Here is a 144,179-nt window from a genome sequence, read left to right as displayed (position 1 = left end):
GTCAAAGTCATTCTGCCTCCAGCTTTGTTCCGTTGCTGGTGAGGAGCTGCGTTCCTTTGGAGGAGGAGAGGTGCTCTGATTTTTAGAGTGTCCAGTTTTTCTGCTCTGTTTTTTCCCCATCTTTGTGGTTTTATCTACCTTTGGTCTTTGATGATGGTGACGTACAGATGGGTTTTTGGTGTGGATGTCCTTCCTGTTTGTTAGTTTTCCTTCTAACAGACAGGACCCTCAGCTGCAGGTCTGTTGGAGTTTGCTAGAGGTCCACTCCAGACCCTGTTTGCCTGGGTATCAGCAGTGGTGGCTGCAGAACAGCAGATATTGGTGAACCGCAAATGCTGCTGCCTGATCGTTCCTCTGGAAGTTTTGTCCCTGAGGAGTACCCGGCCGTGTGAGGTGTCAGTCCGCCCCTACTTGGGGGTGCCTCCCAGTTAGGCTACTCGGGTGTCAGGGACCCACTTGAGGAGGCAGTCTGCCTGTTCTCAGATCTCAAGCTGCGTGCTGGGAGAACCACTACTCTCTTCAAAGCTGTCAGACAGGGACATTTAAGTCTGCAGAGGTTACTGCTGTCTTTTTGTCTGTCTGTGCCCTGCCCCCAGAGGTGGAGCCACAGAGGCAGGCAGGCCTCCTTGAGCTGTGGTGGGCTCCACCCAGTTCGAGCTTCCCAGCCGCTTTGTTTACCTAATCAAGTCTGGGCAATGGTGTGTACCCCTCCCCCAGCCTGCCCCCTTGCAGTTTGATCTCAGACTGCTGTGCTAGCAATGAGGGAGATTCTGTGGGCGTAGGACCCTCCGAGCCAGGTGCCGGATATAATCTCCTGGTGTGCCGTTTTTTAAGCCCACTGGGAAAGTGCAGTATTAGAGTGGGAGTGACCCGATTTTCCAGGTGCCCTCTGTCACCCCTTTCTTTGACTAGGAAAGGGAATTCCCTGACCCCTTGCACTTCCCGGGTGAGGCGATGCCTCGCCCTGCTTCGGCTCGCACACGGTGTGCTGCACCCACTGTCCTGCACCCTCTGCCACACCCCAGAGAGATGAACCTGGTACCTCAGTTGGAAATGCAGAAATCACCCGTCTTCTGCATTGCTCACGCCAGGAGCTGTAGACCAGAGCTGTTCCTATTCAGCCATCTTGGCTCCTCCCCCTAGATTTTTTTTTTTTTTTTAATTTTTTACTCTCCCAATGGAAGCAGGTTGATGAATCTATATTGCACTCAGGAATCTATGTTCTAGTAAATAGAGGGTCAACTAAAGTGCACTGCTTAAAGATCTGCATTCTGCATTGCCTGGGCCCCCTGCTTTAACTTCACAGGTGCAGTTCCTGCCAGCAGAGCAGATGAGGAAGGCTCCCGGGAGCGGGGGTGGCACTGCCTCTGGCCTCCTCATTTCTCTCTGCAGGCTCTGTGCTCCTGGGAGCTGAGTCCCCCAGGCTGGGAATAGCCCTGGAGAAGCTTTTGTGTCCTGTGCCTCTCTGTACTTCTCAGTATGAGCTAATAAAATCCGCTTTGCCCCAGTACTCTTCCCTTGGCTTATGGGAGAACACACAGAAAGCTTCCCCATGTAGCCACAGCGTGGAGGTCTTCCACAGTGAGCATTAACCCTGCCTCAGACGTGGGAGTCACAGAGATGGCAGGCCACCTCTCCAGTTCTTTTACCATGGAGTGGGTCAGCCATTAGAAGGGACCTGGACAGCTCACTCACCTCCCAGCATTTTGTACACACTGGCCGTCCTGCTCAGAAGCCCCTCATCTATGTCTGCTGCAGCTCTGGCTGTTCTCAAGAATGGATGTCAGTGTGGGGGCCCAGCCTCCTCAGCACCTTTCAGGAGCCAGGGACCCATGGCATTCGGGGTACACAGCACAGGGCTTTGCAGGTTCCTGGGTCTGACCACTGGGGCTGCTGTGGGCAGTGCAGGATTTAGCAGAGAAGACTTCAGGCTGTGGCAGAGCGGCAGCTTCACTGCACGGATTCCCCAAGACTGAATCCTGGCTGGCTCCAAGGGTGAAGGGAGTGTTGGAACTGCACAACCAGACCCTTGCCTGCTCCCCAGCGTGCCTCCCTTGCAGGGCTCATTGCACCAGGCCCCACCCTCAGAGCTTCTGATTCCAAGGGTCTGGAGTGGAGCCTGAGAATGTGTATTTCTTTTTTTTTCTTTTTTCTTAAAGACAAGGTCTCACTCTCTTGCCAAGGCTGGAGTGCTGTGGCATGATCATAGCTCACTGTAACCACAAATTCCTAGACTCAAGCAGTCCTTCCACATCAGTCTCCCAAGTAGTTGGGACTACAAGGTGTGCACCACCATGCGTGTTTTTCTTTTTTTTTTTTTGTCTGTTTGTTTTTTTAGTAGAAATGAGGTCTTGGTATATTCCCCAGGCTGATCTCGAATTCCTGCACTCAAGCAATCCTCCGGCCTCAGCTTCCCAAATTATCAGCACCTGAGGAAAATGCGCATTTCTTACAAGCTCTCCCAGGTGATGTGGCTACTGCTGCAAAAGGAGCTGCATTTTGACAGCCACTGCTTTCTGTAATGCTGCCTTCTCCTCTCGGAGGCCTCTGAGGCATGACACTGTTCCAGTACTGATTGCTAAATTTTTGCTGCCAGCCAGGCCATGGAGGCCATTCATTCTGCCTCTCCTAGTGCTGAGTCGGTCAGCATCAGCAAAAGCTGCCTGGAGGCCAGAAGACAGACACCCCGTGGCCCCAGCTCTCTCACTGCTGTCCTGATTCCCCACACAATGCTGTGGCGCAAACTTGCTGACAGGCACCACCCTGTGTTGGGGATGAACCAAATCATTACAACTGTTAGACCCATGGATTCCTGGCTCTGAAAACAGATGCAAAAGCTCCCCTGCTCCCCTGGCCAACCCACCGCAGGGACATCCTCTTGCAGGCCTGCTGAGGAAGGCCCCAAAATGGGACATGACCCAGCAGGAGGTCTGAGAATGGCTTTCCCTGCCAACTGATATCAAGACCCCTAGGGCCTGGCAGTCGAGGCATGAATAAATATATTCCACAGGAGTCCTTTCAACCATAAAGAGCCTGTCTCCCAGCCTTGTATTCAAAACCAGAGTCGGGCCCAGTGGCTCACTTGTAATCCCAGGACTTTGGGAAGTCGAGGTGGGAGGATCACTTGAGTCCAGGAGTTTGAGACCAGCCTGGGCAACATAGCAAGACCCCTGTTTCTACAAAAAATAAAATTAGCTGGACGTGGTGGTGTACCTATAGTCCCAGCTTCTCAGCAGGCTGAGGTGGGAGGATCACTTAAGCCCAGGAGGCAGAGGCTGAAGTAAACCATGATCTCATCACTGCACTCCAGCCCAGGTGAGAGTGAGACCTTGTCTCAAAAAACAAACCAAAAGCCTGAGACAAGTGCCCTGACTGGCAAAGAGGAAACACTTTGGCTGGGGATTCTAGAACACCAGCATTCCAGAAAATGCATCAAGGTGCCCTTTCTCAAAGCTTCCATGGACTTGTTGGCTTCCACGTAGTCACTTTTTCTATTGTTCTCTCTCCCTCCTTGGCAGCCTCTTCCCATCCTATGCACTTCAGGTGCAGAGTAATGCATTTGCATGTTCAGAGCTGCTAATAACCTCATCGGTGTTTAAACAAGGACTATCTAGTCCACATGTCTTAACCTGGGACCTGAATCTAGATGGGGACTGAAGGGTGGGCAGGTCAGCAGGTGCTGAGGCATTCATCTGTAAAGTGCTCACAAACAGCATTAAAGTACATTGGAAGGATGTTGTCAGCTAACTAAGTCTCCCATACAACCCTTCCAGAGTGGAAAAATTTAAATTGCTTTCACTCTCAGCCTTGAGTGAGAAAAAAAGAATACCCCTCACTGGGGCTCTTTCTGCTGAGCACTTTGCATGGACAGCTACTTGATATTCACAGTCAATAGAATAATTCATGGGGTTGTACTGACTACCAGAAATGAGTCAGTTATTTACCTAACTTTTAAATGGGTTCAAGAATTTCAGAAAACTGCTTGTATGTGATAGATTCTAATCTCAGACACAAAGGAGTGCGTGATTTTTATTAGTATACAATTAGTTTCTCACTGACACTACTACAAATATTAAATTAAAAAAAATCAATTTGAAAGGGGTGCCAAATTGTGACCTGCCACAGATCTCAATCTGACACTGTGTAAAGTCTCTGAAAATGAATGAGGATGTTGTGTGCATGTACAATTTTCCGGGTGAACATTCATAGCTTTCGTTGCATGTTCCAAAGAGCCCTAAAACAACCCCACCAACCATAAAAGGGCAGGAAGTTTAGAGGCTTAGATGAAGCTCACAGGCCCCTCCCAAGCTCTCCTTCCTCCGCTCCTTTCCTCTGCACAAGCATCTTCCCTCTTCTTGGCTCCCCACGTAGCCTGATGCCTCACTATACTGAAACCCATTTACTTCACTAATCACCAACCAACTTTGGGATTAAAGTGGGCTTGATGATTCAAGTAAAACAATAAACATAAAAATGCCTTCTAAAATTCTACAAAAGTAAAGAATTAAAGAAAAGTCAGGGGGCGCTAGTGTTGTGAAAGTTAATTTGATGACTGATTCCTGAGCGCCTGCCTGACCTATCCACGGGCTGTTCATGTCATGTCCTAAGTGCTTTAGGGCAATGTCAGCAGTGGCCAGACTGGAAGCTTCCTGTCTCACTTACTGCCCATACCAATCTATGAAGTGAGTACTGTTACCCCCAACTTACAGATGAAGAAACTGAGGCCTAAAGAGGTCAGGTAACTTGTCAATTACACACAAGGGTTTGAACTGGAGGCATTCTTGTTAGGACCCTAATTCTGAACCACTATTGAGACACCACTATGTGCCAGAAGCTGTGTGAAGCCTGCTATGAGTATTTAACTTATTTAATCCCCATGACAAACCCATGAAATAAATACTATTATTGTTCCCATTTTACAGAAGGCAAAACTGAGATGGAGAAAGATTAAATCACTTGCCCAAAGTCACATAGCTGATAAATGTTGGAGCTGGGGTTTTACCCAGACAGTTTTACTCCAGAGTTCATCCCCTTCACTTTTTCACTGAAACGCACACAATTTAAGGAGTTGCATAAACCAGCCTCCAAATAACCATTTGGGGCCATTAATGAGAGGCCATTTCTGTTATCAGAGGATATAAGATTTTTTTTTTTTTTTTTGAGATGGAACCTCACTCTGTCACCTAGGCTGGAGTGCAGTGGTGTGATCTCAGCTCTCTGCAACCTCCACCTCCCGGGTTCAAGCAATTCTCCTGCCTCAGCCTCCCAAGTAGCTGCAATTACACGCCCGCACCACGCCCTGCTAATTTTTGTACTTGTAGTAGAGACGGGGTTCCACCATGTTGGCCAGGGCTGGTCTCGAACTCCTGACCTCAGGTGATCTGCCGGCCTCGGACTCCCAAAGTGCTGGAATTACAGGCGTGAGCCACCGCGCCTGGCCAGGACTTCTTAAGATTCAATAACTTATCAGTGATTATTTCATCAGTCTTTCAGACACTTTTTCTAATCACACATTGGTTTCAACGGACACTTGCCTACTGTGTACAAAAATAATTGGATGCGGTGCTGAACAAGACATGGTTTGTGCCCTCTGGCCGTCTCTGTCTAGTCTAGCAGACAGACACATACGCGAAAACACCATGGAAAACAGACTGATTCGATGCCCTGGGGATGTGCTCCAGGAGTCCGGGGAGAATTCGTGGCTTCTGCCGGCCGTTAGGTTCCGGGGGTGGGGGAAGGGTTGGGGGTAGGGTTGGGAGAGGCATGACTGGCGTGTTTTAAGTGGCGCCCGCAGCCAGCCAAGGCAAAACGCAGGACTGAGGGCTTTCCCGGCCCACTAGCTCCTCTGCTGGCTCCCAGCTGTAAGGAGTGGATGCCGTGGTCTCCGCATCCAGCCGTCACTTGCTGCAGCAGCGAGCTCTTTGTTTTCCATCATTCCCTGGCCTCCGCGTGGATGCATTTCAGAGTCATGGGATTCTGCTTGGTCACACCTGGTCAGACCCTTTTCTCAACACGTCCAGCCCTGTCTCGAGGGCATGAAGTCCTTGGGGTCCCTGCCTGTCCATCTCCCAACTGATGATTAACTGTAGCTGACAACCCAGCGTTACATAAGAGGATTATGAAACTCTGTTAACAGGGAGGTAGGTGATCTGTATGTATAAATAGACAAAAACCCACGAGTCTGCTGCTTTAAAACTCAGAGACATCTAGTGGCAAGAAATTATACCTGCAGTCCTGGCCCATCCAAGCCAAATAAACGACTTTTTAAAAGTTCTAAATTGTGAAACTTTTGTACCTACCCAAATTGGGAGGCTTTGGGTAAATTACTTTGAAAGAAAAATGAGCAGGTTTTTCATTTTTAGGAGTACGGTATTGTCTTTAATAAAAAGTACCATAAACCTACCTTAAAACTGTTTTCCTCCAAAGTTTTAAATGCACACAATTACATATAGCATGTGTGAGAGAAAATTAGAATATAATGACTCTATTAAAAACTTTTTGACCGCGCGTGGCAGCTCACGCCTGTAATCTCAGCACTTCGGGAGGCTGAGGTGGGCAGATCCCTTGAGCGCAGGAATTTGAGACTAGCCTGGACAACATAATGAGACCTCGTCTCTACTAAAAAAAAATTTTTTAATAGCCAGGTGTGGTGGCATGCACCTGTGGTTTCAGCTACTTGGTAGACTGTGGCAGGAGGATCCCTTGAACCCAGGAGGTCAAGGCAGCAGTGATTTGTAATGGCACCCCTGCACTCCAGCCTGGGTGACAAAATGAGACCCTGTCTCAAAAACCAACAAAACAACCAACCAACCAACAAACAAACAAAAACACCTCTTCTACACATTCACCTGTCATGTATGATTCGGAACTTTTTTAATGTAAAAAAATTTACAATTTTCCACTCCAATTTCGTAATTATTACAAACTGGTCCTACAGGTGATTGAATAGGAGAATAGCCTTTAAAAATTAACCAGAGAGCCCCCGCTGCATTTCCTCACTCACGTTGCTATCTTCTTTTCTATTTGCCTCCCCCAACCCCATCAGTCAGGAAAGCTGTTTGGGGTTCATGACTTCAGAGGAGAAAAAAGTGGCAGGGAAAAGGGAGTGCCACCCTGGCTTTTGAGTTTCCAAAAGCTTGATCCTTCAGGGAACATAAAGGACTTACAACATAAACCAAATGTATATTGTTTGTAAATAGACTCTTTTTAAAGTATATAACATAGCTTCAGAGAAGTGCAGAAATCGTATTACAAGTGGTTAAGTGTGAGGTCATCACAAACTAAGCCCACCTCTGTCACCAGCAGTGAGTTTTGGACATTACAGCCCTCCCACTCCTCATCCAATCACTCCCCTCCTTCTCTCCCTGCCCAGCACCTAGCACTATCCTGACTTCCCGTGCTGCAGGGGTGTAGTTCTTCTTCTTCTCCTTCTCCTCTTTTTTTTGAGACAGGGTCTCACTCTGTTGTCCAGGCTGGAGTGCAGTGGTACAATCACAGCTCACTGCAACCTCAACCTCCCAGGCTCAAGCAATCCTCCCACTTCAGCCTCCAGGGTAGCTGGGACTACAGGCGCATGCCACCACACCTGGCTAATTTTTGTATTTTTTGACAGATAGGGTTTTGCTATGTTATCCAGGCCAGTTTTGAACTCCTGATCTCAAGCAATCTGGCCGCCTCGGCCTCCCAAAGTGCTGGAATTACTGGCATGAGCCACCACGCCTGGCCAAGTTCTTATTGTTTTGTTATCCAATATGTATCCCGTTGTGCTTGTCTTCTTTTGCTTCACATTATATCTATAGATTCATCCATGTTGTTGCATGTGACAATAGTTCATTTTCATTGGTGTATAAAATTCCTTTATGTGACTATACGATGCATTAATTCATCTATTCAACTCTTGATAGCCATTTGAGTTGTTTCTAGTTTGCAGCCATTAAGAATAATGTCATGAAGCTCTGTCTTTTGTACATATGTGTTCATTTCTTAGAGGGTATAACTAGGGATGGAATTGCTGGGTGACAGGATGTTTGTTCAGCTTTAGTTGATTCTGACCAACTCTTTTCCAAAGAGGCTATGCTAATTTACACGTTCACCAGCAGAGTGTGAGGGCTGCAATTGTTCTACATCCCACCAACACATAGTACTTGCAATCTTAATTAATTATTTATTTATTTATTTATTTTGAGACTGGGTCTTGCTCTGTTGCCCAAGCTGGAGTGCAGTGGCACAATCTCGGCTCACTGCAAACTCCCCCTCCTGGGTTCAAGCAGTTCTCCTGCCTCAGTCTCCCGAGTAGCTGGGATTACAGGCATGCGCCACCATGCCTGGCTAATTTTTGTATTTTTAGTAGAGACAGGGTTTCACCATATTGACCAGGCTGGTCTCCAACTCCTGACCTCAGGTGATCTGCCCACCTCAGCCTCCCAAATTGCTGGGATTACAGGTGTGAGCCACCATGCCTGGCCTGTGTTGTAGTTTTAGTTGCATTTTCCAGGTATAATGAGATTGGGCACCTTTCCTTTTCTTTTCTTTTTTATACGTAGAGACAAAGTCTTGCTCTGTCACCAGGCTGGAGTGCAGTGGCATGATCATAGCTCACTGCAGGCTTGACTTCCTGGGCTCAAGCGATCCTCCTGCCTCAGCCTCCCAAAGTGCTGGGATAACAGGTGTGAGCTACCGTACCTGGCCAAGCACCTTTTCTCTTGCTTTCCAAGTATTTAGATATCTTCTCTTGTAAGATGGCTTGTCAAATTTCTTGCCTATTTTTCTGTTGGACTGGCTGTTGTGTTCTAATCGCTCTGTAGTAATTCTTTATATATTCTAGATATGAGTCCTTCTTATGTGCTACAAATATTTTTTCTCATTCTTGCTTTTTCAGTCTTTCAGTGGTATGTTTTCATGATTAAAAAAAAAACTTGCTAATTTTAAAGCAGCCCAATTAAAAATTGCTTAATTTTGCTGGGCCTGGTGGCTCACACCTATAATCCCAGCACCTTGGGAGTCTGAGGTGGGAGGATCGCTTGAGCCCAGGAGTTGGAGATCAGCTTGGGCAACGTAGTAAGACCAGTCTCTACAAAAAACTTTTAAAAAATTAGCCAGATGTGGTGGCACACACCTGTAATCCCAACTACTCAGGAGGCTGAGATGGGAAGATCAATTGAGCATGGAAGGTTGAGGCTGCAGCAAGCCATGCATGACAGAACAAGACTATCTCAATTTTTTTTTTTTTTTTTTTTTTTTTTTTTTTTGAGACAAAGTCTTGCTCTGTCGCCCAGGCTGAAGTGCAGTGGCACCATCTCAGCTCATTGCAACCTCCGCAACCCAGGTTCAACCGAGTAGCTGGGATGACAGGCGCCCGCCACCACACCTGGCTAATTTTTGTATTTTTAGTAGAGACGGGGGTTTCACCATGTTGGCCAGGCTGGTCTTGAACTCCTGACCTCAGGTGATCCACCCGCCTTGGCCTCCCAAAGTGCTGGGATTACAGGCGTGAGCCACTGCGCCCGGCCGACTGTCTCAAAATTTTAAAAGAGTTAATTTATGGTCATTAGGATTTTCTGCTGTGATATCAAGAAACTTATTCTTTGGCCTTTCACATTTAGATCTGTAGTCCACTTGAAACTGGTGTGTGTTTATGGATATCCCGTTGACCCAGAACCACTTATTAAGAAGATTGTCCTTTCTCCTATGGCTGAGCATGCAACTTTTGTCATAAATCAAGTGTCCATTAATGTGAGGGTCTGTTCTTTGACTCTCTATTTTGTTTCGTTGGTCTACTTGCCTATTCTTGTACCATTACATTCTGTCTTAATTATTGTAGCTTTATAATAAATCTTTTTATCTGATAGATTGTCTTCCAACTTGCTTCTTCTTTAATATTGTCTGTAGTATTGTTGGCCTCTTACATTTCTATATACATTTTAGAATCAGCTTATGAATGTTCCCAAAGAACATGCTGGGATTTTCAATACATTGGTGAATGCATTGAATGAATATATCGATTTAGGGAACATTTTTACATCTTTTAACTAACTAAACCAAATATTCAGGAGAATACATAATGAGAAAGCTTCCCGAAACACAGTCTGGAAAATAAATTTTCCTGGGTAGGGGGAAAACAATGAGAGCTGCAAGGGCAACAATTTAGTGTGGGCATTGGTGGGTTCCAGAGAAAGTGGTCTTGTCCCCATACCACAAGCTAAGCCCTGGGAAGACCATAAGATGCCCAAGTAGGGTGTGGAACATGAGGGTGTGAGCAGTGATGAAACTTGTGTTTTCCTGTAGATCCCGGAGGAAGTTGCAAGACCCTAATGAAGAAGTGGCTGTATCATATCACCTGCCAGATGGGGCTTAGGCAGCCTCCCAGAGCTTCCTACACCGAAGAATCACACAGGAACAGCAGAGCCATCCCTGAGTGCCCATGGGTAGCATAGTAGCGGGAGAAGGAAACAGAAGCTCTTGAATTGCTCACTGAGCACAGGGTTGAGCATGGGGTGCCCTGGCAGTTGCCTGCCTGACCAGATGACATGACATCCCATCCACTGCGCCTCGACACCAGGTAGGCTCCCCATTTCTTAGTCACAAAACTGGGGGAAAGTGGGTGGAGGAGTAAATCCCAAACCGAGTGACCCTGCATTTTGCCACCCCAGTGGAATAGTGAGCTACAGAAAATGATGAAAATATTATTTTTTAGTGCCTGTTTTTGTGGACTGAGATGTATGATACATACCTGGCACATACTTATGGGAGAAAAATGGGACATTTAAATAAGACTGTAAGATACAGCTGGACATGGTGGCTTACGCCTGTAATCCCAAGACTTGGGGAGGCCGAGGTGGGTGGATCACAAGGTCAGGAGATCGAGACCATCCTGGCCAACATGGTGAAACCTCGCCTCTACTAAAAATACAAAAAATTATCTGGGCGTGGTGGCATGCACCTGTAATCCCAGCTACTTGGGAGGCTGAGGCAGGAGAATAGGTTGAACCTGGGAGGTGGAGGTTGCAGTGAGCTGAGATCATGCCACTGCACTCCAGCCTGGTGACAGAGTGAGACTCCATCTCAAAAAAAAAAAAAAAAAGACTGTAAGGTATTTGAAGAAAACCATCCACCTTTATAGTTGTTTACACACACACACACACACATACACACACATACCCCTTGTGTATTATTAGGCTAGTGCCAAAATAATTGTGGGTTTTTTCATTACTTTCAATGGCAAAAATCACAATTACTTTTGCATCAACCTAATAGTAAGGATTCCAGTTGAAAACAGATGACAGGCTCAAGATAGGTAATTTACAATAGGTAGGCGTTACCAAAACTATCAAGGGATCATGCTGTACACTGAGGTTAACCAAAGCAAGAAACTTCACCATTAGACCTGAAAAGGGAGAGCGGGGAAGCCAGAGAGGATGCTTCAGGGACAGGTCCTCCAGATAGGAGCTGTGGACTTTGCTAGAAGGATGTCATGTGCAGCCCAAAGTGCACCCTTGGCATTGACGTGGGGAGGGAGCTTGGGTAGTATATCCCATCCCCACCCTCTAATCTCTCCTGGTGCATCTCCATGGGAAACCCAACGAGAAGCCAAGAGGCAAGGGAGATGTTGATGGTGTCCACACGGGCCAGCCTCACCAAGAGCAGAGCAGAGCAGATAAGAAGGGGAGAAAGTGGAGCTAGAGGGGCAAATGGAAGATATCCAACATTAATGCTTTGCTCACACCTTGTCACATAAAATACGTTTATATCTCACTCCATTAGCTACCTAAGCTCATGAAGATAAATTTCTGACTCCCTTTCTGTTCTTTCTTTCTCCCTTACATGCATGCACTTGTGCATGCACACACACACACACACCATTTATTCCTTTTTTGTTCATTCATTATTCATAGTATAACCAGCTTTTTTTCTGAATATACAATACAGACTTTTTTTTAAATATAGAAAATACACAAAGAAGTAAAGAAGAAAGTAAAGGCCGGGCACGGTGCCTCACGCCTGTAATCCCAGCACTTTAGGAGGCCGAGGCAGGCAGATCACAAGGTCAAGAGATTGAGACCATCCTGGCTAACATGGTGAAACCCCATCTCTACTAAAAATACAAAAAATTAACCGGGTGTGGTGGCATGCACCTGTAGTCCCAGCTACTCAGGAGGCTGAGGCAGGAGAATCGCTTGAACCCGAGAGGCAGAGGTTGCAGTGAGCTGAGATGGTGCCACTGCACTCCAGCCTGGGTGACAGAGCGAGACTTCATCTCAAAAAAAAAAAAAAAAAAGTAAAGCTCAACTTAATTCCACCACCCAAAGATGATTACTGTTAATGCTTCAATCCATATCTCTTTATGTGTCTTTATACTTTATACACATTTGTATGTATATTTCAGAAATGAATCCTACCATGCCAACATGTTTTATAACCTATTTTCCCTCCCAATAAATTGCATAACTCTTCCTATGTCAATATTGATATATTTCATCATTTTTAATGGCTGCATAGTATTCTATTTTATGAATAAATCATAACAAGTCACTTAATTTTTTTTTAGATGGAGTTTCACTCTTGTTGCCCAGGCTGGAATGCAATGGTGCAATTTCGGCTCACTGCAACCTCCACCTCCCGGGTTCAAGCAATTCTCCTGCCTCAACCTCCCTAGTAGCTGGGATTATAGGCATCTGCCAACACCCCTGGCTAATTTTTGTATTTTTAGTAGAGACAGGGTTTCACCATGTTGGGCAGGCTGTTCTCAAACTCCTGACCTCAGGTGATCCACCCACCTCAGCCTCCTGAAGTGCTGGGATTATAAGCATGAGCCACCGTGCCTGGCCACAATTCACTTTTTAAACTTTTTTATTAACATATAGTTGACAAATAAAAATTGTATATATTGACCAGGTGTGGTGGCTGGCACCTGTAATCCCAGCACTTTGGGAGGCTGAGGCAAACAGATCACCTGAGGTCAGGAGTTCGAGACCAGCTTGCCAACATGGCGAAATCCTGTCTTTACTAAAAATATAAAAATTAGCCCGGCATGGTGGCAGGCGCTTTTAATCCCAACTACTTGGGAGGCTGAGGCAGGAGAATCACTTGAATCTGGGAGGTGGAGGTTGCAGCGAGCTGAGATCACACCACTGCATTCCAGCCTGGGGGAGAGAATGAGACTTCGTCTCAAAGAATAAATAAAAAAAATATATAAAATAAAAATAAATAAATAATTGTATATATTTTTGGTACAATGTGATGCTTTGATACATATATATATACACTTTGTGAAATTATTAAATTAAGCTAATTGACATATTCATCACCTCACATACCATTTTTTGTTTTGAGATCATAAAAATCTCTTAGCAACTTTCAAGTATACATTATTAACTATAGTCATCACATTATGCAATAGATCCCCTAAACTTATTTCTCTTAACCGAAACTTTGGACCCTTTCACCAACACCTCCCCATTCCCCACCCCACAGCCCCTGGCAACCACCATTCCACTCTCAGCTTCAATGAGTGCCACTGTTTTAGATTCCACATGTAGGTGAGATCGTGAGATATTTATTTTTCTGTGCCTGGCTTCTTTTCACTTAGCACATCCTTCAGGTTCATCCATGTTGTCAAAAAAAAAATGTCCTTCTTTTTAAAAACTGATTAGTATTACATTGTGTGTGGTGTGGTGTGTGTGTGTGTGTGTGTCTGCATATCTGTGTTTGTTTCTTCATTCGTCTGTGGAGGGATACTTAAATTGATTCTGTATCTTGGTTATTGTGAATAGTGCTGCAACAAAGATGGGAGTGCAGATATGTCTTTGACATACTCATTTATTTCTTTTGGATCTATACCCAGTAGTGGGATTGCTGGATCATATGGTAGTTCCATTTTTAATTTTTGAGGAACCTCCGTACTATTTTCCATAGTGACTATAGCAATTTACATTCCCACCAATAGTGTACAAGGGTTCCCTTTTCTCCATATCCTAGTCCAACAGTTTTGATCTTTCATCTTTTCGATAATAGCCATTTTAACAGGGGTGAGGCGATATCCCGTTGTAGTTTTGTATTTCCTGATGATTAGTGATACTGAGCATTTTTTCCTAACAAGTCACTTTTCTTGGGAGGCATATAGGTGATTTCTAATTTTTTTGCAATGGAAACAGTGTTGTGATAAACATCCTTGTATGGAGTTTTTGTTTGCTTGTCCAGTTATTCCCCCAAGACAGTGATTCTCCAAGTGTGTTCCATGGAGCCCCGGAAATGCCTGAGGGACTTCTGCAGGGGTGAAGTGGCTTCAGGCTTCTTCTGCCTGACTTCTGCCAGGCTTCAGGGCTGCATCCCCTAACACTGCTTTGGCAATTGTGGATGCACTTCCCTCTGCTTGATTTTGTGTGAAGGAAGAGTTTCATTACTAAATGCAACTGGAAATTGGGTGCTTAGAATATAGTCAAAGAAAAAGTTGTTAGGTAAAAGATGCCCATTTAAAGATCTGATACAGGTTGATAAATACCATTGCGCACCAAGAAAGGGCATACTTATTTACATTTCTACCCAAAGTGTATGTGCCTATATTCTGCCACACCAATAGTTTTCATTTATACTGATTTAAAAGCATGCATATCATTCCTTTAATTTAGATGTCCTTGACTAGTGATTGTATTAGTATCCTATTGCTGCTGTACAAACTACCTCAAAGTTAATGACTTAAAACAACACAAATTTATTATCTTATAGATCTGCAGGTCAGAAGTCCAAAATGAGTCTTAAAGGGCTAAAGTCAACATGCTGGCAGGGCTGTATTCCTTTCTAGAAGCTCTGGAGGAGAATTCATTTCCCCTGCCTTTTCCAGCTTCTAGAGGCTACCAGCATGCCTTGGCTTGTGGCCCCTTTCTCCGTCTTCAGAGCACAGCACTCCAATCTCTGCTTCCTTCATCACATCTCTTTCTTTGACTTGGACTCTCCTGACTTTCTGTTTCACTTATAAGGACCCTTGTGATTACACTGGGCCAACCTGGACAATCTAAGATAATCCTCTCATCTCAAAATCCTTAACTTAATCACACCTGCAAAGTTCCTTTGCCATGTAAGGTAACATATTCACAGTTTTGGAGATTAGGATATGAGCATCTTTCAAGGGCTATTCCTGCCATCACCGTAATGATATAGAACACATTTTCTTTTGTTTGTTGTTAATTTGTAGTTATTTCATAAATGATATCTCTGTGTCCTTTGCTCATTTTTCTATTGGGATATTTGTATTTTTCTAGCTGATTTGTTTTAAAATTTTTACATATTTTGGAGTTGTAAACATGTAGCCAATTACATAAGTTGCAAATTCTTTTTTCCACACTTCTAGTTTTTAAACTTTCCTTAGGCTACTATGTACTACTCTGTTCCAGCTGCCATAATAAAATACTATAGACTGGATGGCTCACACAACAGAAATTTATTTTCTCACAGTCTTGGAGGCTGGAAATCTGAGATTAGCATGCAAGTATTGTTAGTTTCTAGTGAGGGCTCTCTTTCTGGCTTGAACATAGCTGCCTTCTCACTGTGTCCTCACATGCGAGAGAGAGAGAGAGACAGAGAGAGAGAGAGAAAGAGCCCTCTGGTATCTCTGCTTATAAAGACACTAATCCTATTATGAGGGCCCCACCCTCATGACCTCATGTAACTCTAATTACCTCCCAAAGGACCCAACTCCAAATACCATCACATTGTGGGTAAAGCCTTCAACATGTGAATTTTGTGGGAACACAAACATTTAGTCCATAAATAGGTTTTATGGAAGATGTTGGATGTTTGTGTGCTCAAATCTGTCAATCTTTTGTTTTAATTCATTTATTCTCTGGAACAGGGTCTCACTCTGTCACCCAGCCTGAAGTGCAGTAGTGAGATCATGGCTCACTGCAACCTCAACCTCCTGGACTCAAGCAATCCTCCTGCTTTAGTCTCCTGAGTAGCTGGGACCACAGACACAGGCTGCCACGCCCAGCTAATTTTTTAATTTTTTTTTTGTAGAGACAGGGTCTTGCCATGTTGCCCAGGCTATGTCAATCTTTTGATGCCTTTTTGGCTTCAATATGTTTAGCTTAGTAAGACTTCCCTCATCTAAGATTTATAAATATGTACATATACTTCTTAAATTCTCGTATATTTGTTTTATTTTACATCCAAATTTAACCATTCTGAAATCCAATTTCAGATGAGGTCTGACTCCTTTTTTACCCACTTAAACTATTTTGGTTACCATTTTATTCTTCAAATACAACTTCTAATAGGTTCTAAGCACTTAAGCCTCCAACCAAAGACTAGAGCCTTGGATTTGCCATCATCTGAATGCTGGCCTGTTGTAATTTACTTTATTTCTTCCCTTTCTGTGCTAGTTATAGAAAACTATTTTTTGTCTATCTGGAAAATCCATTCATTCAGTAAAGACCAACAATTAAAGCCAGCTTTTTTTTTTTTTTTTTTAAGGAAACAGTAGTTTCCTTAATATTTCAGGCTTGAAAAGCTTTCCATGAATAGCAATTTAAGATCAACTCATCTGAGTGTGTACTAAGACTTTCACATTCTTTTGAATCCTAAAGTTATTTGATCTTCAAAACAAATGAGGAAAAATATTCTACCCATGGAAGAAACCTACTTAGAGAGTTGAATTTTAAAAAACTTATGCTTCAGGTGCAGTGGCTCACACTTGTAATCCCAGCACTTTGGGAGGCTGAGACAGGCAGATCACCTGAGGTCAGGAGTTCGAGACCAGGCTGGTCAACATGGTGAAAATACACACACACACACACACAAATTAGCTGGGCATGGTGGCACACACCTGTAGTCCCAGCTACTGGGGAGGCTGAGGCAGAAGAATTGCTTGAACCTGGGAGATGAAGGTTGCAGTGAGCCAAAATCATGCCACTCCACTCCAGTCTGGGTGACAGAGCAAGACTCCATCTCATAAATAAATAAATAAATAAATAAATGAATGTAATGATGAGAAGCCAGGAGAGGAGTAGGTTGATGAAGGAGTGGGCAGGACATGTGTAAGAACACCCTTAGGGAGATGAAAGGAGAGGGTAGAAGAAAGACCCCAAGCCAGTGGCCTCTGTGAATTGGTCACAAGACCACAGTGGGGGATCCTGCTGAAGATGCATAAACTTCCTCAAATAATGATGATGGTCTCCGCTGCCATGTGTCCCTCACCTGCCTCATGATCCAGGACCCAAATGTTGCCAGAATGAGGACTGAGACTATTGTTCCCCTGTGGGAGAGGAGATTTACATAATTAGGGAGAGTTTGGGGATTGGTGATAATTAAATAAACAAAAACCACAAAGACAATGATTAATCCGAGAAAAAACAAAAAAGTAGGGAAGGAGAAGTAATCGTAATATGTTACATGACTCAGCTGTCAATAACATTAATAGATTCATAAAAGGTAAACACTTATGCCAATTATTAATTTACTGCCTCTCCAGATTCACACTGCACCATCTGACCTGTGAAATTCGGGGTCCTTTGACTATTTCTCCTTTGTAGCTGGCATGATGTTAAAAGCATCGTCAGTAGAGGGCGTTGGAGGGACGCTGAAGGAGGAAGGCGGTCGCTTCCACTATCCATGGTTTTGCTGCTTTTCGATCCTCTCCCCACACCCCCCAACGCGGCAACCAAAGATCCAGTGACAGCTCCATTAGGATCCAGCGGCACCGGATGGATAACTTCCCACAGGGTTCCCGCAGCCTTCCCAGGAATGATCCCCAGTGAATCATGCGGGTGCTTCAGTTGGCTTCCCAGCCTTGGCCTGCCAGCCTTCCAGAGAGGTGTTTTCTGCTTGCCAGTCCTGGCCATGGTTTTCTACACATCTCTACCTCGGAGTGATGTTTTCTTCTTGTCCAGTGGCTGTGACCTAGCTCTGGCCTGGAGCAATCCAGAAAACTTCTGTGCCATCTCAGCCTCAGGGAGGGACGTTCCTCCCGTGAGTATCCTTGTGTGGGGGAAAAGAACCTCCAGAGGTTTGTAGTAGAAACAGACTTCTGTTACAGAAGGCAAATTAACAAAAGAAAAGCAAACAGAAGTTTATTCACATATATACTTCATAATACATGGGAGATACACAGAGAATGAGTAGTTCTCAAAGTGGTGGCTTGGAATTCCAGCTTAGCTAGCATCTTTAACAAAGAACAGTACACTTTTAGAGAAGTGACAGGACAAAGGAAAAGGATTTTGAGTTGCTACAGGCAGCAACTTGAGGAAAGGCAAAGAATTGGCAGATAAAGGCTGGTTAGTAAAGCTTGTTCATATAAATTCCTCTGGCTTCATCTCCAGGCCGAGACAGTTTAAAGCTTTCTTCAGTGGTAACCTTTATTTTTATTTATTTGTTTTATTTATTTATTTTTGAGACTGAGTCTTGCTAAGTAGCCCAGGCTGGAGTGCAGTGGCGCGATCTCGACTCACTGCAAACTCTGCCTCCCGGTTCAAGTGATTCGGCTGTCTCAGCCTCCCAAGTAGCTGGGATTACAGGTGTCCACCACCACACCCAGCTAATTTTTGTAATTTTAGTAGAGACGAGGTTTCACTATGTTGGCCAGGCTGGTTTTGAACTCCTGACTTCAAGTGATCTGCCCACCTTGGCCTCCCAAAGTGCTAGGATTACAGGCGTGAGCCACTGCCCCCAGCCCCTTTATTTATTTATTTTTATTTTTTTGAGATGGAGTCTCGCTCTGTCACCCAGGCTGGAGTGCAATTGGAGTGCAGTGGCACGATCTCGGCTCACTACAACCTCTGCCTCCCGGGCTCAAGCGATTCTCCTGCCTAAGCCTCCCAAGTGGCTGGGACTGCAAGGGCCTGCCACCATGCCGGGCTAATTTTTTTTGTGTGTGTATATTTTTAGTAGGAACAGGGTTTCACCATGTTGACCAAGCTGATCTCAAATTCCTGACCTCAGGTGATCCACCAGCCTCAGCCTCCCAAAGTGCTGTGATTCCAAGCATGAGCCACCACATCTGGCCCACTGGTAACCTTCAGAGAGCAAGGAAGGATACTGTGATGGTTAATATCAGGTGCCAACTTGATTGGATTGGGGAATGCTAGGTGGCTGGTATTGTTTCTGGTGTGTCTGTGAGGGTGTTGGGGAGATTGACATGTGAGTCAGTGGACTGGGAGAGGAAGACTCACCCTCAGTGTGGGTGGACACCATCCAATGACAGCCAGCACAGCCAGAACAAAGCAGGTGAAGAAGGTGGGGTAACTTTGCTTGCTAAGTCCTCTGGCTCTCTTTCTTCTTCCCACCATTGGGTGCTTGCTTCTGCTCTTCCTGCCCTTGGACATCAGACGCCAGATTCTTTGGCCTTTGGACTCTGGGTCTTGCACCAGCAGCTTCCCAGGGTCTCCCAGGCCTTCAACCGCAGACTGAAGGCTGCACTGTCGGCTTCCCTGGTTCCAAGGCTTTCGGACTTGGACTGAGCCACTACCGGCTTCTCCTTCTCCCCAGCTTGCAAATGGCCTCTTGTAGGACTTTGCCTTGTAATTGTGTGAGCCAATCCTCCATAGTAAACTCTCTTTTATATACACATATATCCTATTAGTTCTGTCCTCCTGGAGAACCCTGACTCATACAGATGCCCTTTTTCTTTATAGTTCTATATTCTTCTTTTAGGCAAATAGAGGAGAATGCAGGGGCAGAAAAGGTGTGATCCCTTTCCTCACCCATCATAAGGGTCATGGCCAACAACTCCTATAACAAAGACAGGTTCACAGGAGAAAAGCATAACACAACTTATTTAATCAAAGTTTTACATGACACGGGAAACTTCAGAAATAAAGTCCTAAAGACCCAGGGAAAATTGTCTATTTTTATGCTTAAGTCAAATAAAAAATGGACAGGCATGTAGAAATGTGACTGGACAACAACGATATGATCCAATGATAATGGATTGAGTGGGGAGACCCAGCAAAGCCTGTATGTTCAGATTCTTCTTGGCTTCTCTGTGCAGCATTCCTTGCTCTGGGGATAGGGCAGGATCCCTCTGGAATGGGAGTCTTATGACCAACTATTAGGCAAGGCAGGCCGGAGAATGTCTTTATGGCCAGCTCCTACACAGAAAGATGGGGAAGATAAGAGTGATATGTCTCGTTTTAAGGCTTACTTTGGCGAAGAGGGGATCAGTTTCTAATAACCAGCCTTGGGGACGTGGAATTCTGGTGTCCATGACTTGCTTTGGGGGAAAAAAGAGGGAGGAGCGATAGAACAGAAAAGATCAGAGAGAACTTGCTTCTGGAGCCTTCCAGTCTCCTTTAGATCAAAGTGCTCAGCCTACCAAAGTGCCATACTGCAGGGCATTGTTTTCCAAGCCCCAACGGAGGGCAGAGCGCTCTGGTGCGTTTGTTTCTTCTTAAGTGTCTTCAGCAATCCCTTGTACTCTGGGGAGGCGTACTCTGGTCTCTCATACTTGCCCACCTCTAGGCATTCTTTACAGTTCTTTTTCCCCCTTGATAGATAATCCTATACTGTAGTTAATAACTCTTTATATTAAACTTTCTATGTACCAATTACTTTGTGGTTTCTAACTCCTGATTAGACTTGACCAATACAACACTGAATATGTGTCTAACCAAAGCTTATGTAATTGTTTCAGGAAGACAGGAAATCAGAAAGTGTGAATGTGTGTATGTGAGAGAGAGAGCAATAGAGACAGCGAGAGAGAGAGCGAGAGAGAAAGTTAAGGCCTTATTTTCCATTGCAAGAAGTTGACAACATACACCTGAAACTGAAAAATTATAGAATATAGTATAAAATTATTTAGAGATTTGAAAGTGGTTCTATTTAGAGATCAGGAAATAGAGTGAGAGAGATCTGCTAATTTTTGTAACAAGCCTTGGATTTGACTCTTATGATTATAGATAACTTCAATAAGAATTAAAACTGATAAAAAGAGAATTACTAGGACTTTGGAAGGCCAAGGCAGGAGGATCACTTGAGGCCAGGAGTTCAAGATCAGCCTGGCCAACATACCAAAACCCCATCCCTACTAAAAAATACAAAAAAGTAGCTAGGCGTGGTGGCGCATGCTTGTAATCCCAGCTACTCAGGAGGCTGAGGCATGAAAATGTCTTGAACCCGGGAGGCAGAGGTTGCAGTGAGCTGAGATCATGCCACTGAACTCCAGCCTGGATGACAGAGTGAGACTCTGTCTAAAAAAAGAAAAAAGAAAGGAGAGAGAGAGGAAAAAAAAGAAAGTTACTGAAATAAATAAACAAAGGGGAAGGAAGGAAGGAACATTACAAAGTTTGTGGGAGTAAACCAAAAATAAAATTCTAAGCACCCGTAACCACTGAATGGATCCCCCCTTGGCCAAGAAGATCCCAAAGAAAACCCGAGGAAGCTTTGCGCAATGGCAGCCAATGAGGTTTACCTGAGGTGTGATTATTGCTAATGGAAAACTCTTCTCAGTACCCTGACATGATGAGTTGAAATATAGTCAGCACTGGCAATTTTTTACAGTCTCTCCAGAGACTGAACTTTGTTAGTAAAAAAATATATATTAAACAACAACAACAACAACAAAAAAAACAACTTGGGTGCAGTGGCTCATGCCTGTAGTCCCAGCACTTTGGGAGGCTGAGGAGGGTGGATCACTTGAGGTCAGGAGTTCGAGACCAGCCTGGTCAACATGGTGAAACCCCGTCTCTACTAAAAATACAAAAATTAGTTTAGCGTGTGCCTCACACCTGTAGTCCCAGCTATTCGGGAGGCTGAAGTGGGAGAATCGCTTCAGCTCGGGAGGCAGAGGTTGCAGCGAGCTGAGATCGCACCACTGCACTCCAGCCTGGGGGACAGAGTGAGACTCTGTCTCAAAAAACAAACAAACAGACAAACAAACCCAAAAACAAACCCTCAAAAAACTAGTTAAGGCCATGATGGGAAGGGAGGTCAGATATCCTTTGCTATACCCTCCTCCTTTTGGAGTTCAGGCACATGACTGACTAGCACAAACATTCACAAAGAGATTATAAGAGTGACAAAACAGATTCTTTGTAGCAACATGATACCAAGTTCCAACCTGATGCTGGTGTAGCATCACATGACAGATAACAGGCCCTAGAGGAAATCAAAGTATTTTACCCCCAAATATATTTCTTTGACATATTTTGGAATAGCTCCACAAAGCCATCTCTTGCGGGGAAAATTTGCATTCTCTAGAGAATCTCCTTCCCTTACCAGGACTTTTTTGGAGAGTCTGATACCTTTCAAGGCCCAGTAAGAGACATATACCATCTATTCTCTCTGAAGCTTACTTAGAGACTTTATATAACAAAAACCTGGGGTTCCACAATCCCCCTTATCTTGACTCAAGCATTGCTTTATGCTGACTCAGCTCTTCAGGCAAAGCTTAACTCTTTCAACCAATCACCAGTCAGAAAATCTTTGAATCTACTTATGACCTGGAAATACCCTGCTTCCAGATGTCCTGCCTTTCTGGGCTGAACCAATGTATACCTCACATGTGTTGATTTATGTCTTTGTCTGTAACTTTTGTCTCCTTAAAATGTATAAAACTAAGCTGTAACCCAACCACCTTGGACACATGTTCTCAGGACCTCCTGAGGCTGTGTCACGGGTCATGGGCCTCACATTTGACTCAGAACAAACTTCTTCAAATATTGTATAGAATTTTGCTTTCTTCACCAACAGGGGCATTAAAAGATGTGTCATTGGGATTTTTTTTTTAATTAAACACACAATATATGATCAAATTAATTTCTGCCAAACTAATTTAATGGGATGAGAAAATAGGCCCATTGTCTCCCACATTTCTTTCTTCCTTGAAAGAAAGGATAGGGATGAAGGAAATGCGTGCCTTTGGTTACCTAGAGCCACAGTCCCCAACATTTTTGGCACCAGGGACCAGTTTTGTGGAAGACAATTTTTCCACCAGTGGGTGGTGGGGGAGTGGGGGGGTGGGGCAGAGGTTTTTAGGATGAAACTGTCCCACCTCAGATCATCAGGCGTTAGTTAGAGTCTCATAAGGAACACGCAACCTAGATCCCTGACATGCGCAGTTCACAATAGGGTTCACACTCCTATGAGAATCTAATGCTGCCACTGAGCTGACAGGAGGCGGAGCTCAGGTGGTCATGCTGGCTTGCCCGCTGCTCACCTTCTGCTGTGTGGCCCGCTTTCTAACAGGCCACAGACAGTACCGGTCCTTGGCCAGGGAATTGGGGACCCCGATCTAGAGTACCAGAAGGGACAGTGTAGTAGGACCATGGAAATCTATCTCTACTGGGGAGGGAGGTAAGAACTCCAAATAATTGAAAGCAATAGCATCATTTCTGTATCCAAAAGAAAGCCCATTAGTCACCCTCAGAGGCTTCCTCTATGCCTCCCTAGGGCTCACTCCTCATAGTCAGAGAAGCAGCAGCATATGTGGACTTGAATTGTTAATAACTGGGCAAGAATCAAAACACCTTCTTGTTTTTGTTTATTTTTCCAGTTGGCAAAAATGCACTTGGTAATTTGAAATACAACATAGGTCTTAATGAATTAGCGAAACAATAGGGAGCCATGAGTATTTGTCTAGAAAAGAAGTCTCATGTAGCTAAACAGAAAGCCAATTACCTCATGGGTAGAACAGGGGAGATTGTAGCGGTGTTGCTCAGAATCATGAGCTGAACAGAGGTGAGGACAAGCAGGACAGTCTTGGGTGCAATTTTGGTGCTACAAACCGAGCCAGATTGTTGCCTGTGTTGAAAATGAATGCAGTGCTATTCATTTTTAGCTGTGTCTCTATTGAAATGAGAATACATACAAAATAAATACCCAAGAAAATCTACAGTGGCAATATTCTAATACCAATACAAAAAGGAGTGTGTGCCTACGAAATTCCCTTGTCCTTTGGTTTTTTTCTTGCTAATATGAAAATATAAACACCATTGTTTTTTGAGAATTAGAGTTAATTTGTCAGTAATATTACTAGCACAATGTCTGGCTTGAAGTAGCATTAAATTGTTACCAGAAAGGGGTCCTGATGCAGGCCCCAAGAGAGGGTTCTTGGACCTCGCAAAAGAAAGAATTTGAGGCGAATTCATTGAATAAAGTGAAAGCAAATTTATTGGAGAAGTGAAGAAACAAAAGAATGTTTACTCCATAAGCAAAAGGCCCTGAGGGCCGCTGGTTGCCCATTTTTATGGTTATTTCTTGTTTATGTGCTAAACAAGGGGGGGATTATTCATTAGTTTTCTGGGAAAGGGGTGGGCAATTCCAGGAACTGAGGATTCCTACCCCTTTTCGGCCATATAGGGTAACCCCCTGACATTGCCATGGCATTTGTAAACTGCCATGGCGCTGGTGAGAGTGTCTTTCATCATGATAATGCATTATAATTACCATATAATGAGCAGTGAAGATGACCAGAGGTCACTTTTGTGGCCATCTTGGTTTTGGTGGGTTTTGGCTGGCTTCTTTACCATCACCTGTTTTATCGGCAAGGTCTTTGTGACCTGTACCTTGTGCCGACCTCCTATCTCATCCTGTGACTTAGAATGCCTAACCTCCTGGGAGTGCAGCCCGGTGGGTCTTATTTTACCCAGCCCCCATTAATGATGGAGTCACTCTGGTTCAAACGCCTCTGACAAAATGGCTGATAGTGTTACTGATATTTTCATTACTTTTATTATCATTTTAATTAGTAGTAGTATTTGAAAGCAGAGTCGCAACCTCAGATGGTTTCAGGAGCCAGGCCAGGAACATAAGTGCAGCAAGTGGGCCTTCTAGGGACTGTGGAGAACTGGAAGGTGCGCGTCCCCTCCCAGCAGAGCCGCTCCCTGTCAGCTTTAGAAGAGCATGTGAAAATGCTGGTCTCATCATCATTATCCTCATCCTTATTCTTTTTATAGGAAAAGCCAGAAATCCAGGTTTTTATGTGAAATCTCCCAACTTTAAATGTTGAGGACTAAACCATTTTTATCTGTGGGGAGGATGGGGCCCATAAGCCTTATACACTGTTTTAAAGAAACAGTCCAGGTGCAGTGACTCACACCTGTAATCCCAGCACTTTGGAAAGCCAAGGCGGGCAAATCACCTGAGGTCAGGAGTTCGAGATCAGCCTGGCCAACATGGTGAAACCCCATCTCTACTAAAAATACAAAAATTAGCTGGGTGTGGTGGCATGCACCTGTAGTCCCAGCTGCTCAGGAGGCTGAGGTGGGAGGATTACCTGAGCCTGGGAGGTGGAAGTTGCAGTGAGCCAAGATCGTACCACTGCCCTCCAGCCTGAGCAACAAGAGTGAGACTCAAAAAAAAAAAACCATACACACAACAACAGCAAAAACAGTGTCCCCCAGCTAGAGGGCCCAGCTTCCTCTTTGGGACACTGTCGTTATCAGTCTTTCTTAGCATTTCCCGTGTCCTCCCAGACACAGCACACACTGCTTTCTCTGGTTAACTGGTCATCAGGGTTTTGTCAATGCTTTTGCAGGCTGGGGTGAAGCAGGTTACCACTTGCAGCCGGGGCAAGGCTCTCACCAGGGGTTCCTCCCTATCCTCTTGGTCCCAGGATAATAGAAGGACCATATCAGATGCCCTCTCTTCCTCCCTTTGGGTCTTTCCTTAACCCCCCTCTAAGACCCTCTAGGAGCTGTGAGCCCCACCTAAGGAAAGTGTCTGAGACAGTTATTGACACTGAAGTGTTAATGATTTAACAGCTCACCCTTCACAATGGGTGTCTATATTTTCAAAGAGAACACTCAGAAAGGAAATAGAATTAATTACTACTGCAAGAATTTTAGGGTTCTTGGCACTTCAGAGAAAGGACTGTGTTTACTTCAAAGTCTTCCTTGGCTTTTCTAATTATACCAGGGGAGCAAAACCAAACTCCATCTTTGCAGAAGCGAGCAGAGCTCCAGCTTCTTTCTTCTGAGGGCTGTTTCAAAAGTTTTTGCGGAGCCAGGAGAAGAAGATGCTATTAGGTCCTCCCTATTGTTGAGGACTTCTCAAAGAGCAAGCCTTGCAATTTAAGTGTTTGGACACCAGGTGGTGGAAGTGTGTCGTGACCGCGTAATCTGCACTGTGGCAAGGGAAGCGGAGCTCACCTTGCATCAAACTACCTTAAAAATAGAGCTCTGACTTCCTTTCCTCGCAGCCATGTTCAATCTAGAGTTAATCAAAACGTGTTTGCCTTTCTAGCAATTTCTGGCTAAAAAGGTCTGTGTTGTAACCCAGAACACCTTTCCGGAAAAATTTCACCCTTCTGTCTACCCCTGAGAAAGTTAAGAGTTCCTGTACGTAGAAAGTGTAAAATCTTAGAACATTCCTTTTTCAATGAGCTCATCTCTGCCATCTGCCACTTTATTTTTAATTTTTTATTTTAATTTTTTTTTTTTGAGACGGAGTTTCTCTCTTGTTGCCCAGGCTGGAGTGCAATGGCGCCATCTCAGCTTACCACAACCTCCGCCTCCCTAGTTCAAGCAATTCTCCTGCCTCAGCCTCCTGAGTAGCTGGGATTACAGGCACCCGCCACCACACCCAGCTAACTTTTGTACTTTTAGTAGAGATGGGGTTTTGCCACTTTGGCCAGGCTCGTCTTGAACTCCTGACCTCAGGTGATCCGCCCACCTCGGCCTCCCAAAGTGCTGAGATTGCAGGGGTGAGCCACCACGCCTGGCCCTGATATCTTAATTTCTGGCATCATGATTCTCTGAGCCATCCAGGCCCAAATCCCAGTGCTCTCTAACTTTCCCCCACTTGTGTGAATCCCTGACAATACTTCTCGGGAATTTCTGTAGAATCCAGCTCTTCCTTTCCATTCCTACACCACTTGCCTCTCAGGGATCAAACTCAAGGACCATCCTGCGTCTCTGCTCATCAAGCTCCCTGGGCTCAGCAGGCAGCCAGCCATCACACAGGCACCCCCATGCCGGGCTCCAGCTCCAGCCCCAGCAGGAGGAAGTCCAGAGCCTTAGTCCAGGATCTGAAGGCCAACCTTTCCAGCAGTGTCTCGCCATTCTTCTGACCAGACTTGCATTCTTTCCTCAAGGAGAGAAGGGTAATGGCAAGGATAGTGGTAGAAGGGCAGCGGGGATGGGGAGGTGGGTAGCTTCACCCTATATGCCAGATAGTTCTGCATCTCTGTCTCAGCTGTGCCAGGACAAACTTTTGCAGGTGTGGCAGGTACAAACATTTCTCATCTACAAACTTAGATAACTACAAGATTCCTCCTTCCCTCGTTCTTCCCCTTTGAATGAGTTCCAAATCTGGCTGGATTTGGGCAACAGCGTGGCATTGGTGGGGAAATGCAAGCTCTCCTTGGTTCTGCTCTGTCCTATGCTGGCCTCTGCTGCCATGTGCAGGATGCCCCACTGGGGTCTCCAGTTCTGACTCCCTGAAAAGGCCTCCTACAGCCTTTGCCTCCAGAAAGGTCCCAATGCACATAGGTTGTTCCCCCACTTGGCTAGTTGCTGATGATTTTGTTACCAGTGACAACAATAGTTCATATTTATTGCACTATATGCCAGGCTTCATGCTGGGGACTTTTTAGGTTTCATCTCATTTAATAGTCACAAGAACCCTATGAGATAGGTGCTAATACTATCTCTGCTTTACAGATAAGGCTCAGAGAACATAAGTAATTTTGCCCAAATTAATAGCCAAGTAGTAGAGCCGGACCCTATGCCTAGAGTCCAGTGTTTATACTCCTTAGCCACTCACTACAAAACCCTTCCTCTTCTGGAGAGCCCCTGGATTCCTTCCTTCTCACCACTTTGCTTAGATGACTCTTGTGTCCTTGTGCTGGTCAGGGGCTAAAATTAAGTTAGTTATGTGTGTACTCTGCTATACTTCTATCAACCATTAATTTATTCCATCAACCACAGTGGAGAGAGAAAGCAGACCTAGCATCTGCCCTCTGGAAGGTCACATCAGACCATTCTGAGTGGTTTGCTCAGAGGTGCTTCAGCATTGCCAAGGCGGATGCTGTCTGACCATTGCAAACAAAAACACCTCTGTCATTGCTAAAGGCCACCAGGGCTATCAGTTATCCCAGCTAAGAGCCAAGGGAATGACTGTATTGACCTGACCTGAGGCCTCTTGGGAGTCCCCGAGAACTTTCCCAAGAGCCACTGCCCTTAGAGGGAAACCCCAGTCTGCCAATGGTAGGTGATGAATGAGAGTCACCAGAACTTATCACTTTAGCTGGTCAAAGAAGCAGAAATAGAATGGAAGGCAGAAGGGGAAGGATGAAGGAGAGAGCAAGGCAGAGTGCCGGCCCCCTGATGAGAAAGCTCTTGGCGACGCTACCATAGCTGCTTTATGTTAAAAATGTCATCCAGTTGGGAGTCCTGTCTCTCAAAGTTTTGTGCCAACTTCACCCAAAGGTTACCTGTTGTCAGAGGGAGCCCAGGTGGAAAGTGAAGTGGGAGGGATTCTGGTAGCTGATTTCATTCTGGTTTAGCTGGTTTCTGTTTAAGTAAATACATAGTGATAAAGCTCAATTGTTCACTAAATGGCAGTAAAGTATACCCCGTCATCCCAAAGTGATAACAGACTTTTTTTTGTTGTTTTCTGTTTTGTTTTGTTTTATTTTGGTTTTGTTTTGTTTTGTTTTTGAGACAGAGTTTCGCTCTTGTTGCCCAGGCTAAAGTGCAATGACGCAATCTCGGCTCACGGTAACCTTTACCCCCTGGGTTCAAGCGATTCTCCTGCTTCAGCCTCCAGAGTAGGTGAAATGACAGGCGCCTGCCACCATGCCTGGCTAATCTTTTGTATTTTTAATAGAGATGGGGTTTCACCATGTTGGCCAGGCTGGTCTCGAACTCCTGACCTCAGGTGATCTGCCCACCTCAGTTTCCCAAAGTGTTGGAATTACAGGCGTGAGCCACTTCACCCAGCCAATAGCAGACTTTAATATAAACAGGATAGTTCCACATCTTCCAAAGAAAATAGAATCAAGAGAAGCAAAGGTAGCACTCAGGTATCTGGAAAGGGGCTGGTGAAAATAGATGTAAGAGATGAACGATCTGGTGGTCAAGGCTTAAGATTCCACACTGATCTATGTGGCTGTTCATATTAAAGCATAGCAATGAAGAAACAGAGGAAGTTCTCAAATAATTGCAAACACTGGTATCACTTGGAGCTCTTTGGTTGCAAACAACAGAAATGAACACTGGGTAACTGAAGACAAAAAGAAATGTATTGAAAGGCTACAGGGTAGCCCAGAGAATCACAGGAAAAGGCTTAGTGAGGACAGAAACTGGGGTGACTCCAGAGATCCAGAGAGCAAGAACTAATGGGTAGCCCTGCCTTTTGGGATGAACCTGTTTTGCCATTTGGGGTCCTTGTGTCACATGGCTCAAGATCTCATTTTTATAGGGCAAGATTCTCATTGCTTAGTTCAGATCATGTGCTCTTTTGATCAGGGATCAGGCACTTTGAAGTCTGCAAAGGACAGGGCTTGTGTCTCAATGGAAAATAGATGGAGATATGGATGTTGTGCAAGGGATGCCTGCACGTAGTATTTACCAACCTGGGCTTTCCCCAGAGGGGTACAAGTAGGCTCAAACTGAAATGAATTGTATGGCAGCATTGGTTATCAGAACTGAGATCAGAAATATTAGAAATAGAAATAGAGAAAGTGGCACAGGAGGAAAGAAACGGGAGACAGTGTCAAAAAGAGTAATTTGAAGGCTGAGGGTATTGGCGGGGGTGGGATATGGGGGCAGTTACTTCTCTCCTACTCACTGCTGTTTAGAGTTTCCTCTGTACAATTTGGGAGAAATGCCCCACTTCGCTATACTCAAGGGAAGGCATTGGTGCTAACCATAGAAAATAGATAAATATGAAAGAAATGAATAGGCCAGGCATGGTGGCTCATACCTGTGATCCCAGCATTTTGGGAAGCCAAGGCAGGAGGATTGCTTGAGGCCAGGAGTTCGAGACTACCCTGGCCAACATAGCAAGACCCCATCTCTATTTTTTTTAATTATAAAAAAGATAAATAAATGAATAGAACAAATTTACCAAGTCAAAATTTGAGCCAAAGCATAACAGCTAGGCTATATTTAGATATCTAAGGAAAAAATAAATAAATTTCTTAGATTACACATAGTTCCTCTTTAATCTTGTGCATACTTTTTAAAGTATACAACTCCATTTAAGAAGAAAATAAAGTTGAGGCTTCTAATGAAGTTATTTAAGAAAAATAAGATCATATTAGAGATCAAATATTCAGAAAAGTCACACACACATACACAAACTTTTGTGATGAATTAACAAGACAGAAAGAAAAAATGAATAACAGAGATATTCACAGGAAATGAAAAGGGTGGTTACAGTGCTGAGAGAGAGAGACTGACAGACAAGCCTAGAAGCCAAAAGGGCTATGCTGGGAAAACATTTAAAATCAAGACCAAAGCTCTGCAATGCACAAAGGCAAATATGTCCTCACATAGAAGCCAGGAGGAACTCCTCCTTGATTAATTCACTTAACAAATAGGTACTGAGCTCCGGATGCATTCTAGATGCTATGCCAGGTCTCAAGGAGGCATGGCTATTGGCTCATGCCTTAGTCTGTTTGTGCAGTGATAACAGAATACCAGAGACAATGTGATTTATAAACAACAAAAGTTTATTAGGTTCACAGTTCTGGAGGATGGGAGGTCCCAGAGCACAGTGCTGGCATCTTGTGAGGGCCTTCATGCTGTGCCATCCCATGGCAGAAATAAGATGGGCAAGAGAGCAAGAGAGAGTGAGAGAGAGGGGGCTGAACTCATACTTTTATCAGAAACCCATTCCCATGATAACTAACCCATTCCCGTGATAACTAACCCACTCTGCAATAATGGCATTAATTCCTTCACCTCTCAACACATTAATCCAATAACCACTCAAAGGTCCCACCTCTCAACAATGTTGCATTGGCGATTAAGTTTCCAGCACATGAACTTTGAAGGACACATTCAAACCATGACACTCATGGATTCTACATTTCCTACCACTGTACTCTGTCATACTGAAATTCTTTACCGACCTAGCAACAAAAATTTGGGGCTATAATGTTCACTAAGTTTTTTAAAATTATGTTTTATGTAGCTGCTTGAGTTTATCCCTTTAAAAAGAAACACAAAAACATGAAAATACAGTATTAAACCTCATATTAATTTCACACCAGTTTTAAAATTTTTTTTTCTAATTAAATAAAACCTTTGAAGTTTATCAACTCCTTTTATTTTTTCAACAGCAAAGATATAATCTTGCTTAAGAGATCATGCTTCTATCATGGTAATAAATTTAAAAAAATTATTTAACATATTACTCTACTCAGTTGGAAAAATATAATAAAACATGAAGCAGGTTCAGAATTCAGAAAGATTGAAGCTGTCACTGCAGGTTGTTTTTGGAGAGAAGGAATAGGTTAAGAAATTTTCTGGATTTCGTCCAGGTCAGATTTAGTTCAAGCTTCAAAGAGAGAACAATATTGTTATTTGAGTTCAGTTTCAATTCAAATTAAAATATCAGTTTCCTACTTTGGGTTCATTTCAACTCCCTGCTGAGAGCTGAGAATGTTATTTGGTGGAAGAAAAGATGCCAGAGCAATTATTTTTTAACCCATTTTGTTAGCCACCTCACCCCACTGTAAACAAGTATAGTTGGCAGCTCCCAGATTCACAGAGCATCGAAGCACAGTGGAAATCCTCCAGTCCACAGAATTCCTTACGCCCTGGGACATGTGGCCAGGGAGCCTTTGCGGAGCTCATACTCTCCTCCAATGAGAGGCAGGAAGGACGCCTTGGATGTGGGGCTAGTGTCAGATGGAGCCCTTGTCTGTGGGTTGGCTGGGGGTGAGAAGGCTTAGCAACCAGGAGGTGGACTGTGGGAAAGGGACGCTTAGTATCAAGAAGGAATCCAGGGCCATGAGATGGACCCAGTCCTACATAGGAATAAAGGTCAAGACAGGCATGAAGATGCTTGTTTTCTGCTCTTTATCCTTTCCCAAAGACCCTGACAAAGAAACTCAGGGTCTAGAGGAAAAACTGAATAATCTGGAAAGGTGCCAACACGAAGTGACACAAAGGGCAGCGATGGAAACACCTGCTTCTTTCTCCTCCCTACCCTCTCCCACATGCTAATGTATCCATCACAGCCTTGCTGAGGGGGGCTGGCCTCAGGCTGCTGCCCATCCACCGACACCCACACCAGCCCCTGTGTCTGTCCAGTCCTGGCCACCTGGCTTCTTTATGGAGGCAGCCCAGACGCTGCTCAAAGTGACAATCACTTAAGCCCATTCCCCAACCCAATTCACCTTTAAAAAAGAGATTTGGAAGACTTTCTGGGAAAGTCTTTACGTAAAAACAGTAAAGTCTTACCATGTATAGTATTGCACTAGATCCTGTCATTAAACCTATGTTCTCCTATTAAGCCTGGTCATTTACCATTTATGCCCTGTTTATAATTATTTTGAAGGATTAACAATTTTTTTAAAAACTGGCTGGGCAAGGTGGCTCATGCCTATATTCCCAGCACTTTGGGAGGCCAAGGTGGGAGGATCACTTGAGCCCAGGAGTTCCAGACCAGCCTGGGCAACGTAGTGATACCTCATCTACTAAAAATTTAAAAAGCAACTGGACATGGTGGCACATGCCTATAATCCCAGTTACTCGGGAGGTTGAGGTGGAAGGATTGCTTGAGATCAGGAATCCGTGACCTTGCCACTGCACTTCAGCCTGAGTGACAGAGCAAGACCCCGTCTCAAGTAAATAAATAAATAAATAAATAAATAAATAAATAAATCTAAATGAAAGGCCACATTAAACATTCTGAGTTTGTTGTAATCCTCCAACAGCTGGAATTATCAATAATACATATCACATGGTGGTTTGGTGTGGTTTTTTTGTTTTGTCTTGTTTTTCTTTTTTTAATGGTTATTATGTTTTGTTTTTTAAATTGTAGTAATATAACATAAAACTTACCATTTTAATAATTTTGAAGTGCATTGTTCTATGGCATTAAGTGCATTCACATTATCGTGCAACCATCGCCACCATCCATCTCCAGAACTTCTTCATCTTCCCAAACTGAAACTTTGTACCCACTAAACACTCATTCCCCACTTCCCCCTCTCCTTAGCCCCTGGCAACAACCACTCTACTCTCTAAGATTTTGACTACTCGGCCAGGCGCGGTGGCTCATGCCTGTAATCCCAGCACTTTAGGAGGCCGAGGCAGGCAGCTCATAAGGTCAGGAGTTCGAGACCAACCTGATCAACATGGTGAAACCCCGTCTCTACTAAAAATACAAAAATTAGCCAGACATGGTGGCAGGCACCTGTAATCCCACCTACTTAGGAGGCTGAGGCAGGAGAATTACTTGAACCCAGGAGGCAGAGGTTGCGGTGAGCTGAGATCATGCCATTGCACTCCAGCCCGGGCAACAAGAGCGAGACTCTATCTCAAAAAAAAAGATTTTGACTACTCAAGGTACCTCATATAAGTAGAATCATACACTGTTTGTCCTTCTATGACTGGCTTATTTCACTCAGCATAATGTCCTCAAGGTTCATCCATGTTGGAATATGTGTCAGAATTTCCTTCCTTTTTAAGGCTGAATCATATTCCATAACCCTTCCAAGAATCCTATGAAGTCACTATAACTACTACACAGAGAAGGAACTGAGAGGCTCAATATCTATTTAATAGTCCATTATTTTACCCAGTGATTTTAAATACTGCCTTTATCATACATTGCCATATATAAGTGACTGTTTTTGTTGTTGGTGTTTTTTGTTTGTTGTTGTTGTTGTTTTGAGACAGTGTATCACTCTGTCATCCAGGCTGGAGTCCAGTGAGCAATTATGGCTCACTGTAGCCTCCACTTCCTGGACTCAAGTGATCCTCCCACTTCAGCCTCCTGAGTAGCTGGGACTACGGGCATGTGCCACTGCACCCCGCTAATTTGTGTGTGTGTGTGTGTGTGTGTGTGTATGTGTGTATTTTTTGTAGAGACAGTGTCTCACTATGTTGCCCAGGCTAGTCTCGAACTCCTGGGCTCAAGCAATTGTCCTGTCTCAACCTCCCAAAGTGCTGGGATTATGGGCATGACCCACCATGCCCAGCCCTACATGACTGTTTTTAATTCTCTATTCTGTCCCACTGGTGTGTTCAATTATCTCTGCCCCAGTAACAAAACCTTGAATTATGGCTTGATTGTGTTTTCCTATTCGATAACGTGATACCTTTTTTCCCCAAAAACATCTTGTTTTTCTTAAATAGATTTTCCCTGAATAAGCCCTATATTTTAATTTTATTTAGTTTGTTGTCTACAGGAAACATGCACATGTTACCAAATACAAAAGACACAATAAGGTAGACAATGACTAAGTCTCCCTCCCCTAAATTGTGTCATTCAATTCCCCCTCAACAGGATTTACCAGTTTCTTACCTGCCTTTTCAGAAATAATCCACACACATGAACTTTAAAATCAGTGTATCAAGAGCTACCAAAAAATCCAATTAAAATTTTGATTAGGAGTGAATTAAATTTATAGATTAATTTTTAAAAAACTGACATCTAGACAGTAACAAGTTTTCTCATTCAGCGGCTAGAATATCTTTCCCCTTCTTTTGGTCTTCTTTTATGTTCTTCAATAAACTTTGATAATTTTAGATCTTTTATAATTATAGATCTCCCATATTTCTGATAGTACTTATGCGTATTCTGTATTTTTTGTAGTATTCTGATGTATTGATTTTGTATCTTTCTTATTAATCTGATAATTTCTCATTTTATTATTGTGCATTATCTATCTGGATAATGATATGGTTTACAAATAGTGGCAGTTGATCACTTCCTTTCCATCTTTTTTTTTTTTTTTTTTTGAGACAGGGTCTCAGTCTGTGGCTCAGGCTGTGAGAATGCAACAGCACTATCTCAGCTCACTGAAACCTCCACCTCCATGATCAAAGCAATTCTTCTGCCTCAGCCTCCCGAGTTACTGGGATTACAGGTGCCCGCCACCACACCCGGACTGTTTTTTTTCCCCCACAATTTCACGCCACCACACCTGGCTAACTTTTGTATTTTTTGGTAGAGACAGCGTTTTGCCATATTGGTCAGGCTGGTCTCGAACTCCTGGCCTCAAGTGATCTGCCCGTCTGGGCCTCCCAAAGTACTGGGATTACAGGCATGAGCCACCGCGCTCTGCCCCTTCCAATCTTTATACTGCTTTTCTTGTACCTATTTTATTGGTTCACTAAGACTTTTAGCAGACTCCACTGAATAGCAGCAATGGTAGGAGGCATCACCATCTTCTTCGTGTCTTTGTGAGAATATTACTTTTACTCCATTCAGTGCGATGTTTGCTGTGTGTTTCCAGTAGCTATTTCCATCTTTTTCATCTAGTAAGAGTCTTTAATAGCAATGGCATTGAATTTAATCAAAAGCTTGTTCACCATCTACTGAGGTACTCAAATGGTTTTTCTCCTTTAATCTATTAATTAATGTATTGAATTACATTAATAGATTTCCTAGTGTTGAACCACTTTTGCATCCCTAAAATTAGCCCTACTTGGTAATAATGCACCATTTAAAAAATATTTTACTTGGTGTTTTTGCATCTGTGCTCATAAATGAGATTAAGACCTTAATTTTGAAAGTCCTGAATGCCAGGGTAAGGAATCTGGATTTCTTTGCTGAAAAACAATGAAGATTTGATTAATATTTTTACCATCTTGAAAATTATATCTTGGCCACTCCAGTGATAAGAATTTATCTTCTGTGAATTATCTGGGTGTCCTCTCTGTTCTCTATTGCTGAATGTTTCTAACTTTATCCTGCTCCAGACAGTGTTGTTTAATGACTATTGTGGAGATATGGCTGCAACTCTTTCCTTTTCTCTTAATTGGAAATCAATCTATTTTATGTAACTATTGTTTTGGTTTTTTTTTTTTTTTTTTTTTTTTGGACAGTGTCTTTCTCTGTCACCCAGGCTGGAGTGCAGTGGCACGATTTTGGCTCACTGCAACCTCCACCTCTCGGGCTCAAGCAATTATCCTGCCTCAGCCTCCTGTATAACTGGCATTACATGCGCGCACCACCATGCCCAGCTAATTTTTGTATTTTTAGTAGAGACACAGTTTTGCCATGTTGGCCAGGCTGATCTCGAACTCCTGACCTTGTGATCTGCCCGCCTCGGCCTCCCAAAGTTTTGGGATTACAGGCATGAGCCACTGCACCCGGACTGTTTTTTTTTCCCCCCACAATTTCATGCCATTGTGTTTTTGCACAAGAGTGGCTTGCCAAGAACGGGTTTGGAGCTCTGTGAAGAACAGCTCTATTGGGAAAGTAGAGGCATCCCAAAGGCCCCCTTCAGTGACTATTACAGGAGCAGGACGTAATTATACTATACAAGCAACAGCAGGATGACCACACTTGCTGAAATTTCCAGAAATGTTTAGGTATCCAGATCTACGGTCAAGCCACCTGTCAGCATGCATGCCCTTCTTTGTTGTTCTGGAAATAAGGTCACCACGGGCAGAGGGAGACCAGCTAAAATCCATCTAGTATGCCAGAAAGCCTAAGATATGCTAAGAAATTCAAATCCTCAAAAAAATCTCAGTGGGAAACACATTTGTTGGTCCTTGTGGACTCCTGAAAATAATCCTCCCTCCAGCAGCCTCAGAAGCCACACAGTGCCTTTAAGATGTCACCAGTGGTGACAGCAGGTGTGCTGAGAACGTGACTGACTCTCAGCTATCACGCTGGCCTCCTGAGCTCTGGACTGCAGGTTTGTGGTTCTGCTTGGGAGTGGTTCTTGATACCCGTGGCCCACTTCTGGTTGTGCCTCTATCCATTCTCCCCTTTCTTCCATGATAGCAGGTCTGGCTGAGTACATGGCTGCTCAAGCAAAGACCACATTTCCCAGGCTCCCTTGCAGCTGAGTGGCCACATGACTAAGTTCCTCCCAGGAGCCTTTGAGCAGGTCTTTCCTTTAAAACAACTGAGTAAACGCTCCCCTAATACATTTTCTGTTTCCACAGAAGTAGAAGCTAAGAGTGGGAAAGAAAGACCACAGATTGGCTGGGCACAGTGGCTCATGCCTGTAATCCCAACCCTTTGGGAGGCTGAGGTGGGTGGATCATCTGAGGTCAGGAGTTCAAGACCAGCCTGGCCAACATGGTGAAACCTCATCTCTACTAAAAATACAAAAATTAGCTGGGCGTGGTGGCAGATGCCTGTAATCCCATCTACTCAGGAGGCTGAGGCAGGAGTATCACTTAAACCCAGGAGGTGGAGGTTGTAGTGAGCCGAGATTGTACCACTGCACTCCACCCTGGAAAACAGAGGGAGACTCCGTCTCAAAATAAAAAAAGAAAAGAAAAAAGAAAAAGAAAGACCACAGATCACATGGCTGCCCCTCAGTCTCCTACTGTAAAGGTACAGTATATCTCTGGAGGGCTTGCCTAACTGTAAGGGATAGTCATACTTTGGCAGGTAGGGGAACAGGAGCCAAGCATCTTAACCCCCTCCTATGTTTGAGGACGTGCCCACTGTATGTGTGTGGGTATGGAACATGCCCCACTTCCTACTGAGGAAGCCCTAAAGGCCTGTTACTCCCACATGAGAGAGACCAAAGCTTCATAAATGCCCCGAGCTGGCTCTGGAGCAGGAGGACTGGAGAGTGGGGGCAGTTTAATGTAAGTTGGGGGGATGAATCATAATTGTGCAGTAGTCAAGTATATGTTGGTTCAAAACACAAAGGCTGGGAAATTAAGTTGCATCATATAACAGATTTAATCAGACATAATGAAATAAAGCTATTGGGAGAAAATCTAAATTATAAACACATGAGAAAAGTCTAATATCGAGCTAACTAGATTATTACAAAACATTTTTAGGAATTCCAGCAGGGCTCCTACTTTTCTGCAAGGCAGATTAAACAACACATTTTTAACTTTAATTATGGCGAGAAAACCTAAATGTTGGTTAAAGCTTAAAGGGTAGACTCCCTGGGTTGACACAGTAGCAAAAACCTCCAAGGAGAAATTAATTCAGAGACACAAGTTGAAAAACATAAATAAATGAAATACATTTACAAATTAATGAAACAAATGGAATTTTAAAAAATGAATGATAAGGGATACAATGACTAGGAACAGCCACTTTTAGAAAGTTTAATTAGCAGCTATGGCACAAGGTCTGGTGAATTAGAAAGGCCAGATGAGGCTGGGCGCAGTGGCTCACGCCTATAATCCCAGCACTTTGGGAGGCCGAGGCAGGCAGATCACTTGAGGTCAGGAGTTCGAGACCAGCCTGGCCAACATGAAGAAACCCTGTTTCTACTAAAAATACAAAATTAGCCGGGCGTGGTGGTGTATGCCTGTAATCCCAGCTACTCAGGAGGCTGAGGCAGGAGAATCGCTTGAACCCGGGAGGCGGAGGTTGCAGTGAGCAGAGATCACGCCATTGCACTCCAGCCTGGGCAACAAGAGTGAAACTTTGTCTCAAAAAAAAAAAAAAAAAAAAAAAATGGCAAGATGAGTCCTGAGAGTTAGCTTAGCTACATTATGTGTAAGACAGAAATTTTACCATATGTGTTTGTAAAATAATCTACAAAGCAGGCAAATGGGATCAGTATTCTCAGAGAAACAGTGAGTGGATAGCAAAACTCTATTACAATAGACAGGTCAACCACACTAAGTAGAAGGTTATTGGATTGAAAATGGATACACCTGATGGCTTGGTGGGCTAAAACCTGAAACTGGGTGATGATCATCAAAAAAAATTATCCAACACCTCGCTCACCACCATGAACAGTCTATGGATTTTATTAATACACTAGAAGTCAAAGACTATTGTTTTGTTTTGTTGTCATTTTGAGACAGAGTCTTGCTCTGTCATCCAGGCTGGAGTGCAGTGGCACTTCCTTGGCTCACTGCAGCCTCAACCTCCCAGCTCAAGTGATCCTCCTGCCTCAGCCTCCAGAGTAGCTGGGGCTACAGGTCCATGCCACCATGCCTGGCTATTTTTGTTCATTTTCTGTAGAGACGGGGTCTCACTATGTTGCTCAGACTGGTCTCAAACTCCCAGACTCAAGTGATCCTCCTGCCTCAGCCTCCCAAACTGCTGGGATTATAGTCATGAGCCACCACGCCTGACCAAAGACCATTGTTTTAGCGATTATTGTAAATACATTCTTACATCTCCACTAGACTGTTAGCTTGCAGTGATCCCTGAAGTCAGTAAACAGTTAAAATACCTTATAAGTAGTAGGAACTCAATAAATAGGAATATTTAAAGCATAATTGTACAGTTGCTCATCCCTGTGTCCCTGTCACCACGTAGACTGTAAATACTCAATAAATAGTAGCTGAATTAATGTTGAGACAATGTTATTCCATTTTCAGTCTTACCTAAACTCATTTTTGCTCACCTCCCATTCTGAAAGCCCCATCCTCCACTACATAACAAATAGGTCTGTTGTATTTGTGTTCTGGGGGTTGATATTCAATGCATTCCTTATTCTGGGCTGCAGCAAGGAAAGTTTGAAAACGAATGCTCTGCTAAGCCCTTAAGGGGAAATAGGAGTCACCCAGCAAAACGGTGAGGGCATGGGGGAAGGTAGAGGGGAGGGTACAAACTGGAGCTGTACACAAAGTCCCCAGAGGTGATGGTCAAGGAGCAGAAGGACGCTTCTGGTGGCTGGAGGGTGGTGAGTGGAGGAAACGAGCCACCCCAGGGTACTGCCTCAGTTTCTACTGTAGGGGCGGAAAGGTGTGATCCCTTTCCTCACGCATCATAAGGGTCACAGCCAACACTTCTATAACAAAGACAGGTTAACAAGGGAAAAACGTAACAGATTTGCTTAATCAAAGTTTTATGTGACACAGGACTATTCAGACCCAAAGACCCAAATAAAAAATTGTCCACTTTTATGCTTAGGTTCAACAAAGCAGGGACAGCAGTGTAGAAATGTGATGGGCAAAAGGGTGTGATCTAATGGTAATGGACTGAGGGGGGACCATCTGCTCAGATTCTTCTTGGGCTCTGTGTAGCATTTCTTCCTCCCGGGTGTGGGGCAGGACCCCTCTTGGAATGAGGGTCTTCAAGGGAAAAGGGAGAGTGTGGACTTTCTAGATGTTACTGCTTGCTGTAGGGGAGAAGGGTTCTAGTTTCTATTGCCCACCTTGGGGAAGAGGAATTCTGGTTTCTATGACTTGCTTCAGGGGAAAAAGAGGGACAAGAGACAGAGGGCAGGAAAAGGTCGGAGAGAACTTGCACCTGAGGCTGCTTCTGAGGACTTCCAATTTCCTTCAGTTCAAAGCTCTCAGCATGCCAAAGCCCCTTACTTTGGGGTATTTTTTTCTGAGTTCCAACAAGACCAAGTTCCATATTGTAGTTGGAGGCCACATCTGGCTTGCAGATAACTTTCCTTTGGCCTACACAGGGGAATATTTTTCATGCAAAAGTTTAAAAGTTGGAATAGTTCACATGAAATCTGGATTTCTTATTTCTCCTGAAAAATTAGATCTGCTAGTACCAGGCTCATGTTCCTTTACGGCAAGAATCTGCTGAAGCTGAGCCATAGCCCCTACTTAGACACAGGGTGCCCCATCGCTCCAGGGGCCCCAGTTCTCACCACCTGCTTCTTAACACCAGCCCTGACCACGTGGCCTCTATGGGCCCAGCTCTCTAGGCACCCTCATGTCCTCTGCTGCCTGCTCTATGGCTGACCCAAGTAGACCTGGGGCACTGCCTTTGCCGTGTGCCTGTGAGGCAGGAAAGTAGGGTGTGGGGGCAGGGAACATAAGGCCGATTCACACTTCACCTATGCCAGGAAATATCCCCTTCATAGGGCGTACGCCGAGTAAATGACTTTGTAACTTTACTTCATCCTCTACATTTACATAGGGAATATACCAAGTAACCAATGGAAACCTCTAGAGGGTATTTAAACTCCCAAAAATTCTCTCTCTCTCTCTCTTTTTTTTTTTTTTTTTTGAGACGGAGTCTCGCTGTGTCACCCAGGCTGGAGTGCAGTGGCACAATCTCGGCTCACTGCAAGCTCCGCCTCCCGGGTTGATGCCATTCTCCCACCTCAGCCTCCCAAGTAGCTGGGACTACAGCCGCCCGCCACCACGCCTGGCTAATTTTGGTTTTGTATTTTTAGTAGAGATGGGGTTTCACCATGTTAGCCAAGATGGTCTCGATCTCCTGACCTCATGATCTGCCCGCTTCGGCCTCCCAAAGTGCTGGGATTACAGGTGTGAGCCACCATGCCCAGCCCTTAAACTCCTAAAAATTCTCTAACAGGGCCCTTAAGCTCCTACGCTTGGCCTGCTCCCATGCTGTGGAATGTACTTTCATTTTCAATAAATCTCTGCTTTTGTTACTTCATTCTTTCCTTGCTTTGTTTGTGTGTTTTGTCCAAATCTTTGTTCAAGACACCAAGAACCTGGACACCCTCCACTGGTAACACCTGGACCCATCACACAGCCACCTCCACCCTGGGCTGTTTTACTTAGGGAGGACAGGAGAGTGGGACCCAAGCTCCATGTGGTGCTGTCCAGTCCCACAAACACATCAGTGAGTCCTTGTTGCACTTGGCAGTGCCTGAAATTTTAAAATATCATTTGTTCACAGGTTTATGCTCTGTCTTACACACCCTGGGGAAAGGGACTCTGTCTGCATCTCACCATTGAAAGCCCAGCACCTAGAACAGTGCCAGGCACACATGCCCAGTGCTCAGTAAGATTCTGTGCTATGCCCCATCTCCTTCCCGTGACGTTCTCAGGGACTCCCCAGAACCTGAGATCTCCCCGCTCCCTCCACCCTGAGGACTCCTTACCTGATCTGGGAGGTAGGGTGGGAAGGTGGCTTGGAAATCTCGTGGACCCTTCTTGGATCTACTGCTTTTGCTAGAGTGCTTCCCTTTCCCCATAGGCCCGAACTATTGAAACTCAAAGGCTAGGAAAGACCCTTTCCCTTCTGAGACACTAAGGGAGTTAGCCAAGGACTTCCAACCTGAGCTGCCTCAGTGGGAACTGCCTGGAGCAGCACCATCCAGGAAAAATGTAATGCAAGCCATCTATATAATTTTAAATTTTGCAGTAGCCTCACTAAAAAGTACAAAAAGAGGCTGGGCGCGGTGGCTCATGCCTGTAATCCCAGCACTTTGAGAGGCCGAGGCGGGCGGATCACTTGAGGTCAGGAGCCTGAGACCAGCCTGGCCAACATGGTGAAACCCCGTCTCTACTAAAAATATATATATAAAAAAAAATAGCTGGTTGCGGTGATGCGTACCTGTAGTCCCAGCTACTCTGGGGGCTGAGATGGGAGAATCGCTTGAACCTGAGAGGAGGGGGTTGCAGTGAGCCGAGATCATGTCACTGCACTCCTGCCTGGGTGACAGAGAGAGACTTCATCTCAAAAAAAAAACAAAAGCAAACAAACAAACAAACAAAAAACCCCGAAAACAATGCAAATAGAAACAGCTGTCATTAATTTTAATATAGTTTATTTAACCCATATATCCAAAATGTTATCATTTCAACATGTAATCAGTATAAAAAGATTATTAATGAGATAATTTGCTTTTTCTTTGTACCAAGCCTTCTAATCTTGGTGCATATTTTACACTGACAGCGCCAGCCACATTTCAAGAGCTCAATGGCCACATGTGGCTCGTGGCTTCCTATTGGGCAGTGCAGACTAGAGACAGGAAGCTGGGGAGAAAAACTCCATCAGTATTGTTGTGGCTTTGCTGTTGTTGCTGCTGCTGCTGCTGCTGCTGCTGCTGTTTTGAGACAAGGTCTGGCTTTTTCACCCAGGCTGGAGTGCAGTGGCACAATCTTGGCTCACTGCAACCTCCACCTCCCGGGTTCAAGTGATTCTCCTGCCTCAGCCTCCGGAGTAGCTAGGATTACAGGTGTGCATCACTATGCCCGGTGAATTCTTTTATTTTTAGTAGAGGCAGGGTTTCACCATGTTGGCCAGGCTGGTCTCGAACTCCTAACCTCAAGTGATCCGCCCCCCTCGGCCTCTCAAAGTGCTGGAATTGAGGGATATTTTAAAATGTCACCTCCCACCTTCATCGTGGCATCTCCAGGTCTAGCGCACGGCCTTGCATGTAGTCTGGGCTCTGGGCAGGAGGCAGGAGGGTAGGCCAGGGATGAGAACCGGGGTGGGCGGTGGGGGAAATGGTCGCCACCCTGTGCTTTCACGCTGGCCTCGACCGCCTCTAAGGTGGAGCCCCCACATTTCCTTCCTGGCAGGCTGCTTTAAGTGTGCCTAAAGCTAGGAGGACCCCTCTCTCCAGTTCCCTCTGGCAAGTTGCGGGGAAAGAGGAGAACAAAGAAGCCAGCCCCTCCCAGTTGTCTCAGCCTAAGCTAGGACAGGGCTCCGAGGGTGGGATGTGCGTAGCGCTGCCTCTCCCGCCCGCCTCCTGCGTTTCCGCGGGCTTCCCGGGCCCCTCGGTGTCGTAGTATTACTGCCAAACGCCTTTCCTGTGTCGTCTGTGTTCCGCAAAGGTGCGTTTACAGCTTCTCTGCACCAATCAGCCTGAAGGGTAATTGCCCTATAATGGGGCCTGGCCTTGTTTCAGATCCTGCCATCAAAGGTCTCAAGGATCTCTACCAAGCACGCCCCCTTTTTACTGGAGGGGACGCGGCCTGGAAGCCAGCGGCTGCCCGTAAACAGTGAGTGACTCAGGAAGGAAGCCGGCGCCGTGCCCTCCATTGGCACATTGCCTACATTGACAGTGGAAGGATGTCTCGGGAGTTCTTCCTTGCTGAGCAACATCGCATTCCATTTAAGGGGGTGGTTCCCACGCTTGCACATGCAGCCTATCTTCCTAGCCACGTTTTGATAGAATACCTGAAATGAATTACGTATATCCTTGCTCTGTTCAGTAGAGGATGATGATGAACATACTCTAATTCTTTCATCATAAATCATGCTTACGGTTATGGTTAATCATTCTGAAATGATGCTTTAAACGTAATTATTTGTTGTCTCTTTTCTAGCCATCACTCCTAGATGTCACTTCTGTTATCCGATCCCTGCTTGCCCCAAATGTTGCCCCTTTTCAAATGCTCCTTTCCTATTGGCTGGGATCCGTCTTCTACAGATAACTGTAGATAACTTCTAATGTAACTAAGTCTTGTAGAAATGAGGTAGAAACAATAGCCTCGAAGCATCATCGAAGGGCTGCTTGCCTAGTTAGCAATACATAAGTGCTTGGGCTTTGTCATAACTGTTTTAGCACCTCAGAGATTTTTTTTTTCTGAATGTTCACTTATCTACAGATAAATTGAGGCACTCCTTTATTTGCTTGTAAATATTACTTTTCTAGAGTATACCAAGTTTCTCTGCCTTTTATGTCATGTAATCTTTTAAGATGTTGGAGAAAATGGTTCCAACTTAAGATCCAAGTTCAGGGAACTTCCGGGAGAACACACAAAGCTGGCATTATTTTGCTGCGTCAAATGTTCTCAGTTTTCATTAACCTCTGGGCACATTTACAAATACTCTTAAAGAAAGCATTCATAGCTTACTATCTACCAAAGGAAAAATGGAAACCAAACCTGCTTTCTCTCACACCTATCTTTAAAAAATATATTCATAGAGTTTCTGACTGTAAAAGTGGAAAGGAATGATCACCAGTTGGCAATAGAAGCAATTGTTTTGAACTCCCATGTCATGATTATGTTGTGATGGAATCAGAGGTCCTTCTATTTTCTTATCCTTGGGAACATTTCTTCTTTGCCCTTATCTCTATAAAACCCTAAATTTTTGAGACCTTGACAAATATAAGTCTTATTCTCAATAGAGGGAGAAGTGTGATTGCTTCCAATCCTTTCTTTGGATTAGGGAAGAGCAAACTGCTCCCCTGGGAAAAAGAATCCAGGGACAGAACTGGTGGCAACGTGAAAAGTCAAGGGACAAAAAGTTTGCCGAAGCTGATCTTCATGGAAATTGCATGATATGACAGCAGATGAAATAGATGCCCTGGATATCCCAGTAGTTCTCCTGTCACAAACTGGGGTAGAAGATGGGTTGTGACATTGTGGGGCTTACTAAGCAGTAATTTTGCCAAAGAACTGCTGAAAGGTGTTGCAACAGATCTCAACAGCAAGAGACTGAACCCTGAGGAGCACAAATAATTCCTACGCTGGGTTGATCAGAGATGACCAACAAGCTCTTTTAATTGTACAGTGCTTACTTTATTTATATTTATTTACTTATTTTTTTGAGACAGGGTCTTGCTCTGTTGACCAGGCTGGAGTACAGTGGCATGATCTTGGCTTACTGTATCCTTGACCTCCCAGGCCCAAGCTATCCTCTCATCTCAGCCTCCCAAGTAGCTGGGACTATAGGGCACACGCCACCATGCTCGGCTAATTTTTAAATTTTTGGAAGATACAGGGTGTATTCGTCCATTCTTATGCTGCTATAAAGAACTCCCTGAGCCTGGGTAATTTATAAAGAAAAGAGGTTTAACTGACTCAGAGTTCAGCACGGCTGGGGAGGCCTCAGGAAACTTACAATCATGGCAGAAACGGAAGCAAACAGTTTCTTCTTCACATGGCAGCAGCAAGAAGAATAAGTGCCCAGCAAAGGGGGAAGCCCCTTATAAAACCATCAGATCTCATGAGAACTAACTCACTATCATGAGAACAGGATGAGGGAAACCACCCCCATGATTCAATTATCTCCACCTGGTCCCTCCCATAATACGAAGGGATTATGGGAACTACAATTCAAGATGAGATTTGGGAGGGGACACAGCCAAACCATATCACAGGGTTTCACCATGTTGCCCAGGCTGGTCTCAATCTCCTGGGCTCCAGTGATCCTCCTGCCTTGGCCTCCCAAAGGCCTGGGATAACAGGTGTGAGCCACTGTGCCAGGCCTCAACACTTACTTTTTGCTCAGAGACACAACCTCCTGCAACCTAGGGAAATATTTGAAAGCTCATAGCAGTGTTTACTCAACAAGTAAGCCATGAAGAAGCTACACCTTTCCAGGAAGCCTATGAGGCAGGGGCCAAACCACAAGGGAGGAAATAGGTGTCACCAGGTGCAGCCCTGCTCCACTTCTGACTCACCATCTGACCAGGCTCCTCTGGCTTTACTGTACCTCACTTCTCCACCCGTCAAATGGAAGGAGGAGGGGATGCAATTGTTTTCTTGGTAAAATTCCCTGAAATCTTTTGCTGAAAGGTTCTTCATAAAGGGAAGGTAGTATGGTTATCCCTTGGCTATTAGGTATGTGGTTGCTATGACTAGGGTTTGGAACAGTGCCACAATGTCATATAGCTATTTACAATAGCAAATGGGCATATAAGGATCCAGGAAGAGCTAGAAGTCCTCAGTAGGACATGCATTCCAGAAGGCTGAGGCTCAATCTTTCCAAGCACCAAATGGCCCTGTGCATACACACACACACACACACACACACACACACACACACACACGCACACACTCCCATGGTGTTTGGGGAGCCTCTCATCTCTCTTTGCTCCAAGGCAAGGTCAGACTCTCACAAGGACAATCTAGCACTTCCCAGCTGCTCTGGGGGAGGAAAAGCAGGTGCCCAATACCCATGTGCCCTGCTCTTTCAGCAAAGATGGCCCTAGAACCACCCTAGAGCACCACTTCTAGAATGTGACCCGCTCACAGCACCTGTGAACTAGAAGCATTTCAGGTGACCTAAGGGACTGGGACAAAAGATACTTTACACTCTAGTGGTGCATGCGTGCATGCATGCCTGCATATATGTGCACGTGTGCACATGCAGGCACATTCTTGCCATATCTAAATCTGCCTATAAAAAACACACAAAAATTAAATGTAAAACTGTAATCTGGGAAAACCCCCCTAAGTCAGTTCTAGGATAGGCATGTGCCTGTGTGTGAATAGCACAACGTCAGCGGTGCCTGAGTCTTTAGCTCTCACAGACTTAAATGGAAGGCTGGGCACAGGGACTATGCTATATTCTGAAAGGATGGGTTGAGAATCACACTAATATTGACAAGAGGTAGGAGCAGAAATGTTGGCAGGAGTAGGCTTTCAGTAATGTTACTATTATCCCACTAACCAATAAGAGGTGGCTGGGCATGGCAGAGGGGAGGGCCCAGGAATAAACAATGAAACGAGGGTTTGACATTGTGAAGACACTCTGGTGGATGTATATGGGGTTTGCTGGTGTATGAGGTGGCCAAGTGCTCAGCTCTACCCTCGTGAAATGGTGATGTTTCTATTCTGCTTTTATCTAGAATGCAGAATTATAGGACAGGGAGGTGCTTCTTAAGAACAGATTTTTTTTTTTTTTAATAGAGACAGCAAAAAAGAAAAAAAGAAAAAATAAATAGAGACAGCATCATGCTGTGTTGCCCAGGCTGGTCTGGAACTCCTGATTTCAAGCAATCTTCCCATCTCGGCCTCCCAAAACACTGGGATTACAGGCGTGAGCTACCACCGTGCCCCGCCTTAAGAACAGATTTAATTATTGAAAAAGCATAAGAAATGTATCAGAACTCACTTTCTCTTGCTCTCACTCCCTCCTCATCACTCTCAAACCTGTTTCCTCATTATTCTTGTTGATAGAGATGATCAAATTTATTATTTTATGCACCTAGTACAGAGTGGTTGCTCAACTGCTACTTAATAAATGAATGAAGAAATGCCTCTTAATTTTCAGAAACACGCTGTGAAGCAGACTGTGAAGTATATTGCTTTGAGACCACAGCAGACCAGCAAAAGGAGGACAATGGGGAGGGCCTGCAGAGCGCAGAGCCCTCTGCTTCTGGCATCAGGCTCTGCTCTTTCCTGTGGGCCCTTGCCTCAGTTTCCTCCCCCATGCACTGGCCGCACACTGAGCCCACTGCTCCCACATGGCCCATAAATCTCCTCCCAAACCCTCCAGCACCTCCAACAGCTGCCTCTGCCCTCAGCTTCTTACTGTTCTTTCCACCCTTTTCTGAAATCTCCTGCGCAAAGCCCCAAATTGGTTTGAGAGAAGAGGACTGGACAGCCAGGCTTGAGTCCACTTTAGCGGCAGGGGGTGGGGGAATGGTGGGTGGAGGCTGGGAATGGCCATGAGTGAATACTTCCTAATCCCACCAAAACATGTTTAAAAGTAGAGGGACAACTAATATGTACTGAGCATCTGCCCTAAGTCCAGTGCTTTACCCAAGCCATTGCTGCAATTTGGGATGGTGTGATTCTCCCCATTTTGCAGGTGAGAAGCGGAGACTTCGAGAAGCTAAGTGGCTTGCCCAGCTGTTCACAGCTAGTATGCAATTGCCTTCACTCCAGTCCCATATGCATTCAGCTACATCCTCATGCTGGAAATAAAGGAGAGATAAAGGGCAGAAATAACTTAAGCACCAAAACCCATTTTCCATGTCTATACAACCAGCACATATTACAATATGTATAGATAAAGGACTATTTGTGTGATTAGATTCTAAGGAGACCTATGTGAGTAAAGCCCCAGGTATAAAATTTTTAGCACACCACTGGACAGAGTTGTGGCCTTCCATAAATTCTTGCGGAATGAATACATGGGTGTTCTGTGGCATGTGTTATATATCATTAAGGAGTTCTTTCAATGGGTCTGGCACTGTGCAAAGTGCTTTGCATTCCTTATCTCATATAATCCTCTTAATAACATAAAAGAGATGCCATCATTTTTCCCATTTTTTACTGTTGAGGAGCCAGAGACTTAGAAAAAGTAAATAACTTGCTCAAGGTCATATAACTAATCATTATAGAGGTAAGACTTGGTTTCAGCTCTGCCTGGCTCCACAGTCCATGCTCTGGACCTGAGCTCTCCTGCCTCCTGGGAGGAGGTGGGGTTGGCAATGCTCCCTCCCCCTAAGCCCCTCACCTCCTCCACCATATGCAAGGTACTCATCTGCCAGATACCTTCTCTCACCATGCACAGCTGAAGGGCCATTTTAAAGCTTCCCCATACTATGGGGAACCAGCTCAACTAGAAAACCAGGCAGAGGACAAGCCCGTGTGCCGTTGCCCAAACTGACTTGCAGGGAGTTGGTGATGAAGAGAGTCTTGAGGCCCTTGCCCTGGTTTCTCTTTCCTGCCCCAGAATATCAGACAGACAGAGCACAAGATTGCAGAAAGGTCTAGCTAAGGATGCCTGAGCTAGGGGTCATTTTTACCACTGTCTGGGAAAGCCCATTAACCTTGCTGAAACTGTTTTCTCCTCTATAGAACAATAATCACAATAACAATTGCTATCTGGTGGGGCTACTGAGATCAGGCGCAGGCAGGTTTTTGGTAACTCTGCAGCATCCACAAGTGACTCAGTCCCAGAGGCAAGGACATGGGCCTTTTCTACCCGACACTGCACCCCATCATGAAGGGGAAGGGAGGCCTTTCATAAACCAAGTGTATCTTGGGACCTGGTGTTTTGCCTGGGTCTGAGCAGACCCCAGTGTTGGAACAGCTGCAGTGAAGGAGCTGCAGCTTCTGGGGCTGTTCTGGCTGTGGTCATCCTGTGGAGGAGGGGGTTTGCAGCCTGTCTGAGGCTCCTGCATCTTTGGGACTGAGAGCATTCAGCCTTTCCTTTCTCCCCCTAGATAATTACACATACCTCCCTCTCTACCCCCTGCATAGGCCCACCCGTTCCTCCCTTCCCTTGGAGGGTAAGGCTGTACTATTGTGAGCGACACAAGGCCTTTACTTCCTTCAGGGCTGTCCTAACCATGGCAAGACCCTTTGTGGTTCCATCTCCACCCTGGTACAGCCAAGGTGACCATGGGTGTGTCTGCTGGGAGCAGGGGTGGGTTAGGAAGAGCTGGTTGTGCCATTTCTCCCCACCCGGAGGCACACTCACACACACACACACACACACACCTTGACTAGTTGCTCTTTTTGGATTTCATTCTTCACAAACTGCTGCTCAGGTAGTATATGGTTAACAGAGGCTTCTTGGGGAACACAGTCTTCTGCTCTTGGCTGAGAAGTTTAATGTGAGCCTTATGGCTGAGGAGAGATAGTGCTGGCACAACATGGACCTCCCCGTAGCACACCAAGGTGTGCACCTCTGAGAGGGCGTTCTACTGTTTCCTCTCGCTAAGAGGTAGATAAGTCTGGAATATCACTTGATGTTGAAAGGTAGCTCTAAAGATAAACTACATCTCTGGATAGGCATCGGGATCCTTTTGGGATCTTAGTTGACACACAGTTGCCAACATCCCAATGGTAAGTCAGTATTTACATTTGTGTTCATAATAAAATGTATGTATATATATTCCACTTGGCCAAACAGCAGCAGCAACAGTTATGGAAGGATTCCTTATCACCTCCCTCTGCCAAATATTAGGGACTGAATCTCCCATGGCATTTCAGAGAAAAGCATAAGTAAAACAAAATCTCATCACCTGTTAAGTATATGTACTTCTTTATTTCTACTTTTAGGTCATATTCCTCCTATTACTAGGATATATTAATATTCAAAGAGGCCGGGTGTGGTGGCTCACACCTGTAATCTCAGCACGTTGGCCGAGGTGGGTGGATCATATGAGGTCAGGAGTTCAAGACCAGCCTGGCCAACCTGGCAAAACCCTATCTCTACTAAAAATATAAAATTAGCCAGGTGTGGTGGTGTGTGCCTGTAGTCCAAGCCTCTTGGGAGGCTGAGGCAAAAGAATCGCTTGAACATCCGGGAGGCGGATGTTGCAGCAAGCCAAGATCATGCCACTGTACTCCAGCCTGGGCAACAGAGGGAAACTCCATCTAAAAAAAAAAAAAAAAAATCAAAGAAATCCAAATGTGTTTTTAACATTTGATCAAAAACTATTTTGCATTTTCAGCTGGCAAAACCTTTGCACTAATGCTATCAATGTCAGTGCAGACATCTGGATATTAATACTTGATGGTATTGTATTGGGGATAGTGACTGGTTCAAGAGAGAGGCTCAGGAGAGAAGAATATCTCATTAAAAAATATCTCTTTTAGGGTACTCTTTAAGAATACTAATTTTTTTTTGCAACTTTAAGATTATTATTCCAAGACCTTATCTCAAGATTATCAGCATTATAGAATGCATAACTAGAAGGCACCTAAAATGTCATCTAGATGGTACCTAATTTTGTATATGAGTGAACTAGGATTATACCAGCACTAAATTAGAAAAAAAAAATCAAGATGAAAAGGCTTGTGTTTATACCTGTTCTTTTTAAAATTTTTTTTACTTGAGGTTCAGACAGTACATGTGCTATATTTGTTCTTTAAAGCCACTCAGCATCATTCATTCATTCAACTCAAATGTACTAAGCATATTTAACCCTCACAAATGTACCATAAGGTAGGTTTTACTATTACTCATTTTACAGGTAGATGAGGAAACTCAGGCTCAGAGAGGTTAAGTCCAAGATCACATTTGTAGTAACTAAAGAACAGGAATTCAATACAAGCCTATCAGATTGTATTCGTTTTTTCTTGTTGTGTAACAAATTACCACAAATTTAGTGTCTTGAAACAACACTCATTTATTATCTCACCATTTCTATGGGTCAGAAGTTGGGGCACATTTTAGCTGGGGTCTCTGCTCAAGGTCTCATGAGGCTGAAATGACTATGTCAGCCAGGACTGCAATTTCATATGAGGCTTGGGATCTTCTTTCAAGCTTACCATTTGCTGGCAGAATCCAGTGGCTTGTGGTTGTGGGACTAAGGCCTTCAGCTCCTAGAAGCCACCCACTGCTCCTGGCACACAACTTTCTCCACAACATAGCAAATTGCTTCTTCATGGCCAATAAGAGAAGGTCTCCACTGCTTCAGATCTCTCCTTTCAGCAAAGGCCTATATTCTCTTTCGAATGGCTCACTTGATTAGGTCAGGCCTACCCAGGATAAATTCCCTTTCAATGAACTCAAAGTCAACCTTAATTAATCTGCAAAACCTCTTCACCTTTGCTATATAATGTAATCTATTCACTGGAGTAAAATTCCATCATATTCACCACTCCTGCCTACATCAAGGGGAAGGCATGCACACCAAGGGTCAGGAATCTCTGGACAATTTTAGAATTCTGCCTACCACACAGATGCTAGTGCCCATATATTCTTAAACTACATACTTCCTCCCCCAAAGCAATGAACATTGGTCTGAGCCTCAGCAGACAAACAAAAGTTATACCATGTAAGTGCAGTGAAGGAATTATGCACCAAGTGGAAAGAAGCGTAGTAAGGAAAAATGGTCTACTGTGCATAGGTGGTGGGGTTGGAGAGGGGAGATTTAAGGGGAGCTTCAAGAGCTGATGTTTCAACTGGATGGCCAAGAAGAGGACCACACCTTCTCACTTTTCTGTCTCCGCTGCCTAGCAGTCTTGGGGCTCATAGTAGATACTCGATAAATGTCTGTTGATGTGAATGACCATGCGAGTGTCTTCTAGGCAGATGAGGGGAAAGAGCATTCTAGATAGAGGAAATATCATGTGCAGAGGCCCAGAGATGTGAAGCCATATGCTATGTTCAAGGATCCATGAGAAGCGTCAGACATCATTAAACATGCAAGGCAGACAATGCATCCAGAACATGGAGGGCCTTGAATACAGTGCTGAAAATGTAGGGTTTTAATTTGTAAATGAAGAGGAACATACAAAGAGGGGAAAAAATCAGACTTGTGTTTGAGAAAATTAGCTCCCATGAGAGTACAGTACCCAAAGGCTGGTTTGGGATGAGGTTAGGATGGGTGGGGTGAGGATGACCCACGGCTGTAGGAGTTAGTGTTGGGAGGCTGAGTAGTCCAGGTGAGGGAGGAGGACCCACACTGAGGCAATGCAGTGGCATGGAGGAGAGGGATGGCTTCCGAAGCTGCTCAGGAAGCAGCGTTGACAGAACTGCATGCCTGACAGGATCTGAGGGATGAAGGAATCACGGAGGATGATGGAGGATAACTCTGATAGAAGAAGAGTAAAGAATAGAACCATCCATTGAGCTTGAGGGTTAAGAGAAAGACTAGGGTTGAGGAAGAGGCCGATAAGGTGTGAAGGCAGTGATGGCGGGAGGAAGGGTGGCGGTGGATGACAAGGATGCTTCAGGACATGTTGAGTTTGAGGTGCCCATGAAATATCCCAACAGAGAATTCCAAGAGAAGGCAGCTGAGTTCTTAGCTATGGAGAGCTGGTCTCCAGCTTATAGGAGGGCAATCTGGTCACAGCAATGGATAACCACTGAGGGACAGAGGGACAGAGGGCAGAGTAAGGAAGGAGGGAGCTGAGAACAGAACCATGGGTTGCAGGTCTGCATCGTCAAGGGGAGAAAACATTACCTGGAATCAAAGGTGAGAGAAGAGAGGATTTATGAGGCTACGAATGCATAGTTACCTCAAGCATAAACAAAAGAGAAATGGGGGGATGCTTTATTGTCAAAAGAAATAGTGCCCATGAAAATCCCTGCTGGGCTGGGTGCAGCAGCTCACGCCTGTAATCCCAACACTTTGGGAGGCTGAGGCAGGAGTATTGCTTGAGCCCAGGAGTTCAAGACCAGCCTGAGCAACATAGTGAGACCCTTGCCTCTAAAAAAAAAAAACAAAAGGAAAGAAAGAAAGAACGAACGAACCCTGTTGGTATTTCACTGGCTTGAGTTGTAAAGAAGAAAGGGAAGGCCAGACACACCAGAGCATGTGTAATTTAAACAAACACAACTCTTAAGTAAATTAGCTAGGAGAATAGATTGTTGCAGATTTCTTTATTGGGTTAGGAAGTACTTGTTTTCACTGAAGGCTATTCTTTTGAAGAAAAAAAGAACTTCGAGTTAAAATTTATTAGTCTCCTTTGATCTCTGTAATTAGGAGATTTGGCCCAAGCATTCATCAGTTTTTAATGAAAGTCAGTTACTTTCCATGGTTTGTTTTCTTATAACTTGAAGAACAAAGCAGTGTTTTTCATAAGATCATCAGAGGCGAGACAGGATTTTGTAAGAAAAGAGATCACTGTGGAAAAACAAAATTTGAAAAGGGAACAGATCCAGTTTGTATTGTTTTTCTTTTCCCCATCCTCAGATGCTACCAAATAACCTGAACAATACCAGCAATTGCTCTGTCCCATGAAAATTTGGATGTTTCAAAATTGCCTTCAGAAGAACAATCTACTTAATTGAAAAACTGTAGAGACAAAGTCAACCAAGTGCTTGTTAATGGATCCCAGTCTCTGAACTCATTATCCAGAACCGGTAGCCAGTAACAGTCACTTAGCTCAGGCCCAGACCAGCTGAACCGCAGAGATGCAAGTGCCGAAAAGCCCATCTCTCCCTGCTTTTCTTGTCTGCCCTCTGGAATTGGATGTCTTGCTGAGTAGCAGGCCAGGTGTCCCCATTCTTAGTGACTTGGAGGAGGCAGGAGACTTAGCAAAGCAGCAGGAATACACACACACCCCTCACCTCTGTCCTCTGCAATCCCCTGAAAAACAGGCTCATCTGCTTTAACTGGAGTCACAAACTTTTAAGTTCTAGAATGAAGTAGCAGATGTTTATGTGAAACGATCCTATTTCTCTAATATTCAGTCAGCAAGTAGTTGTCGAGATGGGGTTTACATATTGAAATCCATGGATGGGAGGATTGGCAAGAACTTTGAACAATGGGGTCAATGAGATGCTGAGGGGAAGCCTTGCCTAGGGGAAGAGAATGAGGTGATGGGGACACCAGTGGCTCCTGGCGCCTGGATGAACGGAAATCAGAGGCCTCAAGCCCATTAACCAGATCAGAAGTGGAACCAAACAAGAAAACACATGAAGGTGGAAAGAACAGAAAGGGACAAACTATTTTCTTACTGAAAATGGGAAAGTTACACACCTCCTCCTCCCAAACATGATGATGTTCTGTTTTGTTAACTCCTCCTCTTTGAGAAGGTGACTGGATACAGAAATATGGTCTAGCCTATCAATTTATGAGAAACATTTATTAATCATTCCCAGTGAAAATGTATTTGGATGTCAGCTTTAAGTGGATCCTCATGAAGAAATAAAGTCAATGAAGTCTGAAAACTTTTATCTACTTTGGAAGGATGAGGAGGGTGGATTGCTTGAGCCCAGTGGTTTGAGACCAGCCTGGGCAACATGGCAAAACCCCATCTCTACAAAAAATTAGCCAGGTGTGGTCACGCACACCTGTAGTCCCAGCTACCTGGGAGGCTGAGATGGGAGGATCACCTGAGCCCAGGAGGTCAAGGCTGCAGTGAGCCATGATCATGCCACTGCACTCCAGCCTGGGCAACAGAGTGAGACCCTGTCTCCAAACAACAACAACAAAAACAAACAAAAAAAGACAAACCTCCAAAACCCCCACCTCCAAACACTTTTATCTCCTGCCATGTGAAGCTTTAAAGTTAAAACAGAGGTTAAAAAAAAAAAAGTGCAGGGGTATGAGCACATCCAACCAGCTCCAAACCCTGGCTCCACCACTTAGTGGTATGACCTTGGATAAGTTCCTTGATGTCTCTAAACCTGTTTTCTCATCTATACAGTGGGAAAAATAATATTCCAGATCCATAATCCCTTATCAGCAATTCAGAAATCCAGTGGGCTCTGAAGAACAGGTTTTTTTTTTAAGTTTGCAGGAAATTCATTTGATGGTAAAACCTGACCTGAAAGATTATGAGACTTTATATAATATAGTTTTTATTTATCTATCCTATTAAGCATGATTATCCATATGTCGGCTGCAGAAATATCAATGTCTAATGATGGATGTCACCCCAGACCTTGCTGGGAGGTGTTATGAAAAATACAGTACATGCACAGATTTGCCCCTTAAAAACATGAACACTTCGGAATTCTGAAACATACCTGAATCTGAACGGAACCAGGTAAGGGATTGGGACCTATACCTTGGGGGCAGTTGGAAATATAGTGAGATAATGTGTGTGAAGTGCTTGTCGCAATGCCTGGCACTTTGTAAGTGCTCAGGAAATACAAACAATAATTTATTATTTTAAAGCACTCAAATGAGTGATCCTTGTCATGTTCTTTTCACTGTGGAATTTGCCCAGGAAACCGCAAACTCTGAAGCTCTGATTCCCCTTTTAGTGTCGCCCCAAGAGCCCACACTTTTGGAGGAAGAACCTCCCTGGTGAGATGCACCATGTCCCTGAGGGTGCGGTGGAGTTGTGACCCAGACCCTAAAGCCAAGGAAAAATTTCTGAACATACAACATTCAACAAGGACAAGGACAGGGAATGAAAGAAGTTCTGACGTTGGACAGACACACTTCCAAAAGTGGCATGGCTTGATGGATGAAGGCTCAACTTTGGGGCCAGAGAGACCTCGGTCCTAACTCTGTACCATCCATGGTGGTGGAAATCTCTGAGTCTCAGTTTCTTCACGTGTAAAATGGGATAATAATACTCACCTAAAACATTTGTCATGGGATAGTAATACTTACCTAAAGCACTTTGTATGGGGCCTGGTACACAGAACATGCTTGAAAGTGAAGGCAGACAGACACATGCACATTCCATGTATGCTGAGTGACACAGAAACCCGAGGTTACTACCAAACACAGTGCTGCTTTGCCCTAAATTGGCCAAAGCTCCCTCGAGGAAAGGCTAAAGCCTTAGCTTTCCTGCAAAAGCTGAGGAGGAGAAGCCAAGCAGAAGGGGCTCACTGTCTACGAAGACTTACAAACCCAAGGTGGCAGGAATGGAGCCTGGGTCCTTCTCTCTCAAGAAGGTAGGCACCCTCAGCTTGCTTTGGGGACCTCTGATTCAATAGGACAGGCAGGGCATAATGTCAGGTGGGGGATTACAAGGTGGTTTATGGATACATAGAGAGTCAATAAGGCTCATTCACACCCTGAATCCAGTTTTTGGCTGGATTACCAAGTCCCAGTTTGACTCTTACCCTTATAAAAGGAATAATGTTAAGGTGTGCTTAGGAGGAGAAGGAGTTGTTTTCTGCGATTCAAAGTGAATCCTTTCATAAGGGAGACCTTTCACCCAAATTATTACTTTGTCCTCATATGCCTGAATCCACACTTAAAACGAAAAGTCAACAGCTATTCATTCCTGAGGATGGCCTCGAGCTTACCCTAGCGAGTGCCTTGTTTTCTATAGTTGGAGACGCTGACCTACATCATCACCTTTTCTCCAGACCTGAGCCCTGGGACTTGAGAAACACCAAGTGTAAGACATCAACAACCCCCAGGTGTTCTGAAGCCCCACTCCTTTTCTCTTTCTTGACCATTGTGGCTGAATGTGAATCCCCACCTCTCCTGCCCTCCTGGGGACCTTAGGAATTCTGCTCCTCATTGCAGATGAGTCACATCAGTATCTAGAACACACGTTGCCATTGCCTGCCCCACTCTAGAACAGAGACTTCCCAGCCATCCTTCAAATGCCAGCTCTCCGTGAACTTACCCACATCTCTTCACAGCAAAATGGCTCAACAGGCAGGCCCACTCCATGGTTAGGACACCAATCATGCTGGGTAACAGAAGAAGAGGCAGAGAATGAACATGGGAGAGAGAAAAGAAATTTTAAGCCAGGTGTGGTGGCTCACACCGTAACCCAGCACTTTGAGAGGCCAAGGCGGGTGGATCACTTGAGGTCAGGATTTCAAGACCAGCCTGACCAACATGGTAAAACCCTGTCTCTACCAAAAATACAAAAAATTAGCTAAGCGTGGTGGCAGGTGCCTGTAATCCTGGCTACTCAGGAGGCTGAGGCAGGAGAATCGCTTGAACCCGGGAAGCAGAGGTTGCAGTGAGCCTAAATCATGCCACTGCACTCTAGCCTGGATGACAGAGTGAGACTCCACCTAAAAAAAAAAAAAAAAAAAAGAAAGAAATTTTAAAAATAATTTGACATTTGATTAATTGTTTAAAGCATCAAAGTATAAAACAAATATCCATGTATCCATACTGGTATCAATAAATAATTGAATAAATAAATAAATGTGGGAGAAAGGACAGCTTTTCCTTACAGAAGAATTCAAAGTAAATAAATGTATTAATAATTAAGAAAATAGGAAATCATCATTGGCCGGGTGCGGTGGCTGACGCCTGTAATCTCAACACTTTGGGAGGCTGAGGCGGGCAGATTGCCTGACCTCAGGTGCTCGAGACCAGCCTGGACAACACGGTGAAACCCCGTCTCTACTAAAATACAAATAATTAGCTGGGCATGGCGGGGTGCGCCTGTAATCCCAGCTACTTGGGAGGCTGATACAGGAGAATCACCCAAACCTGGGAGGCAGAGGTTGCAGTGAGCCAAGATGGAAAAAAAGTCAAGATTGTGAGAGATAAGGGAAGACTGAGGAACTGTCACAGGTTGGAGCTGAGTAAGGACATATGACAACAAATGCAGTGCAGAATCCTGGATTGGATATAGAAACAGGAAAAGAACATTAGTGAAAATATTAGTTAAGCCTGAACAAAGTTGGTCATCTAGTTAATAGTACTGTATGTGCATTAATTCTGAATTTTAATCATGTACTATAGTTACGCAAGATGTTAGCATTAAGGAAAGATGTGTGAAGCATTTAGGAAAACTCAATATTATTTTTACAACTTTTCTGTATGTCTGAAATTATGTCAAAATAAAATATATTTTTCTTAAAAAAATCAGGGGCCGTGCACAGTGGCTCACACCTGTAATCACAGCACTTTGGGAGGTTGAGGCAGGAGGATCAGTTAAGCTCAGGAGTTAGAGAGCAGCCTGGCCAACATGATGAAACCCCATCTCTACTAAAAATACAAAAATTAACCAGGCATGGTGGTGCATGCCTGTAATCCCAGCTACGCAGGAGGCTGAGGCAGGAGAATCGCTTGAACCTGAAGGCGGAGCTTGCAGTCAGCCAAGATTGCACCACTGCACTCCAGCCTGGACGACAGAGTGAGCTCGGTCTCTGAAAAAAAAAAAAAAAAAAGCATTGGAGTAGTGGGACCATCATGGGTTTCCCTGCATTAGTTGAATGCTTGCATCAGTTGAACGGTTTGGTATCGTTTCTATTGCGAATTCCACATTGGGGTTTGGGGGAGACAGGATGAGGCACCAGGATCATTTCAGGGCTCAGGGCCTCTGAAAGTTGCTTTGGACAAATTGACTTTGTTCCCAGAAAGTCACCAACCAGCTCTATTTCTCACCCAGGCCCATTTCATCCCTTCTTGGAGGCTGGAAGAACTCAAAAACATCTGCCACAGCATCACCAAGCCCTCTTCCAGGATGATTCTAAGGACTTGGGATCCTTAACCCCAGGATGTGGCCACACTTTATGGTGTCCATAGGGCAATCCTAGCAGGATAGACCATTCACTTTCACTTTAATTTCAGAGACAGAAGCATGCAATTCTTGCGGGGGCAGTGCCATTTCCTTAGGGTGATAATAGAACTGATTTCTCAGGTTCTAGGAATTAGATGAGCTAATACATGCTCCACATCATGGGTGAACTTTGAAGACATTATGCTGAGTGAAACTGGTCAGACACAGAAGGAAAAAGATTGTATAATTTCACGTATATGAAGTATCTCAAATAGGCAAATGTATAGCAACAGAAAGTCAGATAATGGTTACCAGAGGCTGGAGGGAGAGGGTAATGGGGAGCTATTGTTTCATGGGTAGAGCTGCAATTTGGGAAGATGAAAAAGTCCCAGAGATGGATGCTGATGATGGTTGTACAACATGTGAGCGTACTTCATGCCACTGAATTGATTCTTAAAATTCAGTGGCATTAAGTCTGGGTGCAGTGGCTCACACTTGTAATCCTAGCACTTTGGGAGGCCAAGAGAGGAGGATTGCTTGAGACCAGCAGTTTAAGACCAGCCTGGGCAAGATGGCAAGACCGCTATTTCTACAAAAAATAAAAATTAGCTGGGCACAGTGGCTCAAGCCTGTAGTCCCAGCTACTCAGGAGGCTAAGGTTGGAGGATTACTTGAGCTCAGGAGTTGGAGATTGCTGTGAACTGTGATCACACCACTGCACTCCAGCCTGAGAACTAAAGCAAGAACCCTGTTTCTAAAACAAAAAACAAAACAAACCTATGCTGGGCCACCAGGTGCAGTGGCTTACACCTGTAATCCCAATACTTTGGCAGGCCAAGGTAGGAGGACTGCTTAAGCTCAGGAGTTTGAGACCAACCTGGGCAATGTGGTGAGACCTTGTCTCTACAAAAAAAAAAAAAAAAAAAAAAAAGAAAAATTAATAATTTAGTGGCATTAAATACACTTAAAAATAGTTTAAATGGTCCATTTTATGTTATGTATATCCACCATATCACAGTTTAAAAATAAATTAAAAATAATTAGATGGGATCATAGAAAGCTCCTGTAAAACATGTGGCCCACAGTAGACACCAAATACCATTCTTTATTAAAGTTTCAGAAAATAGAACTATTATATAATTGTTTAATGTGAATTTTGGCCATGGCAGCAGCCACATATGACTTCGTACAATTAACCAAATTCATTTTTTTTTTTTTTTTTTTTTAGACAGTCTTGCTCTGTCTCCCAGGCTGGAGTTCAATGGTACAATCTCGGCTCACTGCAGCCTCAACCTCCTGGGTTCAAGAGATTCTCATGCCTCAGCCTCCCAAGTAGCTGGGATTACAGGCATGCGTACGCCACCACACCCCACTGACTTTTGTATTTTTAGTAAAGATGGGGTTTTGCCATGTTTCCCAGGCTGGTCTCAAACTCCTGGCCTCATGCGATCCGCCTGCCTTGGCCTCCCAAAGTGCTGGGATTACAGGCATGAGCCACCACACCCGGCCACTTAACCATATTCTTAACCTCACTATGGCCTGGTTTTCAACATTTATTTTTCACTCTATACAACATTAAGACTGAATGATGAATTTTTAAAAAATATTAGACTCACATGTCCTATAAAAGCCTTTCTGTTGAAATTGACACCGACTGCATGATTCTCAATGCTGCCATGAGAAAATTTGGCCATGGCTCTAGGTGTGACTTTACAAACATCCTTGCAACTATATCCTAATTCTATTGATCAAATTGTGTTTCTTTCCGGATTTGCTGAATCACTTTAACCCTCTCCCCACCTCCACTGACACTGCTGTCACCACCCCTACCACTTTCAGCGGACCACATCGGAACCACCTGGGAAGGTGATTTCATCACGTGGACACAGGGGTGGAACTTGAAAATCAGTCTTATAGCTAGTATTGTCATGACATCTTACTGCCGCTGAGCGTGTGGCCAAACTCTGCTAATTTGCTGAGACATGGCTGGCATTTCATCGCGCTCATAGCTCAGCCCTTTTTTGTGATGAGGCTCCCTGCAGTACAGTGGGACTAGCTCAGTCTCTCATTAAACGAGGCTCACATGGAGGATCCGCCAAGAGTGAAACACTGTCTTGCAAAATGCTTCTTTTTATGGTTTTCTGTGATGGAACATTGTATTGTTCCACATTTTAGCTCTGGTTTTGTAATCACTGATTATGTAACGAATTCTGATTCTGTGCCTGCAAAATTGGTCTGTGCCACTAAAGACAAAGGCGAATGCAACTACTTTAGAACACACAGAGATTGAGGCACTCTGTCTGTGCCCTCCCACCCCCTCCACCACCACGCTTGCTAATCTTATCAAAGATTGGTCTCACATTATACTACCATTTAGGGGGCAGGAGATGGGAGTGGCACAGCATAAAAACTCCTTCACTTTTGCACAAAGAATAGCGAATCCTAGGTAGTTTTGAAATGTGCGATTTTGTAAAACATCAGCTACCTCTAGTGGGGCTGACTCTGACTGCCTCAATAATCTGTAAATGCTTAAAAATCTGTGTCCTTTAAGATTAGAATTGCCAGGTAAAATACAGGACTCCCAGTTAACTTAGAATTGCAGATAAGCAGTGGATACTGTTTTTTAGTATAAGTGTATCCCAAATATTGCATAAGACATACTTATGCTAAAAAATTACTCATGGCTTATATGAAATTCACATTTAACTGGGCATCCTCTAGTTTTATTTGCTAAATCTGGCAACCCTACTTGAGATCAGACCCTTGTCACTGCCCTATCCTGCAGGCGGGTCTGTCCTTGTGGAACTCCAATAATGCATTCTGCCAAGAAACCTGGGACAGAAGGAGGCAAAGGAAGAATCTTAACCACACTTGGCTTTTTGTTCTTATCTAGCTCCAAGCATCACAGATACGCATTAAATTCATAAATCAATTAAAACCTTTCATTTGGACAGCTGAGTTTTAGTTCATTTTTATCCTGAAACCTTAGCAAGCTTGGACTCCATTGAGAGGAAGGATGTGGAAAGGAGAAAGAATGACTCAGGGATCAGCTGGGCCACTTAGCTGGCCACTCGGGTTGGTCACTCACCCCAAACTGAGTGGCCCAGCATGGCACTGTCGCCTTAGTCTCTGTGTCTCCACTTGCAAACTTAAAGGACTGGATTCAATGACTTTAAGGCTCCTTCCAGGGCTAAAAATTCTATGATTCTGCATTCAAAAGGCCTGAAACTTCCAAGGTATGCTACTGAAAATCACAATAATAGATGAAAATTTTAAAACATCAGGGATTTTTTATTTAAGCTACAAAATTTTAATAAGTTACTCACCAAATTTCCATCTGAGAAGAGTACAGATCTTGACATTCTCAGAACCTTGCTATTATATTGAATATTTTGTGCAAATTTTTTACTTAATCAGTATCCAGGTACAAGATTTGCCTGTCAGAATACTCTAAGAGAGTTTTCTGCTTGTCTGTCATTCCTGAATGACTTTGGCAAAATCCATCACTCTAAATTTAAGCTGTAACCTGGACGCAAGTTATTAGTAGCTACTCTACAATCTGTATGACCTGGGGTGAAGGATCTCGGGTATTCAATAAAAACATTCTTAATCCAGGTCCAAAAACATGCTAAGGAAAAAGGCACTTAGGGGAGCACACTGCTCATGCTTTTCAAGTGATTCAACAAACATCGATTGCTTGGGATAGCCCACACATTCCCCTGGCTTCTATATTAATGGCTTTCAAATCTCTATGTCCACATTTCATTTCTCTCCTGAGTTTCAGAACAAAATTTCCAACCCCCTACTAGAAATCTCTGTCTGGATGTCTCACAGTAAATCCAAAATAAACTTCTTATTATCTTCACCCCACAGCCGATCTGTTGGTTTCCTTTAACTTGGTTAATGGTATCATTATCTACCATCATTATTAGCACAAGCTGGAAATAGAGCAATTACCCCCACCCTGAATCAATGAGTACCAAGTCCACCCAATTCTGTCTTCTAAATGACTGTTAATCTATGTCCCCTTTATCCATTCCAAGGCCACTGCTTTAGTTCAGTCCTCTCACCTCTCACTGCAAGTAGAGACTTTCCCATCCGTCCCCACAGAGGCAGAGGGGTTTTTTCAAAATACAGCTCTGATCCTCCTCACCCCTGCTCCCAACAGCCCTCCACTGCCTGGGGAGGAAGTTCCAAACTTATATTTGGTGAACGTGGCCTTTTGATTTCTGACCACAGCGGATTACTCCAATTTCATCTCCCTCCTCAATACCCTAATAATACCCAACAACTTGCCATTTCCCCAATCCATCATCTCCTTCCAAGCCTGCCTGTACTGATCCCTTCCTGGAAATTTATCCTTTCCTACCTCATTTTCTCCAGCTGGAAAATTCCAACTCATCCTTCAAGACCTCGCTCAAGTGTCTCCATGGGCAGGCCTCCTTGACCAGGTCCCTGCCTCACTCCACCCTCGGCAGGGTTAATGACTCCTTCCCTTGGAATGCCTCAGTGCATTGTTTAAACCTTACTTGTCTCGCTAACCCTTTGCATTACCATCGTGTAGTTTTCATCTGCTTCCTCTATTAAACTATGAACACTTTGAAGATGGGGTTTTGGTTTATTGGCTTTGTATCCGTAGGAGCCAGCAAAGGGCCTGGTACAGGGCAAGTTCTCCATAAACATTTAAGGGTGGAGATACCGGGGATGGATAAATGAAATTCAAAAAGATGTGACATTTCTACATAGAAATTGTTATAAGTGCTTTATCTCATTTATTTCCTGTAAAAGAACCCTACAGAGGTTCTTATAGGAAATGGTTACTTCCATTTTGTAGATTAAGAAACAAAGAGTTTAAGTAACTTGTCCAAGTTCACATATTTAATTAACGAAAGAGCCCACACGTGGCCTTTGTTCCTCCACATTCTTTCCATTCCCAACTATGGTGGGGGAATTAACAAGCAGAGGAGAAGTCAAATGTGAGGTGGCAGTAAGGAGACACTATAAGGAGCAGGGATATTCTATAGATCGTTCATCTGTCTCTCAATGACTTGAAACTTAATAATTGAATAGTCTGTGAATCCCATCTAAATTCCAGGATTCCTCGGTTTTTTTCGGGGGCCCTTTTTTTGGCTTTTTACATTTTTGTTATTGTGAAATGTTAACTATTACAGAAAGAGTGGATAAACATATATGGATGGTTTAAGAATAATTATTAGCAGAGTGCAGTGGTGAAAACTGTAATCCCAGCTACTCGGGAGGCTGAGGCAGGAGAATCTCTTGAGCCCAGGAGGTGGAGGTTGAGGTGAGCTGAGATCATGCCACTGCACTCCAGCCTGGGCAACAAAGTGAGACTCCATAACAAAAAAAAAAAAAGAAAGAATAATTATAACCTGTGCAATGCTACCCATTTCAAGATACAGAATTGCCAGGGCCTCAGAGCCCTGTCCTCCCTGTCTGTCTTCTCAATCACTAGAGGAACCACCATCCTGACTTCTGTGATAGTCACTTCCTTGCTTTTATTTATGGCTTTGTTATAAGTAACACACACACACACACACACACACACACACCTCCCCCCCCACATATATTTAGATGCTCCTTGAGTTATAATAGGATTATGTCCAGATACACCCATCATAAATTAAAAATCTCTCTTTTTTTTTTTTTTTTTTTGAGACAGGGTCTTGCTCTGTCAGGCTGGAGTGAGTGCAGTAGCATGATTATGGCTCACTGCAGCCTCCACCACCTGGGCTCATGGGATCCTTCTTCCTCAGCCTCCTGAGTTGCTGTGACCACAGCCACACACCAGCATGCACGGCAAACTTTTAAAATTTCTTGTAGAGACGGAGTCTTGAGCTTGAATTCCTGAGCTCAAAGCAATCCCCCTGCCTCAGCCTCCCAAAGTGCTAAGATTACAGGCGTGAGCCACTGCATCCAGCCAAAACTATCATAAGTTAAAAATGCATTTATTGGGAACGATAGTAAAGGAAGCAATAAAAAATAATTTTTAAAAAATGCATTTAGGCTGTCCATGGGAAAAGCAGAATTCAACACTCCCCTATAGATAAAGTCTTCAAAAAAAATTGCATTTCATACACCTAACCTACTAAACATCATAGATTAGCCTAGCCTAGCTTAAATGTGCTGAGAACACTTACATTAGCCTACAGTTGGGCAAAATAATCTGACTCAAAGCCTATTTTGTAATAAAGTGTTAATATCTCACATAGTTTATTAAATGCTGTAGTGACAGTCAAAAACATAATCGTTGTATGGGTACTGGAAGTATGGTTTCTACTGAATGCATATCGCTTTCCCACCATCATAGAGTCAAAAAATTGTTAAGTCAAACCATGGTAAGTTGGGGACTGCCTGTGTGTGTGTGTGTGTGTGTGTGTGTGTACTTATTAGTTTCCTATTGCTGCTGTAACAAATTACCACAAACTTAGTGCTTGCAACAACACAAATTTGTTATCTTACACTTCTAGAGGCTGGAAGTCTAAAATGAGTCTGTAGGGCTGTGGTCTTTCTAGAGACTCCATGGGAGAATTCGTTTCCTTGCAAAAACTGCAATTACTTTTGCACCACTTTAATAATATTTACTTAGATGTATCCATATACTTACCACTTCTTTGAACTTTCTTCTTTCTTTTATCTCAGGTGTCCCTGATGAGATCACTTTTATTCTACCTAAAGGAAAGGTCTGAAGTCAGACCGTACTAGGAGGAAACTCTGTATTGATTTGTCTAAAAATGACTTATTTTGCCTTCATTCTTGAAAGATGTTTTTGCTGGATATAGAACTCTGGTTTGGCAATTATTTAAGTTCACTGATGGTTTCATTCCACTGGCTTTGGACTTCCTTTGCTACTTTCATTCAGCTATTGCCTATTTGTCACTATTTTGAAGATCATCTTTTTCTTTGGTTGATTTTAAGACCTCGTTTGTCTTTGGTTGTTAAAGTTTCACAATGATGTGTCTGGGTACAGATTTCTTTTTATTTTTCTTGCCATTTCTTTCTACCATTCTTAAATGTGTAGACTGATGTCTTTGATCAGTTCTGGAAAATTTTTAGCTATTATGTCTTCATATATTATTTTTCTCCAAGTCCCTTTCTCCTCTCCTTCTGGGAGTCTGATTAAAGTAATGTTAGACCTTTTCACTCTATATTCTCCATGTCTCCTGACCTATCTTTCGTATTTTCTATACTGCTGTCTTTCTGTGCTGTACTGCACATAATTTCTTCTGATCTATATTGCAGTCCTCTAATTCTCTCTTCATTAGTATTTATCTGCTGTTAACATATGTCAATTGAGTTTTAAATTTCGGTTATTGTATCTTTTATTTTGAGAAGCTCAATTTGGGTTTTGTTTGTTTGTTTGTTTTGAGACAGGGTCTCAGTCTGTTACCCAGGCTGGAGTGGAGTGGCACAATCTTGGCTCACTGCAGACTCAACCTTCCTGGGCTCAGTTAATCCTCCCATCTCAGCCTCCCAGGTAGCTGAGACTACGGGTGCATACCACCAGGCCCAGCTAATTTTTTGTATATTTTGTAAAGACAGGGTTTCACCACGTTGCCCAGGCTGGTCTTGAACTCCTGGGCTCGAGCAATCCTCCCTTTGGGACTCCCAAAGTGCTGGGATTACAGGTATGAGCCACCGCACTTGGCCTGAGTTCTTTTTCAAATCTGCTAGGTCACTTTTATAGTTCCCTTTTCCATATTTTTTTTTTTTTACTAATTTTTTATTAAATTTAGTAAGCATAGTTGTTTTTATAGAGTCCATCTAATTATTCAAAATTTGAAGTCTTTGCAGGTCTCTTTCTTCTATTTCTGACTCTTGATGGCTTACTTCCTTATAGGCTTGGTTATTTTTGACTATGTGCTGATCATTGTCCTTAAAAATTATTTGGGGGGATTATTTGAAGCATAGGGTGATGCTAATTTCCTACAGAGAGGACTTTCATTTGCTTGTGCCAGGCACCCAGGGGGCACTTTGCACCAAGGTACTTTAAACTAAATTCACAACTTGAGAGGTTTTTATGATTTTATGGTTTCTTTTGTTTGTTTGCTTTTGTTAATTTATTTTTGACCACCAAAGTGATATAAATTTGGAAGCCATGAAAGGACTGGTTTGCACTTGTAACTTCTCAGGGCTGTTTTCTACCTTTGCTACCCGCCCTAGTCTGCTTATCAGAAGGGCAGCTTTGCCTGTGACCTCCTGGGCCTGATGGGGAAGGCACATTGACTTTCGTTCCACCCTTGTCTGTGGAGTTGACCCATGTTAGTAAGCAAGGGGAGGGACAGGCTGTGGTGGGCTGTGATTCTGTACCCCTTGTTCCGAAAGGCCCTCAGAAACAAGGTTCAAGTTTGCCTAAGCTGGCAAATGCCCTCAGTGCAAAAACAGCTTCAGGGCTCTACATAACTTTCAGAGTTCTTATTTTCCCTTTGATTTTGGACTTTAGTTTTTTACTATTTTGCCAGATCTTTTATGCTTTTGAGAAGTTAAACATTTTTTTTTTTTTAGACAGCATCTCACTCTGTCGCCCAGGCAGGAGTGCAGTGGCATGATCTCGGCTCACTGCAACCTCCACCTCCCAGGTTCAAGTGATTCTCGTGCCTCAGCCTCCCAAGTAGCTGGGATTACAGGCACACGCCATCATGCCCGGCTAATTTTCGTATTTTTAGTAGAGATGGAGTTTTGCCATGTTGGCCAGGCTGGTCTTGAACTCCTGGCCTCAAGTGATCTACCCATCTCGGCCTCCCAAAGTGCTGGGATTACAGGCATGAGCCACCGTGCCTGGCCAACATTTTTTTTAGCAAACATTTTTGGTTGTTTTCAGTGGGAACTTCATCTGAATACCTATTTTGCCTTATTCCTGGACAGGCAAATCCCTTCCTGATCTTTGTAGGCTCTGTTGAACTGCACACTTAGAAACTAAAAAACCAGCATAACTTGCTCTCAACAACTTAACATATGGAAAAGCAAGCATATGTTTTTTTACCTCTTATGTACTTCAGGAAAATTATCATTGCAAGGTTCCCTTAAATAGATACAAAAATTGAATTACATAAAATGTCTCAGGAACATATCCGAAATTTTCTAAGAAATGTTTTTTAATTTAACTTTTTAACCACTATTAAATTATTTTAAATTGTAACGCTTTATCCAAAAATTACTTTTCCAGCAAACTCAGCCACCCAAGAATCCAGGAATGAGTATAACATGAGTCTACATAGTCCAATTAGATGGCACGGTGTTCATTACTTTATTTAAAGCACTTTATTCATCAGAAAGTCCCTAAGGCTTCATTTAGAGCCTAGTAACTCTGATTTTATACACAACTCAAAGAAACCTGATTCTCTAATTTTCTAGCCCATAACCTCTTAGAAATAATAACTTGAAAGTAGACATACATTTTGAAAGTTGGCTCGCAGGACACTGTGGCTCACACTTGTAATCCCAGCATTTTGGGAGGCCGAGGTGGAAGGATCACTTGAGGCCAGGAGTTTGAGGCCAACCTCAGCAACATAGTGAGGCCCTGACTTTATTTTTTTAAAAATAAAGAATAAAATAGCCGGACACAGTGGCTCACACCTGTAATCCCAGCATTTTGGGAGGCTGAAGCCGGTAGATCACTTGAGGTCAGGAGTTTGAGACCAGCCTGGCCTTCATGGTGAAACCTTGTCTCTACTAAAAATACAAAAATTAGCTGAATGTGGTGGCGCATGCCTGTAATCCCAGCTACTCGGGAGCCTGAGGCAGGAGGATCACTTGAACCTGGGAGGCAGAGGTTACAGTGGTGAGCCGAGATTGTGCCATTGCACTCTCACCTGGGTGACAGAGTGAGACAAGGAAGGAAGGAAGGAAGACGGGAGGGAGAGAGAGAGAAAGAGAGAGGGAGGGAGGGAGGGAGGGATGGAGAGAGAGAGAGAGAGAGAGAAAGGAAGAAAGAAGGAAGGAAGGAGAAAAAGAAAGAGAAAGAGAAGAAAGAAGAAGAAAGAAAGAAAAGAAAGAAAGGGAGAGAAGGGAGGGAGGGAGGGAGAGAGGGAAGGAGGGAGGGAGGGAGGAAGGAAGGCAGACAGGTGGGCTCATAGCGAGAGCCAGGTATGGCATCTGACAGCTCCACAAGGACAGAACAGACAGGACTATAAAAACCTGTCCTAAAAGCTCAAAAAGAGGCACAGTTGAAACTTATTTAATTTTATTTTATTTTGAGACAAAGTCTCACTCTGTTGCCCAGGCTGGAGTTCAGTGGTACGATCTCTGCTCACTGCAAACTCTGCCTCCTGGGTTCAAGTGATCCTCCTGCCTCAGCCTCCTGAGTAACTGGGATTACAGGCACCCACCAGCGTAGCCGGCTAATTTTTGTATTTTTAGTAGCGATGGGGTTTCACCATGTTGGCCAGGCTGGTCCCAAACTCCTGACCTCAAGTGATTCACCCACCTCGACCTCCCAAAGTGCTGGTATTACAGGTGTGAGCCACCATGCCTGGCCTCACAACGGAAACATTGAAGCCAACATACCACAAAATCTTGTGGGAAGCTCCTGCACTACTCGACCGCATAGTGAACAAATATTTCTGCTCTTGGTTCTGATCTTGGGGCAGCACAGAACTAGTTAGGCTGTTTATGAAAGCAGAGATGGATCTAATGCCTTAATACATTAATATATTTTCTGTATTTACATTATATGTTCACAGAAAAGTTGCTTTTATGGTAATCTTTTTTTTTTTTTTTTAGATGGAGTCTTGCTCTGTCGCCAGGCTGGAGTGCAGTGGCGTAATCTTGGCTCACTGCAACCTCCACCTCCCGGGTTCAAGCGATTCCACTGCCTCAGCCTCCTGAGTAGCTGGGACTACAGCCTCATGCCACCACACTCGGCTAATTTTTTGTATTTTAGTAGAGACAGGGTTTCACCATGTTGGCCAGGATGGTCTCGATCTCCTGACTTCGTGATTTGCCTGCTTCAGCCTCACAAAGTGCTGGGATTACAGATGTGAGCCACCACACTCGGCCTTATTATTATTATTATTATTATTATTATTTTAAAGACAGGTTTTGCCTTATCACCCACGCTGGTGTACAGTGTTACAATTACAGCTCTCTGCAGCCCTGACCTCCTGGGCTCGAGTGATCCTCCCACCTCAGCCTCCTAGGTAGCTGGAACTACAGGTGTGGCCATCACTCCCAGCAATATTTTTTTATTTTTTGTAGAGGTGGGGTCTTGCTAGGTGGCCCAGGCTTGTCTCAAACTCCTGGCCTCAAGCAATCCTCCTGCCTCGGCCTCCCAATGTGCTGGGATTAGAGGTATGAGCCACCATGGCCATTTTTGTTTTGTTTGTTTTGTTTTTAATTTGGAGAATCTCACTTACTAGTAGAGTCCAATAAGTAAGGATTTCTGTATTATAGGCCCTTAAAACCCAATTCCCCTCTGAGACTGAGACCAGAAAATTAAGAGCTTATTCAAGTCTTAAATATGCTGTTAAGTTCTTTAGTCTCCAATCTAGGAGTTTAAGAAGTTTTTCTCAGTGTCGGTGAGTTCTAAAGAATGGATTTGAGAGAAAACAACTATAGTGCCACTGCTGAGAGAGAAAGAGTCAGTGACAGAGGATCTGGCTTTACTTCAGAGCAGCCCCACTTTGGGCAGGTTATGTAAACACACAAAAGAACTTTATCAGTGGAAACCTCAAGATTGCTAAGTAAAAGATGATAATCACAGTTCAAAGGGTGCATGGGGAAGGGAGAGGGAAGGGGAAAGGAGTAGAAGAAAAGAAAATGCTCCCGGACTTCCCTGCTATTGTTTTGTTTTGTTTTGAGACAGAGTCTCTCTCTGTCACCCAGGCTGGAGTGCAGTGGCGTGATCTCAGCTCACTGCGACCTCTTCCCACGAGGTTCAAGTGATTCTCCTGCCTCAGCCTCCCAAGTAGCATGTACTACAGGCACGTACCACCACGCCTGGCTAATTCTTGTATTTTTAGTAGAGATGGAGTTTTGCCATGTTGTCCAGGCTGGTCTCAAACTCCTCTCCTCAAATGATCTGCCCACCTCGGCCTCCCAAAGTGCTGGGATTACAGGCCTGAGCCACTGTGCCTGGTCTTCCCTGCTATTGTTTATCTCCCTTTTAGCATTAATAATACCATCCCTGTCTCCTGGTGAGTGTCAGAAGCCAGGATTCCCAACTTACACATTGATTTTGGATCCAACTGAAATGCGGGCCCTGCTTTTATGATATTAGAATCATTACTTGAAAAGCTTCAGTTCTGCTGATCCCACGAGAAGAGGTGCTGAGTTTTAGTGTCATTCTCACTATTATCTCACCAGTATCATTCCAGAGTCTCACAAGTTGGAAGACTCAGCCATCTGCTTATTGCTAGATGCTAGCTCCTCCAGCATTACATTTCACTGCAATTCCCTGTATTATCTCCTTAGTATATATCACACCAACTTGGACTGACTTTTTAAGTACCTAATTTATATTTGTAAGTTTTTATAAAGTGATGCTATGAACAGAGTGAAGAACTGAACTGTAGGGAGAAAAGGACTTCCATTTTGTTTAGAATTGGCAAATAGGTTTCTTTTGCAAGCCAATTCTGGCAGATTTTATGGAAAGCCATGTTTTGAAGGTTATTGAAGCTGCTTCCAGGCTCAGTAGGAAAGAGCATTAAGATTCGTTAGCAACGTCTGCCCCCATGCAGGAGAGGGAGGTCAGTACGCACATCAAATATTTGTCATCTTTGGTTTGATTTAACACATATTTATTGAGTGCCTATTATGTACCAAGTAGTGTCTAAAGCACAGGCTTCTGTTGTTTGTTTGTTTGTTGTTGTTTGAGACAGAGTCTCCCTCTGTCACCCAGGCTGGAGTATAGTGGCACAATCTTGGCTCACTGCAACCTCTGCCTCCAGGTTCAAGCGATTCTCCTGCCTCAGCCTCCCGAGTAACTGGGATTACAGACATGCGCCACCACACCTGGCTAATTTTTGTATTTTTAGTAAAGAAGGGGTTTTGCCATGTTGGCCAGGCTAGTCTTGAACTCTTGACCTCAAGTGATCAGCCTGCCTCGGCCTCCCAAAGTGCTGGGATTACAGGCGTGAGCCACCACACCTGGCTTTTGTATTGTTTTAATTTTAAATAAAGGAGACATGGTTCCTGCCTTTCAGAAAGTATAATAAATGGCAGACATACAAACAATTAAAATACAGTGTAGAGTACGCCGTAGTGGAAGTGTATATAAGATCCAGAGAGTCAGAGAGGAAGAGTTTGGATGGGGGCATCTGGGGAGGGGTAGAAGGTCAGATATCAGCAGTTCCAGAAGGCTGGACAGCCTCAGCTTTGGCATGAATCCACTATCCTCTTACCTCAACCGCTTCCAAGTGGAAGAGCTCCAGTATTATTACCCATCCCTGGGCAAATTTCCTATAGGCATCCAAATAAGTAGCCCATATAGCACTTCTTCCTGTCGACCACAGTCTTCCTCACATTATCAATGAATCCCTGCTGAATGCCATACAGGGAAGGCGACTGCCCTGTGAGAACCTGAAGTGGCCAAGGTAGGGCTGGACAGAGAGTGCTCTGGTGGGCTCAGGTTTTTAAAGCACCCATGCTACTCATAACAGGAATGGCCCATGGCCAGGAATAATTATTCTTAAAAGGCAGTTTTGTGAGGAAGTCAGGAAGGACAAAATGCAGAATAATCTGAGGTTTGTGAAAAATGTTAAGCAAAAAGGCTTTTTATAGGCCATGTCTGCATCAAAAAGACCACCCAAGTAAGACTATGATCCATTGCTTGGGAGAGATATGTAATGCCAACAGATTATCAGGAAAAGTTGTAAGTGTGGAATTATTATTTTGCATCATTTTCCTCTCTATAAGGTGCTTCTCATAGAGTGGAGCATCAGAATCACCCAGTGTGTTAAAATGTATATTCTCGGGCCCCATCTCAGCTCTACTACGCCTAAATCTCTGGGAGCAGACTGGGAATCTACATTTTGAACAGGTTCTGCCCACTCCATGCACTTCTGATGGATGTTCTCTAAAGATTTAAAACCACCATGAAGGCTGGGCATGGGGGCTCACACCTGTAATCCCAACACTTTGGCAGGCCAAGGTGGGCGGATCACTTGGGGCCAGGAGTTCGAGACCAGCCTAGCCAACATGGTGAAACCTCATCTCTACTAAAAGTACAAAAAAAAAAAAAAATTATCCGGGCATGGTGGCATGTGCTCAGTCCCAGCTGCTTGGGAGGCTGAGGCACAAGAATCACTTGAACCCAGGAGGCGGAGGTTGCACTGCATGGAGATTGTGCCACTGCACTCCAGGCTGGGTGACAGAGTGAGCCTCTATCTCAAAAAAAAAAAAAAAAAGAAAAAGAAAAAAAAATTTAAGAGCACAGCACAAACCATGTAATTAGCTAGAAATGGCTATGTGCCTGTAGTCCCAGCTACTCAGGAGGCTGAGACGAGAGAATCATTTGAACTCGGGAGGTGGAGGAGTGAGCCGAGATTGCGCTGCTGCACTCCAGCCTAGGCAGTAGAGCAAGACTCTGTCTCAAAAAATAAATAAATAAAAATAAAAGTAAATAAATAAATAAATAAAACCACCATGACGCCCAAGACAAGTGAGGAGGTGGTAAGAGACTACCAACTGCCTCAGATAAGTTTAATTCTGCAAATCTTATGGAATACTTCCAAGATAATGAAATAATTTGCAGATTATGTCCATACAAACATCAACACCAATCTTTAAGAACTCACAAAGGCCAGGCATGGTGGCTCATGCCTGTGAACCCAGCACTTTGGGAGGCTGAGGCAGGAGGATCACTTGAGGCCAGGAGTTTGAGACCAGCCTGGGCAACATAGCAAGACTCTATTTCTACAAAAAAATTTAAAAAACGAAATTAACTGGGCATGATGACCTGTGCCTGTAGCCCTAGCTACTTGGGAGGCTGAGGCAAGAGGATCATTTGAGCCCAGTAGTTTGGAGCTACAGTGAGTTATGATTACACCACTGCACTCCAGCCTGGAAACAGAGAAAAAGTCCATCTGAAAAGAAAAAGAAAAAAAAAAAGGCTGGGCATGGTGGCTCCTGCTTATAATCCCAGCACTTTGGGAGGCCAAGGCGGGGAGCTCACCTGAGGTCAGGAGTTCGAGACCAGCCTGGCCAACATGGTGAAACCCTGTCTATACAAAAAATACAAAAATTAGCCTGGTATGGTTTTACAGGCGTGCGTCTGTAAGCCCAACTACTCAGGAGGCTGAGGCAGGAGAATTGCTTAAACCCAGGAGGTGAAGTTTGCAGTGAGCCATACTGCCTCCAGCCTTGGTGACAGAGTGAGACTCCATCTCAAAAAACAAAACAAAACAAAATGCCCTGGTGCTGTGGCTGATGCCTGTAATCCCAGCACTTTGGGAGGCCGAGGTGGGTGGATCACATGAGGTCAGGAGTTCGAGACCAGCCTGACCAACATGGAGAAACCCGTCTCTACTGAAAATACAAAAAATTAGCCAGACATGGTGGTGGGTGCCTGTAATCCCAGCTATTTGGGAGGCTGAAGCAGGAGAATCGCTTGAATTGGGGAGGCAGAGGTTGCAGTGAGCCATCTCGCCATTGCACTCCAGCCTGGGCAACAAGAGCAAAAACTCCGTCTCAAAAAAAAGAAAAAAGATGAAACTTAATAAAGGCAGTGGTAGAATCCTTTAGTCTGGTTTCAATGGTAAATACAAGTAGGGACACCCAGTCTAAGAGCATAAGAAAGAAATTTACCAACCTAGGAGACTAATTAGATCCATTGATACAGTTAGTTGCCAAAGATGGAGTTCAAATGATATACAGTCACATGCCACATAATGACCTTTCAGTCAACAGTGGACTGTATATATGACAATGGTCCCATAAGATCATCATGGAGCTGAAAAATTCCTATCGCCTGGTGACACTGTAACTGTCATAACATTTGTAACCCAATGTCATTACTCAGGAAAATCTTTGATTAAAAAAAGAAACAAACCAAGCAAACCACCATGGACATATTTCTGAAAAGAATGTCATCCCCTCAAGAAGGGTCCTTCAGGAAGTGTTCTAGAAGAAGGCAGTGTTGTCGTAGGAGATGACAGCTCCCCATGTGTTATTGCCTCCAGGGACCTTCCTGTGGGTCAGGTAGACATGGAGATAAAAGACAGTGATATTGATGATTCTGACCCTGTGTAGGCCTAGGTTAATGCATATTGACATATGCATTAGAAAAAAGGATATAGAATAAGCATATAGAATAAGGATACAAAGCATATGGAATAAAGATAGGAAGAAAAAAGCATATAGAATAAGGATATAAAGAAAGAAAATTTTTTGTACAGCTGCACAATGTATTTGTGTTTTAAGCTAAGTGAAACTATAAAAGATTAAGTGACATTATAAAGAGCCCAAAAGTTTTAAAAGATTATAAAGTTTATAAAGTTAAAAAGTTACAGTAAACTAAAGTTTATATGTAAACACCTTCTATAGCATTCACACAAAAATCACCTAACGATCCATTTCTCAGAATGTATCCCTATCATTAAGCAATATACAAGTGTCTATGCAACAACAAAAGGTACTGACACAATGTCTTTGTATCACTTTGCACTTTTATTTCATGATGATTAAAAGAAACTTATAAACTTTAAACTCTTTGAGGAAGGTGAGCCGCCACTGCAGTGGGGCTGGCCACTCCTGCACCTGACTCACAGCTCACGGAGCAACTCGTTCTGGACTAGGAACAGGTTGGCCAGGAAGCCTTGCCAAAGCCTTGACCTTTAAAGACACCAGAAAGACACCCATGGAGCCAGAGGTGGGGAGTCACAGAACTGAAGTCAAGCTATCCAGCCGCAAAGGAAAACCCCTGGAGAAGGTGTGGCTGACTTAATCAGAGGCGCAAAAGAGAAGATCCTCAAAGTGAAAGGGCCTGTCCGGATGCCTGCCAAAACTCTGAGAACTGCTAGAAGATAAACTCCTTGTGCTTAAGGTTCTGAGACATGGGATCCTTTCCAGATGAGAATCCACAAGCAATCATTGATTTGCATAGTTCTTTGAGATGGCTGAACTGATTATTCCCATCAGTATTGAGCCACGAGTTGAAGCCAAAGTCACCATTGCTGATGCTTAAATCAATGCCTGTGCTTTCATTAATTGACTATCAGTTGCTGAAACAAAAAGTTTAATAGACATAGATTGTGTCATATATCAAGTGTGCCTAAAACAAAAGAAAAACATAAGACAAAAAAAAAATGGTTAAGGTATTCCTCAAACTTCTCTTTGGGAGTCCAATCTTCTGAAATGCATTTCACTTCAGAGTCGTGTGTGTATGTTCTGTTTTTCCAAACACAGTTGTTCCCTGCACCATTAGGAGTGTCACTTATGAAGTATTTCTTTTAAAAAATCTTTTTATTATTTATTTATTTATTTTGAGACAGAGTCTTACTCTGTCACCCAGGCTGCGGTGCAGTGGCAAGATCTTGGCTCATTGCAACTTCCACCTCTCAGGCTCAAGCAATCCTCCCACCTAAGGCTCCCAATAGCTGGGACCACAGGCATGTGCCACCACATCCAGATAATTTTTAAATTTTTTTGTAGAGATGAAGTTTCACTATGTTGCCCAGGCTGGTCTGGAGCTCCTTGGCTCAAGTGATACTTCTGCCTCAGCCTCCCAAAGTGCTGGGATTACAGGCATGAGTCAATGCACCCTGCCTGCCTTAAAGAATTCTTTTTTTTTTTTGGAGACAGATTCTCGCTCTGTCACCCAGCCTGGAGTGCAATGGCACGATCTCGGCTCACTGCAACCTCTGCCTCCCAGGTTCAAGAGATTCTCTTGCCTCAGCCTCCTGAGTAGCTGGGATTACAGGTGCATACCACCATGCCCAGCTAATTTTTTGTGTCTTTAGTTGAGATGGGGTTTCACCATGTTGGTCAGGCTGGTCTTGAGCTCCTTACCTCAAGTGACTGAACTGACCTCAGGAGTTCAAAGCTGCAGTGGGCCACCATGCCCGGCCAATAATTCTTTTAAGGATTTTCTTCCAACACATATATCCCATCCCACCCCTCAAATTTTAATGCTGGTCCTTTCTCGATTTTTTTAAGATGTTGACAGAAGGTTTCAAAAAACAACCAAGATAGGCTGGGCGCAGTGGCTCAAGCCAATAATCCCAGCACTTTGGGAGGCTGAGGTGGGTGGATCACTTGAGGTAAGGAGTTCGAGACCAGCCTGATCAATATGGTGAAACCCCGTTTCCACTAAAAATACAAAAAAAAATTAGCTGGGTGTGGTGGTGGGTGCCTGTAATCCCAGCTACTTGGGAGGCTGAGGCAGGAGAATCGCTTGTACTTGGGAGGCGGAGGTTGCAGTGAGCTGAGATGGCGCCACTGCACTCCAGCCTGGGTGACAGAGCAAGACTCTGACTCAAAAACAAAACAAAACAGAACAAAACAAAACAAAAAAACCAAAAAAAAAACCAAGATTATATTACTTCTTAAAACAGTTCTTAGGTTCTTAGGTTGTCTGGTGAATAAAAAGTTGGTGTATTGCATTTAGTTGTCTATTCATGCCATCAGAAATATGAAGAAAGTTGGCTCATGTACAGGCAGTGACACTTCCATCATGCCTGTTGCCACGACGATAGCAATTGTACACACCACTTTTCAGAAAAGCATCCTGATTTCAGAGATGTTAAATGTCGAAAGTTGTGCATCTATGAATCAATAAAATTCAGTATTTATGCTCTATTTGCAGGCTGAACTCCATCCAAACTTCAGTACCCATCCTGCCCATGACAAGGGGATATTCAAGAGACTCTTACATTCATGGGTTTAGTACTCATAGTTCTGTCTACTCTGGTGTAACTTAATCTAGTCACCCATAAGTTTGCTAGGAGAAGAGTTTGAATCCTCAGCTTTCAGACAGAAGCATGAGTCAGTGACTCAGCCGCAGGGTGACTTTGGCTTCTGACATCCAGTAGCCCCACCTTGGTGGATATTCCTGGTTCTTTACACCTTATGGCATGGACAGTTGTCATCATACATTCAATAGTCTTTCCCAAAATGTGTGGTCATGAAGTTGGAGATTTCCAAACAACAGAGAATGTCTCTTTCATAAATATGAGTTAAGCACATGAAAATTGGATTCAGGGGCCGGGCACTGTAGCTCACGCCTGTAATCACAGCACTTTGGGAGGCCGAGGTGGGCAGATCACCTGAGGTCGGGAGTTTGAGACCAGCCTGACCAACATGAAGAAACCCTGTCTCTACTAAAAAAACAAAATTAGCCAGGCGTGGTGGCACATGCCTGTAATCTCAGCTACCCGGAAGGTTGAGGCAAGAGAATCACTTGAACCCAGGATGTGGAGGTTGTGGTGAGCCGAGATTGCACCATTGCACTCCAGCCTGGGCAACAAGAATGAAACTCTGTCTCAAAAAAAAAAGAAAAGAAAACTGGATTCAGGCAGACTTGGGCTCTGTCCTGACACTGGATGTAAGATCTTGGCTGAATTAGCCTTGCTAAGCTTCAATGCTCTCATCATTATAATAGAGGTTTCCATAATTACTATTAAATAAGATAATGTATATAAAGTGCTGAGTGCCATGCTCAGCACATACAATACATAAACAATAATTGGTACATCAGAATGAATTTCAGATGGATCAAAGATTGAAATGTAAAAAGTAAAATAATAAAAATAATTGAAGACGGCCAGGCATGGTGATTCATGCCTGTAATCCCAGCACTTTGGGAGGCTGAGGCAGGCTGACCACTTGAGGTCAGGAGTTCGAGACCAGCCTGGCCAATATAATGAAACCCCGTCTCTACTAAAAATACAAAACTTAGCTGGGCATGGTGCTGCACACCTGTAATCCCAGCTACTCAGGAGGCTGAGGCATGAGAATCACTGGAACCCAGGAGGCGGAGCTTGCAGTGAGCTGCGACAGTGCCACTGCACTTCAGCCTGGGTGACAGAGCAAGACTCTGTCTCGAAATAATAATAATAATAATTGAAGGCAACATAGGATATTATTTTTATAATATCAGAATAGAGAAGGGTTTCCTAGATATGATACATGTGAAAAAGAAGGAGAAGAAATAGAAGCAAAGAATCCCCAAATGAAAAGATTGATACATTTGACTACTTGGAAAATAAAACGTTTCTACATAGAAAAAAAAATAGCATTGGCCAGGCACAGTGGCTCATGCCTATTAACCCCACATGTTAGGAGGCTGAGGTAGGAGGATCATTTGAAGCCAGGAGTTTGAGACTATCCTGGGCAAGACAGCAAGACCCCTTCTCAACAACAACAACAACAACAACAATTAGCTGGGGATGGTGGTGGGTGCCTATCGTCCCAGCTACTTGGGAGGCTCCCTCAGGAGGATCCTCTCAGCAGGAGGATCGCTTGGCCTCAGGAGTTCAAAGCTGCAGTGAGTATAATGGCACCACTGCACTCCAGCCTGGGCAACAGAGTGAGACCCCATCTGTAAAAAAAAATTAAAAGTAAAAGTAAACATTAAGCGAATAAATGACAAACTGGAAAAATGCATTTGTACTGTATAACACAAGGAATTAATTTCCTTAACATATAAAAATCTTCTAGAAATCAGCAACAGAGGCCAGCCACAGTGGCTCACACCTGTCATCCCAGTGCTTTGGGAGGTCCAGGTGGGTGGATCACCTGAGGTCAGGAGTTTGAGTCTAGCCTGGCCAACATGGTGAAACTCCGTCTCTATTAAAAATACAAAAAATTAGCTGGGTGTGGTGGCGGGCACCTGTAATCCCAGCTACTCGGGAGGCTGAGGCAGGAGAATCGCTTGAACCTGGGAGGTGGAGGTTGCAGTGAGCTGATTGTGCCACTGCACTCCAGCCTGGGCAACAAGTGAGACTCTGTCTCAAAAAATTTATATATATATTATTTTTATACATACAAAAAGGTGCTTAATTTCCCTCACAAGAAAAGAAGTCAAGTGGACAAATCAAAATGATAGTAAGCTATTTGGCTTTGGCCCCCTTCCCTAACACTGTGCCCTTCCCTTTCCTGCTGGGACTGCTCGCGACCAGCAAGTACAGGCTCTTCACCGCCTCTCTCCCCCTTGGCCTCCCTGGCCAGCCTCTGGCGAGGAACCCCCACTGAATAGAAGCCCTTGAGGAAGGAAAGTCTTCCCCCTCCACTGGCACCAGTTTTTCAGCCTAGCTTCTAAGTTATAAAGCAATTAGTCTGGCTCCCCTCACTGAGGACTGAACTCTGCTCAGGATAGAGCTTAAAAACATGTTTTGTTTGTTTTGTTTCGTTTTGTTTTGTTTTTTTTTGAAACGGAGTCTTGCTGTGTCACCCAGACTGGAGTGCAGTGGTGCGATCTCAGCTCACTGCAAGCTCCACCTCCGGGGTTCACACCATTCTCCTGCCTCAGCCTCCCAAGTAGCTGGGACTACAGGTGCCCACCACCACGCCCGGCTAATTTGGTTTTTGTATTTTTAGTAGAGATGGGGTTTCATGTGTTAGCCAGGATGGTCTCGATCTCCTGAGCTTGTTATCCGCCCGCCTCAGCCTCCCAAAGTGCTGGGATTACAGGCGTGAGCCACCACGCCCGCCCCATGTTTTGTCTTTATAAAACTACTGGGTCCATATTCAGGGAGAAATAATCTAGAATATTCTGCAGTGATCTACCCACAACCTACAACTTTACACTGTAGAGTCAAATGTTCTGTTTTTGAGATCAAGTGCAGTTCATTCAAAGCGGGGCAGCCAGTAGGGTGATAGGCACTGAAACTGTGTCTTTCAGGAAACAGCTGGAGGGACTGAGGTTCAGACAGCATGATAGTCATGGATGCCCTTGACAGGAGCTGTTTTTGCAGAGTTCTGAAGATGAAAGCACAATCAGATTGGTTTTAAAAGAGAATAGGCCAAATACAATGCAGTATCCTGGACTGGATCAAAACAGTGAGAAAACTGGTGAAATACGAATACAATCTGGAGCTTAGTGAATAGTCATGTCATCACCAGAAAGGGGTCCTGACCCAGACCCCAAGAGAGGGTTCTTGGATCTTGAGCAAGAAGGACTTCAGGGTAAGTCCGCAGAGTAAAGTGAAACCAAGTTTATTAAGAGAGTAAAGGAATAGACCGGGCAGGGTGGCTCATGCCTGTAATCCCAGCACTTTGGGAGGCCGAGGCGGGTGGATCACCTGAGGTCAGGAGTTCAAGACCAGCCTGGCCAACATGGCAAAACCCTGTCTTTCTAAAAATACAAAAATTAGCCGGCGTGGTGGCACTCACCTGTAATCCCAGCTACTCGGGAGGCTGAGAATCGCTTGAACCCGGGAGGCGGAGGTTGCAGTGAGCTGAGATCATGCCACTGCACTCCAGCCTGAGCCAAACTCCATTTTAAAAAAATAAAAAGAAAAAGAAAAGAACATAAAGGAATAAATGAATGGCTGCTCCATAGGCAGAGAATCCCCAAGGGCGGCTTGTTGGTTTTTCTTTTTCTTTTTTTCTTTTTTTTGAGACAGAGTCTCGCTCTGTCACCCAGGCTGTAATGCAGTGGCGAGATCTTGCCTCACTGCAACCTCAGCCTCCGGGATTCAAGCAGTTTGTGTGCCTCAGCCTCCCAAGTAGCTGGGATTACAGGCACCTGCCACCACACCCAGCTAATTTTTGTATTTTTAGTAGAGATGGGATTTTACCATGTTGGCCAGGCTGGGCTTGTTGCCCATTTTTATGTTTTTATTATTATTATTATATACTAAACAAGGGGTGGATTATTCATGCCTCCCCTTTTTAGACCATGTAGGGTAATTTCCTAACATTGCCATGGCATTTGTAAACTGCCATGGCGCTGGTGAGAGTGTAGCAGTGAGGACGACCAGAGGTCACTCTCGTCCTCATCTTGGTTTTGGTGGGTTTTAGCCGGCTTCTTTACTACAACCTGTTTTATCAGCAAGGTCTTTATGACCTGTACCTTGTGCCGACCTCCTATTTATGCCTTAACCTCCTGGGAATGTAGTCCAGTAGGTCTCAGCCTCATTTTACCCAGCCCCCATTCAAGATGGAGTTGCGTGGCCAGGCATGGTGGCTCATGCCTGTAATCCCAGCACTTTGGGAGGCTGAGGCGGGTGGATCACGAAGTCAGGAGTTCAAGACCAGCCTGACCAAGATAGTGAAACACCATCTGTACTAAAAATACAAAAATTAGCTGGGCGTGGTGGCGGGTGCTTGTAGTCCCAGCTACTCGGGAGGCTGAGGCAGGAGAATCGCTTGAACCCAGGAGGCGGAGGTTGCAGTGAGCGAGATCGCGCCACTGCACTCCAGCCTGGGCGATAGAGTGAGACTCTGTCACAAAAAAAAAAAAAAAAAAAAAAAAAAGACGGAGTTGCTCTGGTTCAAATGCCTCTGACAATGTCTCCATTGTAGTTTCTTGGTTTTAACAAATAAATGTGGCATAGTAATATAAAATGTTAACATTGGGAGAAACTCGGTCAGGAGTATATGGGTGTTCCCTGAATTACCCTTGCAACTTTTCTATAAATCAAAAATTATTCCAAAACAAAACATTGAGAAAGACAATGGGAGGAGATGAAAAGGGAGCAGCAAGTATCACAATCTTCTCAAGGTAGAATAATTTATCTGTGGTTGATTTTTGAGCTTTGCAGAAATTCTGCCACTAAAACTTTCAGCCCTTTGGCAAAGATGCTTTTTCCCTGCTCTAAAGCAAATACTCCTGTAGAAGATAAGCAATTAATCCTTATTGGCCATTTATACCTTAATATAAATGAGTTTATCAACTACTTTTCAGAGAGCAAGTGGGGTGGGTAAGCAGGAAGTCAGAGTTTGCTTACATCATAAATTAGTCTTGGGCATTTACCTTTTGCTTTTGTTCTTTATATTACACAAATATAAATGCACATCATTCCTTGGATTGTTTCTTTCTTCTTTTTAATGGTCGCTTACAAAATTAGCAAAAATTGGGGCAGAAACATGTTTTCTTCCTTGGTTGGTTACAAGTGCTTTCAGAGTGTTCGCATTTTTACAACTACTTAGCTCCTGGCACTAACTCAAGAGTAACCCACTATAGAAATAGTATCTGATCCCCCAGACAGCTTCAGGAGAGCTGGCAGTGATGGCACTCCCTCGGAGAAAGACACGTTCTTGCCTTATCTTACTGTCACAGAGCCTTAAACTTTTTGCCTCTCCTGTTGTTATTTAGACTGAGAATGTTGGATTCCTAGGAGGATGAGAAACCCATAATTAAGTGAGAAGGTCTTATACGTAAAGAAGTTGTTACAGGCATCCTTTTTTTTTTGAGTTAAATACTAAATGTGGAACTTTATAACCCGATATTTATAAATGTCTCATGAATGAAAGCTGTGAATATATTTTGAACTAACTGTATTTTAAATTTTAAAAACTTGACAGTGTGCCAAAACAACAAACCTTTGACTTTTCAAGGATGAAATTACACTTAAGGAATTTTTAGTTCAAAAAAAAAAAAAACTTTAACTTCCAAAGGCAGAGGTAAATATACACTAGCCAGTTATTAATTGTGCAATTTCTACTAAACTTTAAAATACAATTGAGTTCATGAATACATGTGAAACCCTTGCCACCTTGATGGAGGTGTGACCTGTGTTGTCCCACAGGGCCCCACACTGAGAAGGGCCCCATGCGTAGTTTAATGTTCTGCTGTCACCGTCTTGAAATTCTTAATACTTTTTGAACAAGGGGCCCTGGTTTTCATTTTGCACTGGGACCTGCAAAGTATATAGCTGGTCCTGCCTGGTATGGAGTCTCCCTGGTATGGAGCAGTGTTTGGTGGAATATTTGTCAAGGGAATGACAAGAAGGAGCCAGCCGTGCAAAAAATCTTCAGATGGATGTCCAGGCAGAAAGGCCAGCAAGTGCCAAGGCTTTGTGGTAGGAAAGAGCTGGGCGTGTGAGCAGGTCATACTCACTACATACTTCCAAGGGCATCATTCACCCTGCAGCCTACTGAATGCCTCTCTTGGAGTTATGCAGTATACAACCTGCATGTCTGCACATGGTGGGCCACGCATGAGAAACAGCAAAGTTGGTGTGGACAGATCATCACAAGAGGGAGGGGAGTGGTAATGCCATGAGATCGGAGAGTCAGGCAGGCCAGATCACAGGGGGTCTCACAGACCATGGTGATGAGTTTGGATTCTATCCTGCGGTGAGATGGAAAGCAGATGAGTTGTAAGATGAATGACATGATCTGATTTACTTATAAGATGACACTAGCTTCACCAGGGAAAATGAATGGAGGGGGTCAGAGTGAAAGCGGGAAGATGAGTTAGTAGTCCAGGTCAGTGATAATGTCATGGTGGCTTGGATTTTAGTGGTAGCAGCACAAAATAAGGTGTGAGCTGATTTAATTTAAATTTTAGAACTAGGAGTAGTACTTACTAGAAGTAGTTATGCCTAGTTTCTGCTGGCAGCTACCAGCCTTGTTTGTTCTACATCATAGGTAATCACTAACTTCTTAAGGTCATCAACATGTCAGTGTTGATGGAGGCTTCTGTGACTCACTTGTTATGAGAGTATATAGTTGCATAATAGATCTGGGCTTATTCAATTTACATTAAAAATCATGTTCATATATGAAACAAAGAATCCGATATTTCTGGTTATATTTATTTTTGGTTACCAAGAGTCTCTTTTGTATCAATAGGAAATGAAACTGTAAGAAATAAAACTATCAAAAGTCCTCAAGACAGGAACTGCTGTATTATAATGACTGTGTTCCCATAGTGATCTCACAAGATATGCAAAACCTCGGGCCACTTTGCAGTCAGCACACGACTGTGGATTGACAATAAGGCCGTTGGTGGATGGTGGGAGTCTGCCTGTAGCTGCAACGTCCTTCCAACAGGCAAAAACATTCACCAGTAACAGAGGGCAGAAAGCTGCTATAGGCTTCAGTTACCTTGAAAGCTTGTTGATGCACAGTTGTCAAAGATTTAGGAGTATAGAATTAAAAAGCCAAGCTGAGCACTTTGAAGATAGGCAACCTTATATGGTCCCAAGTCCGAGATCAACCTCCAGGATAAACAGGCAGCCTGGAGAATGAGGTCACATTGGTGAAATTTGTCCTTGACCCCCTGAGCCATCTTCAGCAATATCCAGCTGTTTGTACTTTAAAATGCAGAAAAGTAGGATCAGTAGTGCCATGGATTAGAACATGAGTCATGCCTTTTAGTCATGATGCTCCTCTTTCCAACACGTGGTGGGCAGAAGGGTATAACAGCAATCACTTACATTGCTCTGAAGCTAGGCTGCCGGGCAAGACTTGCCACAAAGACAATAGGCAATGCGACTGTGGGATGCTTGGGAGGAAGGAGAAGCCCATAAACCCACCTGATGTGTCAATTAGACTCAGGGTGGGTCTGCTCAAGCAAACAGGAGGAAGACAGATCCCTGATAATTTTAGAAACAAGTCCTACAAACAGACAGACACTAACCAGGAAGCAGTTCTGTCCCAGCCTAGTTTGGGAGACAGTGCTGAGGGCTCCTGCATAGGCACAGAGGTATCAGAAGAGCAACCAGGGGCTCCTTGGCAGCTTCTCATGGGAAGAGAAGACTAAAGCCAGAAGACAGGGCTAGTCCTGGCTTTGCCACCTACTAGCTGTGGAACCTTAGGCATATTCCTCAAGCTGTCTGGGTCTCAGTTTTTCTCATTTGTTGCCAAAGACCTTCCTGAGTGCTTGTCCTATGTGTCATCTCTGCAGCATTTGACACTGGTACCCACCCTGGCCTTAAGTGCCTTGCCTCTTCCATTGACTTCTTTCACCCTGTGTTCTCTGACTCTCCCAACTACTCCGATCCCTCGTTCTCATCTTCTTCATTCGTTTTTCTTCCAGTGTTCACCTCTTATGTAGCAGTACTCCCTCTTCCCATCTGATACTCTGGGCAATCCTGTTCACATCCAAGCTCTGACTACCATGACATTTTCTAAATCTCTGTCTCCAACTTCAACCATTTTCAGGGTCCTTGGACAGGTATTGCAACTACCCACAGGATTGGACATTTCTACCTGGATATTCTGGGTTTGGTTTTGTTTTGTTTTGTTTTGTTTGAGATGGAGTCCTGCTCTGTTGCCCAGGCTGAAGTGCAGTAGGCAAGATCTCGGCTCACTGCAACTTCTGCCTCCAGTGTTCAAGCGATTCTCTTGCCTCAGCCTCCTGAGTAGCTGGGATTACAGGCACACACCATCATCCCTGGCTATTTTCTTTTTTTTTTTACTTTTGGTAGAGACGGGGTTTCACCATGTTGGCCAGGCTGGTCTCAAACTCCTGACCTCAGGTGATCCTCCTGCCTCGGCCTCCCAAAGCACTGAGATTACAGGCGTGAGCTACCGTGCCTGGCCCTACCTGGATATTCTGCAGTCAACTCAGATTTAAGTCTAGTACTAAGCTCATATTCTTCTCTCTTCCTCTAGAATCTCTACCACAGGCCAGGTGTGATGGCTCACACCTGTAATCCCAGCACTTTGGGACACCAAGGCAAAAGGATCATTTGAGGCCAGGAACTTGAGACCAGCCTGGGCAACATAGCGACTTCATCTCTACTAAAAATAAAAAATAAAAACTAGCCAGGTGTGATGGCACACGCCTATAGTCCCAGCTACTCAGGAGGGTGAGGTGGGAAGATCGCTTGAACCCAGGAGTTCAAAACTACAGTGAGCTATGATCACACCACTGCCCACCAGCTTGGGCGACAGAGCAAGACCTTATCATAAATAAATAAACAAATAAAATAAAAATATAGACTCTCTACCACAGTTAACACCATCACCATCCAATTGTCTAGAAACCTAGGAGTCGTCCACTTCTCCTTCCTCTCCCTCACCACAAGATCAAAGCAGTCATCAGAACAGAATTTATTTCTGAAGTACATCCCTTCCTCTCCGACACACACCCGCTGCTTTAGTTCTGTCTTTCACTGTTTGTCTGTCTTATTCTATTACAATGGTGGCAGAGGCTGTTAATTTTTTTGCCAGTATTCATTGCTTTGATTTTTCTTTTAGTACAGAAGCCCAGTTTTAGCTGTATACAAGGCTTCCCAGCTAGAGATTAGATTTCCTAAGGTTCCTTACAGCTAGTTAAGCCACAGGACCACACGGCCACATAACTGAATTCCAACCAGAAGGATGTGACCAGAAGTGATACACTCAACTTCCAGGTACTTTCTGGAAAAAGCAAATGGTTTCCTTCTTCCTTTCTCTTCTTCCTTTCTTTCTGCCTCTCCACAGGCTGCTCCCATAGTTCTAACATGACAGATGAGGACAAAATCCTAGGTTAGTGTTTCTCAAACTTGAGTGTGCATCCAAATCACCTGGAGGCGGCTGGGTGCCATGGCTCACACCTGTAATCCCAGCACTTTGGGAGGCCGAGGCGTGATCACCTGAGGTCAGGAGTTTGAGACCAGCTTGGCCAACGTGGTGAAACCCCATCTCTACTAAAAATACAAAAAATTATCCAGGCGTGGTGGCACATACCTGCAGTCCCAGCTACTCGAGAGGCTAAGTCAGGAGAATCGCTTGAACCCAGGAGGTGGAGGTTGCAGTGAGCTGAGATTGCACCACTGTACTCCAGCATGGGTGACAGAGCGAGACTCTGTCTCAAAAATAAATAAATAAATAAATAAATAAATAAATAAATAAATAAAATAAATCAACTGGAGGGCTTGTTGAAATACAGATTGCTCATGTCAGTTTACCATTGCCATGGCAACACCCAGGGAAAAAATACAGATTGCTGGGCCCCACCCCTGGAGTTTCTGATTTGCTAGGGCTTGGGTGAGGCCCAAAATTTTTCATTACTGATAAGTTCCCAGATGATACTGATGCTGCTGCCCCAGCAGCTGCATTTTGAGAGCCACTCTCTGAAGAGATAGCAAAGTAACAAGGTAAAAGAAACCTGGGCCCCTGAGTGGCCTCACCAAGCAGTGTCCCTTCTGTGGCTCTTGACCACTCACTTTTACTGTAACATGAAACTCTTGTTTGGGCCTTATTTTGAGTCTCAATGTTATAAAAGTTTAGCCTATACCCAAATAATACACCCCTCAGATCATCCTTCATGATTCAACTTACACTATCTTTTTGTTTTGTTTTGAGATGGGGTCTTGCTATGTTGCCCAGGCTCAAGTGCAGTGGGTATTCACAGGTGTAATCATAGCTATAGCCTTAAACTCCTCGGCTCAAGCCATCCTCCTGCCTCAGCCTCCTGATTAGCTGGGACTACAGGTGCATGCCACCATGCCCAGCCCAGCTTATGCTATCTTTTAAGCCACTGATCTGACATGTCATTCTCCTTCATTAAATTCTTCAAATCTTTCCTATTGTCCAGCACAGCTTGACACAACCAATATATCCTGACAAACATTAACCTGAAGCATTGTGAGGAAGGGAAGGAATCCCAGGCAGCCAGCTGGGGTGGGAGGGACGGGCATGACCCTCTTCTATTCCTTGGGCCACGGTGAGGGATTTTCAAAATCCAAGTGCTCTCAAAGTAGAAAGTATATAGTGACTTCTTCATCAGGGCAGAGAATAATAATACCTGGTATCCTTTGGGTTAGACATCAGGCATATAATCCTCCAATTGCCCTGCAAGGGATCTACCACTAATATTTCCATTTTGCCACTGAAGAGACAGAGACGCAGAAGTAAGTAGACCGCCTGTGGTAGATACCAAGATGCACTTAGAGCCCCCATGCACTCCACCCAGCTACGGGGAGTGCAGTGAGCAGACAGCTTCCTCCTGCAGTGTCTCCACTGCTGCAGACATCACCTGAGGCCTGGCCCCACCTGGGGCAGTCTGTGTCTGGTGATGGAGCAAGGTAGGGTTATAAAGGCCTGGCCATATCAGCCTGATACAGGTCAACCCTGGCAGGCCATACTCGTTCCAGAATTTCCCATCAGGTTGGCCAAGACTTTGTTGGGCCTGCTGTTTGACTTCCTCTGCCCAACCCTGCCTCTTCCTTCTTCCTCTCACAGCTGTTAATTCCTAATAAACATCTTACACTCCAAATCTGTTTCAGTGTCTGCCTGCAAAGAACCCAACCTGCAGCACAGCCCATGAGTAGGGGAAGCTGGGCTTCAAACACAAGCAATCTGCCCATGATCACAATTCCACAGCACGTTGCAAAATCCACTCACAGGAGAAATTCAACTTCCTTAGCATGGCATTCCAGGCCCTTTACAATGTGATTGCAATATTCTTCACTCACCTTATTTCCCACCACTCCCCAAGACAGGCCCTACTCCATTCCCATTCCAACCATTTGCTCAAGTGGTATATTGACAGGAACGCCCTCCTTCCTCCCGACAAGGTCCTTCCAAGCCTAGCTCAGACACCTTCTCCTCTGTGAAGCTTCCCTGCGGTCCCCAGAGAGGAAGGAGTCGCCTGGGGTAGTGATTGGAGCCTGGGAGTCTGTCAGGCCTGAGTTCAAATTCCAGCTTCATGACATAGCTATGTGACATGAAGAGAAGTCCCTAACTCCATCTCCTATCGTACACGACGATAATAGCAACTCCCTCACCAGGTTTTGAATTAAATGAAATCTATACGTCAGCTGGGCACCATGACTCAGATCTATAATCTCAGCACTTTGGGAGGCCAAGGCAGGAGGATCACTCGAGGCCAGAAGTTTGAGACCAGCCTGGGCAACATAGAGAGACCCTGTCTCTACAAAAACTTTCCTTTTAAAAATTAGTTGGGCATGGTGGCATGTGCCTGTAGTCCCAACTATTTAGGAGGCTGAGGCAGGAGACTTGCTTGAGCCCCAGAGTTGGAGGCTACAGTGAGCTGTGATGGCACCACTGCACTCCAGCATGGATGACAGCAAGACCCTATCTCTAAAAATAATAACAATAATAAAATAAATCTGTTCACCACCTAGCCCAGTGCTTCTTGAACTTTAATGTGCATAGATACGTCCTGAACATTTTGCTCAGATGCAGCTTCTCTCTTTTTTTTTTCTTTCTTTTCTTTCTTTCTTTTTTCTTTTTTTTTTTTTTTTTTGAGACAGAGTCTCGCACTGTCACCTGGGCTGGAGTGCAGTGGTGCGATCTTGGCTCACTGCAACCTCCATCTCCCGGGTTCAAGCAATTCTTCTGCCTCAGCCTCCCAAGTAGCTGAGATTACAGGTGCCTGCCACCACGCCCAGCTAATTTTTTGTATTTTTAGTAGAGATGGAGTTTCACTATGTTGGCCAGGCTGGTCTCAACCTCCTGACCTCAGGTGATCCACCCACCTCTACCTCCCAAGTCCTGGGATTACAGGCGTGAGCCACCGTGCCCAGCCAGATGCAGATTCTCAAATCAGTGGGGTCTGGGGTGAGGCCTGAGATTCTGCATTTCTAACAAGCTCCCAGGTGATGCAGCTGCTGGGGGTCCATGGACCACACTTGGAGTAGCAGGGCAGGGCCCTAGCCCAATACCTGGCACTTGGCAAGCACTCAATGACATGTACTCTCCCCACCCCTTTCATTACTCCCTCCTCCTGGCACCCATAGCATTTCACTCTTACCACTTGCACACTGCTCACCACACCATACTTTAGTTGGTTACTATGTTTGCATCTCCCACTGCACTGTATTGAGAACAGAAATTATGTTATCATCTTCTCGGTATCACCAGTGCCCAGCAGAGGGACAGGTATATAAAAGAGGATCAATAAACGTTTGATGAATGAAGCCTTTAAAATGGAAATAAAAATATCAACTCTGCTTGTCTCGACAAGTTGTTGCAATGAGCAAATGCGATAATTTGGGAGAGAGAGCCTAGAAACACGTATCAAGTGGTACAAATATAAAGTATTTTTACCCGTCAGCCTTCCACCCAGCAGCAGTTCAGACGGATGCAGCTGAAGTGTGTTTACTCATGGCATTTGCTCAGACGCTAGCGATTTAAAAAATTCAGATTCATCTATAGTTTAAAAATAAACCATATCCTCTTCAGGATAACAACTGTGGCACTCTGTGCCAATTATAAGAAAGTAATTATAATGATTTCAATGAAAAGGATGTGTCTTTCAATCAATAGGCAAACAATCAATCAATCATGAAGCAGGCACAGAGTACCTCTCTCCAGGAGGCACTGGGCTTACAAAAGACATTTGCTTATCGACCTCCCCCAAATGAGCAGCAGATATCAGCCTTGTCATCTCATGCCTGTTTGAAGGGTGTAACATTCAAAGAGACATCCAGATGAGGCAAAATAGAGAGAAATATCACAAAATGTAGACTATAACAAGTCAATGAGTATTCCTCTCACACAGCTTGATACCAGGTATGCTTTCTGGATTCATGTGGGTACTGTAAGTCTCAGACATCGGGGGAGGCAGATGGTCCACACAGCTGCAATAGAAAAATAATTTTGAGCCGCATGTGGTGGTGTGTGCCTGTAGTCCCAGCTACTCAGGAGGCTGAGGCAGGAGGATCCCCTGAGCCTAGGAGTTAGAGTCTAGCCTGAGCAACATAATGAGACTCTATCTCTTAAAAAACAAAACTTGCAAAAAAAAAAAAAATGATTTTTTTTCTTTCTTTTTTTTTTTTTTTTTGAGATGGAGTCTCACTCTGTCACCCAGGCTGGGGTGCAGTGGTGTGATCTCAGCTCATAGCAGTCTCTGCCTCCTGGCTTCCAGCGATTCTCCTGCCTCAGCCTCCCAAATAGCTGGGACCATAGGTGCCACCACGCCTGGCTAATTTTTGTATTTTTAGTGGAGACAGGGTTTCACCATGTTGGCCAAGCTGGTCTCGAACTCCTAACCTCAAGTGATCCACCTGCCTTGGCCTCCCAAAGTGCTGGGATTACAGGCATGAGCCACTGTGACTGACCAAAAAAAAAAAAAAAAGAAAAAGAAATTTTTAATGAAAAGATGACTCACTGAGTGAGGGCAGAGTCAAGATAACCAAGCGAGGCACCCAGGGACCAAGAACAGTGGAAGACATCACCACCAATGCCAAGAGTCAGGGGCAAACATTGCTATTACCAGAGCTTAAAAACTGGACCCCTGGTGTAAACACCAAGTGCAGTGGTGTTTACAACTAATTTATCACAACCAGCTACTGATTCCTTTGTTCCTTCTCCACTCCCACTGCTTTGCTTGACTAGCCTTAAAAAAAAAAAAAATAGGCCGGGTGCAGTGGCTCAAGCCTGTAATCCCAGCACTTTGGGAGGCTGAGGTGGGTGGATCACGAAGTCAGGAGTTCGAGACTAGCCTGGCCAACATAGTGAAACCCCGTCTTTACTAAAAATACAAAAAATTAGCCGGGTGTGGTGGCAGGTGCCTGTAATCCCAGCTACTCGGGAGGCTGAGGCAGGAGAATCACTTGAACCCAGGAGGGGGAGGTTGCAGTGAGCTGAGATTGCACCATTGCATTCTTGCCCAGGCGACAGTGCAAGACTCCATCTCAAAATAAATAAATAGGCCAGGCGCAGTAGCTCATGCCTGTAATCCCAGCACTTTAGGAGGCTGAGGTGAGCGGATCACGTGGTCAGGAGTTCAAGACCAGCCTGGCCAAGATGATGAAACCCCATCTCTACTAAAAATACAAAAATTAGCTGGGCGTGGTGGCACATGCCTGTGATCCCAGCTACTGGGGAGTCTGAGGCAGAGAATTGCTTGAACCCGGGAGGCAGAGGTTGCAGTGAACCGAGATCATGCCACTGCAATCCAGCCTGGGCGACAGAGCGAGATGCTGTCTCAAAATAAATAAATAAATAATAATTTAAAAAATAAAAAACTGGAGCCCTGGAAAAGTGTCTGCCCCATGGAAGCTGTGACCTCAAAGGGACACAGTCACTGCGATTCATAATGGAGAACCATAGGGAGAGAGTGGGAGGAATACGTACTCTGACCTTTGTCTATTTCCAGCCTCTTATCACCCACTGATGCCTCCCATTGACTTAACCCAAGCCTTCCAGCAAGGGAGCCTGGGTGGTGCACCACATAGACATCAGCCTTCCAGGCACAAAGCAAGGAAGAGAAGGGCAGAAAATGAATCAGTTAGTGGGGCTGGGCACTGTGGCTCCCACCTGTAATTCAGCAATTAGAGAGGCTGAGGCAGATCGCTTGAGGCCAGGAGTTCAAGGCCAGCCTGGGTAACATAGTGAGACCATGTCTCTATGAAAAAAAAAAAAAAAAGCCGGGCATGGTGGCTCATGCCTGTAATCCTAGCACTTTGGGAGGCCGAGGCGGGTGGATTACCTGAAGTCAGGAGTCCAAGACCAGCCTGGCCAACATGGTGAAACCCTGTCTCTCCTAAAAATAAAAAAAAATTAGCCGGGCATGGTGGAGCCTGCCTGTAATCTCAGCTATTCAGGAGGCTGAGGCAAGAGAATTGCTTGAACCCGGGAGGTGGTGGTTGCAGTGAGCCGAGATTGCGCCATTGTACTCCAGCCTGGGCAACAAGAGCGAAACTCTGTCTCAAAAAACAAACAAAAAAAATTAGTGGGCGTGGTAGTGGTGGTGCACAACTGACAACTGTAGTACTTCCAGCTACTCTGGAGGCTGAGGTGGGGGGATCACTCGAGTCCAGAATTCAGGTTTCAGTGAGCTATGATTGCACCACTGTACTCCAGTGCCACTGGAGTGACAAAGTGAGACCCTGTCTCTCTCTTAAAAAAAAAAAAAAAAAAGAAGGCCAGCACGGTGGCTCACACCTGTAATCCCAGCACTTTGGGAAGCTGAGGCAGGTGGATCATCTGAGGTCAGGAGTTCGAAACCAGCCTGGCCAACATGGTGAAACCCCATCTCTACTAAAAATACAAAAATTAGCCAGGCATCCTGGCGTGTGCCTATAATCCCAGCTATTTGGGAGGCTGAGGCAGGAGAATCGCTTGAACCCTGGAAGCAGTTGTTGTAGTGAGCTGAGATTATGCCATTGCACTCCAGCCTGGGCAACAGAGTGAGACTGAGAAAGAGAGAAAGAGAGAAAGAGAGAGAAGAGAGAGAAAGAGAGAGGAAGGAAGGAAGGAAGGGAGAGAGAAAGGAAGGAAGGAAGGAAGAAAGAAAGAAAGAAGGATGTGAGGGAGGGAGGGAGGAAAGGAAGGAAGGAAGGAAAGGATCAGTTGGGAGTTGGGATAGAGTTGGGCACTCAGTCAGTTCAGAGATAACCTTGAGCTCTTCCCTCAATTGCCCTAATCCTGGTGACATTAGTCCCTGACTATCCTTTTCCCCACATTTTCTAGGTGCCTGGTCTTTCTGACTCTTCCAGTCTTCACAAAACTGCTCATAACTGGAGCAAATCCTCTAGTTATGTAATGTAAACCAGTATAATCCAAGACCACCCAGTTCCAATTAGAACCTGAGAGACTAAGACAGAAACAACCATCAATTCTGCATCAATCACTAGAGATAAAAATCTTTGTAGTCCACCAGACTGTAATGTCTAGTAGCTCAGGGCTAAGAAACAAATTTACTTAACCAAAGATTACTTTTCAATTAATTGTGCAAAAGTATATGTAAACCACACAAAAATGAAAGTAGCATCCAAGTGGGAGCAGGATGTTTTGCAAACAGTTCCTCCATACTTATAAATTCATATTGGATGTGCATAAATCCAGAGAGGCCAGGAGTTCACCCTAACTGGAAGAGAGGCTCTCCTCTCCAAAAAGGGACCTCTGCACAGTCAGCAGTCCAGCACACTGCTGTTTGGCCTGAAAAAGGAACTGGCCAAATGCCAGGATGAAAGTTTTCTTTTTTAGCAACATGTTCATCGTTGTCTTCATCAAAGTGACTATAAAAAAATGCCACACAAAAGAATGATATAATCCTGGACCTGCCCTCTGTCGTTTATAGTATAAGCAAGATGTGCTAGTGCAAATAGGTGTGGACAGATTGAAGATGTGTTATGGTGAACCAGCAAAAAAAAAAAAAGAAAGAAAGAAAAGAATTCGCAGCCAAACACAAAAGGGATAATAGCAAGAGTTAACAGAATGCACATACAATAGTCCTATGGGATAAGTATTATTATTATCCCTTTTCTATAAAAGATGAACGTGAAGTTTTAAACTCACATTCACATAGTGAGTGGCTTGTAGAGCCGTGTATACCTAACAACTGGCTTCTCTCTCTCTTTTTTTTTCGAGATTGTGTCCCGCTTTGTCACCCAGGCTGGAGTGCAGTGGTGTGATCTCCGCTCACTGCAACCTCCGCCTCCTGGGTTCACCATGTTGAAACCCTCCTGGGTTTCACTATGTTGGCCAGGCTGGTCTCCCACTCCTGACCTCAAGTGATCTGCCCGCCTTGGCCTCCCAAAGTGCTGGGATTACAGGTATGAGCCACGGCATCCAGCCTCGGATACTTGTTTCTGTACAGCCAGTATGTGTGGTGTCTGACAGACCCACCTGCAAATCCAACCTCCACCCACACTAGTTGTTTGATCTTGTAAAAACTCCTTGACCCTCTCGGCCTCAGTTTCGTTATTCATAAAAATGGAGACAGGCCAGGCGCGGTGGCTTACGCCTGTAATCCTAGCACTTTGGGAGGCCAAGGCGGGTGGGATCACTTGAGGTTAGGAGTTTGAAACCAGCCTGGCCAACATGGTGAAACCCCGTCTCTACTAAAAATACAAAAAAAATTAGTCAGGCATGGTGGTAGGCACCTGTAATCCCAGCTACTCAGGAGGCCAAGGCAGGAGAATCGCTTGAACCCAGGAGGTGAAGGTTGCAGTGAGCTGAGATGCGCCACTGCACTCCAGCCTGGGTGACAGAGGGAGACTTTGTCTCAAAAATAAATAAATAAATAAAAATAAAAAGGGAGAAAATACCATCTACAGCTATTCCAAGGATTCAAGGAAATATATATAAGGGAACTAAAAGTCCTCAAAAATTGGCAATAATTATTAATAGATAATAATAATAAACTATAAAAATGGGCATGCAAAATGTTTTCACTAACCTAAAAAAGGCCCCTGTAAGAGTCTGTTCTGAACCCTTACAACAAAAAGAATGCCTGGGGGTGCCGAGCAACGTGGTGGCCATGACAGGAGGATCCCTTGAGGCCAGGAGTTCCAGACCAGCCTGGTCAACATAACAGATCCCATCTCTACAGAAAAAAAAAAAAAAAAAAAAAAAAAAAAAAAATGCCCAGGGGTGCTCAGTATGTGTGTGCTGAACTCCCGCCCTTGCCCTCCTTGGCTCCAGGCTACAAGCCTTTTCTTGTTCTCTGTCCCTCTTCTGAGCGAATGCACTGCTGCTTGACTTCCGACTTTAGGGCCCTTAGAATTTTTCAGACGGCACTAAGGCCGGAAGTTATCCTCTATTCTGATAAACCAGCCATGTGACTTGTATATCCTGCAGTGCTGAGAGGAAGGAGGGCAGAATGGGAAGTGGGAAAGGCTGGCCATGGAGAGAATGCTCAGGCTACTGAGCTGAGATTATAAAAGGATTATTGATGGAAGTCCTCACTAGGAAAGGAAGACTTCAGGGGAGGCCCCTTGAATCCAGCTCCACCAGAATTGCCAGCACCACCCGTCCCCAGCCTGTTCCCTTCTTCTCCCCCTTCCCTCCTCTTCCCAAAGTGGTGAGTTCTGTGCCAAGACACACACACATGCACACACACACACACACAAACAAACAAAAAATGAGAAGAGGGACTTTTAGATTCCACTAGGAATCATTCCATTTGGTGTACAGTTTATAGGTTTGGTCTGTTCTCACTGTGGTTTTACATGGTCCAAAGCCCCACCCCAGCACCAGCTCTGGATTCAAAAGGTTCCAAGGCCAAGTCTAGTCCAGAGAGGTGGCCAGGTTCTGGGAAACCAGAATTGCTGCTTCAGAATCAAATCCAAAAGGCAAGGCCAAGATAAAAGTGGGGAGATTCGCCGGGCATGGTGGTTCATGTCTGTAATCCCAGCACTTTGAGAGGCCCGAGGCGGGTGGATCATGAGGTCAGGAGTTCCAGACCAGCCTGGCCAAGATGGTGAAACCCTGTGTCTACTAAAAATACAAAAATTAGCTGGGTGTGGTGGTGGCTGTCTGTAGTCCCAGCTACTCGGGAGACTGAGGCAGGAGAATCGCTTGAACCCGGGAGGTGGAGGTTGCAGTTAGCCAAGATTGCACCATTGCACTCCAGCCTGGGCAACAAAGCAAGACTCCATCTCAAAAAAAAAAAAAAAAAAAGGCTGGGCGTGGTGGCTCACCCCTGTAACTTTGGGAGGCTACGGCAGGCAGATCACGAGGTCAGGAGATCAAGACCATCCTGGCCACCACGCGTGGCCACACAGTTGCCCAGTTCTAAATCTAGAAACAATCCTTTCTCTTTTACTTCCTACACCCAACTTATCAGCAAGCTCTGTTAACCTTACCTCCGAAATGTATCCAGGATCTCACCCGTTCTCCTGCTTTTCCTCCATTGCCACCCTGGTTCAAGCCTATCACCTAGATTATACAACAATAACCTCCTAACTGATCTGTCTGATTCCATTCTCTGCCCTATACAATCGCTTCTCCACGTCACGGCCAAAGAGAGCTTCTGACACATAAAGAGGATCACGTTGGTCCCCTGCCTTAGAACCTCCAATGGCTCCCAATTACTCTTACAATAAAACCCATACTCCTCACCCCAGCTGGAACTCATGCTTCAACCTCCTCTCCCGACACCTCTCCCCGTCGACACCTCTCCCCCTCGACACCTCTCCCACTCGCTCCTTCTTTTTGTTTCTCAAACATGCCAGGTCCTTTCACACTTTAGGGAGAGCTTGCATTTGCTGTTCCCTCAGACTTCGAGCCTTCATCCCACAGATCTTTAGCTGCATGTTCCTTCTTCTCATTCAGGTCTCAGCTTGAACCTCCTCTCTGCAGAGGGGCCTTTGCTGAGCATCTGAAGGGGCCCAGCAGTCCTCTCCAGCTGGTCACTCTCATTATAACTCCCAATACTTTCTATTTTTTAACTGCTTGCATCGCCAAAGAGAATCTACTTTATCCTTCTTATTCACCCATTTTCCTAGAACTTAGAACAGAGCCCAGCACAAAGAAAGCACCAACTATTTTTAAATAAACTTAAGATCAGGGGAAAGGTGGCTGATTCGAATTACAAGTCTACACTCATCAAGAGAGAGGAAAGCAAAATCCTTTCCTCTGACCACTTTTTTTTTTTTTTTTTTTTTTGAGACAGGGTCTCACTCTGTCACCCAGACTGGAGTGCAGTGGTAAGATCACAGCTCACTGCAGCCTTGACTTCCTGAGCTCAAGCGATCCTCCCATCTCAGCCTCCCAAGTAGCTGGGACTACAGGTGCATGCCACCACGCCCAGCTAATTGTTTCTATTTTTTATAGAGACAGGGTCTCACTATACTGCCCAGGCTGGTCTTGAACTCCTGGCCTCAAATGATTTTCCCACCTCAGCCTCCCAAAGCACTGGGATTACAGGCTTGAGCCACCGTGCTCAACCTGGACTTTGCATTTAACAAGTAAGTTTATGCCATCATGTAGAGATATGATTTTAAATGTATTTGATTCAATAACATATATACATAGGTCAATATTCCCTGGATGATCCCCTAGGTTCCTTTTCCTAGAGGTAACTACTACTACCAACCTGATAAATGATCACATCATTCATGGGATTTACTCATGCTTACTGGATCAGAATCTTCAGGTTGCAAATATTTTCTCCAGCCCTTCCCACATGTTCAACTATCATAAAGACTTGTGTAATGAATACAAGATACAAGATCAGAAGATTGTTTAACAGTTTTAATTAAAATTCTTACCAGGCTATTCCCGAACCCTTTCAGGCCCTAGAAAGGCCTATGCCATTTGCTGCAGCTGGACAGATTTCTAGACAAACTAGAAAATCTGGATTTCAGGACAAGCTCAACGTCTAGACAGACAACACCCTGGCAGTGGTTTCAGAGATTAAGAGATGCACTGTCCTCTGATATCACCCACATGGGCTTTCTGTGACAGGCACAACTCCATCTCCTTTGCTCTAATGCAGCGTGGTGTCATATGGGTCATTCAAAGAACATGAGCTGGATTCAAACCCCAGGTTTACTTCTTGAAAACTGTGTGACCTAGGACATGTTGTTTAACTTCTCTGAGCTCTTTTCTCTAGTATAAAATCAAAGAATATCTACCTCATGGTGGTGTTGTGAAGATTAAATGTAATGATATACGTGAATGGCTCTCACCAAGTAGTCATCTCATGGTTTGTTAAATGACTTTGGATTTATGTAAAATTCAGATGACCTCCCCTGGGGGTGTCTTCCATGACTGACCACACCCGACTCTGTGGCATCAGCATCTGCAGGTCCCAAGGAGTCTCTCTCTTCCTGTCTGGAGTCAGCCCTTCTGGGGTTGATCTCCACTGCAACCCTCCTCCTGCTCCTCCAGGATCTGCTTTCATCGTTAATTTCTTCTCTCTTCTATCTTGAATCTCTCTTTGTCCATTGGCTCTCTCTTCTCTTTCAGGCTTGCTCAAGTCGTTTTTGTTTATTTTTGTTGTTGTTGTTGTTGTTGTTGTTGTTTTGACAGACTCACTCGGCCACCCGGGCTGGAGTGCAGTGGTGCCATCATGGCTCACTGCAACCTCAAACTCCCAGGCTCCAGCGATCCTCCCACCTCAGCCTCCTGAGTAGCTGGGACCAAAGACATGCACCAGCACACCTGACTAATTTTTTATTTTCTGTAGAGATGGGGTCTTGCTATATTGCCCAGGCTGGTCTTGAACTCCTGGGCTCAAGCGATCTGCCCACCTTGGCCTCCCAGAGTGCTGGGATTACAGGCATAAGCTGCTGTGCCCAGCCATGTCTTTCATACTTGAAACAAAAAGCCCATCAGTGACTCTTGTGTGTTCTCCATTATGTCCTACTCTTGTCTTCTCTCCTAACAAGATTTTTTTTTTTAAGTATGAAATGTTTTAATCACTAAACTTAAAAAGAGCCTGAGTGGTCAGACCCCTCAGGCTGGGACAGGACTTCCAAGATCAGCTCAAGCCTGAAGGCTAAGTGTACCTCCCTTCTCACGGAAGAGCTGGCTTACATGTTGGTGATAAATGGATCCTGGCTGAGGTCTGGAGCAGAGTGGGAAGGACTGAACAGTGACAAAGGGAAGGAGCCCAATTCCTCCACAACTCTTCTCTGCTTTTAAGAGCCTGGGGAAGGCTGGGGCGGTGGCTCACACCTGTAATCCCAGCACTTTGGGAGGCTGAGATGGGAGGATCACTTGAGACTAGAAGTCTTGAGACCAGCCTGGCCAACATGGCAAAACCCCATCTCTACTAAAAATACAAAAAATTAGCCGGGCATGGTGGCATGCACCTGTAATCCCAGCTACTCGGGAGGCCAAGCCAGGGGAATCACTTGAACCTGGGATGCTGCGGAGGTTGCAGTGAGCCAAGATCATGCCATTGCATTCCAGCCTGGATGACAGAGCAAGACTCTGTCTCAAACAAACAAACACAAACTTGAATGACTCTTTATTCCCCTCGAGACTTGTGGATCTCCTTGATTTGACCCCTCTCTATCTCTCAGCCACACCCCAACTTTCACTAGTTGTCCTCCCACTTTGCTGTCCTAATTCTCTTCTCTGTGCCCTGGATTATGCTGGGAATGCCCTGCCTACCTCCCTTTACCTGAAAACCTTATCACGTTTTAAGATAAAATTCAGATGTTATCATCTTCAACCATCCTCCCCTGAACCCTCAGGCAGGATTTTGGCTACCTGTCATCTTACCCTGTGATAATGTGTTCCAAGAAGACTGGCAGCCTGTCTGCTGAGACATTTCCTAGCTGACTCAGAAATCTGATTTCATCAGCATTTTAAGAACAAATTAGCCAGGCATGGTGATGCGTGCCTGTAGTCCCAGCTACTCAGGAGGCTGAGGTAGGAGGATCCCATTAGCCTGGGAGGTATTTCTCAGGAAATAAAGTTTTCCCCAATCTCTCTACTCCTCACCCCACTTTCCTTGCACAGCTCTCACCCCATGCTTCTGATAATAACAGATACATGTGAAAGTTTCTAGTTTCTTTCTTTCTTTTTTTTTTTTGAGACGGAGTTTCGCTCTTGTTGCCCAGGCTGGAGTGCAATGGCGCAATCTCAGCACACCACAACCTCCACCTCCTGGGTTCAAGCGATTCTCCTGCCTCAGCCTGGAGGCAAGTAGCTGGGATTATAGGCATGTGCCACCATGCCCAGCTAATTTTGTATTTTTAGTAGCGACAGGGTTTCTCCATGTTGGTCAGGCTGATCTCGAACTTCTGACCTCAGGAGATCTGCCTGCCTCGGCCTCCCAAAATGCTGGGATTACAGGCATGAGCCACCACACCCGGCCTCTAGTTTCTATTTGGCTGCTACAGAGAGGCCTTCAACAAAAACTTGGAAATACGGTGCAGCTCTTGAATGATGACTTTAAGGATCTTGATGACTTTAAGGATCAAAGTACAAGCTGAGAGGGTGGCTTTTACTAACAGGCTCTTCAGTAACTACATTAAAGGATTAATGAGCAAGAGGCACCCAGGCCAGGGGCTGGGGAGTGACTTCTGGTTAGCCAGGAAAGTAAAAAGGGAGTCACAGATAATCATGGGTAGTGATTATCCAGACTTCAGCCCAGGATGAGGGGACACAAATGAACTGTCTTCTGATATCATGGTCCCATTGGCGAGCCCATTCCTGATGTGGAGATAGAGGCATCAAACTTTCACCCTGATTCCACCAAATGTTTGATTTACTCAGCTTCCATTGTTCTAATTTTCATTCATCTCCATGGATAGGTCTGTTTGCTGTTTATAACAATAATGACTATTACTATTTTGCCAACTGCATTGACTTCAGTAAAAGGGTAAGTCTGTTTGCAGGGAAAGAGTGCATTAGTCTCTCATATTCCAGTATTACAGTTTTAAGAAAATTATCATTCTTTGGCCGGGTGTGGTGGCTTATGCTTGCAATCCCAGCACTTAGGGAGGCCGAGGCAGGCGGATGACGAGGTCAGGAGATCGAGACCATCCTGGCTAACATGGTGAAACCCCATCTCTACTAAAAATACAAAAAATTAGCTGGGCATGATGGCGGGCGCCTGTAGTCCCAGCTACTCGGGAGGCTGAGGTGGGAGAATGGCATGAACTCGGGAGGCGGAGCTTGCAGTGAGCCGAGATCACGCCACTGCACTCCAGCTTGGGCGACAGAGCAAGACTCTGTCTCAAAAAAAAAAAAAAGAAAAAAGAAAAGAAAAAATTATCATTCTTTTTGAAATTAATCTGTTCATATCCTGACTTCATACATTTTTCTTTTTTTCAGACAGACTTTCGCTCTTCTTGCCCAGGCTAGAGTGCTAGAGTGCAATGGCCCAATCTTGGCTCACCATAACCTCTGCCTCCTGGGTTCAAGGGAGTCTCCTGCCTCAACGTCACAAGTAGATGGGATTACAGGCATGCGCTACCACGCCCAGCTAATGTTGTATTTTTAGTAGAGACAGGGTTTCTCCATGTTGGTCAGGCTGGTCTCGAACTCCTGACCTCAAGTGATCCGCCCACCTTGGCCTCCTAAAGTGCTGGGATTACAGACGTGAGCCACCATCCCTGGTGACTTTATACATTTTTCAAGAAAATAGTTAATTTGAGCCCACCACTAAGAGATGAATTTTTTTTCTTTCTTCCTCTTTCTTTCTCTCTCTTTCTTTCTTTTTCTTTTTTTCATGGTGTCTGTCACCCAGGTTAGAGTGCAGTGGTGCAATCACGGCTCACTGCAGCCTCAAACTCTTGAGCTCAAGCGATCCTCCCACCTCAGCCTCCCAAGTAGCTGGGACTACAGGCTCCAAGCACTGCACCTGGCTACTTTTTAAAAACATTTTTGTAGTGATGGGGTCTCAGTATGTTGCCCAGGCTGGCCTTGAACTCTGGGCTCAAGCAATCCTTCCATCTAAGACTCCCAAAGTTCTGGGATTACAGGTATGAACCATTGCACCCAGCTCTTGGGGAAAATTTTAGGCAATGATTCCTCTCCTCTATCTCCACTCCAGCACAGTTTTCAAGAGCTGCAGCTCTTTTAACAACTTGTTAGGGTTAGAAGTTGCCACAGCAGTAAAATTGTGGTGAAAAGAACATAGGGAAGTGATGGAAGCTCAGTGATCAGACCCTGAGACCTGTAGAGAAGAAAGGTGAGGAATAGCACTGTTTTGGTGTTTTTGTTTGTTTGTTTTTGAGAGACAGTGTCACCGATTTTTTTTTTTTTTTTTTTTTTGTAGAAACGGGGTTTTGCCATATCGCCTAGGCTGGTCTGGAACTCCTGGCCTCAAGTGATCCACCCGTCTGGGCCTCCCAAAGTGCTGGGATTACAGGCCACCACGCCTGGCCAGCATGGTTTATTCTGTGCATCCACACCTAGCCCCACCCCACCAACTCAACCTCAGTGGATCTCAGGTGCAGTCTCTACATCAGTGGCATCAGCACTGCAGGGAACTTGGTAGAAATTCAGGGCCCCACCTCCGACCTACTGAATCAGAAACTCTAGTGGTTGGGCCCAGCAATCTGTTTTAACAAACCCTCAAGGTGAGTGTGACTGGATTTGAGAATCACTGATATAGAGCAGAGTCCAGGGCCCTCCTCACAACACACACCCTGACCCATACCCAGGCGGACCTGCTTCCTGGATGGGTTCCTCCTGATGTTAGAAAGTGGCTTTACCTTGGACAATGTCAGGAGCCTTGTTTTATGTATTCTCTGGGTCTAGCACACAGGAAGTATTTAAGAATGGCTAATGGGCCGAGCTTGGTGGCTCCCAACTGTAATTCTAGCACTCTGGGAGGCCAAGGTGAGTGGATTGCCTGAGTTTAGGAGTTCAAGACCAGCCTGAACAACATGGTGAAACCCCGTCTCTACTAAAAATACAAAAATTAGTTGGGCATGGTAGCATGCGCCTGTTGTCCCAGCTACTCAGGAGTCTGAGGCAGGGGAATCACTTGAACCCAGGAGGCAGATGGAGGTTGCAGTGAGCCGAGATTGCACTGCTGCACTCCAACCTGGATGACAGAATGAGAATTTGTCTTTAAAAAAAAAAAAGAATGGCTAATGAACTAAACTGAAGTGCACATTTTATATATGCTTGGGATCAGTTCATTTATTCCATTCCTTAGCTCTCTACGATTCAGCAATATCCAAATTCTCCTCTCTCACATACCATTTCTTTCTTCTTCTTCTTCTTTTTTTTGGGGGGTGGGGGCAGGGGTACAGTCTCACTCTGTTGACCAGGCTGGAGTGCAGTGCTGTGATCTTGGCTCACTGCAGCCTCAACCTCCTAGGCTCAAGCAATCCTCCTGCCTCAGCCTCCCAAGTAGCTGGGACTACAGGTGTGCACCACCACACCCGGCTATTTTATTTTATTTTATTTTTGCTGTGTTGCTCAGGCTGGTCTCAAACTCCTGACCTCAAGTGATCCTCCCATCCCAGCCTTCTAAAGTGCTGTGATTACAGGTGTGAGCCACTGCACCCGGCCATACATCATTTCTTTCAGTTTTCCCCAGGGTTTCTTCCCCCCTTCCCCATCTCCTTAATTCCGATGTGCAGAGCTCTCAAACCGTCCTGCTGTGCAGAGTCCATGCTTTCCTGTCTAAATTCAGTCCTTTGGAAATGTACTCCATTCACTGTCTCAAATATCACTGCCATGGCCTATCTTTCAGCCACAGAATCCACTCAAGGATCCCAGCGTACAGCATTCAACATCACTACGCCATGCTCTCTACCCCGTCATTCTTCCTGCCCCCTGCCCCCAATGTTTTAACTTCATTCCTTCTGTGATTGGTCCCACTATTTTCTTTTGCTGTGGCTCCTACTCTTACTACTTTTACTGATATCCTTGAGTCTGCCCTCCCTCTGTCACCTCTATTCCCTTCCATTCCAGTTGACATCATGATAACTAAAGTCTTCATTCCTGGTCAACTGTGAGTGTCTCCTAACTGTTCTAATCTCAAATATCTCCTGGCTCTGATCCAAACCATAGCACATCACTCTCAGATTAACTTTCATCAGACACCACTATGGTCATGACAGGGAAGGGCACACCACAGAACAAACTATAATGCACAGGCACCAAGCCTGTCACCAGAGAATTGGCATGTGCCCCTCCCATGGAGTCCACCCACCTACCTTATCCTCAGAGCTTGACTTCTCTCCCTCCCCATTCACTCTAATTTTTCTTTTTCCTCTCAGACTGTCCTCTGGAATTGAAAATTTATTGCGTCCACTATTTTACTCCTAACTTATTCCTGCTGTCCCTTCAGGACTGCCTTTGGACAACCAAAATGGCCTCTGAGAGTGCTTTGCTAAACCTAGTTCTTCAGGTAAAGACAGTTCTTTCTCCTAAGAGGAGTTCTGTTGGCAGATTTTAATCTTAACAATATACTTTTTCTCCCCACTACAGGTGATGAAGGGTGGAAGAGGTTCAGGTTGTAATGGGTCATCAACTACACTTGACCTAGAACAGGTCCTTAGGCAGGAGGTCAGGGCCTCCAGAGGCTTCCTGAGCATACTGGAATCCTGAGGGAAGGAACAGTCTCTAAGGAGGTGGTGGGAAAGAAGGTGCAGAACTGGAGTCTGGCCAATTCCACTCGAGTAGAGAAAGCTGAGCCCCCTTCCCTTGGGATGCCCAGTAGAGAGGAAGCTAGAATCAGAGACACAGGGGCCAAGGAACTCTGACCATATAGAAACCTCCAGCCAAGAAGGTAAACCAAATCGTTCCTTGGGAAGGTATTCCTAGATTTGCTTGGGATGACATAATTGTTTTTTTTAGTGGATATGCATCTCTTAATCCTGGGAAGATTTAGAATTACATAGAGATATAACGAAGGCAATCAAACCTTATGGTGTTTTTTGTTTTTCTTTTTTGTTTTGAGACGGAGTCTCACTGTTGCCCAGGCTGAAGTGCAATGGCACTATCTTGGATCAATGCAACCTCCGCCTCCTGGGTTCAAGCAATTCTCCTGCCTCAGATTCCTGAGTAGCTGGGATTACAGGCGCGTGCTACCACATCCAGCTAATTTTTTGTATTTTTAGTAGAGATGGGGTTTCACCAGGTTAGCCAGGCTGGTTTCAAACTCCTGACCTCAAGTGATACACCTGCCTTGGCCTCCAGAAGTGCTGTGATTACAGGTGTGAGCCACCATACCCGGCCTAATTTGCATTTCTCTAATGGTCAATGATGTTAAGCTTTTTTTCATATGTTTGTTGACTGCATTAATGTCTTCTTTTGAGAAGTGTCTTTTCCTGCCTAGACATCCTTTTAATGTTTACTAAAGTGTCTAAAAATTAACCTTGCACAGGCATGATGGTACACACCTGTAGTCCCTACTACTTGGGAGGCTGAGGCAGGGGGATTGCTTGAGCCCAGGAGTTTGAGACCAATCTGGGAAACACAGCAAGACCCCATCTTTAAAAAAAAATTAAAATTAACCTTGCAATGCTGCTTTAAAGTATATAACTTGCTGATGTAGATTTTTTATTATAATTTTAAAATCTTTTAAAAGTTTATATACTATTTTGGAACTTTTTTATTTTTTATTTTATTGTATTATTTTATTTTATTTTACAGAAGGAGTCTCACTGTTGCCCAGGCTGGAGTGCAGTGGCATGATCTCGGCTCACTGCAAGCTCTGCCTCCCAGGTTCACGCCATTCTCCTGCCTTGGCCTCCTGAGTGGCTGGGACTACAGGCGCCCGCCAACACGCCCGGCTAAGTTTTTGTATTTTTAGTAAAGACCGGGTTTCACCGTGTTAGCCAGGATGGTCTCGATCTCCTGACCTCGTGATCCGCCCGCCTCGGCCTCCTAAAGTGCTGGGATTACAGGCTTGAGCCACCGCGCCCGGCACTATTTTGGAACTTTTAAGATAAATTACAACTTACTGTATGTATTAGTTTAATGTATTTGTTTAATGAGAATTACTTAAGAATTTGGAAAAGTGTGTTAATCAGAAAATGATGTATTTGAAAAAATAATCAAATTTTTAAATTAATAAATGCAATTTAAAATGTTTAAAATGATTAACCAAGTGGCTCAGACATTGTTAGATTTATAAATAGCATAATAAAATGGAAATGTTTAATGTAAAAGCTTGAAATTTTAAATGTGAAAGTAGTGAATATTAATTTTTAAAAACCCAAGTAGTATTGTATGAAAGGAGAGAAAATTAGCACACCTCTTGACAAGGATGAAACAGGCCCTCAAGCCTGACAACACACATACAGTTAAGGCATTGCCACCTACTTCGTGGCATCTGACCATCCTTAAAAAATAATTTTAAAAAAAAGTAACTTTTTAACTTTTTTTTTTTTTTTTTTTGAGACAGGGTCTCACTCTGTCACCCAGGCTGGAGTGGACCTCGGATCACTGCAACTTCCACCTCCCAGGCTCAAGTGATTCTCCCACCTCAGCCTCCTGAGTAGTTGGGACAGAAGGCACTCGTCACCACACCTGGCTTTTTTTTTTTTTTCTTTTTTCTTTTTGGCAGAAACAGGGTTTCTCCATGTTGCCCAGGCTGGTCTCAAACTCTAAGCTCAAGTAATCCACCTGCCTGGGCCTCTCAAAGTGCTGGGATTACAGGCATGAGCCACTGTGCCCAGCCCCAAATAACTTTTTTTTTTTTTTTTTTTTTGATGGAGTCTTGCTCTGTTGCCCAGGCTGGAGTGCAGTGGCATAGTCTCGGCTCACTGCAACCTCCTCCTCCCGGGTTCAGAGCGATTCTACTGCCTCAGCCTCCCAAGTAGCTGGGATTACGCTACCATGCCCAGCTAAGTTTTTGTATTTTTAGTAGAGATGGGGTTTCACCATGTTGGCCAGGCTGGTCTCGAACTCCTGACCTCAAGGTATCTGCCCACCTTGGCCTCCTAAAATATTAGGATTACAGGCATGAACCACCGTACCTGGCCCCTAAGTAACTTCTAAATAATCATTTCAGCGTGAAAAGTTCTAATGAGTTTTTAAAAAGTCTTTTATTTTTATCTTTCTTTTTCATACTACCATAGAGAAAGTTCACCAGGAAATATCCAAATCTATAAATGTAAATTCTTCCTAATAGTAAATGTCCAAGAAAAGTGCATTTGAGTTGGGTGAATAGGCAGCAAGTGTGCAGAGTTGGGAAAGCGAGCCAGAGGCTAATCAGAATGACACAATACAAACTCTGACTTCTTACCTTCTCTCCAGACTTGTTTCTCCGGTTGCCTACAGACCTGCAGTTGAACATCCTTGCTTCATCTTCAACTTTGCATTTCAAAAACTTAGCTCATCACTTCCTCATCCCCATCTCTCTATTCTTGGCCTCAGCCAAAAGGCTTCCTGTCATAAATAATGTGTTTATTGCACCATAAACAGCCCAACACAACAGGCTGGTCACCTTGCAGTCATTTTTTCACTCTTTCCTCTCCTTCTCTTTTACTCTAAATCCATCAGTCAGTCCTGATGAGCCTTTCACGCTGGGTCCACTTTGCTCCAATTTCCTCAGTCACCACCATCAGCTATGGCCATGTTACCTTATGCCAGGATTACTGCAGCAGTCTTCTGTCAATTTCTCCTGCTGCAGTTCATTCCACACAGAGCTCCCACAAGAGCCATCAAACTTTGTTTTCATCTCTAATTTGTATTTGCATAGGCTTTTATGGACTCCCCAATGTCTGCCAAATAAAACCCAAGCTCCTTTTGCTATCCAAACGTTTTCACCAATAGGGGTACTCTTAATCTTCATCTTTTATTATTTCTTGATGGGAACCCTCTGTTTTTGTCAAGCTAATTTGCTGGTCCCATTCTCCAATGGCGTTGTGCCTACACACATATCTTTGCATAGCCTATTTCCTCTGTCTGGAAAGCTCTGACCCCTCTTGTTTTCCACCCCTCAACTCTGGTTTCTTCCTTTCCATCCAAACCCTGTTAAACACTCACCTCTTCCTACACTTTATACTAGATGTCATTCGGCTATAAACAATTCACGATCTCCTTGGCATCAGTATACATTTCTGTAATTAATTTCCACATGTTTATATTATTCTGTAACAATGTCTTTGGTTTTGCATATCTATTGTTTCCTTAAAAGACTATATAAGGTTTTTGGCTGGGCACGGTGGCTCATGCCTGTAATCGCAGCATTTTGGGAGGCCGACGCAGGTGGATTACTGGAGGCTAGGAGTTCAAGACCAGCCTGGCCAACATGGTGAAACCCCATCTCTACTAAAAATACAAAAGTGCCTGTAGTCTCAGCTACTCTGGTGGCTGACACATGAGGATTGCTTGAACCCAAGAGGCAGAGGTTGCAGTGAGCCGAGATCATGCCATTGCACTCCAACCTGCACGACAGAGCAAGACTCTGTCTCAAAAAGGAAAAAAAATAAGGCTATATGAAGTTTTTAGAGAAGAGTTTTACCAGCAAAATTTAATCCCTCCTAAGTTCCAGTAACCTCACCAGTAAAATGGCCATAAAATGCTTTACGGAGTAGGGGGATTGGGAAGATCAAATAAATTGACATCAATAGAAACTTTGCAGAATGGGCACAGTGGCTCATACCTGTAATCCCAGAATTTTGAGAGGCTGAGGTAGAAGGATCACTTGAGGCCAGGAGTTTGAGACCAGCCTAGGCCACTTAGGTCTCCTAAAAAGAAAAATAAAAATGTTTTACAAAGTTTAAAGCACCAACAAATGCATATTCCCCCTTTTTCTTTTCTTTTTTTTTTTTTGGAGACAGGGTCTTGCTCTGTCACCCAGGTCGGGATGCAGCAGCATGATCTCAGCCCACTGCAGCCTCAACCTCTCGGGCTCAAGCGATCCTCCCACCTTAGCCTCCTGAGGAGCTGGAACTACAGGCTCATGTCACCCATGCCCAGCTAATTTTGTCTATTTTTTGTAAAGACAAGGTCTCACTATGTTGCCCAGACTGGTCTCCAACTCCTGGATTCTAGCAATCCTCCTGCCTCAGCCTCCCAAAGTGCTGGGATTCCAGGAGTGAGCCACCACATATTTCTTAGTAATGACAAGGTAAGCACTTAACTAATAAATGTTGACTAAGAGACCAATACGTGTAAACTTAGTGATTCAACAAGATTATAAGATGAAGAGCACATACATTATGGCATAAGCAGAATCACTTCATAAACAGCAATGACAGCAGAGCAAGCAGCATAGTGATTCAAACATACCGAATGTCTCTGACTTACAAGTTAATAGGACTCCAGATAGATGCTAATGAATCAAAAACCTCACATAAATCACTGTTTCTATGAAAGTAATTCATTATGTTTATTTAATTATGAGGGAATATTTGAAAAGCATAATATTTGTCCAAATTCCCCCAAGTTCTGATCCTATATTTGAAATGCATTCAGATTTGCTTATTCAACTTTTTTTTGCTTTAGCAAATATTAGCGGTATACCAACTATATACCAAGCTCTGTTTTAGGCCCTGGAGACATACCAGTGAAGACAGTTCAAGTTCCTGTTCTCAGGGATCTTATATTTCAATCAGATAAGTAGCATTAAATAAACAAAATAATTACAGATTATAGTTAAGTGCCATGAAGAAAGCAGTATGGGGACTGGGTGGGGAGGACTATGGATGGCATATTTAGGGAAGACATCAATGAGGGTGCCTTTTTTGTTGAGACAGGGTCTCACTCTGTCATCCAGGCTGGAGTGCAGTGGCATGCATGATCAAGGCTCACTGCAGCCTCAACTTCCCAAGGTCAAGTGATCCTCCTGCCTCAATCCCCAAAGTAGGTGGGACTAAAGGCATATGCCACCATACTCAGCTAACATTTTTAAATTTTTAAGAAAGTTTTTAAGTTTTTTGAGGTGGAGTCACTCTGTCACCCAGGCTGGAATGCAGTGGTGCGATCTCGGCTCACTGCAACCTCCACCTCCTGGGTTCAAGTGAGCCTCCCACCTCAGCCTCTGAGTAGCTGGGACTACAGGTGTGTGCCACCACACCCAGCTAATTTTAGTATTTTTTAAGTAGAGATGGGGTTTCACCATGTTGGCCAGGCTGGTCTCAAACTCCTGGCCTCAAGTGATCTGCCCATCTTGGCTAGAATTACAGGTGTGAGCCACGGTGCCCAGCCTAATTTTTCCAAATTTTAGTAAGGACGAGGTCTCACTGTGTTGCCCAGGTGGGTCTCAAAGTCCTGGGCTCAAGCAATCCTCCCTCCTTGGTCTCCCAGAGTGCTGGGACTACAGGTATGAGCCACCGTGCCAGCCAGGATGGAGGATGAAGTAGAGAGGCACAGGAGCCCAGGAGGGAGCATGCCAGCTGAGAGAAGAGTGAGTGCAAGGGCCCTAGGGCAGCAAAGAGCTGGCTGTGCTAAGAGGTCTATGTGGCTGGAGCCTCCTGATTAAGAAGTCTGGAGCCAGATCACACAAAGCTTGGTGAGCCTTGGGGAGGAGTTTGGATGTTATTCTTTGTGCAATGGAAAACCACTAAAGGAAATTACATATTACTGAAATTTAAATTGTGTTATTTTTTAAACAGTCATATTTATCATTATAATATCTTGGATCACTTCACAAAACTTGAGTAGATTTTGTTCAAAATACAAGTCTTTTTTTTTTTTGGAGACAGAGTCTAGCTCTGCTGCCCAGGCTGGAGTGCAGCAGTGTGATTTCGGCTCACTGCAATCTCCATCTCCTGAGTTCAAGTGATTCTCCTGCATCAGCCTCCTGAGTAGCTGGGATTACAGGCGTTGTCACCAGGCCCAGCTAATTTTTGTCTTTTTAGTAGAGATAGCGTTTCGCCATGTTGGCCAGGCTGGTCTTGAACTCTTGACCTCACGTCATCTGCCCACCTTGGCCTCCCAAAGTGCTGGGACTGCAGGTGTGAGCCACCAAGCCCGGCCCCCAAAATACAAGTTTTGAAAAGAAAAAGGACTAGGTATTTTGAAATGCAAGCTTCCTGCATATTGGCAGGGTACACCGAGTAGGGGCTGTCATAGGCTCTACTTGCTGTTATCATTACCTGTCTTATGAAATTATGATTTTTTTAAATTATTTTTTGTAGAGACAGGGTCTCACTATGTTGTCCAGGCTGGTCTCAAACTTCTAGCTTTAAGCCATCCTCCTGTCTTGGCCTCCCAAAGTGTTGGGATTATAGGGGTGAGCTACTGTGCCTGGTCAAAATTAGGATTTTTAACATTTCAAATGCAAGCTATCTCATTGACCGTCAAAATGGTAGACAAGCCACCTTCAGGTATCTTTTAAAACAGACTCTTAAGACTACACAGTCATAGGAAGGAGACAGTTGATGAACTGATATAAAGTGACCCTTAAAATATGTTAAGAGGAATTAAAAATGCCTTGTGAACAACAGTGATGTGCTAACATTACTTGTAAATGCATAAAGTATCTTTGGGATATATAAGAAACTGGTAACATCGGTCACACCTATGCTGAAGAGACCTGGGTAGCTGAGGGATAGGATGGGAGAGAATTCTTACTATACATCTTTTTGTCATTTTGGTGTTCTGAAACAATATGAATTTACCTATTCAAACAATAAATTTAAATTCTACATTTTTTCAATATAGATCCTTATCTGAAAGAAAATGGACAATCTTCCAGAATTGGTGAGAAGAAATTTGCATCACTGGGTAAACTATCTATTTTTTTGTTTTTATGTTTTCTTTTTCTTTTTCTTTTTTTTCTCAAGAGGTCACACTGAGGAAAAACCATCTAATTTGAAGGAGGCTTAATAGAACAGTGCAGTGGCTCAGGCATATATTCCCAGAGCTTTAGGGGCATCTCTTGAGGCCAAGTGCTCTAGCCTGGGCAACATAGGAAGACCTCCCATCTCGACAAACAAATTTTAAAATTAGCCGGGCATGGTGGCACAAGCCTGTAGTCCCAGCTACTTGGGAGGCTGAGGTGGGAGGATTGCTGGAGCTAGGAGTTTGAGGCTGCAGTGAGCTATTATCACACCACAGCACTCTAGCCTGGACAACAGAGTGAGACCCTGTCTCTAAAAAAAATTAAAAGTGGCTGAAAATCTAGACCTATACTGTTCAATACATTAGTCATTAGCCACGTGTCTATTTTACTTTAAATCTAAATTAAATGAAATTAAACTACAAATTCAGTTTCTTGGTCACAGTAGCCACATTTCAGTGTTCAGTAACCATTAGCTACATGTGACTAATGGCTACCATATTGGTCAGCACAGATATACAATATTTTTATCATCATGGAAAGTTCTATTGAACAGCCTGCTATATACTTAAACAAAATACCACCAGAGTTATAAACTGCTTCTTAAAATTTATTTGATAGGCCAAGCGCGGTGGTTCACGCCTGTAATCCCAGCACTTTGACAGGCTGAGGCAGGTGGATCAACTGAGGTCAGGAGTTCCAGACCAGCCTGGCCAACATAGTGAAACCTAGACTCTTCTAAAAATACAAAAATTAGCCAGGTGTGGTGGCATGCACCTGTAATTCCAGCTACTCAAGAGGCTGAGGCAGGAGAATTACTTGAACCCAGGAGGCAAAGGTTACAGTGAGTCACTGCACTCCAGCCTGCATAACAGAGTGAGACTCCATCTCAGCATAAATACATAAATAAAACAAAACTTAGTTGACTGAAACAAATTCAAAAATATTCCAACACCAATTTTCCTGAGATGATTCACTAAATGACATTTTGAGGTGCAATCAAAACCCTCAGTATTCAATTTCTAAGGCAGGCAGGGATACACTGGGAAGGTGCCTACATACACAAATAATTTATCACTACAAAAAAAGCAGTTTGCACTAGTAGACACAGGTAGTTATAGCCTAAGAGTTAAAGAACTATTTTTCTCAATGTAAACTTAAAATTAACATACTTGTTATTTACTGAATTTGGTATCTGCACTGACTCAATAAATGAGTCAGTAGTACTAACATGATAACAGGGTAAATAATGAGATTGATTATATTCAATTTATTTAGTACAATTCATAGACTTATCTCATTTTTGCTACCATTATGAATTCATCACCTCCCTACTTAAGGCATTTCAACTAACTATAGTCATCATTTTCCTTTTGATACACAATTTAACAGAATCTAGTCAATGGGTGTCCCATTAAACTGGCTTCTGTATTCTTCCATTATTTTCAACACTGTTATTTTAATTTTTATATTTATTTATTTATTTTGAGATGGAGTCTCGCTCTGTCACCCAGGCTGGAGTGCAGTGGCATGATCCTGGCTCACTGCAATCTCCACTTTTGGGTTCAAGTGATCCTCCCACCTCAGCTTCCCGAGTAGCTGGGACTATAGGTACACACCATCACAACTGGCTAATTTTTGTATTTTTAGTAGGACAGTGTTTTGCCATGTTGGCTAATCTGGTCTCAAACTCCTGACCTCAAATGATCGTCCTGCCTTGGCCTGGGATTGGGATTACATGTGTGCTGTAAAATGCTGGGATTACAGGCGTGAGCCACCATGCCAGGCCCCAACACCATTACTTTTAGAAAGTACTTGCCTTCTGGCCCAAACAAAATGTTCCAAGACTCACCTGTGCTTCCCTAGACCCAGACATGGAATCAGCCATTTTTCTGAGGTATGTTGGTTCCTTTAAGTGAAAAATGGTTTTAGACCTCAAAATTTAGCCAACAGGAGTGCATATGATCAGGCTCATGTTGGTGGTGTAATATTGCTCCTTGGCAATTTCATTGAACAAAGTTAGAAAAGACATATTTTATTAAGTGTTATTAGTTTGTATTAACATTTTCAACTTAGTTCTTACATTACTGGATGTCTACTCCAATTTTTTATTCTTCTTCCAAGTTATAATTATATTTCTCTTGCTTTATAACTCAATGAAACACTGAATTATCACTCTAAAAATGTTAAATTCTTAACAAAGTTACCATAATCCCTTATTTCTTTTATTTGGCAATAGAAAAAAGCATGAAATAGTAATGCAATTATTAATACTAACAGTAAAACTACTGAATAACATTCAAATTCTTTGCTTTTCTCTTAAAATGCATCTCACTAAGGTGACCAAACCAATGATTCTGTCCCTCACAAGAAGTCTTCATTTTGTTTGCTTACTGAATACTTCACGAATGTGCGGTTCCATCCTCTTAGTTCACATAAGAGTGTCAGCAGGCAAACAACTGACACCTCTGAGTTCTTAGATGGGAATGGCTTTCAGCTTCTCAATTTTTCTCTTGAGAGGCTAGGATTTTTTAAAAATGCAAATTATCTTATCAATAGTTAAATGGCAGATAGGCTACCTTCACATTATCTTTTAAAAATAGATTTTTATATGGAAGGAAATGAACAATGTTCCAAAATTATTCATGACAAGGAAATGGTATAATGTAGGTAACTTGAGGTAATTCTGATTAACAGTAGGTTTATCATTCAGACAATACAACTATGGATTTGCAAGACAGAGACACACTGGACAGGTACCTACACACATCATTCTGTCACGACAATCATTTGACACACACTTGTCAGGACATAAGCCATTACCACCATTCAGCATAAAAATATTTTCTTGCTCAGCCTGTGAAGGAGCCAAAAGAAAGATTACTAGAAGGAAGTTGTTCATACCTGGTTGGTTTCCTAGAAGAGAAAACAAACCAATGAACCATAGTTACAGGAGCTGTCCCCTAATTAGTAATACAAAGCTGGAACTGATTTCATCATTTAATCTGACAGGTAGGTCATTTATGATTCACAAGAGCTGCCTGGCACCTCTGTCGTGGCCTACCCCAGAGAAGGCAGTGCTACTACTCAGCACACCGCTAGTGAGCCTGGAGCTGGGGTCTCGCTGTGTGCTGACCTTATTTGGGCCTCACTTGGCTCCCCTGAGCTGTTGTTTTAAGCAAAAGGGCTCCTTAAATGGTGGCTATTATCATTTTTTTATTTTTCATTTTATTTTATTTTATTTTATTTAGACACAGTTTCACTCTTTTGCCCAGGCTGGAGTGCAGTGGCATGATCTCAGCTCACTGCAACCTCCGCCTTCTGGTTTCAAGCGAGTCTCCTCCCTCAGCCACCCAAGTAGCTGGGATTACAGGTGCCTGCCGCTGTGCCTGGCTAATTTTTGTGTTTTTAGTAGAGATGGGGTTTCACCATGATGGCCAGGCTGGTCTCCAACTCCTGACCTCAAGTGATCCACCCACCTTGGCCTCCCAAAGTGCTGGGATTACAGGCGTGAGCCACCGCACCCGGCTTTATTTTTTATTTCGAGACAGGGTCTCACTGTGTTTCCTAGGCTGGAGTGCAGTGGTGCAATCATGGCTCACTGCAGCCTCCACCTCCTGGGCTCAAGCAATCCTCCCACCTCAGCCTCCCAAGTAGCTGGGACTACAGGTATGTACCACCACACCTGGCTAATTTTTGTATTTTTTGTAGAGATGGGGTTTCACCATGTGGCCCAGGCCAGTCTGGAACTTCTGGGTTCAAGCAATCCACCCACCTCGGCCTCCCAGAGTGCTGGGAGCAAGAGTGCCCAGGTGCGAGCAACAGTGCCCAGCCCCAGCTCTTTTAAAAAGCCCAGATAAAATCACTGATATTTGAGATATGTTGCCTAAAGGGTGCACCACCATCAGTTTCTGTAGATTTCGTAGGCTTTATGTTAAATTTAGTTCTCAACAGGAATGCCATTAGTGCATTACGATTTGCCATTATTTATTTTTCTTCAGAGACAGAGTCTCGCTCTGTCACCCAGGCTGGAGTGCAGTGGTGTGATCTCGGCTCACTGCAACTTCTACCTCCCAGGTTCAAGCAATTTTCATGCCTCAGCCTCCCAAGCAGGTGGGACTACAGGTGAGAATCACCATGCCCGTCTAATTTTTGTATTTTCAGTAGAGACGGGGTTTCACCATGTTATTAAGAGTTGACAAAAGAGGCTGGGCATGGTGGCTCATGCCTGTAATCCCAACACTTTGGGAGGCTGAGGAGGGTGGATTGCTTGAGCCCAGGAGTTTGAGACCAGTCTGAGCAACATAACAAAACCCTGTCTCTACAAAACATAAAACATTAGCTGGGCGTGGTGGCACTCACCTGTAATCTCAGCTACTCAGAAGGCTGAATTGGGAGGATCATTTGAGTCTGGGAGGTGGAGGCTGCAGTGAGCCAAGATTGTGCCACTGCATTTCCAGCCTGGGCAACAGAGTGAGACCCTGTCTCGAAAGGAAGGGAAAGGAGAGGAAAGAAGAGGAAAGGAAAGGAAAGGGGAGAGAGAAAAAGGAAAGAGTTGACAAAAAAAATTATTCTTGCATTAAAAACAATCACTTGAATGTGGCTTTTGTTGCAGAAAAAAATAGAATATAAAAACAAATAAAAATAAAAATCACTATTTAAGACAACTGCCCTAGACAATTTCTCTAGAAAGTAAGCTCCATAAGGGCATACACTTCAGTGGTTTTAATGTTTTATAACAACATTTATAACAACACACACTGTAGGCCTAAAAAGCATTTGATTTGTAGTGAATGAATAATTGACTTATATAATTCAATGTCTTTAAAGAGCTACACAATAAATTCTTTTAAAGATTTACTATAGGAAAAAAATTAGTCTTTCTGAATAAAACTGTTGTGCTGCTTTTCATTAGACAGTTAGGAACTTGTTTCTTCGACTTCCAGGAAGACGAAAGTGAGGCCATTTCCAAGAATATCTCAATTGGTCTTCCTTTGGCTCTCATCTTTCAAATCCAGTACTTTCACACCACCACTGGAATTACCTTTTGGAAAAAACCTGAAAGCCAAAAGTTTAGATCCTGTGTTCCCTTTTCATTCAAGCCCTAATCTATTGTTTATCGTACTTGCCTCCTCTCCCGCCTGCCTTTACGCCCTCCTATTCACCCTGTTTCAGCCAAGGGATCATCATCCCTTCAACACATGCTGCTTATGCCCACCTCCACCACATTCCTGATGTTATTTCTTCCACCTTACAATGCCCTTTCCTTTCCTTATTCCAAGTACTGTTCTGGCCCCCGTCATTCCCACATCAAAGACATCCTTTGAAATTTGCACTGCTTGTGTTTGAATCAAAGTTGTTCTACTACTTTAGCCTCAGTTTCCTCATTGGCAATATTGTAGTTTCCTGCCTGATAGGATTCTGTGAGGAGGCAATAAAATTATCCAGGTTCAGCCAGGAGCAGTGGCTCACGCCTGTAATCCCAACAATTTGGGAGGCTGAGGCGGGTGGATTACCTGAGGTCACGAGTTTGAGACCAACCTGGTCAATATGGTAAAACCCCATCTCTACTAGAAATACAAAAAAAGTAGCTGGGCATGATGGTGGCCACCTGTAATACCAGCTACTCAGGAGGCTAAGGCAGGAGAATCGCTTGAACCCAAGAGGCAGAGGTTGCAGTGAGCCGAGATTGAGCCATTGCACTCCAGCCTGGGCAACAAGAGCGAGACTCCGTCTCAAAAAAAAAAAAAGAAAAAAAAAAAAAGAAAATTATCCAGGTTCAATAAATATCCATGCTCCATTAATATTAGCTCTTAATAAAATTAAAATTTCTTCTATTTACCTGAAAAGTATTTTTGTCATTCTTTGTATCTTTTTGTTGTTTGTTTAGAGACAGGGTCTCACTCTGTCACCCAGGCTGGAGTGTAGTGGTACAATCATAGCTCACCGCAGCCTCAACCTCCCTGGCTCAAGTGATCCTCTTGCCTCAGCCTCCCAGTAGGGGGGACCACAAATGCACACCACCACACCTGGCTTTGTTTTGTTTTGTTTTAACTTTGTAGAGATGAGGTCTCACTGTGCTACCCAGACTGGTCTTAAGCTCCTGGCCTCAAGCAATTGTGTCACCTCGGCCTCCCAAAGTGCTGGGTTTACAGGTGTGAGCCAGCCACCATGCCCATGCCTGGCCAAATACTTTATATCTTTTTTTTTTTTTTTTTTTTTTGAGATGGAGTCTAGCTTCGTCGCCCAGGCTGGAGCACAGTGGCGTGATCTCAGCTCACTGCAACCTCCGCCTCCCAGGTTTAAGCAATTCTCCTGCCTCAGCCTCCCAAGTAGCTGGGATTACAGGTATGCACCACCACGCCCAATTAAGTTTTGTATTTTTAGTAGAGATGGGGTTTCACCATGCTGGCCAGGCTGGTCTCAAACTCCTGACCTCAAGTGATCTGCCCGCCTCGGTCTCCCAAAGTGCTGGAATTACAGGCATGAGTGACCGTGCCCAGCCCCAAATACTTTACATCTTAACCTATGTTCTTAAAGTATTTGTGCCTTAAGAACAGTGGTCCTAGAATATGACCCATTGCAAGAATATTCTCACTTTGACCCCTCTTGTGAGTTTTTTTGTTATGCATCTAATATTTAATATTGTCTCAATGGGGTCATTGCATTTTTCTCTTCTCTAAATTAGTTTAGGACAGTAACAGTTGTATCTCTTTTATGTTTCTGCATGTGTATGTCTCTTTTATTTTATTTTTTGCCCCTCCCCACCCTCCTGTGTATGTCTCTGTTTAATACTTCTGTCATACATTTGAACTTGGTATCTACCAAATCAATTGATGTGTGGTAATAGAGAGAGATAAGAGGTATTCGATAAGTGGTAGCACTGTACATTATGCTATTAAAATTTACATATAGGCCAGGTGTGGTGGCTCACGCCTGTAATCCCAGCACTTTTGAGGGCCAAGGCTTGTGGATCACTTGAGGTCAGGAGTTCAAGACTAGCCTGGCCAACATGGAGAAACCCCGTCTCTACTAAAAATACAAAAATGAGCCAGGTTTGGTGGTATGTGCCTGTAATCCCAGCTACTTGGGAGGGTGAAGCAGGAGAATCACTTGAACCCAGGAGGCGGAGGTTGCAGTGAGCAGAGATGGTGCCACTGCACTTCAGCCTGGGGGACGAGGCAAGACTCTGTCTCAAAAAAGAAGTTTACATACAATATTTTACTCAAGTCTTACAAGAATCCTATTAGGAAGGTAGTAGTATCCCTGTTTTGTTTTTCTTTTTGTTTTGAGATGGAGTCTTGCTCTGTCCCAGGCTGGAGTGCAGTGGTACAATCTCGGCTCACTGCAACCTCCACCTTCCGGGTTCAAGCGATTCTCATGCCTCAGCCTCCTGAGTAGCTGGGATTATAGGCGCACACCACCACGCTTGGCTAATTTTTGTATTTTTAGTAGAGACAGGGTTTCACCATGTTGTCCAGGCTGGTCTCGAACTCCTGACCTTGTGATCTGCCAATCTCGGCCTCCCAAAGTGCTGGGATTACAGGCGTGAGCCACAGTGCCCGGCCGTAGTATCCCTGTTATATTGAACAATCATTATAACAACTACACTGGTTTAACACAGATGGCTATGCCATTAGAAAAGCACCTTGTAAGAAACCTTAGTATTTTGAGATTTCTCTTATTCTCTTCTACAACAAAATCCCTAACTACATTTTTTTCCCAATATTGTTTCTGTGTTTATGAGTCTGTGTTTATGTCCCTTGACCTTATGATCCTTGATCCTGCCGCAGCATGTTAGCTCTAAACTCCAGGAGCTCTTTCAGGGAGCATTTCCTGACACGCTGGCTGGGTTCTCATTTCTAGTGTTGAGCTTGGAAGTAGTGGACTTTTGGTACCCAAAGTCAGGCAAGCAGGGACGAGCAACGACTTCTGGACAACAGGAGTTTCTGGACCTCCAAAGCTGAGGACGCTGTATGGCAGTGATCCCACTAATGTTCTGAGATCTCCTCTTTGATGTTAGCAGTCTGATTGCGCACCATTTTCTCAGAACTAATGTCAGGTTACGACATCTGACACACAATCTAGAAACAGGACCCCATTTCAAACTCATATAAATTCCTTTCTTCATTCTTGCTTGGTATGAGAAAAATATGTAATGCGTATGGAAGAAAACATAAACTCTAAGAGAGTCTCATTATAGGAATTCCTCTGATCATGGGCATGACAATTTGCAAATCTGAGTAGGTGTTATGTTCCTCACCAACCTGGCAAACCAATTAAATGGGAAGCTCATCTTCTGAAACATTGCATAGTTTTGATTTTATCACAGACATCATATAATATTTTTTCTATTTCAAAGATCTACAGAAAGTATACCCCTTCAATTGAGAGGGATCTGCTCTCAATGAATACACTTATTATCCATTTCAAATATATCTCTCTATATTACCTAAAGATCTTACAAGGCCAGGCAACTTTAATTTATCTTACATTACACAAGATACTATAAATTATCCTGGATATATTCTGAATGTATCCTGGATATAACCTGAAAATTACTTATAAATTGCTAGTGAAGTTCAAGTGAATAAGCTCTCTGAAGAACTTTACAGTTTACTCATTAAATAAAAACAGGTTAATTGAATGACTTTAATGTCATTAGATATTCTTAGGCACCCACAGTGAGATGCTGCACATATAAAGACATTATTCTGTCCCACAGCTTGCAATCTAAAATTAGATAAACACAGGCAAGCCAGATAAACATAGACAGCACATTTTTTTAAGACAAAAAAAATGATAGGAGAGAAAAATGAGAGTAGTGAATCAAAAAGGCAAAAGGAATCAACGAATATTTCATCTTCTGCCTTTTATTCGTAGCCTTAATTACCTCTATCACAAGCAATCAGACTGCTAACATCAAAAAGGGGGTCTCAGAACATTAGTGGGATTACCACTGTACAGCGTCCTCAGCTTTGGAGGTCCAGAAACTCCTGCTGTCCAGGAGTCCTTGCTTGTCCCTGTTTGCCTGATTTGGGGTACTAAAAGTCCACTACTTCCAGCACTAGAAATGAGAGCCCAACCAGCATGTCAGGAAGTGCTCCCCAAAACAGCTTGTGGAGCTGAGAGGTAACATGCTGCAGCAGGCCAAGCAGTCTGGAGGTGAACACGGCCCTAGGTGCCCATGTGACCATCAGGTTGAGATCTCCCAACTAACCCTCATCCTATATGGTCAGTCTACAAGGCCTAGCTGGCCCTCTCCCTGAAGTTAGGTTTAAAAAGAAAAAATACACCCTCAGTGTGCCAGGCTTCACGGTAGATGGTTGGGATGCAGATAAACATGACATAAGCCCTCTTCTGGAGCTTACAACTTATTTTGGGAGATCGCTCATAAACACACTATTTTGATATAATGTAGTAAATGTAGGGGCAGGGTTGGTTGGGGGCAGGGGCAAAACCAAAGGAAAGGTGCCCAATCCTACCTAGTGGTCAGGGAACGGTTACTGGGGGAGAGGAGGGAGTCTGAGAGGCAGAACCAGGAAAGTGTAGCCCAGATGCCAAGAGGCTGTGTGACAAAAGAGAGGGAGGAAAACAGTGTCAAACTCTGCAGATGTCCAGTAAAATGCACCTGAAGGAAGTCCATTGGATTTGTCAAATAGAACAGGGATCACTGGCAACTGTTGATGGGGCAATTTGAGTGCAGCTAGAAGTCATACGGTAGTGTTGAGGAACTAAGGAGAGAGAAAGTAGAAATGAAAAGCTTGGCTATGAAAAAAAAGTGAATGAGAGAGGAATATGTCATTAAGAGAAGATTGGTTTGTTTTCTTTTTGATCTGAATTGACCAGTTTCTGATCTGAGCGAAAGGAGCTGGCTGGAAATAAAAAGAGGTGATTGATGGATCAAGGGAACAGGTTCTTGGTTTCAGTTCCAGATCCCACTCCTGTTTCCTCCTGGGCTCTGACTCTCTCCCATTCTATTAAATAGCAGCTCCGTTTCCTCAGGGATGGACTTTGCTTCTACTTTCCCTTGCACATACTCAACTGTACCTCCATAAAATATGACAATGACATCTACTAAGTGCAAGAGCCACAGCTGCATAGACGTCCTGATGACTGGCTCCCTTCCCAAACTATGTATTCACCTACAAAGCACTAATATTCTTTTCTAGTGATGAGAATGCTTCCACTTACCATCCAGGGCATCATAGCCTGTCAAGCTGCCCTGGAAGCCTAACAACTGTTTATTTTTTATTTATTTATTTATTTATTTATTTATTTATTTATTTTGAGTCTCACTCTGTCACCAGGCTGGAGTGCAGTGACGCGATCCTGGCTCACTGCAACCTCCGTCTCCCGGGTTCAAGCGATTCTCCTGCCTCAGGCTCCCCAGTAGCTGGGACTACAGGCGCGCGCCATCGCGCCCAGCTAATTTTTGTATTTTTAGTAGAGACAGGGTTTCACCATGTTGGCCAGGATGGTCTCGATCTCTTGACCTCGTGATCCGCCCCCCTCGGCTTCTCAAAGTGCTGGGATTACAGGCGTGAGCCACCGCGCCTGGCTACTTTTTGTATTTTTAGTAGAGACGGGGTTTCACCATGTTGGCCAGGCTGGTCTCGAACTCCTGACCTCAAGTGATCAGCGTGCCTCAGCCTCCCAAAGTGCTGGAATTACAGGAGTGAGCCACCGCGCCCGGTCACATTTTATCCTCTAATAGGAGCAAAATAGTATTTATGTGGGATTCCACTGGTTTAAATTCTAATTAAATGAGAACAGATATAAAGTATTAATTCCACACCTAGCAATACAGTTGGCATCCATTAAAGTTTATTGAATTAAGGAATAAATTGGGCAATCATTTAAGTTCTTTGAGACTGTTCCCTTAACAGTAAAATAAAATTATTACCACTTGCTCCACCTCCCACACAAGATTGCTCTCAGGAACAAATGATAGTATGTTTACGCGAGTGCTTTAAAAACTGTAAAAGCACTTTACTACTTTCGAGTGGAATTTGTATGTTGATTTAATGTCATTCCCAGAGCCGGTTTTTATTACTATCAATTCGTTAAATTTAGCATTCCTATTAAAACCCACTACTAATGTGCAGAATTGTTTTAGTTATTTATAAGGACGTTGTTTTAGACTATTCCTAATTTTGTCTGGTTGCAGGGCTGTGGTGCCATATAGTAGTGATTGTGACAAACCCGTACTTTCAGGAAAAACATTCACTTTTCTCCACTCCTGGTTTCTATCGCCAAGAAATGTCTGGCAGAAGCAGCACAAATCAATGACTCCAGCCTAGCACCTTAAGGTAAGAAGTGATCAACGATCCCCAACACAGCTATCCCAAATTAAAGCCACTTTGACCAACGACAACGTCCAGTGAAGACACGGAGGACGGTCGGGCTGGAAAAGAAGAGGACTAGGAACCCGAGGGGCCCTCCCCTCTCTCTCCCTGCCCCCCCATCCCGCGCCGGGAGCTCCAGCGGTGCCGGGGTCCAGCGCGCAGGACGGTTGGGGGTCCCGGAGCGGGCGGCTAGGACCCGCGCAGCCAGTTGGGGTCAGCGAGCGCCGCGGCCGTTGGGGACTCCAGCTCCCAGCAGGCACCGCTTCTGCGGCCGACGCGCGTGGCGGCGGTGCCCGCTGGGACTCGTAGTGTGGTCCGGGTAGGAGAGAGCAGGGAGCCACCCCGGCTCCATCTACGCACGTTTCGGAAACCGGGGCCGGAGGGGACCACGCCCACTCACCCGTGCCCGGCGTCCCTCGGAGCTGGGGCTAGAGAAGCCGGGCCGGCCGCGGCGGGAAGAGGCCACAGGCGGCCGCGCACGTGGGGGGTGGTTAGCGCCGAGGAACCCGGAAGCTCCTTGCACCGCCCACCGCCGCGGTGACGGGTTAACGCTCCTCCTGGTGGAGGCGGGGGCGGGCGGGGCGGAAGGCGGGGCCGCCTCAGCCAACACCCCCGAGAACCGCCCGCGAGCCGCCCTCCCCACCCCCACGGACGCGACGCAGCGCGAGCTCCGCTTCCCCGGCGCGGCGCCTGCGCAAAAGCCCCGCCTCTTCGCCCGAGCCCCACCCCCACACCGCAGCCTCCGCCGCCGCCACCTCTCCCTTCCTCTCTGCTCTTTCCTCCTGTTTTCTCTTCCCTCCTCCCCCTGGCCTCCGCGTCTCCTCCTACTCCGGCGCTGACGCTCGCGTAGTGGCCCTGGCGTCAGACGCGCGGGGGCGGGGCGAGTGCGGCGCGGGGTATAAGTAGAGGGTGCAGGAGGCGGTGCTTCCCCTTCTCCCCGGCGGTTAGTGCTGAGAGTGCGGAGTGTGTGCTCCGGGCTCGGAACACACATTTATTATTAAAAAATCCAAAAAAAATCTAAAAAAATCTTTTAAAAAACCCCAAAAAAATTTACAAAAAATCCGCGTCTCCCCCGCCGGAGACTTTTATTTTTTTTCTTCCTCTTTTATAAAATAACCCGGTGAAGCAGCCGAGACCGACCCGCCCGCCCGCGGCCCCGCAGCAGCTCCAAGAAGGAACCAAGAGACCGAGGCCTTCCCGCTGCCCGGACCCGACACCGCCACCCTCGCTCCTCGCCGGCAGCCGGCAGCCAGCGGCAGTGGATCGACCCCGTTCTGCGGCCGTTGAGTAGTTTTCAATTCCGGTTGATTTTTGTCCCTCTGCGCTTGCTCCCGCTCCCCTCCCCCCGGCACCGGCCCCCAGCCCCGGCACTCGCTCTCCTCCTCTCACGGAAAGGTCGCGGCCTGTGGCCCTGCGGGCAGCCGTGCCGAGATGAACCCCAGCGCCCCCAGCTACCCCATGGCCTCGCTCTACGTGGGGGACCTCCACCCCGACGTGACCGAGGCGATGCTCTACGAGAAGTTCAGCCCGGCCGGGCCCATCCTCTCCATCCGGGTCTGCAGGGACATGATCACCCGCCGCTCCTTGGGCTACGCGTATGTGAACTTCCAGCAGCCGGCGGACGGTGAGCGCCGGGCTCCGCGGTCGGCCGGACGGGCGGGCGGGCGGCCATGAGGCTCGGGCGGCGGCTGCGGGCGGGGTAGGCCGGCGGGCCCGGGGCGGGGGGCGGGAGGGCATGTCACCCCGCGACGGCCGGCGGGAAGGCGCCGGGGCCCCTGGAGCCGCGTTTCCCGAGCCGGCTGGGACCCACGCTGCCGGCAGCCACACGTCCGGCTACTTCCTCCTTTGCGACCATTTTCTCGGCCTCAGACGCTCTCAAACTTTAGGGTGATGACGCGCCGGGAGGGTGGGTGAGATTCGGTTCCTCCGCGGCGCTCCCGCCAGTGGCCCCGGGATTCTGGGGCGTTGAGCGCTGAGCTCCTTTCGTGGGTAGGAGGTGGAGGCGCTCCCACCACCCGGAGCTCCTGCCGGCGCCCCAGCCTGGGGAGGAAGTGCAGTTCTGTGCTCGAAAAATACCACGTGTTGAACCCTGTAACCTCGCAGGCCCGAGGCCTGCTTCTGCTCCTGCTCCTGGCCCAGTCGCCTGGGGGAGCCACCAGGCCTTAGGATAAAGTTCCTTTGGCGATGTGTGGTGTGGTGGTGGTCCTCAGGCTTGTGAGTCCACTCCCCAGAACTCATCAGTGACTGATGGATCTAGAAATGGAATTTACCGGAGACGTGCATTTGGGGTTTCCCCTAGATCAAGCATTTCTCTAACGTTATTAAAAGGGCAGAGTGGGAGGAGGGGATGTGGGAGCCGACCACTTTGAAGGCCAGTTTTCTCAGGCAACTTAGATCATTTTTAGTCAAATTTTATCTTAGATTCACAATACTGGTGGTTTTCGAGTATATTATGTTACTTTCTGAAATAGTTCCTGTCGTATTGAGGGGCTTTTCTTTATAAAATAGTCAATTTTGGCTATAAAAGGTTACTTTAGTGTAATTCCAGCTGGACCAGTCTTATCTGTAGCATGCAAGAAGTTCAAGTTTCTTTTTTATTTTTAAAAGTGGCCCATGATACCTGTAAATCTTGGGAAATGACTGAGTACAAAATAACGGAGATTAAATTGAGCTTGAAATTTATGGGGGGAAATGCAGCTAACTTTGTGCTTTTATTTTGAAGCTAAACAGGTAACAGAAACACAATCTTGTAAACAGATAATATCTGTGGTCTGTTGAGTTGCTAGGATTTGTCTTTAGATCAATTGGCTTTGAGAAGTCAGCTTAATTCCATTTTACCGCCCAATTTTGCCTTTTTTCCCCCCTACAGGCTGGCCACTTTAATACGTGTCAAATAATCGAAATATGAAGAATTCATTTTTATTAGAAAAGGCCTTAAGGGTGGAATTTAAGCTCCTATTAACATTCATTCAGTAGAATTTAGGTTACTGATCAGCTCTTCACTGTGTAAAGTTGATACTGATTTTGGAAGCAGAATATTGAGTGACACAGAGCCAGAAGTTGTAAAACAGCACTGCAGGTTTCCTGCCCTTTTGCTCTGTAAGCAGTAACTCCAAATGTCACTTCATAACAGTTCTTGTCAACCTTAGGCAGGTTGTATCAATGCATGTCAGATGGGGGTAGATAACTTTGGGGCAGGTTATCACAACCTAAGAGTTGGTAGAGAAAACATGGGAATGAATTCTAGAGACCATAAAATGATAACTTGAAAGTGTTACTCTTTCTCAGCTTAACGTTTTTAAATCCAAAAAACAATTTTTACATTTCTTGGGATTCGAAGAGTTGAACTTCAGGTTGCCGTGGTTGCAGTGTACAGTATATATTATCAGTCTGTACCAGTAGACCAGTACCCTAACTAGTGAAAAGAATATGGCAGTTTTCCATTTGTCTAGTTTCTATATGTACAATTTACTATCCAATTAATTACTTCAGTGGATTTCTTGTTCTTTTTTTTAAACTTATTGCTACATTGATAGGCAGAATAGCTTCTGAAAGTGACCAGTTTTCAATTTCATAGGAAGAGGTGACTCATTGAAAAATAGCTCAAGCAAAGTCAGCTAAAAAAAAAAAAAAAAAAAAAAAACTAGGGAAGCTGAGTAGGTGTGGTCAATTGATAATGAGCTAACAGCTGATTATCACTATATTCTAGAAACTGGAATTTTCATTTATAAAAAAAGAGGTGGCCGGAAAATTCGTCCTGTCAATAACTTTAAATTTACATTGGCATGGAATTTGTAGAAATTGTTTCAGGGCTTAAAAGGGACCGTTTTTCCTCTATTCGGGGACTAGTCTTTTTATTTAAGGATGTGTTATTTCATTTAGAGCCTTTGATGGTACAGGTATACGTAATTCAATCCTTTATAGACCCTGAAATTAATGGTAGATTTTGAAATTTTCTAGCACTATTCAGAAATAACTAAATCAGTTGTTAAGAAAATCAGCGATCTAAAGTGAAATTGATTTTATGTGTCAAGAAAGCGTTAATAGTGATTTCTGAATATTGCAGACCTGGTGTTTTTAAAATTCTGTGATTATGAAACCGAATATGTCTAACTTCACATTAGCTTTTGAAAGCATGATTCAAATCTTGGTCTAGCCTTTCATTTTCTTAAATGGAAGTTGTACCATGAATCACTGAAACCCTCCCTCCCCCCAGTAATTCAGAAACTTTCATTTTTTAGGAAATGGACTAGTTTTCATATAATATTGTTAGTTATTAGCAATGAAATGACCAATTTTAGCAAGTAGTTGGGAAGAAGTTAAAATATTTAAATCTATAAACTACTTCCAGCTTGTAGATAAATCTATTGCGTAATGTCTTTTATACTGCTCATTAAACAGATTGTATGTGAAGGGATTTGGATTTTGGTAACTAAGGAAAAAAGTGCTTTTAGATTTAATGGCAATTAAGGCAAGAGATTGCTTCAAGAATTCATTAATTATTAGCAATATGGCATCCTTTTATATGTGAGAAATTTCAGGGGCTTCTGGTATTTGTCTTTGCTTTATACAACTTAGGTCCCACACTAGTGTGTGATACTTGAACGGTCTAGCCATCTTGAAGCTTAAAGAGGAAGCATTCAACTGTGAGACCATGTGTCCTCCCACTCCACTCACCATAGTTTATATAATCTTAAGTAGCCAGCAAAAATTTTGAAGTAATATTGACTCTGCAAATGTGTTTCCTGCAGCGGAGCGTGCTTTGGACACCATGAATTTTGATGTTATAAAGGGCAAACCAGTACGCATCATGTGGTCTCAGCGTGATCCATCGCTTCGCAAAAGTGGAGTAGGCAACATATTCATTAAAAATCTGGACAAATCCATTGATAATAAAGCACTGTATGATACATTTTCTGCTTTCGGTAACATCCTTTCATGTAAGGTAAGCCAAAAATGTCCGATACACATGTTTGCATTGTTGAGCTACTTTTAGTTTAGTGCTTGAAATAGGAACTGTGCAGTAATGGATATCTTTATTTCACAAATATCCAGGTTAGATGGCTAACAGATTGTCTCTCAACACTGAACAAATGTTAAATCAATAGCAAATCAAGAAAAATGGGTATATGTTTTTCCCTAGGTGGTTTGTGATGAAAATGGTTCCAAGGGCTATGGATTTGTACACTTTGAGACGCAGGAAGCAGCTGAAAGAGCTATTGAAAAAATGAATGGAATGCTCCTAAATGATCGCAAAGTGTAAGTTATAAATATCTAGCTAATCATATTTTGAATCTTATTTTTAATAATTCCAAATCCATTCGTTTTAAGTTAACATTTGTCAGGGAGAAGTTAGATACACATAAGAAAAGAATAAAAACATTTTAAAGATGAATGACAAGAAAAGTTCATGTAGTTGTACTCAAGAGTGAAAATTAATAAGCTAATCTTGATTTTTGCAATTTTCTACACAATAAGTATAACATACAAATAACAGGTTTAATATAATTAACATTTATGTCAAAAGGAAAACAAAAGATAGGTGAACAGAAATATGAAGCTTTTTCAAAATGAGTGCATTAGTGAAAAATCAGGAATTCAGACAAACCTAATATTCATAATTCTTGAGGTACTGGTTAAATTAACCCATTTTATAGGTGAGGAAACTCAAAATAACTTGCTTTTATGTACTGTAAAATGAGAGACATACATTACTCACAAGGCCAGGCGCGGTGGCTCATGCCTGTAATCCCAGCACTTTGGGAGGCCGAGGCGGGCGGATCACATGAGGTTGGGAGTTTGAGAGCAGCCTGACCAACATGGAGAAACCGTCTCTACTAAAAATACAAAATTAACTGGGTGTGGTGGCGCATGCCTGTAATCCTAGCTACTCGGGAGGCTGAGGCAGGAGAATCACTTAAACCCGGGAGGTGGAGGTTGCAATGAACCAAGATTTCGCCATTGCACTCCAGTCTGGGCGACAAGATTGAAACGGTCTTAAAAAAAAAAAAAAAATACTCACAAATGCCTGTTACCAGTGCTTCAGGAGGGGAAAAAAAGCAAACCCAACACTGGCAGGATCCAGAAAAGAATGATATATGGCTGTTTTGAGTAAAAGTGATATAACTTTTGGAAATTTGTAACTGTCCTAAGAAGAAATACACAGTGTCTTTCATAAAGTTTCAGCTTTACTGTAGTGTGCCTTTATTCCCAGCCACTGGGAAGCTGGGGCAGGATGCTTGAGCCAAGGCTGTAGTGTGTTGTGATTGTGCTTGTGAACAGCTATTACACTCCAGCCAGGGCAAAACAGCAAGACCTTGTCTCTTAAAAAAGTTGCAGCATTATTTACAAAGCAGAAAGTGATGCTCACAGTGAAATACGCTCCCTTTGAGAACATTTATGAAACTAATAGCATAGTGAAGACCAACCATATTTTGTGGAAAGATGAGGAAATTATTTTTATTTTACTTTTTATTCTAAAGCTGGGTTAGAGATAAGGAAATTTAGATGACTAGGGTGAGATTATGGAAGATGGTTTTTCCTTCTGCTTTGCTGTGTATTATAATATGCTATGACACATGTGCTACCTTTTTTTCTTCAGTGATTGTTGTTCTTTATATTTTTGAGACATGGTCTTGCTCTCTTGCCCAGGCTGGAGTGCAGTGGTGCAGTCTCCACTCACTGCAACCTCTGCCTCCCGGGTTCTAGCGATTCTCGTGGTTCAGCCTCCCAAGTAGCTGGGATTACAGGTGTACACCATCACACCCAACTAATTTTTGTACTTTAACTAGAGACAGTTTCACCATGTTGGCCAGGCTGAACTCAAATTCCTGGCCTCCAGTGATCCTTGTTCTGAATTACTACTGTTATATTCAGGAAAAATTAAGTTTTAGTGTCGTTTTATTGAAAATGCTGCAGTTATGTCAGGCTGTTGTGTGTTAGAGTACAGGATTGGGAAGTTTAAATTTTTATTCTAGGAGATGGCAAAGTGCAAGGGCCACTTTAAAATGACAGTGAAAGCTTTTTAATTTGATAGAGGTCTTACTTAATCTGAACTTTATAAAATAGAATCTAATATTATAGTCCTTGTATATCTTATTAGATTTGTTGGACGATTTAAGTCTCGTAAAGAACGAGAAGCTGAACTTGGAGCTAGGGCAAAAGAATTCACCAATGTTTACATCAAGAATTTTGGAGAAGACATGGATGATGAGCGCCTTAAGGATCTCTTTGGCAAGTTTGGTAATGTGTCTTAATTAAATTTTTACACACAAATTTCTGAATTAGTGCTCAGTGTTAATTTTAGCTATTACTTTATACTAAAAACATCAATAAAATTAGACTTACATGGTACTTTAAAATATTTGTGGTTATTTGAATTAAGCCGCTGGCCATCTATTACTCTACAAAGTAGTATAATGCAAATAAATAGAATTCTATCCAGGTTAAAGGTTAATAGCATTAGATTAGCACAGTAAGGTGTGACTAAGTAATTAGAACAGATTTTAAAATATTTTACTACATTAAGAGGCTGGAGATATATATGTGTGTGTGTGTGTGTGTGTAATTAGAGATCCCATGTCATCAGAAACATATATTTGATACAGCCAGCCTACAGTGGAATGCAGTCTCATAGGACAATAATGCTGGTCAGTCTAAGTGACATCATGCTTGAGCAGTTTAAAACAATGACTTTCAGTGATGAAACCAAAAATTCAGATTTTCCAGTGATTCAAAGTACTTATTTCTTGCATTTAAAAATAACTTCATAAAACTTGAAATTGATGAGGCACAAACCAGCCTTAGTTTAGGTAGGGGTGTAACAGATAAAATAACTTCTAAGTGTTCATGTGCAGATGATTTGCTTGACCCCGCCCTTTGCATTTTGTGTTGAACTTAGAGGTGGCTTGCTTTTTTTAGTATGTCAAATAATAAAGAGTTAGGAAATCTAATACTTTTTTTTTTTTTTTTTTTGACTCTCGCTCTGTCACCTGGGCTGGAGTACAGTCGCGTGATCTCAGCTCACTGCAGCCTCCGCCTCCCGGGTTCAAGCGGTTCTCCTATCTCCACCTTGAGTAGCTGGGATTACAGGTGTGCGCCACCATGCCCAGCTAATTTTTGTATTTTTAATAGAGACGGGGTTTCACCATGATGGCCAGGCTGGTCTCCAACTCCTGACCTCAAGTGATCCAGTCACCTTGGCCTCCCAAAGTGCTGGGATTACAGGTGTGAGCCACTGCGCCTGGCCAGGAAATCTAATATCTTACTGCCATGCTAGCATGTCACATCAAGCCCTCCACTAGAGCAAAAAAGTACCATTTTGTACAAAGATAGATGATACAAAATGTAGAAAGTGACATTGTGTTTACATCTCAACCCCCAAATTGTCTTTAGCTACTGCCTTTTATATATTTCAACTGTCGTGCTTCTTAATATCTTTTAATTAGAAGCTATTTGTAAAAGTTGATGTTAACTATCTACCCTATGAGTAATGCTGCATAAGTTGACCACAAATATGTGAATATGTCATAGTTTCTTGACTTTGGCCTCAGGAGAGAGGCACATTCAGAATCTGCCTTGGCCAATACATCTTCTAAATTTCTGTAATCAAATGTGATTTTTAACCTTTTCTGCCCCACTTGCCTGAGATGCCACCCGCCTCAGTTACCTGTCTCCTACTTTAGAGGGAGTTAGGGGAAAACATGTCTTCAGAAATAAATGCTTCCTCCTCCAGGTAATTCACCTGTGTCTTTAAAAAAAAAAATTTTTTTTTCTGTCTTTCAAATTCCTGTATTACCTATGTCTTACCAAAGAGTCCAACCATGTATTCCTTCCACTCCTATTGAAAGTCGGGTAGGCCAAGGCTTAATAAATACTTGTTCCTTAATTGATACAAAGAAAATCAAATTGGTCTGGCACAGTGGCTCATGCCTGTAACCCTAGCACTTGGGGAGGTCAAAGAAGGAAGATACTTGAAGCCACAAGTTTGAGACTAGCCCGGGCAACATAGCAAGACCCTATCTCTACAAAAAATAAATTAGCCAGGCATGGTGGTATGTGGGCCAGTAGTCCCAGCTACTTGGTAAGTTGAGGCAGGAGGATCACTTGAGCCCAGGAGTTGAGTTAAAGTGAGCTTATTCATTGTGCTACTACACTCCAGCCTGGGCAGTGGAATAATATACTGTCTCTATAGAAAAGGGAAAAAATGAAATTATTGGGTAAAAAATGCAACTCTGTTTTGTGCTAGAGCTGAGAATAAAACTTTTTACAGTCGTTTAAAGTGTACCTCCTTAAATGGAAGGAGGAATCCTTCAGGGGAGGGAAGGTATTTACCTTCTTAATAATAAAGGGTCTTTCAATGGAAAAGTATGCCTACCTAGGGCATAGAAGGCTGGGAGGGAGGAGTCACGTTACGGAGTTCTGAAATTTTTTTCATGGCTTTTCATTTTTTTCATGGCTTTGTATGTTGAAATTTGAAATGTATAACGTGAATGTTGTATGGAATCTCTTTGATTTATGTAAGAAATTTTTTTAGGGCCTGCCTTAAGTGTGAAAGTAATGACTGATGAAAGTGGAAAATCCAAAGGATTTGGATTTGTAAGCTTTGAAAGGCATGAAGATGCACAGAAAGTAAGTGGTCTGTATTCAGCAGGAAGAAGGGGGTACAAAGTTGAGTTGCTCTTGTGTTGAAGTCTGTGTGCATACTAATAGCTATTTGACATGTTCTTATATTTTCAGTTATTTGCATTTTATGCATTAGCTTTGAGAGTATAAATTGGTAACCTATATTGTCCCAAAACCTTGAGATTTTGGAATGGGTTTGTCTTTAGCTTTTGTGACTTAACAAATTCGTCTTAACTGTTAAGGAAATGAACTGTAAGTTGAAAGTTTTGTGATTTTTTTTTTTTTTTTTTTTTTGGGGGGAAGGCTGTGGATGAGATGAACGGAAAGGAGCTCAACGGAAAACAAATTTACGTTGGTCGAGCTCAGAAAAAGGTGGAACGGCAGACGGAACTTAAGCGCAAATTTGAACAGATGAAGCAAGATAGGATCACCAGATACCAGGTTCATTTTTAATTGAACAAGCAAAATAAGACAGGGATGAGGAAACCTATTTTACGTTGATTTCAGTTACTTCCAGGTAACTGGAGGTTTTGAGAGGGGAATAGGAGAAGAAACATGGGGTAAAATAATAGGAGGTGTATTTAGGTACCACCATGGTTTTCTTTTTTTATAGTTTTCTTTTCTTCTTTTTAGGGTGTTAATCTTTATGTGAAAAATCTTGATGATGGTATTGATGATGAACGTCTCCGGAAAGAGTTTTCTCCATTTGGTACAATCACTAGTGCAAAGGTAAGAAAACATACGGTGCATTTATTTGAGGTCTGGTAAAAATTGATAAATGTAGGTATAGGTATATAAATTTTGTATTAATTATAGCCACTAGAGAGGTGTTTGCTTCGTTACTTCTAAAACTTAAATTCACGTTTGAAGTAGTTGTAGCCTAATGGTTAACTTATAAATGGCAAGCGCTGAACTCTTTGCTAAGGAAGCCGGCTGATATCCTCACATGATACGCACTATTCCAACAACTAGTCATTTTGCTAAAGCAAGCAATTTATTAGGGACTTATAATTGTTACTATAGTTCTGATCTGTTTATTCATTTTTACAATTCATTCTGGGTAGTCAAGCCCCAGTTCCCTCCCCTGCCCCTTAGCAGTAAGATTAGAGATCATATTTTCTTTTATTTGAAATCAGAGATTAAGAAACACAGCAGTAGTATTCTAGTACAAATTCTGAAATCTTGATTTAAGAAGTTCTCTTCTAGATGTTTTTGTCTAGTGTCCATGGGCCAAGAGTCCCTCTAGATGCAAAGTTTTGTGCGTACGTAATTTTGCTGGGGTTGGGGAAGAGTGCATAGAAAAAATTACAACTCAACTGAACTGGAATGATGCTGTGGCTGATCTTTCTAGTCAGCTTTTCCTGGCAAGCCCGAGGGAGCTTCTGTGAAAGTGAGGAAATGTTAGAGGAAAGGTGGTTGAATACAAGTAAGATGGAAGTGCCATGGTTATCTTGTGTTTCAGATTATGCTTTTTATGTAAGAGTATTGGAGTATGATAGAATTTATTCCTGAATGTTTTTGTCTTCAGTGTGTTCCCTGGATATTGTTTAAATTGAGTGTTGTGCATCAGCATATTTTGAATATATGAAGCATGCATGTTTTTCTGTTTCTTGAGACAGGATCTCACTATGTTGCCCAGGTTGGAGTGCAGGGGCATGGCACAATCACAGCTCACTGCAGCCTCAGCCTTTCCTGGGCTTAAGCCAAGCTTGTCCAACCCGCTGTTTGCAGGCCACATGCGGCCCAAGAATGCTTTTAATGCAGCGCAACACAATTTGTTAAACGTAGGAGGTTTTTTTGTTTTTGTTTTTGTTTTTGTTTTTTGTCTTTTTTAAAGACGAGTCTCACTCTCGCCTGGGCTGGAGTGCAGTGGTGCAATCTCAGCTCACTGTAGCCTCCGCCTCCCGGGTTCAAGCGATTCTCCTGCCTCAGCCTCCTGAGTAGCTGGGATTACAGGCGAGCGCCACTACGCCCAGCTAATTTTTGGTATTTTTAGTAGAGATGGGGTTTCACCTTGTTGGCCAAGCTGGTCTTCCAACTCCTGACCTCAGGTGACCTCCTAAAGTGTTGGGATTACAGGCGTGAGCCACCGTGCCCGGCTGGTTGTCTGTCTTTTATTCATTGAGGGAACATTTGTTTTATTATTTTTTTGAGATGGAGTGAAGTGGAGTGATCTCAGTTCACTGCAATTTCCACCCCCTGGGTTCAAGCAGTTTTCCTGTCTCAGCTTCTCGAGTAGCTGGGATTATATGCACCTGCCACCACGCCCGGCTAATTTTTGTATTTTTAGTAAAGACGGGGTTTCGCCATGTTGGCCAGGCTGATCTCGAACTCCTGACTTCAGGTGATCCACCCGCCTTGGCCTCCCAAAGTGCTAGGATTATAGGCATGAGCCACCGCGCCCGGCCAAACATTTGTTTTATATTGGAAATATTTTCTTCGGATTTTCCACTTTATAGACCTCACTTGTGTGTGTGTGTGTGTGTGTGTGTGTGTTAGAAAGATTTTCTCTTTATTTCTACATTTTATGTTCAGATTCAGAATCTACCTGGCATTTAAGATTTTTCAACGTAATGTGAATTAAGAGTTGTTCTACGTTTTTTCATTTGTCACAGTGTATCATGTATTGGGTAGCCCAAAGTCCTTTTTCCCCAGTACTTTAAAATATTAACTTTAACACAATGAATCCCCATAATTGCTTGGGTATATTTCTGGACTCTGTTTTATTACCGTTTGTTCCTATGCCACTTGCATACTGTTAATTTAGTTTTATAGCATGCTTATATATATTGCTGGCCTAGTGAGTGGTTCTTTGCAAGTCTTCATTGCTCATTTAAAAGGTCTTTGCAATCAATTTTAGAAGAACTTTCCTCTTGAGTGTTCTTTATACTGTAATATTTATGGATTCTCTGCTCTTGAATGTGAAAACTTTTAAGATGTGGGTATTGTAAGATTCAACTACTTTTTTCTCAAAGGCATAGTAAAGCATCTTGTCAGCTTGAATTGTTAGAATAGTCAAAATTTAATTGGGACATGCTTCCAGTGGTGCCCAAAAGTCAATTTAGTAGGCCCGGGATGTATTTATTTAGATAATTAAATTTCAATATTGAAAATCCAATCAAATTCAGTATCTAAAATCTTTAAAAGTTTCTGTGCAGCTTTCACTTCTGTCAGTTCTCTGACTTGGCTAGGGTAATGCATATGTGTAGTTTGCCCTTAATACTTGGGTATTAAGGAAAAATTGTGAACTCAGTGGGTGAATACAAGATGATGAAGCATTAACAGGGTTTAGTTATTTGATTCAGTGATTTATAATTGTCTAAATTGTAATGCTCTTTTTTTGCTCCTCATTCTACCATTACGTTAACTTTTTTTTTTTCTTTTAATAGGTTATGATGGAGGGTGGTCGCAGCAAAGGGTTTGGTTTTGTATGTTTCTCCTCCCCAGAAGAAGCCACTAAAGCAGTTACAGAAATGAACGGTAGAATTGTGGCCACAAAGCCATTGTATGTAGCTTTAGCTCAGCGCAAAGAAGAGCGCCAGGCTCACCTCACTAACCAGTATATGCAGAGAATGGCAAGTGTACGAGCTGTGCCCAACCCTGTAATCAACCCCTACCAGCCAGCACCTCCTTCAGGTTACTTCATGGCAGCTATCCCACAGGTAACTTTTAGAAGGCAACCAGAACCATGAAGGTTTTCGTATTTGGTCATTTCTAGTGTTTTTTGTGCCCCTCGCCCCCCAAATGTGAAACATTAAGAAAGGTGAATTATGATTGAGTTGGAAAAAATGCTTGAGTGTGAAGTCCTGGTAATGTTTTGAAAAAGTACATATATAATTTATTGCATTATTTGCTTTTTTCTTCAACTGATAAACTCATGTGCTTTTTTCGCCTGCAGACTCAGAACCGTGCTGCATACTATCCTCCTAGCCAAATTGCTCAACTAAGACCAAGTCCTCGCTGGACTGCTCAGGGTGCCAGACCTCATCGTAAGTCTTATTTCTTTTAATTAAGGTTGGGGATTGAGTTAAAAATACACATTGGGTAAATCAGCTCTTCTATGTCAATGTTAGGTTAACTATTGCATTTCACGTAATTTGTGGTTATGGATGTTCATTTTTATAGCATTTAAAAACAGTGCTAAGATAGTAATGTCTACAGTGGTTTGATTTCCCTTTATAAAAGTTTTGAGAATAGGTACAGCTCTTCGTTATTTACTTATTTATTTTTGAGACATAGTCTTGCTCTGTTGCCCCAGGCTCGAGTGCAGTGGCTCAGTTTCGGCTCACTGCAAACTCCACCTCCCAGGTTCAAGCGATTCTCCCTGCCTCAGCCTCTGGAGTAGCTGGGATTACAGGTGCCCGCCACCACGCCCGGCTAACTTACGCATTATTAGTAGAGACGGGCTTTCACCATGTTGGCCAGGCTCGTCTCGAGCTCCTGATCTCAGGTCATCTGCCCACCTCAGCCTCCTAAAGTGTTGAGATTACAGGCGTGAGCCATGGCACCCAGCCAATTTCATATTTTGTCAGGTCACAGTTTTAAAGGTCTCGTTCCATTTAATTATGTATGAGAATCAGAGTCGTGGTATTTTAAGTCTTGTCCTGTGGAACAGTATGTTATATTCCAAGAGCACTTAGAGTTTATTTTTTTAGACAGTCACTCTTTCTTCCAGTCTGGAGTGCAGTGGCATGATCTTGGCTTACTGCAGCTTTCACCTGCCGGGTTCAAGTGGTCCTCCTGCCTCAGCCTCCTAAGTAGCTGGGACTACAGGCACACGCCACCACGCCCAGCTAATTTTTTAAATTTTTTGTAGAGACGGGATTTTGCCCTGTTGGCCAGGCTGGGAGCACTTAGAATTTTATCATGATTATGTTTCAGGTATATTTACAAGTGTGGGCAGCAAGCCACCCAGGTGCTGAGGCGAGTGACCAAGGACACGAGCTGTTCCAATATAATAAAATATAAAATAAGAATAGTTATACCAGATATAGATCTTAGATATGATTACATATGAATAGCATTAATCATTAGTTTGTAGCAATTACTCTTTATTCCAATATTATAATAATCCTCGCTCTATAATCATAACCTAGGAAAAACCAGGCCATACAGAGATAGGAGCTGAGGGGACATAGTGAGGAGTGACCAGAAGGCAAGAGTGCAAGCCTTCTGTTATGCCCAGACAGGGCCACCAAAGGGCACCTTGGTCTAGTGGTAACGCCAGCGTCTGGGAAGACGCCTGTTGCCAGGTGGACCGAGGTCTAGCGGTAGCGTCAAGTGTCAAGGGAAAACACCTACTACTTAGCAGACCAGGAAAGGGAGTCTACTTTTCCCCAGGGGAGTTTAGAGAAGACTCTGCTCCTCCACCTCTTGTGGAGGGCCTGACATCAGTCAGGCTTGCCCGCAATTATCCGGAGGCCTAACCATCTCCCTGTGATGCTGTGCTTCAGTGGTCACGCTCCTAGTCTGCCTTCATGTTCCATCCTGTACACCTGGCTCTGCCTTCTAGATAGTAGTAAATTAGTGAAAGTACTAAAAGTCTCTAATATGCAGAAACAATGGCGTAAGCTGTCTTTCTCTCTGTCTCCTCTCCCTCTCTGCCTCGGCTGCCAGGCAGGGAAGGGCCCCCTGTCCAGTGGACACGTAACCCACGTGACCTTACCTGTCATTGGAGATGACTCACACTCTTTACCCTGCCCCTTTTGCTTTGTATCCAGTAAATAACAGTGCAGCCAGACATTCGGGGCCACTACTGGTCTCCGCGTCTTGGTGGTAGTGGTTCCCCGGGCCCAGCTGTCTTTTTTTTTTATCTCTGTGTCTTGTGTCTTTATTTCTACACTCTCTCGTCGCCGCACACAGGGAGAAGCCCACCGACCCTGTGGGGCTGGTCCCTACATATAAGTACTCGTCCTTGTATGAATTAATCTTTTTACTTATTGATGCTCTGAGTCTGGGAAAATGGCTGGTGTAAGACTCAGCTTTAAAAAGTTTTGTCACCTTTTAGTCTTTTATACAAACCTCAGATCGAAGAAAACAGCATAAACACTTTTCACTCAGTAAATTTTCCCAGTTAATGTATATTCACATCTTTAAAATGCAGCATTCCAAAATATGCCCGGTGCTATCCGCCCAGCTGCTCCTAGACCACCATTTAGTACTATGAGACCAGCTTCTTCACAGGTTCCACGAGTCATGTCAACACAGCGTGTTGGTGAGTCTTAATCCTTCCTTTAAAAATTGATCACCAATTTGAAAGAGCAAGATAAAAATACAAAATGTTCTTATTTTTTAGCTAACACATCAACACAGACAATGGGTCCACGTCCTGCAGCTGCAGCTGCTGCAGCTACTCCTGCTGTCCGCACCGTTCCACAGTATAAATATGCTGCAGGAGTTCGCAATCCTCAGCAACATCTTAATGCACAGCCACAAGTTACAATGCAACAGGTATGGATTTAATGATTTCTTAATAAAAATCACATTTCTTGGGTGAAATCAAAGACGTGAAGACAGCTGGGCACAGTGGCTCACACCTATAACCCCAGCACTTTGGGAGGCTGAGGCAGGCAGATTGCTTGAGACCAGGAGTTTGGGACCAGCCTGGGCAACATAGCAGGACCCTGTATCCACAAAGAAAACTAGTTGGGTGTGGTGGCATACGCCTGTAGTCCTAGCTACTAGGAAGGCTGAGGCAGGAGGATTGCTCAAGCCTAGGAGTTTGAGGCTGCAGCAAGCTATAATCCCTGCTGGGTGACAGCAAGACTCAGTCTCAAAAGAAAAAATGTGAAGACAGCTGCATGATAGATTCTTGAGAGCTTAGCCTATCTGGAACATCCTGCTAATACGATGGTGTGTAAAATGTCTTATGCTTTAGGAATTGGACAAGCAGCGAGAAATTCACATCCTAAATCACCACGCCTGGTCTAAAACAACTATTATAGGTAGCTATGGGCCGGGTGTGGTGGCTCACACCTGTATGTAATCCCAGCACTTTAGGAGGTCGAGGCAGGTGGATCACTTGAGGTCAGGAGTTTGAGACCAGCCTGGTCAACAGGGTGAAACCCCAGCTCTAAAAATATAAAGATTAGCCAGGCGTCGTGGCACATGCCTGTAATCCCAGCTACTGGGGAGGCTGAGGCAGGAAAGTTGCTTGAATCCGGGAGGCGGAGGTTGCAGTGAGCCAAGATTGTGCCATTGCATTCCAGCCTGGGCAAAAAAGTGAGACTCCATCTCAAAAAAAAAAAAAATGTATCTGTGATATATAGTAATAATAACTACTTTGGCCTCTTTCTAATTCGCTCACTCAACTTCTCCACCTCATGTTTCGATGGAAGTCTACCACTTCAGCAGATGTCCATTGATGACTATTTTGTATTTGCCATTTTTTTCTGTGCTTTAAACTTTAAGAGTTCTCATTTTCTGTCTAGCCTGCTGTTCATGTACAAGGTCAGGAACCTTTGACTGCTTCCATGTTGGCATCTGCCCCTCCTCAAGAGCAAAAGCAAATGTTGGGTGAGTACTTCTGTCCCACCTTGCCAGTTCAGAGAGACTAGAAAATATAGGAATCACTTAGGCACTAGGTCAATCAATTGACAGCTAGGGCAGTGGAATTGATCTGAATTGGCATGAATGATTATGATAGCACAGTTGGTCTGCCTAATTAAAACCACTGGAAAGCCAATAAGAAAATGTATTGTTAGTAATAAATAGGGTAGTAGGGCATTACTCACCATGGGCCGTCACTACATTTTTGAGAGAAGGAATTTGAAGCAAATGAGAAGAAAACTTGTGACTTTGCCTGAACACCGATTTAACAACCTAACGGTAACATTGCTTAATTGGCAAGCTGATAATATCGAGTTAATTGCCTTGTGGCAGATTTTACTCTGTCTTCCCATGAAGACATAATGAAATTGTGGATTATGGGTTATTATATACGTGAGACAGAAGTATGGTTCTTAAACCCCAGTTTAATGTGGTAATTCAATGCAGTTAAAAACTTTTTTTATTGAAGGGTGTTTTTGAATGTTTCTGTTCCTAGGTGAACGGCTGTTTCCTCTTATTCAAGCCATGCACCCTACTCTTGCTGGTAAAATCACTGGCATGTTGTTGGAGATTGATAATTCAGAACTTCTTCATATGCTCGAGTCTCCAGAGTCACTCCGTTCTAAGGTGATTTAAATTTATTTACCAAGTTGCTTCTTACACAGTTATTACATGGCTTTTTATGGGGACTTAATTGTACAGAACACTTACATCGCATTATATATAAGCCATGTACAGTTGTAAAGTCTGCATAATAACCTGTGGTGCTATTTATCCCCATTTTATAGATAGGTAAACTGAAACAGGCTGAATAATTTGCCAAATGCTCACACAGGTCTTAAGTGGCAGAACCTGGCTTCAAATCCCATCAGCTCCAACAGCCATACTCTAAACTGCTGCTGCTTTCTCTAGTGGAGAAAGAGAAATATTTTTTGAGTGTAGGGAGGACAAGGAAAGAGAGAAGTGCAGGGGAGCGATTCATAATTCTAGAATCGTGGTGTAATAGAACTCAAAATTGAATGGATATAGTTGTTTAACAATTTACACTTTCATCTGAGGGAAGAAACTTATCTTTGTTGGGAATTGGTATGTTACCAATATGAAACTCTTTATTTCCATTCCTTTCCTGAACCAGTTTATCTGTTTTCCCCTTTTTTAGGTTGATGAAGCTGTAGCTGTACTACAAGCCCACCAAGCTAAAGAGGCTGCCCAGAAAGCAGTTAACAGTGCCACCGGTGTTCCAACTGTTTAAAGTGAGCTTTTCCCTCTGGTTTGTTGTTTTAAGCTTGTTTTCTTCATCTTTTATAAAGTTTGTTGAGCATATTTTGAAATGTACATAGCAAAAGATCATTTTACAGTTCGTTTAAATGTATTGCTAATTTTTCAAGGAAAAGTAGAACTAACTATAGAGGAATTAAAGGAATTTTACCCGTTAACTGTTGGATTTTTAAAATCCCAGGACTTTCAGGTGGTTTTTTTTTTTTTTTTGAGATGGAGTTTCGTTCTGTCCCCCAGGCTGGAGTGCAGTGACGCAATCTCTGCTTACTGCAACCTCCGCCTCCCAGGTTCAAACAATTCTCCTGCCTCAGCCTCCCGAGCAGCTGGGATTACAGGCCCATGCCTGCCACCGTGCCCAGCTAATTTTTGTCTTTTTACTAGACTGGTCTGGAACTTCTGACCTCAAGTTATCCGCCCACCTCAGCCTCCCAAAGTCTTGAAATTACAGGCGTGAGCCACTGCGCCCTGCCAGATTTTGTATAGTAATATATATATTAAATGACCTGTCACAGGTTGGCTTTCATAGTTACACCTTTCCTTTTTGGGTGGTGCCCTTGGGTCTCTACTACTGTCTTTCATTACTCCCAAGAAATTGAGTAGTGCAGCCAGGATCAGGACCAGGGATTGGCAAATCTTTTTTTGTAAAGGGCCAGATAGGAAATATTTTGGGCTTTGAGGACCATGTTATCTCTGAAATGATCTTGTTCCAGTGTTACCATGTCAAGACAACCATAGATAGTATGTGTACAAATGAACAGGTATGGCTGTGTTCCAATGAAACTATAGATAAAAACAGGCAGCCACATTGGATTTGGCTAAGGGCTTTTATTTGCTACTGAGAAGTGATAGTCCTGGTCTTAATTTGTTTTTTTAACATTTACAGATTGATCAGGGACCACGAAAAGAAACTTGTGCTTCACCGAAGAAAAATATCTAAACATCGAAAAACTTAATTAAATATTATGGAAAAAAAACATTGCAAAATATAAAATAAATAAAAAAAGGAAAGGAAACTTTGAACCTTATGTACCGAGCAAATGCCAGGTCTAGCAAACATAATGCTAGTCCTAGATTACTTATTGATTTAAAAACAAAAAAAAAAAACACAAAAAAATAGTAAAATGTAAAAACAAATTAATGTTTTATAGACCCTGGGAAAAAGAATTTTCAGCAAAGTACAAAAATTTAAAGCATTCCTTTCTTTAATTTTGTAATTCTTTACTGTGGAATAGCTCAAAATGTCAGTTCTGTTTTAAGTAACAGAATTGATAACTGAGCAAGGAAACGTAATTTGGATTATAAAATTCTTGCTTTAATAAAAATTCCTTAAACAGTGCACGGTTTTGCTTTTTTTCAAAGTCTTTATAATTGCTATGCATAAATAAGTAATATCTTAATGGTGCTGAGCCGACATAAGAATCTTTCATGAAAAATGTACTGTTAAGTTCAAGGGGTCTATTGGTTTTATGTAAAAGGCACAAGACAATTCCTGTAGTGCATTTTATGAGTTAAGGTTTCCATACGGATTATTGAAAACAATCTCTATTTGTTACATGA

General features: G+C 43.9%; 2 protein-coding genes, 1 non-coding gene and 1 pseudogene across 3 annotated transcripts; 3 read left to right on the top strand and 1 right to left on the bottom strand.

Annotated features, from left to right (window-relative positions):
• Window positions 1–21,362: 21,362 nt before the first annotated feature.
• On the top strand, window positions 21,363–21,495 carry LOC129043364 (U4 spliceosomal RNA; annotated as a pseudogene).
• Window positions 21,496–53,670: 32,175 nt separating this feature from the next.
• Window positions 53,671–125,163, bottom strand: LOC129042114 (serine/arginine repetitive matrix protein 3-like). Its single transcript, XM_054497684.1, has 6 exons — window positions 125,001–125,163; window positions 124,573–124,807; window positions 109,702–109,786; window positions 57,351–57,416; window positions 56,378–56,458; window positions 53,671–53,932 (listed from the first exon to the last, which is right to left on the bottom strand). The coding sequence occupies exons 1-5, from the start codon at window positions 125,161–125,163 to the stop codon at window positions 56,378–56,380; spliced, it is 630 nt and encodes a 209-aa protein (XP_054353659.1). The 3' UTR covers window positions 53,671–53,932.
• On the top strand, window positions 107,315–107,440 carry LOC129043321 (U6atac minor spliceosomal RNA). Its single transcript, XR_008504413.1, has one exon. It is a non-coding gene; the product is annotated as a U6atac minor spliceosomal RNA (small nuclear RNA).
• PABPC1 (poly(A) binding protein cytoplasmic 1) lies at window positions 124,378–143,570 on the top strand. The gene is made up of 15 exons (XM_063668996.1): window positions 124,378–125,796; window positions 128,924–129,117; window positions 129,316–129,431; window positions 131,275–131,414; window positions 133,708–133,802; window positions 134,100–134,237; window positions 134,430–134,525; window positions 137,186–137,458; window positions 137,695–137,785; window positions 139,900–140,010; window positions 140,092–140,246; window positions 141,227–141,311; window positions 141,841–141,971; window positions 142,504–142,597; window positions 143,506–143,570. The coding sequence occupies exons 1-14, from the start codon at window positions 125,604–125,606 to the stop codon at window positions 142,594–142,596; spliced, it is 1,911 nt and encodes a 636-aa protein (XP_063525066.1). The 5' UTR covers window positions 124,378–125,603; the 3' UTR covers window position 142,597; window positions 143,506–143,570.
• The last annotated feature ends 609 nt before the right edge of the window (window positions 143,571–144,179 follow it).

This window comes from Pongo pygmaeus, chromosome 7, assembly GCF_028885625.2.
Source record: "Pongo pygmaeus isolate AG05252 chromosome 7, NHGRI_mPonPyg2-v2.0_pri, whole genome shotgun sequence".
Lineage (NCBI taxonomy): Eukaryota > Metazoa > Chordata > Mammalia > Primates > Hominidae > Pongo > Pongo pygmaeus.
This window is presented reverse-complemented; position numbering and strand designations above follow the sequence as displayed.

Bases quoted from the DNA above. Each gene is read 5' to 3' on its own strand.
- PABPC1 (XM_063668996.1), top strand. From the start codon at position 125,604: ATGAACCCCAGCGCCCCCAGCTACCCCATGGCCTCGCTCTACGTGGGG. The intron at 137,459-137,694 runs GTAACTTTTAGA...TTTCGCCTGCAG, and splicing joins TCATGGCAGCTATCCCACAG to ACTCAGAACCGTGCTGCATA. The intron at 137,786-139,899 runs GTAAGTCTTATT...TTTAAAATGCAG, and splicing joins TCAGGGTGCCAGACCTCATC to CATTCCAAAATATGCCCGGT.
- LOC129042114 (XM_054497684.1), bottom strand. From the start codon at position 125,163: ATGTGTGTTCCGAGCCCGGAGCACACACTCCGCACTCTCAGCACTAAC. The intron at 57,417-109,701 runs GTATGAGCCACT...TCTGTTACCCAG, and splicing joins TCAAAATTCTGGGATTACAG to CATGATTGGTGTCCTAACCA. The intron at 56,459-57,350 runs GTAAGTTCACGG...TGTGTCACTCAG, and splicing joins TTTGCTGTGAAGAGATGTGG to CATACATGGAATGTGCATGT.